Source organism: Xyrauchen texanus, chromosome 14 (genome assembly GCF_025860055.1).
Source record: "Xyrauchen texanus isolate HMW12.3.18 chromosome 14, RBS_HiC_50CHRs, whole genome shotgun sequence".
NCBI classification, from domain to species: domain Eukaryota; kingdom Metazoa; phylum Chordata; class Actinopteri; order Cypriniformes; family Catostomidae; genus Xyrauchen; species Xyrauchen texanus.
In genome coordinates this window covers 34,527,434-34,671,612 of record NC_068289.1, presented here as the reverse complement: position 1 = coordinate 34,671,612, position 144,179 = coordinate 34,527,434, and the positions used below count along the sequence as shown (strand labels likewise).

Below are 144,179 nucleotides of genomic sequence, written 5' to 3'. Positions count from 1 at the left end.
CCTGTCCTTAGCACCCCGTACTTTCACGAAGTGCATGGATGCGGCGCCGCACACCTCGCGGAGTCGGGGTTTGCGAATTTTGAACTATTTGGACGACTGGCTGATTATGGCTCAGTCACATATGGAGCTTCTGTCTCACAGAGCAGTTCTCCTCAGCCATCTGAACAGTTTGGGTCTTGCAGTCAATTGGACCAAGAGCTCACTACAGCCCAGTCAGACCATTTCCTTCCTGGGAATAGAACTAGACTCCGTGGCAATGACGGCTCGCTTATCTACACAGCGCGCACGCCGTGTTCAGCGACTAGCCGCATCTTTTCAGATGAACAGCCTCAGGCCTCTGAAGAAATTCCAGAGAGTGATAGGTTACATGGCCTCAGCCGCAGCAGTACTTCAGCTGGGTTTACTGCACATGCGCCCGCTTCAGCATTGGCTAAACACCCGCGCGTCTCGCCGGGCTTGGGCCACAGGCCGCCAGCCCATCAAGGTGACTCAGACCTGCATATCAGCTCTGCAGCCCTGGACAGTGGCCGAATGGTATCAGTGGGGAGTGACAATGGGAGCTGTATCTCCCCGAAAAGTCATCTCGACAGACGCGTCCAACACGGGTTGGGGCGCGGTCTGCTAGGGCTCTCCGGTTTTCGGCCTATGGTCAGTTCAGGAAAACCTGAACGACGGCCCAGACAGCCTGTCCAGAGACAATATTCCCCCAGGGGAATGGTCCCTGCACGCTCAAACAGTCCAGACGTTATGGCACCTATTCGGCAGAGCAGAGATAGACCTCTTTGCATCCAAAGAGAACTCTCACTGCCCAATATTTTTCTCGAAAAGCGAGGACGCGCTGGCCCAGGACTGGCCCAGACGCCCGCTTACGCCTTCCCTCCCGTCTCGCTATTGCCACAGGTAATGCAGAGGATCAGGGAACGCGTCACTCGGTGCTCCTCATAGCCCGCTGGGAGAATCAGACATGGTTCCCGGAGCTTACGCAGCTGTCACTGACAGCGCCGTGGCCCATCCCAGTGAGAGCAGATCTCCTCTCTCAAGCTCGCTGCACAATCTGGCATCCCCACCCAGAGCTGGGCGCTGCATGCGTGGGTGATCAACGACTACCCGTCGCTCTGCCAGAAGGAGTAATAAACACCATCATACACGCTAGAGCCCCTTCCACGAGAAGACTCTATGCGTCAAAATGGTCTGTGTTCTCAAAATGGTGCACCGACAGAGACCTGGACCCGCTGGACATGTGGGGTGTCGTCGCTGCTCAGTATTTCTACAAGAGCTGCTGGATAAGGGCAGATCCCCATCCACGCTCAAAGTGTATGTGGCGGCCGTTGCGGCGTTCGCTGAACCCCTGCACGGCCAGTCATGGGGTAAAAACGAGCTGGTCATCTGCTTCCTCAGGGGAGCTAGAAGGATGAACCCCGCGCCCCCATCGGTTCCTATCTGGGATCTTTCTATAGTTCTCGAAACTATGAAAGCCCCCTTTCGAACCACTTCAATCCGTGGATTTGAAATACCTTTCACTCAAAACCGCTTTTCTGACTGCCCTGTCATCAGTCAAACGTGTGGGAGACCTTCACACGCTGTCTGTCAGCGCTGCGTGTCTTGAGTTTGGACCAAGTGACTCCAAGGTCATTTTAAAGCCTAGACACGGCTATGTTCCCAAGGTGATCGGTACTCCTTTCAGAGCACAGGTCATTTCCCTATCGGCGCTGCCAGCACCGGATAGCGAACGCGACGCCAATCTCCTTTGCCCGGTCAGAGCACTGAGATTGTATACTGCGCGCTCCACCGCTTTCAGACGCTCTGAGCAGCTTTTCGTTTCGTTCGGAGGGCGCACCAAAGGTCTCGCCGCCTCGAAACAGACACTATCTAGATGGATAGTGGACGTTATTGCTGCTGCATACGCGTCAAAAGACCTGCCATGCCCGTTGGGCATTAGGGCTCACTCCACTAGAGGCATGGCATCCTCGTGGGCATGGTCCAGCGGGATTTCCATTCACGACATATGTGTGGCAGCGGGATGGACTTCCCCTCCACCTTTGTCAGATTTTACAATATGGAAGTGCCCGCTCTGCAGGCAAAACTACTAGCGGTTTAATACGCTACAGCTCCCCTGGTGAGCTGCACTGATGGGACACATTCCACACAGACCGGCACCGCGCTCTGTCGTTCCCTTCCCACTATGTGCTTATGTATTACACAATCAATGACCCGCATTCTTGCCGGCCAAATATTATTTCCCCACTCATAAGGGCTCCCCGGGTCCCCCTTAATTCCCTGGGGCTCATACAGTGGATGCTTGGCGTTGACAATGGGTTCCCGTAGCGTAAGCTAGCTTACGCAATACTGAGAGAACCTCTCGTAAGAGAACGTATCGGTTACCTAACGTAACCTCGGTTCTCTCTAGATGAGGGAACGAGTATTGCGTAGCCGGCCGTGCTTCGCGCCACGAGCGACTTTTCGCTTCAGTCAATGAAAACCAGGGTTCCAGCCTCACGAACTACGCTTATATGCACTCTAGTCACGCCCATTTTGGTGGGCTTTGATGCAGTGAGCGCGGACGCCTCTCATTGGATGCGAGTTCAGCCCAAGCTCGTCTATAGGCTGCAGCAGTTGCCACAGAGCAACCTATGAGCTCGCTAGCTAGCCCGCTCAAGGTCTGCAGCTGCCGCACTGCGTTGACAATGGATACAAAAATTAAGGATAATTTTTTGGCTTCAATATCTCAGAAAAGATGAATCTTTCCCGTAGCGTAAGCTAGCTTACGCAATACTCGTTCCCTCATCTAGAGAGAAGCGAGGTTACGTTAGGTAACCGATACGTTTTACAGAGTGGTTATTTGAGTTACCGTAGCCTTTCTGTCAGCTCGAACCAGTCTGGCTATTCTCCGTTGACCTCTCTCATGTTTCCATCTGCAGAACTGCCCCTCACTGGATGCTTTTTGTTTTTGGCACAATTCTGAGTAAACTCGAAAGACATTTGTGATTAGCAGTTACAGAAATACTCAAACCAGCCCGTCTGGCACCAACAATCATGCCACAGTCGAGATCACAGTTTTTCCCTATTCTGATGGTTAATGTGAACATTAACTTAAGCTCCTGACTTGTATCTGCATTATTTTATGCAATACACTGCTGCCAGATTATTGGTTGATTAGATAATCACATTAATAAGTAGGTGTAGTGGTGTTCCTAATAAAGTGCTCATTGAGAGTATATGATAAGTGATTTCCAGGATGATACAACAGTTTGTTCCGGTGCGCTAATCTGACTGGACAAGCATGTTCCAACAGTGCTGATAGTAAGTATATTTAGCAGTAACAGTACTGGGATTTTTCACTGTTTGGATCACTCTGACTGTCTTTGTTCTCAGTGTTCCAGATAAAATGTAGGTCTGTGCGTTTCTTGGTGACACGCACTAGTTGATCCTGCTTTGCCTCTGTTTTACTTAGTGGAGCAAACATAACTGAATTCACTTGATATTAAAGGAATGTTCTGGGTTCATACAAGTTAAGCTCAGTTGACAGCATTTGTGGAATAACGTTGATTACCACAAAAATTATTTTGATTTGTCATACTTTTATTTAAAAAACAGAACAAAGCAATAATTGTGGTTTAAGTAAGACACTTACAATGGAAGTAAATGCGGCCAGGCCATAAACGTTAAAATACACACTGTTACAAAAGTATAGCAACAATATGTAAACGGTTAACATGTTAACCTCATTTATGTGTCATAAAATCACTTACCTTATTTTTGTAAAGTTTGTAAAGTATCCAATATTCCAACTTTGTTGTCATGATGACGCAATGTTGGTAAACTCTGTAGTCTGATAAACAACATAACAAAAGTAAATCCCTGATTTTATCACACTAAAACCATGTTAATGTACAATGTTTGCATCTTTAGGCTATACTTTTGAAAAAATGTGTATTTTAAAGTTTATGTCCTCATTGTAAGTGCCTAACCATATACTGTATATTTTTTTAAATAAACAAGGGACAGGATTGAAATATTTTGTTTAATTTGATAAGGTGTATAGCTATAAATAAGACTAGTTGTAGTTTCAGCTCCGTTTAACACACTGAACTATAATTAAATCCATTCCTGCAGAATTTAACATCCATGAAAATTTCATGTGGGTCTACTCATGGGTTAGTTCATGCTGTGTGTGAAGATTTCCATGTGATGATACTGCAGTTTTATGATGAGTTAAAACTAGGATCAAAGTTAAATCTGTTAGTTTCTTCAATGCCTAATTATTTTGGCATCTTTCATCTAAACCTCATCCAAACAGTAATGGAAACTTACACCATTAACCTACAGTCAAGACCTCTCATTCTGGTTTGACTGTCATTCCAGAGAGAGGCCTTTAATTGACTTTTTTGTCAACATTAGAGGAGTTCTGGTTTTTAAAAGTGTCAAGATCAAAAGGCCCTTCTTACAATACATGCTTTTCCTTATTGCTAAAGATACCATAAGCTTTTAATGTTGCAAAGCAATTATTGTAATTAAGAACAAGCTTTACAATGCTTGGATCTCTGCAAAGGCTTTGAGGAATAAACCGCAAGAGATTGACAATAACGGGGGCAGCATATAAATATGCTGTTCTTTTTGCAGAAGAGCATATATAAAGCTAGTCTCAAGGGTCTCTCGTCCGTTCAAAGTGTTGGGCTGAACAAATAAAAGGAAGTGTCACTCAAGCATGTGTTTACAGTGAGACAGTCAGCAAAAGAGAAGAAAAAGAGAGGGTTGGGGGAAAGGGTAGAACATTTCTATTAAGTTTTCAGTGTCAGAGATTCCATGGCAGACAGTGTGATATCAGCCCCCTCACTACTTATTACGTTAAAGGAATAGTTCACCCAAAATTTTCTGATTTTGTCATCATTTACTTTTTTCTTTTTCTGTGGAATACAAATGGAGATATTAGGCAGAATATTAGCCTCAGTCACCATTCACTTTCATTATATGGAGAATCTTTTTTTTATTAAAGTCTCGTTTGTGTTCGATGGAGGAAACAAAGTCATTTTGAAAGACTACATTTGAAAATTCTTGTGAAAACATCCATAATGGGGAAATAAGAGAAAATGATTGGCACAAAGCAGCATAGTGAATTACAACATTCCAGTCCACAGGTGACAATTCTTTGTCATTGTCAAGAAAGAAAAGATGCCTTTGTTTTTTGTCTAAAAAATTTTCTGTCTCATTTTTCTCTGCATTTTGATCTACAATTCAGTTAGCTCATATGCCATCTGACATGATCAAAAAGGATAGACAACATTGCTTTGTTGGAAATATCTGTTTGTGGTGGGACCATCTGTTTTAGTAAATTATGGAAGATGGGGGAAGTTTTTTTGAAGAAATCATTATTTTTGCAATTCTGTTTGGTGCTGCTAGTGGTGCATGGATTGCCTACAACAATGTTATGTACATATAAAGAGAGCAAAAATATAGCATAGAGCTGAATAACCGTACATCCATTCTGGTTTGTTTTTGACGCATTGCAGACCAATAATGGACTAGATTGTATATAGGAATAGAACATTGAATGTCATTTATTTCAGAAATGCTACCGTTTCAGGTCAGAGCTGCTCTTCAGTCTGCTTTGGCGGGCTCTGCTCCCCTCTACACTTGTGTGGGCCATTCTGAAAGACTGGCTGAGCTGACCCTGGCCTGCAGTCATTGTTCACAGAGCTTGGTATTCCCCTCGCAGCATGCTCCAGACTCTGAAGGATGGCCTTTTAGGACGGTGTTCAATTCAAGTTCCCCTTTTTTTTACCAAACTCCTTTTCTCTCAAGTCACACTTTCTACACAAACACAATCTCACATTTAAAGGGATAGTTCAGCCATCAAAATTAAAATTCTGTCACCATTTACTCACCCTTGTGTCACTGCAAACTTGTTTAACTTAAGTTCTTCACAGTGGAATAACAAAAGAGAAGTTTAGCAGAATGTCCAAGCTGCTCTGTTCCATAAAATGGAAATGGATTGGGACCAGAGGCTGTCAAGTTCCTTAAAAAGGACAAAAAAACAAAACACAGCACAATGTAAAAGCTTCATAAAAGTAGTTCATACTACTTGTGCGAAATATTCCAAACTTCAGAAGCTATACGATAGCTTTTTGTGAGGAACAGACTGACATTTAATTAATTGAAAATCTTGCTTGACAGCCATGGTCACTATTCGCTTTCACTGTATGGAAAAGAGCAGTTTAAACATTATGCTATTAATAACTTCTTTAAGTCATACAGGTTTCAAAACAATGAGGGCGAGTAAATAATGACAGATTTTTTATTTGATCTCTTTAAGTTTTTGTAAATCAACCAAACTGCTCTCTCTGTGATCCTATCTTGCCCTACCTTTTGTACTCGTTTGACTGAATAGCTCTTTGCATGCCAAGATAGACACAGATGGGACGCACTCTTGGTTTTTTTAAGCTGAGAAAAGCAAAATCTATCCATTATGGCCAAGCCTAATGTTTTCTTAATTAGTGAAGTGTAAAGGATTATAACGAAGGCTCCTGGTAATACTAAAGCACTGCTCTTTGACAGTTATTGATTGTCAGTTGCAGTTTGACCTAAAGATGACGTGAAGTTTGTTACTCTTTTTCTTTTTAGGGGAGAGTTTATAGTGCTATTACAACAGCTACAAGAAGGTTACAAGCAGTTTGTATAGATTAGTATCCTCCAACGTCTGATAAACAGCCTAACATTCTCTTGGCTTTTTAACTATTATCGTGCCGACCCATCACAGCTTCATGGCGGGGAAACGCTTGACTGATGATAACACATACATGCATTTACAGAGAAGTTTACTGATACTTTTCCATGTATGTACATTGACAAACTATATTCACAGCCATATATCCTTGATTAGGAAGTGTTCTTGCACAATCAGATGCAATCCTTTCTGGCTACATTTACAGAAAAGAAGGAAACATATCTTTTTTATATTGTTAGAGTTTCACACATTGTATAGGTGCTGCTATGGTGATGGTATATGCAGTTAGATGTTATCAGCATCCCGTTTTGGCAGTTTTCAGTAATGAGTCACGTATAGGCCCCTACTCATACCTTTGGCATAATATCACTGCAAATCTTGCAAAGACTATTAATGATGTCAATAGCTGGGCTTCCATCCATGTTGACAGATCTAAGAAGTAATTAGTCAATTATTTTAATCAGCTTTGGCTCTGGCATTTCAAAATGACCAGAGCAACATTGCTGGTTAGTCCAGTTATTAGAAAATCATTGAGTCACATGACTTCAAAGTTGTTCAGAGCTGTTGTTTTTTAGATTACCATTTAGGAGTTTGCTAGGCAAATGTGTTTCCATCGTGGTTTATGCACACTTACTTGTAGAGCTGGCATTGAGCATGTCTCATTTTTAAATGCAAAGTGTATTTTCTGCCCATGAAAAGTGATGTCTGAGTTGTGTTTTGGTGTTGGGAGACATTAACAGCAGTGAGCAGGGAGCAGGGATCGGATGGAGACACATTGATAGAGGAAGTGCTCTATCCACCATCAGTTGTGGAGGGTCTGGTCTGTGTTTGTTTATTTGTCTGAGATGTCTAGAACTTGACTCTGGTTAGTGTCAACACATTTAGCCACTGACACTGATTCAACTTGCAAGTGAAGGCAGCAATTTATTGGAGACAAACTACACAATATTTTAGTACAAGTTTTAAAAAGAGCATATGTCTCTCTGTCTGTCTGTCTGTCTGTCTGTCTGTCTATCTGTCACTCTGTCTGTCTGTCTTTCTGTCAGCCAGTCAGCCAACCAACCAACCAATCATCACCCACCAACCTTTACCAACCAACCAACATTACCCAACACTGCTTTTGGAAAAAACAACTGTGTTAAAGGAATGTTCCAGGTTTAATACAGTTTAAGCTCAATCAAAATCATTTGTGGCATAATGTTGATTACCACAAAAATGTATTTCAACTCATTCCTCATCTTCTTTAAAAAAAAAAGCAAAAATCGAGGTTACAGTGAGGCAATTACAATGGAAGTGAATGGGGCCAATTTTTTAACGTTAAAATACTCACTGTTTTAAAACTATAGCCACAAGACATAAAGGATATGGGTGTAAACATGATTTTAGTGTGATAAAACCTTTTCTGTGTAAAGTTGTAGCAAATTGTACAACTTCGTTTCCATGACGATGTAATGTCAACAAATACTAAAACCCTAAAATGACTGTAAAAACAACAATTTAAAAACTTTGCAGCTGAAATAATGCACAGGTTTTAACAGAAGAATGAATGTAAGTGCTTTTATCAAATTATAAGCTTCACATTTCTGTATTTAAACCACAGAACTGGATGTCATATCAGTGAAGCTACTGCACCGCATTATTGCTTTGCCCAAACATTCCAATATCACTTTTGACTTAATAGGAAATCCTCTCATTTCAGCAAGTAAACATAAGTCATTCAATCACCGATTTTATATATGAAATCTGCATGTACCTCCCTACAATGCAAACGTCCTACAAATGTAATTATCTATTTATATAATTCAGGCATTTTTCAGCAAACCATATATATTTATATCAAACAGTCAACCTCTAACAAACTTCATCAGTTAATTGATCAGCTGAATGTAAAGAAGTGAACTGAAACTGAGGTAAGATACAAACAGACATTTTCAGACTTATTTATTGTGAACATCGAAGTGTTTGTTCAAAGTTACTTGTTTTATGTTATCAAAAAATGCCTTTTCTCAGTCACTAGAATTAGAGTGTGCACTCTTTCTCCCTCGATCACACACACAGTAAAAATGAGGGAGACATGCAAAGTAAAGCTGCAAGTAAAATACGCTACATTTATATGGCAAACGATCATGTATTTATGACAGGTATCCATATATGATTACAGAGAATACTTCAATATGAAAACAAGCAAATCCCGGACATTTAAAGTCCCTTTCGGGGGTAAGGGTGTATTGTCACCCTAAACAAGCACATATTACAGCTTTTCCTACTTACATTACAACTTGTGGACTGTATTGCCGCTTCCTTTGGTGATAGTTGTGCTGCTCTGATAGACTGATCAATGGGGCAGGTGAATGCTCTTACATCGCGATCGGCATATATCTCATCCCTCATAATGAATATTATCTATAACAAGTGAATTAAACATTAAACATGATTTTCACTAGAGGAAAAAATGCAACTGTCATATCCACAGGTCCGAGATGTGAAACAGGGGTGTTTTTGCCTGTCAGTCATTGATGCTCTGTGGGCATACTAAAATGGTCGCTCGAATAATTAAGCTGGCTTCAGCGTTGCATCAGTGATCCAGTTCTAGATATATATCAGTGGTTCCAAAAATTTGCCATGTTCACTTTCATTGTAAGTGCTTAACTGTAACCTTGTTTTTTGTTTTTTGAGTCTAAATAATTTTTGCGGTAATCAACATTATGCCACTAATGCTGTCAATTTATTTTAACTTGTGTTGAACCCAGAACATTCCTTTAACACTTTATAATAATCCAATAATAATGAATAAGGTATCATGAGCTAACGATGAACAATACATTTTTTAAAAGCATTTATTAATCTTTGTTAATGTTAGTTAATAAAGATACAATTGTTAATTGTTATTTCATGTTAACTAGTATTGTTAACTGTTGTTTACACAGTTGTACAAAATGTGTTTAGGTATACATGACTTTGTGGCAGTATGTAATATTAACACAGTTAAATGGAAATAAACAGGATCTACAACTGTTGGTTTAATCACATTCCTCTCATTTGTGCCATTGTGTAGAGTCAATAAATGGCATCACTTCACAGCCAACATTAGCCAACTTTGCTCTACTAAATGGACTTACTGGAATTTCAGAGGAATGTGACCTCCGATAAATCAAACAAACATATTTAAAGCAGATAGGCAAATCTGTGTAAGTGGGTAAATGTATTTGATGTTCCCACCACTAGCTTGTATAAGCCCCTTAATGAAATGCACCGTGCCGTGGGCCAAGGCGGCTGTCTTCTTGACTGATGGAATCACTCTGCCCTGCACCATACCTGGATTGAACATGCAACAGCAGGCACAGGATCCTGTCTGAGCTGTTTACGGACCAGGGCAGGATGGGTGCACCGTTCCGGCATCAACCCCGGTCAGGAATGCCGAGCTAATCTTCAGGTACTGGAAAACATCCAGCCTTCACTTTCTGCCCTCAGCATACACGTAAACAGAAGTTTGTGTAGGCGGTAGGTGTTTGCTGCCCTTATCTTTTGAAGAACTCTTGCCACTGTGTGTATCAAGATGATTGGACGTGCACTTCTGTTTTGACAGATCCATGACCTAAATATAGTCAATTAAATTACTAAGAAACTTAAATCAAAATCATGTAGTCTGTGAGTTTTGTTTGCTTTATTCCATAAAGTTCAACAAAGTGCTAATTTGGTAACCTGAGTCTTAAGCCTTTTTCACATCACAAGCATGAGCAGTGCATATTTTTTTGGCTGCCATGTTAACAGCACAACTTTTGGAAAATGTGCTTTTTCCTGGTCACAAAATGCATCAAGACTGAAAAAATATATTTATTTTTATTGAGTATTGACTGTCACAGGTTAACCTGTTGACTATATAAACTTGGACTTACAAACATACACCCATATCACTTGTACTTTACATTGCTGGCAAAATTAACATCTGTGTACACCAGGGAGGTGTTATTGAATTTTGTTCAGTCTGAAGTTTGTTACTGTGGAGTTGTCAACTCTTAATAGTTTGTTTTCTTAAGTTTGGCACTATATTTCTAAAAGAACAAAGTGCCAGAACATACAACAATTCCACACATTTTCGACAAACCTGGTAGCAGTTAAACTTCCCGGTTCACACTTTGTACAACCAAACCCATAATCTGCGTCAAACTGCAACAAAGCAACAGCCACATCACTTCCTGTGGCAGCTACCATTTTGGTGTGATGTCACAGGGGAGAATTTATGAACCGTGGTTTTTGACCATTTATTTTGTTGTTAAACTTTCTTCTGTTAATGGTTTGGCAAGTTTATTTATATAGCACATTTCATACACAATGGTAATTCAAAGTGCTTTACATAGAAGAGATTAAAATAAGAATAAAAAAATAAGAATAATTGAAACAGTTTAGAATAAAATAAAATACAGTACAAACAGTCGGACACACAGTGGCACAGTGCTCATTCAGTAAATGCACAGCTAAACAGATGTGTTTTGAGTCTGGATTTGAAAGTGACTAATGTAGGAGCACATCTGATCTCTTCTGGAAGCTGGTTCCAGCTGTGGCTGGCATAAAAGCTAAAAGCAGATTCTCCTTGCTTAGAGTGAACCCTTGGTATTTCTAGCTGATGTGATCCTAATGATCTGAGTGATCTGTTGGGTTTATATTCAGTGAGCATATCTGCAATATATTGAGGTCCTAGCCCATTGAGTGATTTATATACCAGTAATACTACTTTAAAATCAATCCAAAATGTAACTGGGAGCCAGTGTAAAGACCTGAGGACTGGTGTGATATGTTCATATTTTCTGGTTCTGCTCAGAATCCTGGCAGCAGCGTTCTGTATGAGCTGCAACTGTCTTATGGTCTTTTTGGGAAGGCCAGTGAGGAGTCCATTACAATAATCCACCCTGCTGGTGATGAAAGAATGCACAAGTTTCTCTAGGTCTTGACTGGAAACAAAGCATCTAATTCTTGCAATATTTTTCAGATGATAGTATGCTGATTTAGATATTGCTTTGACATGACTACTGAAACTAAGGTCTGACTGTAGAGACACACCAAGATTCCTAACTTGATTTTTAGTTGTTTGACCCCTAGCGTCAAGGTATGCATTCACATTGAGAACGTCATCTTTGTTTCCCAACACAATGACTTCAGTTTTGTCTTTGTTTAACTGAAGAAAGTTTTGGCACATCCAACTGTTTAATTCATCGATGCATTGGCACATGGGTCTGTAATTGTTAGGTGATAGGGCTAAGTAGATCTGTGTGTCGTCTGCATAGCTGTGGTAAGCAATTTGGTTCTTTCTCATTATTTGGCTCATTGGGAGCATATACAGGTTGAACAGGAGTGGCGCAAGAATTGAGCCTTGAGGGACTCCGCATGTCATGGATGTCCACTCAGACTTATGGTCTCCTATACTCACATAATAACCTCTCCCTTCTAAGTATGACCTGAACCATTTTAGGACCATCCCAGAAAGCCCCACCCAGTTTTCCAGCCTGTCAAGAAGTATGTTGTGATCAACAGTGTCAAATGCAGCACTGAGGTCGAGTAGTACCAGTACTGATAATTTGCCTGTATCAGTATTTAAGCGAATATCGTTTATTATCTTTATGAGTGCTGTCTCTGTGCTGTGATGCGATCGGAAACCAGATTGAAAATTGTCAAAGTATCCATTTGAGTTCAAGAATTTGTTCAGCTGATTGAAGACAACTTTTTCAATGATCTTGCCTATGAAAGGAAGATTTGAGATCGGTCTATAGTTGCTTAATATGGTCTTATCCAGATTGCTCTTTTTCAAGAGGGGCTTGACAACTGCAGTTTTCAGGGAGTTTGGAAAACTCCCAGAGAGAAGTGAAGAGTTTATCACTTCTAGGAGATCTGCTTCTAAACAGTTGAACACACTTTTGAAAAAAATAGTTGTGGTATTACCTGTTTGGGAAGTTTAAGTTTTGTTGTGTTGAGTGTTTAAATTATTTCATTTGATTGTTGCAAACTTGTTAGTTTGTTTCTGTTAAATTGGTATGCCCTGTAGTTGGGGCAGCTCTGATTGTGGATTGAGCAGTGTTGCCAACTTGGGCCATTCGGTTTAGCCAAATTAGCAAATTGTTTCTTTTTTTTTTCTTTTTGTACAGTTTTTATTTATTTTTGTTTCCTCCTGCATCCATTTTTGCCCCTTCCAATTAAACACCATTTTTGGATTATGCATCAACTTTTTGTACAGCACGTCATTTCCTTTTATCACTCCAACTGTTTGGCCTCCTTACATTGATGGTGCAACATAATTTGTGTTTTCAGTTAAAAACAAAAAGTGGTGCGGGAGAATCAACTCTTCCAAGTGTGGGATAAAAGGCACCTAGGGGGGTTATTGTAATATCATATATATAAGCTCCTGAAGTTTGCAGACGACACCACTGTCATCGGCCTCATCCGAGATGATGATGAGTCTGCATATAGAAAGGAGGTTGAACGGCTGGCTGTCTGGTGCAGTCAAAACAACCTGGTGCTGAACACGCTCAAAATGGTGGAGATGATTGTGGAATTCACTCTGGACCCCACTCACCCAGCCCACTACCTTTTTGAACTGTTACATTCTGGCCGTCGCTTCAGAGCTCTGAACAACAGAACCGTCAGGTACAGGAACAGTTTTTCCCTCAGGCTATCCATCTCATGAAGAGTTAAGTTGCCCCATTGAGCAATAATTATGTGCAATACACAGTTAAGTCTATTTCTATTATCCAACATATCCACTTCTGCCATTACATACATTGCACTGTACATAATATACTGTATTTCTGTTATTTATATAACAGATTTGTAATAGTTTGCACTACATGTGTTATCACTCCAACTGTTTGGCCTCCTTACATTGATGGTGCAACATAATTTGTGTTTTCAGTTAAAAACAAAAAGTGGTGCGGGAGACTCCACTCCGCCAAGTGTGGGATAAAAGGCACCTAGGGGGGTTATAGTAATATCATATAGATAAGCTCCTGAAGTTTGCAGACGACACCACTGTCATCGGCCTCATCCGAGATGATGATGAGTCTGCATATAGAAAGGAGGTTGAACGGCTGGCTGTCTGGTGCAGTCAAAACAACCTGGAGCTGAACACGCTCAAAAGTGGAGATGATTGTGGTCTTTAGGAGGAACACCCCAACATTGTCCCCCCTCACCTTTCTACACAGCACTGTGGCAGTAGTGGAGTCATTCAGGTTCCTGGGCACTACCATCTCACAGGACCTGAAGTGGGAGACACACATTGACACCATTGTGAAAAAGGCCCAGCAGAGGTTGTACTTCCTTTGCCAGCTGAGGAAGTTCAACCTGCCACAGGTGCTGCTGATATACTTCTACTCAGCAGTCATTGAGTCTGTCCTCTGCACTTCAATAACTGTCTGGTTTGGTGCAGCTACAAAATCAGACATCAGAAGACTACAGAGGACAGCTCGGACTGCAGAGAAGATTATTGGTTGCCCCCTGCCCCCCTTCAAGAACTATACACTTCCAGAGCTAGGAAAAAGGCTTGTAAAATCACTCTAGACCCCACTCACTCAGCCCACTAACTTTTTGAACTGTTCTGGCCGTCGCTTCAGAGCTCTGAGCACCAGAACCATCAGGTACAGGAAAGTTTTTTCCCTCAGGCTATCCATCTCATGAACAGTTAAGTTGCCCCATTGAGCAATAATTATGTGCAATACACAGTTAAGTCTATTTTTTATTATCCAACATATCCACTTCTGCCATTACATACATTGCACTGTACATTATATACTGTATTTCTGTTATTTATATAACAGATTTGTAATAGATTTGCACTACATGTGTGTATGTGGGTATGTATGAAGGTGTGTGTCTGAGTGTATGTACGTATATAATTATATATTTTTATTTATTTATTTATTCTATGTCTTGATGCTGTTTTTGTATTGTTTTTGTATTGTTGTACACTGGAAGCTCCTGTCACCAAGACACATTCCTTGTATGTGTAAGCATACTTGGCAATAAAGCTGATTCTGATTCTGATATAGCGGTAATAGTTAGAGCAAAATTGGTCAACTAAAACAAATCATTTTGAGACAGCAAAATTTTTATTTTTTTTTATTATTTTTTTTAAGTATAAATTATATACAGATTATTCTTAGAATAACTACTTCAGAAAAGGGTGCACAATTTCCTTTTAATTTCAAACGTCTAGGTTACTGTTGTAACCCCTCTTCCCTGATGGAGGGAATGAGATGTTGTGATGTAGTGACACTAGGGATCTCTCTTGAGAGCCTCTGTTGCCTCTGAACTTTGAGAAAAGGCCAATGAGAATTGGCGAACAGAATTTGCATACGGGTATAAAAGGAGGGCTTCTTGCATATGTTTAGTCAGGTTTTGCACTGAGGAGCTGAGAATAAGGTTCTGCCGCAGCATTTGGTACAGTGTTGTGGCAAGAGGAACACAACATCTCATTCCCTCCATCAGGGAATGGGGGTTATGACAGTAACCTAGACATTCCCCTTCTTTCACTCACTCGATGTTTTGTCGATGTAGTGACACTATCCAATAACACTACAACACTGAACCGTGTTATGTGAACTGCTGATGCAAGTGCAAGCAAGCTGTTGTGTGCCAAAGGTAGACCGCATTAGGCTGCATACAACCTTCCCCAACACTCCATAAGACATCATATACATTTTAAGTTCCCGGCATCCCTGAGGGGGGAACAATTGACGTGACAATCTTGGGAGCAGGCCACGCCAGCCGCGGCCTTTTCTCTCTCTATGTTTTCTTCCATAGAGTGCTAGATGTGGCTGGGGCCATCTAACGCTATAACACATATCGGAGAAGGTGTTCTTTTCCAATTCTATTCTTTCAGGGGGAAAAGACCACGCAGAGACCACATCCTGCCAAGGCTGGTCAATATGTGGCAAATTCGTCACATGGGCCTACAAGCCACACATGGAAGTGGCGTGGTGGTAGGTCCTGCCTAGAGAGGGAGGAGCTCTACAAACACAGCGACCTTTGGCAGAGGGGACAGTTCAAGGGAGACGTGGGTCCGCCGAGAGGGGGACCGTACCGCAGAAAATACGACACAGGGGGTTACCGTGTTAACTTGCACCTGTTGAGCACCTATTACAGTACAGAGTAATTTGTACCTGTTGTGGGTTTGGTGGGAAATTCCGAGCCAGAGGGCTACGGAGGAAGGACATCCAGGGAGCACAAGTTTTGTGGGCTCGTCTGGGAGTAACAGCGCACGTGTTTGCCTCAGAGGAGGGGAAAGGTGCTATGCGCAAGCGGTATATGGAGGTGCCATTGGCCATTGCACACGAGTATGCCACAGTCCTCGTAGAGTGTGCTCAAACCCGCAAGGGGGCGGGCACGGCCTGGGCAATGCAATGGCGTCGACAACACAGTGGGCAAGCCTCTGTTTGGAGACAGCGTTCCCTTTCCGTTGTCCGCCAAAGCAAACAAAGAGCTGCTTGGAACGTCTAAAGTTCTGTATGTGGTCCAAATAGGTGCGCAAAGCATGCACCGGACACAGCAACGAGCAAGCTTGCAGGTTCAATATCTGGTCCCTGAAAGGGGGTCGTAGGAACCTTGGGCACATAGCCCGGTCGGGTCTTAGGATGACATGAGCATCTGCCGGACCAAACTCCAGGCAAGTGTCACTGATGCTTGCAGGTCCCCAACCCTCTTGATGGAAGCGAGCGCAATCAGGAGGGCCGTCTTCAGGGAGAGGGTTCGAAGGGGGCTCTCCGAAGACCTGCAATGACCACGGAGAGATCCCATGAGGGGAACAGGCTTGGCCTGGGAGGATTCAACATCCAGGTGCCTCTAAGAAACCTGATGATCAGGACTTACCGTCCACTGCGTCGTGTTTAGCCGAAATAGCAAGGTGGAGGGGGACAGCCGCCCCTCCAACCTCTCTTGCAGGAATGAGAGCACTGACCCGACTGCGCACCTCTGCGGGTCTTCTGATTGGGAAGAGCACCAGTTTGTGAACAAACGCCACTTTAGGGCATAGAGCTGCCTGGTAGAGGGAGTTCTGGCTTGGTTGATCGTTTCTACGACCGCTGGTGGTAGGTCACTTAGATCTTTTGCATCCCGTCCAAGGGCCAGACGTGGAGGTTCTAGAGGTCTGGTGCGCATGCCGGAGGGTGCCCCATCCCTGAGAAAGAAGGTCCTTCGTCAGGGGAATCGGCAAGGGAGGTGCTGTCACAAGGAACGTGACAGCACCAAGTGGGCCAGTAAGGAGCCACTAAAATGACTTATTCCCCATCCTCCCTGACCTTGCACAGCACCTATGCAAGTAGGCTCACTTAGGGAAATGCGTATTTGCACAGCCCCCGGGGCCAGCTGTGTGCCAGAGTGTCTGTCCCGAGGGGAGCCTCTGCTAGGGAGTACCAAAGTGGGAGTTTTCCTGGGAAGCAAACAGATCTACCTGTGCTTTGCCGTATTTGTCCCAGATCAGCTGGCCACCTGGAGGTGGAGACTCCACTCTCCACTGAGCGTGGCTAGCGCGTCCGCTGCCGTGTTGAGGCTGTCTGGGATATGAGTGGCATGCAGCAACCTCAGTCATCAGTCATCTCAGCCATCTATTCCTCTGTTGACTCCAGAGGAATAGATGGCAGGCAAGATGTGACAGTTGACGAGTGTGCACACCGCCATGGCGATTTATGTACGCTAACATTGCGGTGCGGATCAAGATGTGCTTGCCCTGAATCAGCGGGAGAAACCTCAGCAGGGCAAGAAATACAGCAAGCAACTCTAGGCAGTTGATGTGCCACTGTAGCCATGGTCCTGTCCAGGCTGCGTGCCCATTGCACACGGCACGCCAACCCAGTTTGGAGGCATCTGTGGTGACCACGACTTGTCTGGACACCTGCTGTATGGGAACCCTTCTTCCCCATAGGCTGGAGGGACAGGCTCTATCACGTCCTTGTGTAAAAGGGTTGCGTTTTCCGTCCGCAGGGTGTTGGCGTTCTCGCCGTGCACTGAAGTGAAGCGGATGCCGCTGAACTGTTTGCACCGCAACTGTTTGTCCACCTGGGGGACCTCTGTGTACCTGTAGACCGTCCCGCCGTCGAGAGTAGTGAGTGCAGACGAGTGAGGCGGTCTGTTCCGGGCAGAAAAAGGTGCCCTCCATGACTTCATCAGCTCGTCATGCACTTCCAGGTAGAAAGGGACCAGGGTGGGGGGGTGTGGCTGCAAGCGGCACCCTGACCCGAGAAACCAATTTTATAGCCATGATGGCTGAGGGGAGGGTTCCAGTCCAGCCCCACGCTCATGTCGGCCCGGGCAAGCATATCGGACATCTGCACATCAGCCTCAGATTGGGCGGGCAGACCCGAAGGTGGCAGCCCAGTTGAGTCCTCTGTGTCAGACACCACAACGCTCTCCGATGCAGTGGCGATGTCATCATCCACCTCGAGGGGTCTGAAGGAGACATCAGACTGGCCGCGAGCCGGACTAACATAGGACCCGGACGGGAGCAAACGAGCGTGTCAGGGGGTGGGTGGTTCGTGGGGATTTATCCGGCGAAACCACACCCTCTGAACTCCCCAAATTGGCTCCATCGCCAGCCGCGTCAGCCTCAATTCTGGGAAGAAGACTTGATGCGGGGGCGGCTAGAGTGGTGTTTCCTTTCAGAAAGGAAAGCAGCGACTGCAACATTGTCATGGTCAAATTCTCGCAGTGAGAATAAGAGCCATCCACAAATGCTGCCTCGGTGTGATCGCGGCCCAGACACATGAGGCAGCGTCTATGACCCTCAGAAGTGGAGAGATATCTGCCACATCCAGGAACTGCACAAAGGTGGAAGGACATCTTCAAAAAGACGCGTCTTTAAAAAGACGTTCAACGTCAATGTGTTCTCTTTTAGAGAAAATACTCCTTTTGAGGTTGTTTGCTCTTTTAGAAGCGCTTTCGAAGCACCCAGGGGCGTAGACTGCACTGGTGTGCAGAGAACAAGATCCAACAGCAAAATCTCTGTAGAGGTGAGTGGAACAGTAGTAGAAACGCCAGCTTGCTGAACACACAACCACTCGGCTCCGAAGAAAAAATCTGACTAAACAGATGCACGATTCCCTCCTTTTATACCCATATGGGATATAAAAAAATGGGAACATAATTTGCATGGGAGGGACATGCAAATTATGTTCGCCAATTCTCATTGGCCTTTTATCAAAGTTCAGAGGCAACCGAGGCTCTCAAGAGAGACCCCTAGTGTCACTACATCGACACAACGTTGAGTGAGTGACAGAAGGGGAACACATTTGACATTTCATAACATCTCAAATATTTTATAAACAAACTAATCTATATTGTGATTGGATTAGTCAATGTGAGTCCACTTTGAAAAATGTTCAGAACAAATCTATCCACTCCACTTAAAAAACAAACAAACCAAAAACAATGCGTTTTATATGCAACAGTGGGGCTTTTTACACCCAATACCATCCTTTCACTCACGCTACACTGTAAATATGATGAGTGGGTTTTTAGAGAAAAGTCTAAAATAAGCACTTTATAGTTCAGACAAATAACATGTCCGAAAAGTTTTTTCCCAACCTACAGATGTTAGGTTAAAATGTACATGAAAGTACAAGGGAACGCGTGCATTTGAGGTGCTGTGACAAGTCAGCAACACCTTAATCACCTTTAAACTTTTTTCTAGAAGTGCAAATAAACTATTGTCTTAATAAATATGATATTGTGGAAACAACAACAAGTACTGTATATAATAATATGTTAAATATGTATATATAGCTATACAAGATCATAAATTGTTTAAAATAGATGAAGAAAGTGTAACACAGCAGGACACTGATGACAATGCTTAAAATGTCATGTCAATTACCCACATAACTATTTGTAAATGTAAATTTAAAAAAACAATCAATAAAAACAAAGTTGGCCAAAATATGTAAATACTGTATACAAATATAAACAAATATAAATATATGTACAAATAAATAAAATAAACATATCCCTTAAAGTGAAATTCTTTGCAGATACTTTGCAGAATAATTGGTCATATTTTCCCCTTATGTTAGTTTGTTGCATCTTTATATCTGTAGTGTTTTAATTCCTTCCCACGCAGATTATTCTCGAGAAAAAGTAAAAATTCCAATGCTTTGACAAGTGCTGTTTCTGCTATCCTTTAAACAAAGTAAGCAAAGACAAACAAAGACTTATTTTCTGCATTTTTATCAGGTGTAAGCATTATTCTGCAAGCCACATTTCAGCTCCCAGTAATTCTTTGCGGTATGAATAAATTATGCAAATGACAATGTACTACTCATAGCTTTACTGTTTGCTGATTTTATTTATGCTGCTGTTATTACATTTTTTGTAAATTGCAGTTCCTTATCTGTCACTCACTCAACGTTGTGTGCGACACTAGAGGTCACTCTTGGGAGCCCCAAACACCTGTGTAGGGAGCACAGGTTGTTTAGATCAGTTTTACTATCAGATATAACTAATAATTCATGTTTATTAATTATTAATTCTTAATTAAATTAAATAATATAATTAAATTAATTAAATTCTATCATCGGGGCACCACTCTTTGACAAGAGAAAAATGATAGTAAGTGACTGATCAATTCTCATAAATTTCTAGCCTTAAGATTGAGTATCTTGATTAATAATCAAAATAATAAAAAAGGGAAGAAACTAGTCAAATTATTGTCATACGAATCCAACAGTAATCTGGTTACAGTTGGCCTCTAACAACAACAATTTAACAATACTGAAGTAATACTGGAGTTCTTGACGTGGCAGAGGCTGGCTTCAACACAAATATTCAAACAAACAAACAACTAGGAGTACTTCTTATTATAATATAACAAGATTTATTATAATAAAACAGCACTGAACACCGCCAATATTATATGAATATAACGAAAAAACATAACATGGAAATCCTAACTAAATTGTAGAGCTATATGCTAGTATGTGTGTGTGTGTGTGTGGGAGTGTCTAGATTCGGTAACAAAGACACAAAATGGCAGACTAAACTCCACGTGTGAAACCAGTTTCAAAATGGAGGATCGGTTTCAACATTGAGAACTAGGTTCAAAATGGCAAACTGAATTCAAAATAGATACTAGTTTCAAAATGGAGGATTAGATCGTAAAGGGCAGAGCCAACGATTATTTGAATGTGTAGGAAAGAAAGATGGCTGGATCAGATCCAGAGCAACGTAGGTAATACCACATGTGGGTGGTAATGGGCAGACACACAAAGGAACTGAACAACACAGGTGGGAAAACACCAGCCTGATTTGGACATAAACGTAGTGTTGCTCACTCCGTGAATTTCTGTGGGTGTTAGAGAGAGCGAACAAACAGGGGTTCATGCAATTTAACAGATGATACACGCTAATAACAGCGCGATTGAATCGTTAGTTCAGATCACTCAATAAAATAAAATTTCACCCAAAAATAACGATCTCACAAATCAAAACTGCAATCAGCGATCGTAGATAAACATACAAATTTAAACAAAACATCAAACATTCAGCAATCAAATATCTCCAAGAAAAGTCACAGTTTCTAAACTAAATTTGCCCAGATATCAAGCCTTACTTGGGAAATCCTGTGTGATTTCAGCAGGGTTGTCCGTTTGAATTCCTGTTGCATTGAGCGGTCAGGAGAAAAAGATCTGGATTCGGTCCTTTGTCTTACGCTCGTCAGCGAAAAGACACGTCTCTGCATTTTTTCTCGGGTCCGGTAATGGAGAAAAATGCAGGAGGTAGTCAATGTTGATAGAAAACCATCGAGAAGGGAAGCTGGTCGCCTTTTCCGTTTTCTAAATACATTCACTGTTGTCTCGCAGTGAAAATTAAATGAACTGGTTAATCTTACTCTACCGTTAATCTTACTCTACCGTGGCCAAATGGTGAGGTTAGAAAAACGTGGTCTCTCTTTGTCCAGAAGGAGGGAAATTCCTTTGTGTGTAGATAGTCTCTTTAGACCGCAGGCTGGAGCAGCTGTAGGCAGAGAGACCGAAATTAAATCTGTCTGCTGGTTTTGTGGAGATGATGACGTCATCGGTCATAGGCCGCTTTTGACCAATGACGTTTGAGATTGGGTATATGGGTGGGACTTCCCATCCAGCTGTGAAGCATTCTGGGAAACCGAGTTCAATGTCTCACCTTTAATCATAGAACAAAGGGCCATGCTGTCTCCGCTGCCATTTTGAGTGGGACAAGGCCCTACACCTCTGATCTTTGAGAAGAGGCCAATGGGAATTGGCGAGTGGAATTTGCATGCCACTCCCCCGGACATATGGGTATAAAAGGAGCTGGCTCTCAACCACTCATCAGATTTTTTCTTCAGAGCTGAGCGGTTAATTCACTGAGAGCTGAATTCCACTACTTTTGCGAGATTCTACATTCTCCGGGTTGAGCCTCCTGGAGGGGAAGATGTGCGCTTTTCCCCCCAGCCAAGTTCACGAGACTGTGGACCATGGAATTCCTACCTCCTTAGCCCTGTGGATGGCGAATTCAGCAGAGAAATTAGATGCCGGCCCAGTACGTGTGCTAGTAGGCCCTGTACTGGGGTAGATGCTCCACATGCGCTGGTTGCCCATGAGTAACCCTGTGTGATGTATCTTCTGCGGTATGGTGTTCCCTCTGTCTCCGGTCACAGTGTTTGTAGAACTCTGTCCCCTCTGGGTAGGACCTACCAGAGCCATACATAGAGAGAGTTGCGACAACTCCATTGACTCCAATGGAAAGTTTTTTTTTACAGCAATGGCGGCTCGTGGAGCATCTCAATAGTTCCCAGAAGCAGCAGCAAACACCGTAGAGATGCATCAGAACAAACCGTTTGCGAAGCACTTTTAAAAGGTGAGACGTTTAAAGAATAATATTATCTTATTCTGTATATTATCAGTACATCTAAATAAAAATAACTTGTAAATTAAAACCTTATAGTTGAGTATTACTCATTAAATTATGAGATAAGGGATGTTATCGGATAACTAACAGATTAGGCAAGGATTGGAGCTGGATAAAGTTAGTAACGAACACCCTATTAATTGTAAAATCTTTGCAAATACCTCACACATTTTTTTGTTGTTGTAATTTTTATTTATATTTAGATTGCTCCTGCTGACTTGAGCCAACCATTTTTTTCTCCTCTCCATGTCAGTGGGGAAGCCATACATTCAGCACACCTTTCTCTGAGCGATTGGAGCATCCCCATGCAGCACAGCAAACCATGGTGAAGACTATGCAACAACAACATGAAAGAAAGGACACATACAAAATGCTTGGCATGCTATTTAATTTATTAGAAATGTATTCATGAATTGCTGTAAATAGTTATTGCATTTATTTGAATAAAAATACAAAAAAAGTAATATCAGTAATATATTATTACAATTTAAAATAACTGTTTTCTATTTTAATGTATTTTAAAATGTAATTTACTCCTGTGATGCCAAGCTGAATTTTCAGCCTCATTACTTTTGAACGGCAGTTTATATACGAGTATGCTTAAGTTGTTTTAAAGCTGAATATATTGTGTATACTGAATAAGTATTGTAAGAATTATACATTAGATATATAATATTTATAATACATAAATAATTATATTACTATATATAGAATTGTAAGAATTGTAAACAATAAGCTTCATTTCACTAAATTTTACATTTACGTAACTGCTGCTAATAGTTAATAGTTCATTGACCCATTGTGCGGTGCGAGCTGGAAATCAACTGTCACCAGCCTGTCTCTGTACTATCTGAAAAGTCATAAATATGACATTAGTTACCATGAGATTAGTGAAAACAATGAACATGAGTTAACATAAAAAGGCAACAGAAACCCTAGCCTGAAATAAGTTGAGGCAAATAACGGTAAGTGAACACTAATCCTCAAATATTAGCTGATTTGATCTTTAAAAAACAACATCGCTGTAACAACATACTCATGCTACATACATATGTCGGTGTGTTACATAAATATATAAAATAAATGCATTTATTGACTACTAATTACCAGAAATCGCAGTTCTGTCACTCTACTCTAACAGTTTGGAATGACCGCAAAAGCACTTCCTGGAACTATCTGAAGTCTACGTGAATCACGTGACGATCAAGCATTTAGAACTTCCGTTGTCGCAACTCTCCTTTATATGGCTCTGGGACCTACCATGGGACTTCCTCCACATGCGATACTGCCAGTCGGTAAGTCCATGTGATGTATTTCCACACAGTTACCTCCCCTTTGGGTGGGGTTTGGTCTCTGTGGTGTCTCTCCCCTTGGGGAAATAATAGCATTTAAAGAGTATAAAGTATTAGCTAGTATTAGCATTATCTTTTTAAAAGTTATGGTGGTGTTAATCATTTTAGGGACTGTTATTAATTGTCTGTGTTTTAGACAGATGATTGGGGATCAGCTCAATTCACTCAGCTCAAGAAGGGAATTCCCCAACACTATGCCTATATTATTTCATACATTATTTCTTGATTGTTATTTTTAAAACATTATTAGTTTACTGTAACTGTAACGTCTTTTAATATAATTTTTTTCTCCTCACATTTTTGTAGAGTAAATACATTTTCAATAAAAAATCATAAATGTTTTGCCATAATATTCTTTTTCTTGTCATCTTTGTTAATGTATATGAAATAAAATACTCTTATATATTTTCATTATTATTTTCGTTAATGAGTTAACAGAATATGATAGTTTTAAAATTACATGAATTAATTGTCATATTTTTTCATGCAGACGCTGTTTTGACAGCACTTCACAGGGTGGGCTGGAATGCCGAAAGGGGGTGCTGCCCCACTCTCAGAACCCCTATTTCCCATGGCTATGATACTACTTATAATAATAAATAACAATTAATGTAAAGTACCCCTGTCATCTCACCATCTGTTTGTCTGCTGTCTGATTTCTTGTTTTGCTCTGTTTAGTACGTTTCATCCAGTTGAATATACCTCACCCTGTAGATAACCTGTTTACTGGACTCTGTAATTTATGCTTTGGAATATATTATTCACCTTCTGCATTCAGATCATTGCCACTATCAGCCCAGGTGCTCCAATATCCTTCCTAGACATTCTTATCTGCAGCCTGTGCTGGTTTTATGAACTTTTGCCACTTTCCACCTGCCTGCTGTGTTCATTTAATAAAGACTGTTAATCTTTCTCTGCGATTGAGACCTTATTCTTTCTCTGTTCCTGACAGAACAGTCTGGCCAATTATTCCATTCTGGCTTCCAGAATGGAAGGAGTACTCAACAAGGTGTACTCCTCAGTTGTCAACAGGAGGAAATTGCGGCATCAGGCAAATGGATGAATTAACTTCGCTGGTACAACAACTTCGGCTCTCCACCAACACTGGTCCCACTACCACCAATGCCAAGGCTGCAGCAGCTCCACCCCAGTAGTTTCCACCATCTCCAGACATTCCGAGTCCCATCGGAATCATCCTCCACCCTACTCAGGTGAGCCTAATACCTGCCACTCCTTTCTGTCACAGTGCACTCTGGTATTTGCTCTTCAACCATCAGCCTTTCCTTCTGAGATTTCAAAGGTGGACTGTGTCATAACACTCCTAACTGAGTGGGCTCATGAGTGGGGAACTGCTGTGTGGAAATAAAAATGGCTGCAGTGCATCGTTCCAGTCTTTCTCTGCTGAACTCTGCAATGTCTTCGATCGATACGGGGACTAAGGCGGCGAGGATCCTGTCAGACATTCGTCAGGGAGAGTGATCGGTTTCAGATCTCTCACCCTCAAATTCAGCACCCTCGCCGCCACCTGCGGCTGGAATAAGAAGGCTCAGTGGGACCGGTTTCTGCATGGGCTCTCCGACCGGTTTCAGGATGAGATCTACACTCTGGATCTTCCAGGTGGGTTTGATGACTTGGTAGATCTAGCCATTCGAGTGGAAAATCGTCTCACTCTATGATGGCTTCGTCATAGAACTTACACTCATTAAGAGTGATCTCCCACTGTTACCTCACCTTCATCTTCCATGTTGGAGAAGGAGATAATGCAGATCGGGAGAGTCTGCATGTTGCCCAAGGAACGACGTCATCGCCTAGTCAACAGCTTGTGCCTCTACTGTGGACGACCGAGGCACATGGTCACTTCATGTCCAGTAAAAGGCGCTGCTCACCATTAAAGGAGGGGTTAAAGGTTAGCGTTACTCAGCTGGATAAATCCCTTGAGGATCAGACCTACCGGCCAGGCTGCAGTTTGGCAACAAAATCCATTCAATCTCTGCTCTGGTTGACACTTGTGCTGAAGGTTATTTCATGGACATTAATACCGTCAATCAGTTGTCCATCCCTATTACGTGATTGAAGGAACCAATAACTGCCAGAATTCTCTGTGATACCCCCTCACACTACTGTCTCACTCACCCTGATTATTTCTGGTAATCATGTTGAAGAGATTAAATTCTTTAACATCCACTCACCCTCAGCTCCTGTGGTTTTAGGAAACCTGTGGCAGATTAAACATAATCCACATTTAGACTAGTTAAAGAGTTCTGTATTTTCTTGGATATGTTTCTGTTTGTCTCAGTGTCTTATTTCTTCCCACTCCCCTGTTTTGTCATGTGCTGTGTTGCAGGAGGAACCAATGGATCTTTCCAATGTTCCTGAAATCTACCATGGTCTGAGGGAGGTTTTCAGCAAGTCCAGGGCTGCATCTCTGCCTCCATACTGCTCGTTTAATTGTGAGATTTATCTTCTTCCAGGCACTTCTCCACCTCTGGGTTGTTTGTATTCACTCCCTTACCCTGAGAGGGAGGCCATGGATAAGTGTATCAATGATTCTCTTGCAGTTGGTATCATCCATCCCTCTTCCTCTCCTGCTGGGGCCTGCTCTTCTTCGTGGAGAAAAAGGATGGTTCTCCCTGCATTGATCCCTGCATTGATTATTGGGGGCTGAATGACATTGTTATCCTCTGCAGTTGATGTCCTCAGGGGGGCATGTGTCTTTACAAAGTTGGACCTCCACAATGCTTGCCACCTAGTCTTGATTAGAGATGAGGACAAATGAAAGACAGCCTTTAACACCCCTACTGGGCACACTGAGTACTTGGTCAAGCCTTTCAGCCTTTCAAACGCATTGGCTGTCCTCTAGGCATTCGGTAATGACATGCTTAAAGACATGGTCAATCAGTTTGTTTTGTTCTCATTTTCTCCCAGAATAGTCATGACCATGTCCAGCATGTCAGTAGAGTGCTACAGTGACTGCTTGAGAATCGTTTATTTGTCAAGGTGGAGAAGTGTGAGTTTCATGCACAATCGGTTCCATTCCTGGGGTACATCCTCTCAGGCTATGGTATCTGGATGGACCCCACCAAGGTAAAAGCGGTTGCAGATAACCCAATCGCAGATTCCTGTAAAGTGGTCCAGCACTTCCTGGGATTTGCCAGTTTTATTGCGGATCATCTGGAACTTTAGTCTAATCGCTTCTCCTCTGACAAGTTTAACATCCACTAAGACACGATTCAGTTGGTCCATGCAGGCTCAATCTGCATTTGAAAAACTCAAAAGCTGCTTTGTTTCAGCTCCCAATCTCATAAATCCTGACCTGTCTCATCAGATTGTGGTGGAGATTGACACGTCAGAGGTAGGGGTAGGGGCTGTTTTATCCCAGAGATATTCGTCGGATGAGAGGATTTTTTTTCTCACCGCTTTTCCCCAGTGGAATGAAATTACGATATTGGGAACAGGGAATACATCTGCACCGCTAAGGGACCAAATTCTAGACAGCCTCATTGGGCACTTTTTTTGGAGGGATTTGATTTTATCATTTCATATTATCTAAGAACCTTAAACCCGATGCCATATCTCGCTCCTTTGACATCAAGAGCAACTCAACTTCTCCAGATACGTCATTCCATCCATCAGGGTGGTGGCAGCGCTATCATAGGAGATTAGGTCCAGAGTTCGCTCAGACTTATGTGACATCACCACTCCCACTAAGTGCGCAGAGAATCTGTTGTTCATTCCTGCAGCTCTCACCAGGTTACCCACTATATTTAAGCAGGGGGTTACCTGTCCAGTACCTGGATGGGAGACCTCCTGGGGAAAACGAAGGTTGCTGTTAGATGAGTTTTTAGGGAGGCAAGCAGGGGGTGCTCACCCTGTGGTCTGTGTGGATCCTAATGCCCCAGTATAGTGACTGGGACACTATAAAAAGAAATGGACCGTCTTTCGAATGAGTTGTTAAACTAAGGCTCCTGACTCTCTGTGGTCATTAAAAATCCCAGGGAACTTCTTGTAAATATTAGGGGTATTACCCCAGTGTCCTGGCCAAAATTCATAACTGCACATAACTGGTAATCTGGTAATCAGAAGGTCGCTGGTTCAATCCCCACAGTCACCACCATTGTGTCCTTGAGCAAGTCACTTAACTCCAGGTTGCTCCGGGGGGATTGTCCCTGTAATAAGTGCACTGTATGTCGCTTTGGATAAAAGCGTCTGCCAAATGCATAAATGTAAATGTGTGTGGTCAGAAAGTGTGGTTGTCCAATCGGGTCATTCCGCTCCAACTCCCCTCATGTAAACTGGGACCCAAATTCATTGGGACTTTTATTATCACCAAGGTGCTTAGTCCGGTGGTGGTCCGATTCAAAATGCCCCCAATTGAAAATAATTCACCCAGTTTTTCAAGTCTCCAAAATCAAGCCTGTCTTTCGTTCACACCGTTTTCCTGATACCCCTGTTCCTCCAACTCCTAGACTGATGAATGGTTCTTCTGCCAGTTCTGTCAGGTGCCTTGTTGATGTTAGGGGTAGGAGTTATCAGTACCTGGTAGACTGGGAGAGTTACAGTCCTTAGGAGAGATGCTGTGTTTAGGACATCCTGGATTGTGCCCTCATTGATGAATTCCATCAATGTCATGGTAGCTCTTCTGGGAATGCCGGAACGCATCCTTTGGGTGGTAATATCATAGTTATCTGGTTATTCCTGCATATCTGTGTGTTTTTTCCCTCGTGTGTTTCCCTCTGTAGCGTGGCCAGTGAAATTAGCAAATATCAGCCCGGATGCTCCAATAGTCTTCCTGGACATTCCCATCTGCAGCCTGTGCTGGTCTTTTGCTGGTCTTTTGAGTCCTCATCATTACTTTGTTCCTGATAGAATCTAAAATGCATTTGATTGCTATTTACACTTAGTATTTATACTTCCCCCTTAGGAACAAACCTAGTTTCTCCACTAAATTATGTTAGGAGCAGATTTTATTGTGTTGGCTGCCACTAACACTAACTAAGACTACATTAGGTTACACCTGCATCATGTTAATAATATTTCATGACTTCTCACTGGCCCACCTGATAACCCTTTTATAAGTTATGGTCTTTAAAAAAGAAATTATTCGATGTAGTTTGACAGAAATCACTGTGACGCTGTTAAAGAAACCGCTTCCAGTGTGAAAGCCGTAGCGTTTCTGCAGCTGGAGTCACACTGCAGTTGTGCTATAGCATCGCATATGTGCTGCTCCTACTGGTGATGTGAAACAAGCTTTAGTGGTTCTCCCTTTAAAATGTCATTAGTCATAAGTTTGATTTATACCCACTGTAAACCCCACATTCCTTTCATGAGCTATGGCTTGAGCACCTTAATTTGTTCTGCATATTATTGTTTGTTTACTGTGGGTAAATCACAGGCATTTTTGATGCATGAACAGATGCATGAAAATCACATATATCACTACAGTGATGTAAACATCCGTATAAGCAGCCATGAAGGCACACATTCAACATGGAAGCCACAGACACTGTGGTCAGTATGTGGTCACAGCTCTTCACAGACACTTTCTGTTGCAACCAGACAGCTGAAAATCTGTTGAGACGAGTCCTCCACCCTTCTCTGTGAGACTGCCTACCTCAGTCAGAGAGGCTTGCGATCAAGGTCTGTATGATTAGTTCCATGAAACACTGACACTAGTTTCTTGACACTGGCATGTACAGTATTTACACAAGTGACTCATAACTAAGTGATATGTATAGAAGTAGTGAAATGCCAGGCTGAATTATATATATATATATATATTTTTTTAAGTCTCTCTGGATAAGAACGTCTGCCAAATGCTTTAAATATAGATGTTGTTCATCACTTACAAATGCAATGAGTGTATGAAGTTATTACAGTTGCAATTTATACAATTAGACATGTCTCTACCATTCCAGAGGTTATACTACCTTCAATCCACATATCCCAGTTACACCCTAAACATATTTCATCAGATACCTAGCATTGTCTAGCTTTTCTTACACTTGTTCCACACATTACACTAGCTTGAACATTCTGTTTGGAGGCATTTCTTTTCCTGCGAGCGTCTATGTGTCATAAACAATAATATAGCAAAGGCCTACTGCTCTCGGAGCCTGAACACAGACCTGAGAGGCGTCCGCATATCTTTCCCATTTACTCTCAGAATACAAGAAAAAAACAGCTGCCAGGATCCCAATCTAATCTTGGCTCTGGCCTGATACTCGGCCGCCTGACTGCTGGCCCTAACATCTGCTGATGCGCATTTGGTCAACATCAGGAAGTGTCTGAGATAACTGAGATATTATTCAGTGCTGAGAGGAATTATGTAAGATCTGTTGCCATTACTTCAGTCCGGCTTACTTGAGCAATTCACGCCCCATGCCACCTTTTTTGTGCAAATGGCTCATGTCACCATTGTGGAATTGAAAAACAAATTATAATATCATCATTAAACTGACATGTGCTTTGTAAATGCCAGATAGGATTGAGCTTTGGCAGTTGCTGGGCTTTGGTTGCTGTAGAGTGGTAAGAAAACATTCTGAATCATAGCTTTATTATGTTTCTTCTAATTAAAGGTAATTTGTTCTTGTTGCACAAACACATTGAGTTAGCTCAAGCAACATAAAAGCATGGGTTGAATTCCCAGGAAACGCACAACCTGATAAAACATATACCTTGAATGGTGTACCTTAAAGTCCTTTTGGAAAAAGCATCTGCCAAATGCATACATTATTAATTAATTAAGTCTGAACACAGACACTTTATGTATGTATGCTTGTGACATGTGTATGTCTTCTGTGGAACACTAATGGAGCTTTTAGGCAGAAAGTTAGCCTTAGTCACCATTCACTTTTAAACAAAAACAAAAAAACGTTGAATGAACATTGCAATGAAAGTGAATACTGACTGAGACATACTTCCTAATATTTTCTTTTGTGTTCTATGGATGAAAGAAAGTAATATGTGTTTGGAACAACATGAGAGTGAGTTAGTGATAATCATGCTTGAGTGAACTATCACTTTATGACATGATTCACAGGATACCTCAGCAGATTTGAATGGATTCTGATTTTGTAAAGCCTTCCCGTTTTATCTAAACTGCTTTGTGTTCTCCTGTGATGTGCTATTATACCATCTTCACAGCATTCCTGTTTCTGTTCCCCATTTAAATGGTTACCTGTGGTGTAGTTTTGGCACAGCCATCTGGAATGTTCAGTATGCACCTGAAATGTCATCAATCAAAGTATTTAGAGGACATTAAATTACACAATGGGATCCATAATAAAACAGAGGCTTTTGTTGCGTTTGCTTGCCTGGCAGTAGAATACAGGCAAGGTTTCAGTCTCACATAGTGCAGCCTTTGAGAGTGGATAAGCATAAGATGGTATCTAGAGCCAAGGCGATGGGAGAACCACACACTGTGTGTAGTTCTCATTACTTCTTTGACTCAGCGCTCTGTGAAAATCATTTGAATCGGGTGATAACCATAGCCTTTGACATCTGTTGTACCCCCGAGGGAAAGCCCAAAGTCTGACAGTTATCTAGTCATGCTGTAGCCCAGGTCGACGGCCTTTGATGCTGTACCTTTGTTGGGTTACTCGTTGTCGTCCAGTAAACACTGTGTACTCCTTTTGCAGTTTTATCAACGTGTGCAATCAGATAATGTCGAAACTCCAACCTTAGTCATCTCCAACTCACAGCAGCTGTTCCTCATGCTTCCTACAGTATGTGTTAACAGTCATGGTATTCTAAACTTTAGTATTGTTTTTTTTACCAAAGAAATACTGAACGTGTTGTTGCATCGGTCTGCACCGTTTTCTTTTTTTTTTTTTCATTGTAAACATACACTAGAAGGATACCAATGACCATTGTGCAGCATCTAGTCAGGTTTTATTTTAGCATCTTTTATTTAATTACTTTTATGTGTAATTTATCCCAAACTGTTTGCTATCTTAATTTGATATAAAGAAAAACAAGGCTGTTCATAAGCTTGTACCGATGTTTGTCTTCACGTCGATCGTTCAGCCAACGCCTTTCCAAAACATTTCTTGTTGACAAAAACATGGATTGTGAAAATTAGACATGACCTAAGACTTTATGACTGTCCCTCATGGCCTTGTTTTCATTTGCATCAAATAAAACATGGCATCTACACTGACTAAAGTCTATTGAGGGCAAAAGATTGAAGGATTTTCATTCAGTTCAGGTCAGTCAACTCTTCATTTATAATTCACAGTTCAGCCTTTATTAACGAGGCTCAGCCGAAGGACTAAAGCACTCCCATGAGGAAATAATCCAGCTAAGAAAGAAACACTGTGCACAACTGTAGTTAATATGTTGATGTTGTGGGTAAGCCTCATTTGAGTGATATAATCATCATATTCCTATTATGTTCTACCATTTAGAACCTTCTCTTTTTATATATCTCAAACTGACTTGGTCAACATCCATTAGAGTTGAAGAGCATGTCAAGCATCTGTGTATCTTTCCATCTGATCAGGTTGCCTATCTCTTTGTGTCATTGTTTAGGGCTTCCTTTTAACCAAGAGGTGTGTCACCCAAGAGCAACATTCTGCTACTCTTTCCACTGCCCTTGACATCAGTTTTTCCTCACAAAGGTCTTTCTTCCATCTATGATAGGGATGGCAGCATCTTGAGACACCGACACTCAGCATCTCTGTTTTGGTTAAATCATAAAGAAAACAAAGGCTGAACAATGAAAAACAATGAAGCACCTTCTACCTACCAAAATAATGAGCCCCCATTCATTCGTGATGAGTCATGCAGGCATGATGGCTTGCTTTAAAGTGGAGATAAATGTACAACAACACCTGAAATACCCCCAATGGAATTCCCCTACTCACAAACGCACAGTGTACTTTCACATCCGCAGCTCTGCTGCTTCCAACTCTGCCCTTATTTCCCCCATATTTTCCTTGTGTTGTAAGATCAGAGAGTCACAGGGCTTTGTCTGTGAACTTGAAGAACAGAGGGCCATTGCAGTTTCAATTCTACGTGTCATTGTCACTATCACCGTCAGTGGTTTCAACCCTTGCATGCACCACGTCACATGAATGTGAGCAGAAACTCTGCCTAGCTGGACAAAAGGCCAGCTGTTTGCTCTTGTATCTACTTTTAACTGCAACATATGGTACTAGTACTCACCAGCATAAGTCTTCTTTATTTCCTTCCCTCTTTCCCATTCTCCAAATGTTAAAATAATCTCATCCTTCAGAATACTGCCAGTTTAGCTGATTGCCAGACCAAGGCCAACATCAACATTGTGATATTGAATGGACCTAGGATGCCAGACAGCGAAGGGTAAGGGGTGACAAGTTTGAGGGGTCTGTTCAGCAAGTCTGTTCAGGCCAAATCTGTTGCACTTTTCAGGCCATGCAGTGTGCTATCAATTGATTAACAGAGGTGACTCTCTCCTACGTTCCCTGCAGAGGTGACCCTTGTTGATCCCTGATACCCAAGCCGGTACTAGGTAGAACCACAACACAATTGAATGCTTTGTGGTCTTGAATGTACTCTAGTACTCAAGGAGTCAGGGGTCAATGTGGAGAGGGGGAGCAGAGGGGGCTGGTAGAGTGAAGAGTAGAGTGACAAACCTTTCGGTTGTTTTTACGATGGAGTAAAAGTTGCTTGCAAGTCCGTCCATTGAACATTTTTGTTATAGCTCATGGGTAAATAAGCAAACATAATCAAACCACAATGACATACATTAGGCAATGTCAGCTTTAAATGTGTTTTTAGAACAGAGGTATTTTTCATGAAAGTCAGTTCAGTGTATATTGTAATTTTTATATATTTTTTAATCTGGGTAGGTTGTCACATGTGTTTTAACCTTGTGTGACCCTGCACACACATGCATTGGTGTTTTATTTTGGCTTTGCTATATGCATCACTTAACTTAATTTCATTTAAACCGACTGATCTCAGTTCAGGGCTGTCAGTATAGAGTTAAACTTTCAAGTCATGTGACAAAATAGCATGGTGCTGATCACAGCGGCCATTTGTCCATTGGAGAAACATCAACAAAACTTAATCTGGTAAGAAACCAAATTAAGTTATTACATTGAAATCCTACTTGAGTCAAAAGGTTAGAGTCTCTAGTTTCACCCGATATATATATTTTTTTAATTTGAGCCGTTTACTGCGAAATGCCATGCTGCTAAACACAATGTACACATGTGTATAAGTTGGTACATTGGTACAAGGTTTTCACATGCAATCCTATATTTACTATATTTTTCCTATATTTACTATATTGAGAAAAAATCGCTTTCAGAGGCTTCATATTGAGATAGGTATTTATATAAAATACGGTGTATTTTGCACTGCTCTGAAACAAGTGCAGACAGACAGTACACTGGGTGTTAAGTCATTCACTGAATACGGGACAAGGAAGCAAGGGAGAATCCTATAGCTTTCCTATCAAAAGTTCAGTTTAGGCTGCAGATGATCACTCAACATGGTTGGCAGACATGGGTCAATGGTAATCAGTACTTAGATTCACAATTTATAATGTATTATTATATTTTAACATGGTTGACAGTGATTGGACAATGCACATTGCTTGTGTCAAAATTAATTATGCTAATTTATGACTGGTTCAGCACTGGCTATCAAGTCAAGTCATGTCATTTTTATTTGTATAGCGCCTTCCACAACACACTTACTTATTAAAAAGGTATTACTTATTACAAATAAGTTAATAAATAATAATTCTATGTATAACCCCAGTAAGCATGCCGAAGGCGACTGTGGCAAGGAACACAAAACTCCATAAGATGTTGCTTAATGGGAGAAAAATAATCTTGGGATAAACCAGACTCACTGTGGGGGTCAGTTCCCCTCTGGCTAACATCATGAATATAATGCCAATATTACTTATGTATAGTGCAAGTCATGGTTTAAAATTATTAAACTAAGTAAGTGTTAAGCGACAGTGTTTAAATAAAGATTTTGTATGAACTGTAAGATTAATGACTAATGTCTTTGAAGTCCATCCTGGATTAACTGCAGACGTTCACATAGATGCAATTCTCTTGTTAATTGGCTGATGAAGGCTTTTGTTGGCAATTGATAGTCTATGTATTCCATTTCAAGAGTATAGTCCATCAATAGACCAAGGTGATCAGTGAGGTGCATCGCAGTTCAACCTGGCCAGTAATTTCAGTGAAGTTTGGTGGGGTCCATCCTAAATCCAAGGTTCAGACAATGGCATATGAAGTATCCCATGTCTTATGGTTGGAGTTGGCATCAGTTCATCCTCTGAAGTCCATTGTAATAGACTGAAGTGATGTTTGGCTGGCACAGCTGCATTTAGTCATCATCACAAAGCGACACGTAGCAGTGGAGTCCAACACAAAGCAGGAATGGGGCTGGATCCTGGTGACCTCAGGATAGGAGTCCCGAGGTTGAGACAGGGAAACAAATAAAAGTATATATGCATAGATGCAATTCAATTTATTGTAGAGTTATAGATCATGATCAATGTTTCTGGTTTCTGGTTCCGGCAGACCTAACTAAAGCAGCCTAATTGTGGGTTGGAGGATAAATTAGGTGTAAGCCTGGTTAAATAGATAAGTCTTTAGTCTAGAATTAAACTGAGGGAGTGTGTCTGCATCTCAAACAGTGTTAGGGAGACTATTCCATAGTTTAGGAGCCAAATATGAAAAGGATCTACCTCCTTTTGTGGATTTTAATATTCTAGGGACTATTAACAGGCCAGAATTTTGCGATTGTAATGAACGTGTTGGAATATAGCGTGGTAGAAGATCACTTAAGTACTGCGGAGCTAGACCATTCAAAGCTTTGTGTGTAGTTAACAAAATTTTTTAATTAATACGAAATTTAACAGGTATCCAATGTAACGATGATGAAATGGTCATATGGCTAATATGATCATATTTCTTGGTTCTTGTCAGCACTCCTGCTGCTGCATTTTGAACCAATTGAAGTTTATTTATTGATCTTGCTGGACATCCTCCCAGTTATGCATTACAATAATCTAGTCTTGAGGTCATGAACGAATTAGATTTTCGGCATCAGCAACAGAGAGCATGTGTCGTAATCTATCAATATTTCAGCATATAAGAATGCTGTTCTACAAACATTTGTCATTTGATTTTCAAAAGACAGATGGGTATCAAATATATCACCTAAGTTCTTCACTGTTGAAGATGATGTAACAGTACATCCATCGAAAGTCAAATTATATTTTAGTGGCTTATTTTTAGAGGTTATTCGTCCAATAATTAGAACCTCTGTTTTGTCGGAATTGAGTAGAAGGAAATTTCTGGCCATCCAATGTTTTATTTCATTGATACACTCTGCAAATTTGGAGAATTGTGAAATCTCATCACGTTTTGATGAAAAAAACAAACATTCTATAGCTCGTTATTATTTAAAATTTCACAAATTAGTCCTGCTGTCCGAATATGTAGACATAGGTTTTTAGGAAAACTATTTGCTAAATAAAAAAACTTTTTTGGGATAGTTTTCCAACCCTGTATGGCTTTCTTTTTTTCTATGAAATACAAAAGGAGATGTTTGGCAGAATATTAGTTACTGTTTACTTTCGTAGCATCTTTTGCCATGCATTGAAGGTAAATGGTGTCTGAGGCTTTAAGTTCCTAACATTCTTCCAAATCTCTATTTATGTTCCACAGAAGAAGAAAAACATAGAGTTTAAAATAACCCTTTATCATATAACATTTTTTCCTCTGGCTTTCTCCTAGATGAAATCTATGCATCTTTGTTTTATAATTTTTCCTCTGGCTTTCTCCTAGATGAAATCTATGCATCTTTGTTTTATAATAATAATGGCTATATTATTACAACCTATGCCAAGAATGTTATATGTCTATATGTCATCTTACATTCAGTTAGTTACCAGAAATCTTTTGACACCTGTTAACCTCAGATGGTGTGTACAGATTGTATTGTATGTGTTTTGTCATGTGAATGGTTTGAGGTGTTTTTCTATGTGTGTGTTTGTGTGGCTTCACAAGTTTGCCTGCAGCGTAGCTATGGTGTCATTAACATTCCAGCAGTCATGGCGGCACCGTTAACACTCTGCTACATGACGAGACAGCTCAGCCCGTAGCTCTCTACATACTGCAATTTCTCTGTAAATGTGTCTCCTGTTTCCCCCCAATCATAAACACTCTCAATCACCCATATATACAAATATATATATATATATATATATATATATATATATATATATATATATATATATATATATATACCAAGATACACTGATCAGCCATTAAAACCACATGCCAAATATTGTGTATGTCCCGCTCGTGCTGCCAAAACAGCGCCAATCAGCATCTCAGAATAGTATTCAACAAAAAACGTCTAGTGAGTGGCATTTCTGCAGATGGAAATGCCTTGTTGATGAGAGAGGTCAACGGAGAATGGCCAGACTGGTTTGAATTGACAAAGTCTACGATAACTCCGATAACCGATCAGTACAATTGTGGTGAGAAGAATAGTTTGGTGTTTTTTTGGCAGCACGAGGGGGACTTACATAATAGCGTAAAACTATGCAGGTAGTTTTAATGTTGTGGCTGATCGGTGTATATATGGTAACTAAGACAATAAAATCAAAATATTGTTTCCTGTCATGTGGGGTGTCAGTATTGACATTTTTTTAGATGACTTCTAAAGACATACTTTTTCACACCACTTTATCTCCCTCGCTTGACAGATGCAAGACAGGTACACTTCAGGTAATTATCTGACTGAGGTCGTGTGGTATGTTTGGAAAGCACATGTTGTTTTGCAGTGTTGCACTAGACCGTTGGTAGGTGTGCAGGCTCTCTGTTTGCTTAGGTATTTTAGTGCAGATTGTTTGCATCTAAGCCTTTAGGGCTCAGAAAAAGCAGTACATGTTGGTAAGTCTTCCATGGGACCCACTCTGATGTAATGTCTCTGTGGCTACATGTTGTGGAGTGAGAGCCCTCTTACATCTGAACTAAGAATTTACTAAGAATGACAAATATAGAAACCATAGAACTCAATCATTACACTTTTGTGAAAGGTATTGCCCAGTGTATATTATTATATTCTAATAATATCCCAAATTTGTTGATCAATATAGTGAATCAGTCCAAGGTTAAGGCATTTTCTGTTCTGGTTCTAATATTAAGTTAATATCAGCTGCTTAACATTTCAAAGTACAATGATGCAAATGAAGAATTTATTTCAAAAGTTACAAAATATTTAAGAAAGAATATTTTAATTTTTTACATAATCTGTACAGAGATTACATCTGTGTAACTAAATTACTTTGTAACAACAGCTAAGAAATAACTCTTATTAAATAGAAGACAGGAAATTAAAGACAAGGAAGAGAATTTGTTGCTGTACATGGTAGAAAATGTGAGACAGATCTACACATGGAATCCAAAATATTGTACCTTGATTATTAGGCCTCTTGAGAAAGATCAAACATTATTTTACACATATTGGAATGGCATTGCCACCATATTATAATATCTAAAATATTGGCCTCTTTGGTACAATTATTAGGTACAATACATTTTCATGAAATTCAGTTTATTACTACAAAAATAACATTTTCGATGGCAGTTTTTTGTCTTTTAACTAATCCCGCAACTTTTTCAGTGCAAACATCTTAACAATCATCCGCTTTGGAAATCAAGCGAAAGATCACATTTCAAGTATTTATAGAGACTTAAAGACAAGCAGAAAAAAAGTATTCAGTTTGTTTGACATGATTCAGGATTACTATACATTGCATAGTTCATGCGGCACTTTATATTAAAAGGACTTTGAGCAAGGGTAGGTCCACTTCTATGTACCCTTTTGAAGGCTTTGCAATATGCAAGTGCTTTACATTGTGCATTTTGAGAGTTTCTGCAAGTGCTGTACTCACTGTAAACCAGCTGGACAGAATGGCAGCCACTCCACAGAATGCAAACTGCTGCAGGCATTGTCAGCCAATTAAGTAACCAGATGAAGGAAGCTGTGAAGTTTGGAATTCAAAATCAGTTTTGAAAGTGGTCTGAGTTGCAGGACAATTTTGTCCAGAGGTTCTTGCAGTTTGAGTAAAAGCCTCACGACTGATATTTAAAAATGCCGTAGACAACTGGAGTCATTGCTCTGGGAATGACTGGGATGATGACATGCACTGATTTTGAAACCTCCACCTCAGTCAAAATGATTTGCCATATAGTCTTAAAGAAGCTGTTGAAGTGCTGGTGTCTGAAGTAGAAGGAACATTGAGATGTCAGTGCTTGTACAACAGCTTAAACCGTTTCTAAGTACTTATGTCAATGGGTTACACCAGTTTGTCTCTGGTAATGATGGAAAGTCACTCTCCATTTTTTTTTTAAGTCTAGAAATGGCAAACTAGAGATCAACAATTTGGAGTTACCTTTCCCTTGTCATCCCAAATTATTTATGCTCATTAAAACGTACTGACTGGTAATACATCTGATGAACTACTGCTTGATGCACACACGCATCTGTGATTGTATTTTGTGAGTGCACAAATAATAACACAATCTATATGCATGTGGTACAAAAAGATCATAAATATGACTGTCACTGTTCTTGTTACATGTCCTAACATGAAAACTCCAGTCCAGCAGACGTCTCAGGCACAGCCACACTCCTCCACTATCATGTTAGGCACGTCACGTTTGATGATGTTGTACTCATCATCAAAGTAGAGCATGGACATGGTGCTGAGTTTGGTGGGTATGCAACAGGAGTTGACAGATCCAGGACTCATGCCTCTCATGCGGTACTGGTTCACCACTGCGGTGTGAAATGATGAGGCAGAGCCTGGAACACCTGCCATATAAGCTGGGCAGCTGCCCTCACAGTAGTTCCCATAGTACCCCGCTGGCGCGATGATCCAGTCGTTCCAGCCAATGTGTCGGAAGTCAATGTAAAACTGCTGTCTGCAGCACAAACCACCATTGGTGCCATCACACTCCAGGCCTCGCTTCCGAATACGGTGCTTACCATCTGCCTGCTGGGCACGGACCACCAGGAAGGGTCGGTGTGAGGGGTCACTCGGGTCCACCAGGATGGGCAGAACGTTGGCCGCCTCGCAGCCCTCACAGTGGATGTCCAGGTCCTGTCGGCGACCTCCTTTACCCAACATTTCCCTTACTGCCTCAGACAACGGAAAGGTGTGCCAGCCGCTGCGCTTCAACTCCACTCGTTTTTCTAGCATGGGCCAGTGGACATTCTGCCCACCAGGCTCATAGTAGTGCATTCTCACCGTAACTTTTCGCCGTAGTCCTTTCTCCTGAGCACCTGGCAACAGCTTGAAGTAGAGCCACAGATTTGCCTGCAACACGTAGAGGTTCTGATTCCCCTCATTCGAGATCAGGAAATAGAGGCTGGACTTAGATGGAGTCACATCATCTGTAGGAGACAGAAAAAGAAAACGCTAATGCACAAATAAAGGTTCTGTGAAGTGACTCATAGTCATCTGCAAACTTGTGCAAGAATGCAAAATATTCCAACTTCTAACAAAACGATTATGCATCCAGATTGTTTATGCCTGTATATAATGGATTACATGTTGTTCTTTTTTTCTGATTTAAACATGACAGCTGAATACCCCTCGTTAGCAATGTTCACTAACATTAAAAGCTCCTAACTTGTCCAGATAGACTGGGTGCCACATTAGCGTTCTGGGCCTAAGTCCAGTTGGCCTCGTGGTTTGGGCTTAAGATGTTTGGGGGGTCGAACGTGGTCCTTGCCCCAGGGGGTTCATTGAGTTCACAGGGAGTACTGTGAAAACTCAGAGCTCCTGGTGCCTCAGAGACTGACAACACAATACACTGTGAGAGGTATTAGGAGACTGCTGTGGCACAGCCTAGCATTGAACGTGTGACCTTCAAATGAAAGGCAGGATGAGGTAACATAAAGGCTATTTACATGACACTAGCCACTTTCTAATTACAACTTTGTATTGATTTGTGAAGTCCAAGATGCAAAGCTTTATTTTTATCTTTTTTCTCATTTCATTTTAAAGGTTTCTTTGACCACCCAGAAATTCAAGAAATTCACGATGCCAAAAGTTGCAAATGAATCATATTCTCTGTAATCCTGACTTGAATACCAGAGCTGTTTAACATGGGACAATTCCATTACAAGACTTTCACCTACTGTTGCACTTGTGTATATGGTCGTGTAACAATAAATTGATTTGATTCTGGAATGGTAAAATGACAATGTTTGCCAACAGATTAGGTTGGTCCAATGTCAACAGCTTGCCACATAAGATAGCTTCTTTATTTGACAGTCAGACCACAAGCCCATAGACGTCCCTGCTGGAAAGACCAGTTTAGACCAGCATTAATTTATTTTATGCTGGTTGGTGCTGGTGGATCAACTAGACCATTCACCAGCAAAGCCTAGCTAATGAAGTTGGTAGACCAGCATGTCTTTTTTGTTGAAGCTGGTTGGCCCAACATTCTATGCTAGTTGGTCAGTATATAAAATACAACATATGCTGGTGACAAGCAAAGCTGGTCTTTTCAGCAGGGCTGTCAAAACTCGTTTTGTAAAGAACGAAGCCCTTTGCTATCCCACAGTGTACACTCACAGCCAAAGTTTATCAGTGACAGGGAATCAAGCCCTGGATATGTGTCAGGTGTGAACAAGTATGTACTCTGATGATAGAGAACACATTTGCTGAACTGAACCATTTTTAGCTTGTTAACTGCCTTTAAATGCCCTCTGGACACAAAAATTCTTGCATGGCATTGTGCACAAATATTCCAGAGCATGTCTCAACAGCTCCTGCTCAAAGTTAATTTATTCACATAGGGCAAGGCACTGTCCACTTTGCACTCTGAGTTGTGACCACATAATCCACTACCTAGGCCAAAACTGGTTATGTACACTTTATTTTTAGATGGACCACAAACAGACACTACATTGCCTTTCTAGCTTTATTGGAAACCAAAAGATTAATTAATAAATACTCTCACACCTCATCCAAAGTTCTCTCCCAAATAAAAGTGTTGAAAAGAGATGGTGAGAATATATCTAAACTATATAATAGATAGTAGACTCTATAATAGACAGATATATAATGTAGCCAATTCCTAGGCATTTAAATCACTGGCAGTTAAACATGATTTTACTTGTAATACAGTACATGCTACTTTCTGGAAATTCACAATATAGTTAGCAATGTACCACACGTATAACTCAATTAACCTCAGACACCAAGAATCCAGAAGACTATTGAACACAGCATGGGCAAATGGACAAAATAGGTATCAGGTTTGTTTTGCTGGTTAACTATAGGTTGCTCTCATGATTTAAATGCTTAATGTGAACTACTTGTCGAAGATCAATAAGCTCACGACCATAGCATGCTGCCTGATTAGATTTTGACTGCCTGCCAATCAGTTAACACTATAGACTCTAGTTTCTTTCCGCGGATCAAATGTCAAAAAACAAAGAATTTCTAAAGAGATTAATTTGGCTCTTTTACCTCATGGACACTGTGCCACCCTGAATAATGTCAAATAATGAAGTCTTAATACCCTGAACTGAACTGGTCCTGAAGAGTTCAGCGGGTCCGAATGGCTATGCTGACAAATGAGAAGTTAGCATCTACCGCTCCGCTCCTGTGGCTACGGGACACTAAATACTTCTGAAATGGGCCATAGGACAGTATCAATAGAAACCTGAAATTGGCAGCCGTCCTCTCCTGTACCTTGGCAGCCCTCTCCTTAATGCTCTCATAAAGCACGGAGCAAGATCAGAGCCACCTTCTGGCTTATGATCGATCGTACAGCATAACAGATTGAGAAGGGATGACCATGCAACATGTGACGCAACACAATTACCTCTAGCTGCAGTGATTTGCACATTGCATCTGACTATACTTAATCATTTCCACCTATTTGCTCAGCAGTAGAGCATGTACCTATAAGCAGAACACATCTGGAGTTGTCTTAACGCCATGCCATGGCTGGCAGCCTCCATTTAAGGGGTTAGCACCAGCTGGCCTTGAGGAAAATGGGGGTTTGGAGAGCAGGAATAGAAGCCAGTTCCATGATGCATTGCTCCTCAGTGGTTCAAAGGTGTCATGAATAATAGGGGACACTGCTTAGAGGCCTGATAAAGCTTTGATATTTTAAATACATTTTCAGAGTAGGATATAGAATACCATCCCCCACCCCAGCCTCTGTCACCCACAACGACTCAAATGTCTCATGCATTATTCTGAGTGATTTCTTTTGTTTTCTATTGTGGTTTTTGTTCCCCATGTTGACATTGGGTTTAGCAAGTATGCACAGTATCTCTAAATAATTGCCACCCTTTTGTTACGCTGTCATGAGTCTGTTCAGATCATTCTTATAGGAGCAAGAAGTTCGAATAATGTCCAAGCTAACTGTGCTGCATATTGTGCGCGACTGAATGATAAAGACGGCAGTTTTACAAGCTTTACGTGTGCATAGGCTTCTACTCAAATAGAGGGAAATAATAATAATAATAATAATAATAATAATAATAATAATAATAATGAAACAATGAATAATAATGAAATAATGAAACATTTGTATAGCTGCATATCAGCTATCCATTTATCCAACAGTTGCCATATAACAAAAACAGTTGTATTTCTAAGCTCATGCAAATGACAGCTGGTCATTAGTAGTTTAACGTCGGTTAGTCGACGTTACCAACAACATAGACAAAAATAAATTGTAGACAAAAATGTTAGTTGTCACACGTTTGATCTCATTTATTGTTACATGAGATCACATTAAACTCTATTGATGATGTGCGAGAGCAGCATTGCAGATCGTGCTTGACTGAGGAGAGGAAGAATTACACAGCTCACAGTCCAGAGGCACTCTAAACTTACCAAAAAGCATCAGGTGATGTAGATCACAAAGTATGAGGGAATTATAATTCAAAAATACAAAATAAGTAAATACAGAAGCACTCTCATCATGAAAATAAGTGGAGCTGGAGCTGGAGCTGCCGCTCCACTGAAGCAAAACTTGCATTCCGAGCATCTTTAAAGGAAACACCCCAGTGTTACATCTTATATGAAGCTATATATAATGCGTTATAGCTTTATTAACGTTAAAATAATACGGAAGCTGATCATGTAATTAACTACAAACTCGAAACGGTAATTTCTCAGCACCTCTTATATGAGTTGCGCAAATGTCCCAATCGAAGGAGTGATTGAAACTGCACCCGGCTGAGGCACACTCTGTCGCGGGGATGCTTGCCCCCCCACGCGCACTTGCTGCAGCTAGATCATAACGTGATAGTTTGCGACTTATTGAAACATAATATATGTATAACTGAGCATTTATAATCGTGAAGAAAATTGGCAATACGCAGCTTTATTAATAAGATTGAGTTTTTTAGTGAGTTAAATATGGATTGAAGTGAACAGAGAGGGTAATCTTCGCCCCATTATACACTGCTAAAAAATATGTTATTGATTTGTTTTTGTTTTGGCTTGTTTACCAATTTAATATCTAAAAATCCTTTTAAATGCTTTCACCTGAGAAGCCGCATATAAGATAATAAGACTTGCTTTTAGAGAATAGATCTTGAATACAAGTATATTTTGTCTTTACTGCACTCGCAGAAGTATAATCTAGTGAAAAAAATACACTTATATACAAAATACACTTATATTTATGATGCATTCTCTTAAAGCAAGTCTAATTATTTTACATGTTGCTTCTCAAGTAAATGTATCTTGTTTAAGGATTTTTAGACTTTAAAATTTAAAATGGAAAACATGACAAAAACACTTGATAACAACAGGATTTTTTGCAGTAAATTTCTTTACTGAATTCAACTAATAAAACATATTTTGTTCCCTTTAATTCAGTAAATGTCATTTAGAGGTATTTTTAAAAAGATGATTTTGTCCTCTTTATTGTTAATAAGCATGTTTAATACAACATTTTAAGTCAGGTCTCAAGCTGAATAATCGTTTAAGAGCTAATGATTAATTGCTGCAATAGTCGATTAATCGTACTAATAATCGTTAGATGAATCGATTATCAAAATAATCATTAGTTGCAGCCCTAGTTTAATGAGAGCATTTAGAATGCGCAACATATTTTCTTTGGGTATTCTAGGCCAAACAAGATCCATATATTCTCCTACATAAACTGAACTTTAGAAACTAAATATATTATCCTAAATAAACTTAACTTTAGGCCTATATTTGATTGGTGCCATTACAGTAAAGAATGATCCAGGAATTCATCTCTTTGCCCTGGCACTAATGGGTAAATATGTTATTGTATGTTACTTCAAGGAAACATATGTTTCCTTATACAAATGGCATTAAGAAGAACAAAGCTGTATTGTTTAATAAAGAAAAGGGCGTGAAAATGTTCTTGTCCTATTATTAACGAATTACATGTAATAATTTGATTACTGAGCTAGTGATGCTCTCTGGATGTTCTAGGATTTTAATTACCCCAACACCCACCTAGTAAAGGTCATAATCTGAAACCTAGTCATTATTTTCTGTCAGCATATTTTTTATATGTCAAGACAGGGTCATGTTATTCAAATTGCTTCAATTATCCTACTCATAAACATAAGATCAATGATCCACACCTTATTAAACGTAAAGTCATTAAACTATTAAATCCAGTTCTTTTACAAACCTGACTCGGCGAAACTTATTATTTCCGACGTTTCTTCTTGCACGTCGTTGTAGGCAGCATGTCCATCTAAATTAGGAATTTCAACTCTCCCGTCCTCCCTCACTTTGCCAGCGTGAAGTTTGCGCAGTGCCGTAACCATGGCAGCTTTGGGAATGGGATGAGTGATATTTGGTCTTTCTCTCATTTGCAGCCGGTTTAATATGTGCCTTTTGACCGCCTCCAGAAAGTCTGTGTCCATTCGTGCCGACTCATCCGGATGCCCGAGTCCACATGAGACGCACTGAGACGTTTGAGAAACTGTCTCAGCTCCCACAGCACACTGAACTGCGAGTATGCAAGCCATTAAACAGATTACAGTGCAGAAGTAAATACTCATTTTAATAAATAGCGTGTGCATACCACAACCAACAATTTTTGGGCAATATGACCTATAAACAGGACAAAAGTATTCCAACAACCTCCTCTGACAGATGTCCATTCATCGTTATGCTTTCAGTCATTTTGTGAGACGTTCACAGAAAGTGTGCTGTAAACACATGGAGTAGTAATGAGGATTAGTCTTGAAAATTCGTCTAAATTGACGGCGGTTATAAAACGCTAAAGCATCTCCTCTTTCCCGAGATATCTGACTAATTACAGTTGACGTATAGTCTGTGTGAAGAATCCAAACAAATCAAATTGAACCAGTTACCAATACTTAGTAATCTTTCACTTAAAAAGAAAAGAAATGCCAGGTATTCCTTTAAAGTTCAGCGTAGTCAAATAGGTATTTCTTGTTTGATGACAAAATCTAAGGTATCCATACTTAAATTTCACAATTTATCTTCCCATCGAGTAGCAGGTAAAACGACGTCTGCCCTTGCTCCTCTCTTCACGTATTTCTGCAGTCTCAGTAAGGATGTCGACCTATGGACTTTCTGAACCACCTAGCGCTGAAACTTTTTTTTTTTTACTTCAAACCACGTGGGACGTTCAACCAATTAGACGCGAGATTATGTGCTAAAACAGTTTACGCTCACATTCCCGCACCATCACAAGCTTTAAATATATATATATATATATATATATATATATATATATATATATATATATATATATATATATATATATATATATATATATATATATATATATATTATTTAACAGAATTTAAATACAAACATTTATGGCATAATTCAATAATCATCCATATGGTTTCCGTGTTGATACAGCGTATTTAAAAACAAAGCACACTCAATAATATAAATAAATATAAAATAATAATACAATTTAAAAAAAAGAGTGAAGAGTGAGGATCTTAATCTAGTAACATAAACAAGTTCAAGGCAGAAAAAAGTTTCAGGGCATTTATGTCTGTCATCCATTGAAGAGATTTTGCAAATAGCTTTAGATCATTCTTCCATCCGTTGAAATGGGGTTTAATCTTTTAAGTATTTACATCGGTGGATAAAGTGTTTACCTAAAACAATCAGGTTATTTATAAAAAAAATTCTAGGTTCTTATCATTCAAAAACACTCCAACTGTAATGGAGATCACATTCAAAGGATGTAGCGTAAATTTATTTCACAAATCTCCGTAGTACAACAAATTACCAAAATGATCCATCAAATGTGTTCATTTTTCCATCCAAGTCCCTAAAAACAAGTGGTGCTCAGCTCGCTGCAGAGCAAGCTCCTCCTCACTAGACGTCCAGCAAGGAGGTGCTACACGTAAGCTCCTCCTCTCTTGACCTAGTCTAGCTTCACCTCTATGGATCTTGTGAAGCACCACTCATTTCGCCACCTAAAGGCTGTTAACGTTAATGCAAGACCTTCGTCAGATCGAAATGAACCTAATGAGGATTTATTTATTTTTTTATTGTTGATGCGCAAAGATTAGGTCAAAGTAACCATAAGACTTGCATGGAACTGGAGATGTTGGCATAGCTGATATTGCCTGACCTTTCTTTAACATTTTTCATGATTTCTCTGCATTGTTTCTGTGACAACGGCATGGCTAGACTATCTGTGCACCCCTGCTTTTATTTCTTCCCCATCATATTAAGTCTATCAGTGAATTTATCTCAATTCGATTAATGTAATAAATGATGCTCCTAATATGCTATTTGCTTTTAAACATGGGAACTGAGTTGCCCTTACAGGTGTGATACAAAAATAAAATGATCACCTATTTGCTTGTCTTATCTCGATTATTCCTTTTATACGTACACTTAGGATCTCCACCTCAAAAAGAAAAATGTATGCATGTACAACAGTGTCATTTACATGGAATATAATTTTGGATGGACTCAGTCCACATCTTAATCAAATGGTAATAAGTAACCTGTCCAGCAGTCTCAAACCAGCCACGTGTCACAGTAAAGAAACTAGTAGCAAGGCAACCATTCCAGGAACATTTATTAGTAGACTGGAAGTGTTACTTAATTTACAATTTATTAGTCACATACTTCACTGCCATCAAGTGTTGCTGTATTTATTTTATTTCTATTAACCTTTATTAGCAAAATGTAAAGCTAACATAAAAATCAATTTCGATATAAGATACAAAACTGAATTATAGTATATTAAGTTTCAAGAACACTTTAATTGGTTGAAAATACAAGACATTTTACAAACCCTAAAACTACAAGACAATACAAAACAAAGTTTACAAAACAATATTTACCCAGATCTACCCCATCAGTTAGCTTGTTGAAGGTGAGGGTTGTGCAGGCAAGACATACAAATATTTCTTTTGTCATATTTTTCCTGCATGAAATATTTTTCCTGCATGTCATATTTTTCCTCTTTTCTCTCAAAGGTGAAAAGGAAGGGAGCCTGGATTTTGTCCTCATTAATTTCACCTTCATAGAAAATAAGCATCACCAACAAGGCATCATCCTCATTCATCCTTATGACCTGTGGTAAGTGAACTTTACCAGCAAAGTGGGATCGGTTCTCCTCCACCTAGTTACAGGCGAGCAGAATCCGTTTCATCACTTCGTGCAAAAAGATATGACATTTCAATAAAAATGTCATTAGTCAAGTGCTGCTCAAACACTTATGAAACAGGAAAGGTTATTACATAAACAAACAATAGTCAAACAATACATAAATATACATGGATACTCGTACATGGGGTGACCTCGATGATGTCTGGCACAGATGGGGTGACCTCCATGATGTTTAGATCCGGTTGGATCATTTGCTTGGTGACCGACTGTTGGCTTTGAAGAAAAAGTGACAAAACAGTAATATTTAAATACTGAAACATTTTCCAGTGTGCATTATTTTTTATTTATTACAAATAACCTGCATACTGGGAATGCACACATAAAGTATTGTTATAAGTAATATACCTTGCCAGAGGAAATACCAGTAGTAACTGATGGCACCACAACCTCCTGATTACAGGCATGTCAGACTGATAAAAGATGGCAATTGAAAATCTTAAGCATAAAATGTTAATTGTGTTTTCAACCCTTTTTGCTGAACAAATAACCAGAAATTGGTAAAAACTCACTGCTGAAAAATCAAAGGGCTTCCCAAGGGTCACATACAGGGCATACTGAAATACAAAATCAAAACTCTGATGTTATATTAACAAATGCAGTATTTAGCACACACAGAGACAATGGTATAGCAATGGCAATTATAAGACCACTTACCAGCAACATGAATATCCCACAGTCAGTCCCCCAAGCTAAAGTGGTGCACCCTGTTAATTAAGAGTGGAATAAGACCATAATGTACATACAGTACTCTGAATGTATTATATGATGACATTCCACTGCTGATAATAATGGTTTACATGCAAAGTTAAAAGCTGTACCTCACAGTCTCTCAGTAAGGACATAGTCCAAAGGCAGGTGAAATTTGATCAGCTAAGTTTCTATGATAAAACAATAACACAACACATTTAATTATTATACAACAATATATCTTCTGGAGCAGTCACATGTAAGAAGAAAACAAAGTTGATCATATTGTATTATACCATGGTCAGTCTAAATACTGGATTCTGATTGGCTGGAAGGCGGTGTGCATTGAAACAGTTTACTGCACAGTTAGTTCCAGTCAGTTTGCATAGATAGACACTCAGCAATTGTTTTATGGAGACATGTCTGTCTTGCTTTGGCACATGGCAGTGCCAGGAATTCTTTTTATAATTATATGCTGCTATTCTGCTGCCTAGTCTGCTGTGTTGTGATATCTTTGGCTCATATATTGAAAATTACTTTTTAGAAGGAGGCCCTCCAACAGTCACCTCAACAGAAAGTGGAATACCTGCATCAGCAGCTGCTTTTTGGCGGTTTAAGCAACTTTGCTTCCTTGCATCCCCAAATATCATCGCAGTATCCATTTCTGACAGAACCTCCTCTTCCAAAATGATGAATGCCAGTGTCCATTAGAGGGCAGAAGAGCAAAGACTTTAGATGCATGCACTCATAAGGAAGAATTTCACTCCTGACTGCAAATTCAGCATTTGTCTTGCATTCATCCAGTTCACAGATTAGGTTTTGGCTTGCACCCCATATTTTTTTCTGAACATGTATAGGAGAGCAAGGCTTAAAGAATGATTTATCAACAGCAAAGATACCATTTTTGGCGTCAATGCATTGGGATGACAGGTGCCGTTTAGCTGAAAGTTCCAGTTACCCTTTGCCTGTGTTTTCTGTTAATGTGAACCAGCAAGTTCCTTTTATTTATTTGAATGCAACAGTGTGTGCAAGTCACCTTGACTTGCTGCCGGATGCATAATCCTACTACTGACAATGGTGCTGCTGGTGCTAGTGATTGTGCTGATGCTGGAGATGGTGCTGCTGCTGGAAGTGGTGCTGCTGCTGGTGCTGTGGGTAGAAGCTGTCTAGATGCTGTATTTTTCCTCTGATTAATGTTGACGTGCAGTAGCAGCAGTGAAAATGTGCTGCCTGTCTTGTTTACAATGTTTACTGTTTGCATCACCACCTGCTACGGCAATAGCACCGCCCACAACCGCCAAAGCCCTGCAAAGGGTGGCCCGAACTGCCAGACACATCATCGGAGGTGAGCTTCCATCCCTCCAGGACATCTATAACAGGCGGTGTGTGAAAAAAAGCTCGGAGGATCATCAGAGACTCCCGCCACCCGAGTCATGGGCTGCTCTCACTGCTACCATCAGGCAGGCGGTATCACAGCATCAGGACCAGCACCAGCCGACTACAAGACAGCTTCTTCCCCCAAGCAATCAGACTTTTGAACTCTTGATCTCTCACGATCAGCACTGCACTTTATTAATCTTATATCTCACACTGGACTGTCATAATTATATTCTCCACAATACAACTATAGTATATATATATATATACTGTATATATATATATATATATATATATATATATATATATATATATATATATATATATATATATATATATATATATATATATATAAATATATTATTTATTTATTTTTATATATATACTTTTTATTTCTATTGTATGTGCATTCTATATTGTGTGTATCGTTTACTGTACATTGTATATTATTATTGTGTTGTGTAATTATGTGTACATTTGATATGTAAATTGAGTTGTGTGAATATGTTTTTTATTGTAATTGGTATATGTCTCGTCAGCTGTCATGACTGCTATGTTGCTCGGAACTGCACACAAGACTTTCACTGGTTGCACTTGTGTACATGGTAGTGTGACAAAGTGATTTGATTTGATGTTTTATACAGTGTAGTGCCCCTGTAGAGGTTTTTACATCCCCTGGTCTAAAGAGAATTTCTATAGTTTTACTCGTTTATGAATTTAACAACGATGTCATTTATGAATTACATAAAAAAATGTAATTACCATATATGTAATTTGCCAATTTTTAGATTGTCTTATACAATAGGACAAAAAAAGAGAAGGGGAAAAAAGAGCAATACACAAGAATAAAATAAATGTTCATCAGATAATTAACCTATAACTGTGGAGCAAGGGAATATTAATCATTTGTTGAGCAATCTACATATTGGCAAATCACATATAGTGATTGAATTAAACTGAGATTATGAACCCCTTTGGAAGTTTGTTTTTCATATTTTAGACGTACTTCATTATGTCTTCATCTACGCTACATTTTCTGATAAAATATGGCACGGTTAACAGAAAACACAAATAGTTTGAATATATTTGAATTATTTACTTAATACATGAAGTATCCTTGTGTGCAGAAGTATGTGAACCTTTGGGATTCAGACTTCCCAATGGTTTCACAATGCATGGAAATGTTAAATGGAATTATTTGTTCTTACTTTCAAACTCTAGGGAGAAATGAGAGCCCAAAACATGCAAAAAACTAAAGGGTTCATAACTTTCAAACATGATTTACACACACAAACAATAATTGAACTGTATTAGAAACTTACAATAATTCACACACATACCTTCGTAATGAACTGCAACTCGAACATGACCTACTACATGAATCTGTACCTCAGTCAAATGGTTAAACACCCATTTACATTAGGCACAGTGGTATATTCTGCAGCACACTGTGCATATCTCAATAGAGAGAAGGGGATCATGTCCTTTCTTCTGTATTGTCTGATGCTTCTGTGCAGGTTAAACAGACACACACCATTTACATATATCAGCAAAAAGAAAATAACTAATTATACAGATATATAAATCTATATCTATTATCATAATACACACACTGCCCACACTTGCCAAAAGTTGCCAAAGGCAATGAGTGGTGTCCACATGTTAATGCCAATAATATGAAATTAATCAGTTATAATAGACAGTGTTAACATTAGCTGATACAAAACTTAAAATGCTTCGCTGAACCACAAATAATATGTATTTATGGTCTCGGTTTTGTGACGCTAACATTAACATATGCACGATTAAACATTCAGTGGCTAACATAAAAAAGCTAACATTAATATTCACGTCGAGATATGTCTAAGGAAACATTTTACACACGTCTCAAAGTGCAGTTTATTTTTAAAGTTCAGTATTTACATACTGCCATTGCGTCGTTTTGCCTGTGACCATAGATATTATATAGAGACTAGATGCCCTATTGGCCGCTGCGCACTGAGAAATACGGCCGCCATCTTAAACCGGTCGTATTCCTAGTTCCCTATCGAGAGGTCTCTCCTATTGTGTAAGTAGCTTACGCTATGGGAAAACTCAGTTTCTTGAGAAATATTGAAGTCTTTATGTAAAACGCATTGCAGCTGCACAGCATACAGTAATGAGCGAGGCAGCTCGGTCATTGGCTGTGCTGCGGCAACTACTCGAACCAATGACGGGGCGACTCTGAACGTGCGACCAATGGGCTAGCGCCTGCGTCACAGCGCTCAGAGCCCGCCGAAATTAGCATAGCCAGGCTATATAATGGGCACCCCGTCATACGAGTTCCTTTAGATTTAATCTCCTTCAGCGAAGACCTCCTCTTCGCTGGATCCTCTGGATTGTTGGAGTCTTTTCGCCCGCCATTGACAAGCCTACAGCAGGACTGCTAAGAGGACACCGGCGCCTTCAGCCGCCTTCGAAGCCTTCTGCTACGCCATCTGGCGCGCATCACTATATCCTTTTTACTAAGCTACTTTGCAAGTGTTCGCCTTTGCGACACTTTTTGTATTTAGTAAAAGAGTAAATTCGAGGCGTTGTTCCAAATGCCTTCGACCTGCGCCTCGTGCAGAGGCCTTCTTCCTGACAGGGACCGTCACATTATCTGCACTCGCTGCGTGGGACCTGACCACGCAGAAGCTGCTTTCACTCGAGGCGGATGCCCCGAATGTGACTCCCTGGGCCTCAACGAGCAGCGCTGCGCCGCCTTCGCCGCGAACGAGCCTGCTACCACCGTGCTGCCGTCCCCTCTGTTCGAGCCGCGCAAGAAAAAGCGCCGCTCACGGAGGCCGCCAGAGCACGCGGACTAAAGTGACATCACGCCGGGCCAGTCCCCGCATGCTTCACCACCACCCGAGAACTCCCCGCCGCCAGTCCAATTCACGCAGACGGACCAGCACCCCTCCAACAGAGCGGTGGGTCTCATCTCGTTCGGCGCGCCAGGGGACGATGGTGAAAAGGATGACAGCCTTTCCAATTGGCGCTGCATCCGATGACTGGCCGGGCTCGGCCTTCGACCCCGCGCCGTCGACATTAGTGGACACGAGCACGGGCGCCAGCACGGTAAGAGAGTTCGCTGAACGCTTCACTGCAGCGAGAAAAACGTGTAAAACATTACCCAGTCCCCTTACAGGCGGCTGGAAATGTCTGTACAGCAGTCAATGGGCCAGTCACAGAACTCGCTCACCTGCAATCAAACGCCGTTTTAACGGCAACACACAGAAATCACAAGAGTCATTTTCTGCCTGTGTCACTAAGGGGTCACGTGTCCACACTAAAGTGCGCACTCCCACATATCGAATACCGAATACTTTCCCAGCTCGAGCTGGACGCCCCATAAATGTAGATCGTGTGCCTATTGTCATGTATGCACCACTACACACAAGCACTGTTCCCACAGTTATAAACACTTCCCCAGTAAAAGCGGGAAATACTATAAATGTAGCGGCGCGTGCCTGCTGTCCTGCACGCACCCCTACACACAAACACTGTATGCATGGCCAAAAACCCCGCCGCTAGCGGGGAGGCTTTATGAAAGTGGCGCGCGTGCCTACCACAGTAGATGCACTCCCACCCATAAGCGCTGCCCATACAGTTCCAAACAGATCTCTGGCTCACGCCGCGAGCATCACAGATGCGACGCGCGAGCCAAGAAACTCCCCGCTAAGAGCGGGAAAGTGGCGCGTGTGCCTATTACAATGTATGCACCCCCACCTGTAAACACTGTCTATACAGTTTCAAACATTTCTCCAGCTCACGATGCAAGCATTACGGAGATAGCGTGCGTGCCTGTAAGCTCACACGCACCCCTGCACTCGGCACTCAACACGGCTGCTCAGCGCACACCTGTGCCTCTGGGAGCTGTAAACTCAGTGTTAGCACAAGGCAATTTGCCGGTGGGGCCCATACGTCACTGCGACACGCCCCCAGCCAACATTCAGCCCATATCTGTGCGAGCAAAAGCCTGGGAAAAAATCCCCGACATGCCAAAATGGGTTTTGAACATAATAAAACACGGTTACTCACTTCAATTCGCTCGCAGACCACCCCGCTTTTCAGCAGTGGTCGAGACGAAAGTGAGAAAAGATGTGTCACATGTTCTACGCACCGAGGTGCTCGAACTGATAGAGAAGGGCGCTATAGAAACTGCTCCTCCCTCTATGAGTGAGGCAGGTTTTTACAGCCGCTATTTTCTCATCCCGAAAAAGGACGGTGGCCTCCGCCCCATCCTAGATCTCAGACATCTGAACAAAGCTTTTATGATTCGCTCGTTCAGAATGTTAACAACCAAACATATCCTCGCGCAAGTTCGCCCCGGGGGTTGGTTTCTATCAGTGGATTTGAAAGACGCTTACTTTCACATTCCGATAGCGTCTCATCACAGGCCTTTTCTGAGAATTCGCTTTCGAGGGACAGTCATAACAGTACACAGTACTACCATTCGGCCTATCATTGGCCCCCCGTACATTCACGAAATGTATGGACGCGGCACTTTCCCCCCTGAGACAGCGGGTGTGTGAATACTGAATTACCTCGACGATTGGCTAATCATAGCACAATCAGAGGGTCAGTTAACGACGCACAGATCTTGGATTATCAGCCATCTAGAATGCCTGGGTCTGAGAATCAATTTTGCAAAGAGCGTGCTATCCCCCAGCCAGAATATCTCTTCTGGGAATAGTGCTAGACTCAGTGCAGATGACAGCGCGCCTCTCATCAGAGCGCATGCTCTCTATTTGACGCCTTGCAACATCATTCAGAAAGGGCCCCCGTCAAACGATTTCAAAGAATGCTCGGTCTCATGGCCTCGGCATCAGCTGTACTCCAGCTAGGATTGTTGCACATGCGTCCTCTCCAGCGCTGGCTCAAGAGCCGTGTCCCTACTCACGCGTGGCGCTCGGGCCACTTTTTGATCAGAGCGAATCACGGCTGTATAAAAGCCCTGACGCCCTGGAAAGCCATCAACTGGTATCAAACCGGCGTGAGTCTGGGCGTGAACACGCGGAGAAAAATGATCACGACAGATGCCTCCAAAATAGGATGGGGGGCCCTTTACGAGGGCAGGCCTGTCTCCGGCTTTTGGTCAAACCCGGAAAAGTGCCTACATATAAACTGTCTTGAAATGAAGGCGGTCGCCTTGGCTCTCAGAGCCCTGCTTCCGTACCTGAAAACGAACACGCCCTGGTCCGAACGGACAACATGACGGTAGTTTCGTATATAAATCGCCAGGGTGGACTTAGGTTGAGCTCCCTGCACTCTATGGAGGGCCCTCCATGCATGGCCCCTCAACGGGTTCCCGAGAACCTCCCCAGTGGGGTTTTGAGAACCATCACTGAGGCGCGAGCACCCTCTACGAGGCTCTTATATGCCCAAAAGTGGAAAGTGTTCAGTGACTGGTGTGATACCAAGAGCTTGAACCCCAAATCGTGTGAGATACCAAGTGTACTCGCCTTTTTGCAAGAGCTGCTGCAGGCAGGCCGCACACCCTCCACGCTCAAAGTCTATGTGGCTGCCATAGCGGCGTCGCACAATTCCGATAAAGGACATTCATTAGGGAAAAACGATCTAATCATTCGTTTCCTAAGAGGCGCTAGGAGGATGAACCCTCCTCGCCCCCCCTCGGTGCCGATCTGGGACCTGGCCACGGTCCTGGACGCACTCACCTTAAACAGCAAAACTGCGCTCTTGCTGGCGCTCGCTTCAGTCAAGAGAGTGGGCGACCTGCACGCGCTGTCATCAAGCGCTGCTTGCCTGGAATTTGGACCTAACGACTGCAGAGTTGTCCTTAGGCCAAAGCACGGGTATATTCCTAAAGTGCTCTCCACACCCTTCAGAGCACAGGTGATATCTCTGGCAGCGCTATCGTGCCCAGCAGACGAAAGCGACGCTAATTTACTCTGCCCCGTCGGGGCGCTCAGAGTATATTTGGAACGTTCTGCCCTGTTCAGACAGACGGAACAATTATTCGTATGCTTTGGCGGCCGCACTAAAGGTCTCGCAGTCTCAAAGCAAAGAATATCGCGCTGGATAGTGGATGCTATAGCGCTAGCTTATTAAGCCAAGGGCCTTCAATGCCCCTTAGTCGTCAGAGCTCACTCTACGAGGAGCATGGACTCCTCGTGGGCTTGGTCGAGTGGGATACCCATTTAAGATATTTGTGCGGCGGCGGGCTGGCCTCGCCTTCGACATTTATCAGGTTTTATAACTTACAGGTCCCCTCATTGCATTCCAACATTCTATCAGCCTGACTGTAAAATGGACTGGAGTACGCCAATCTTGGCAGGCTCTGAGCGCGCGGGCGTGAAGCGCGCTCATTGGTCGCGCGTTCAGAGTCGCCCCGTCATTGGTTCGAGCAAGTTGCCGCAGCACAGCCAATGACCGAGCTGCCTCGCTCATTGCTGTCTGCTGTGCAGCTGCAATGCGTTTTACATAAAGATTTCAATATTTCTCGAGAAACAGAGTTTTCCCATAGCGTAAGCTACTTACGCAATACTCGTTCCCTCCTCTCAGGGAACCGAGGTTACGTTAGTAACCGAGTCGTTCTCTTCAGGTTACACACGGAGACAATGTTTAAAAAAAAAAAGAAGTATTTTTCCTAATTCCAGAATTATAATAGCTGTTGTTTTTTATTTTAAAATAATGAATAGCCTATGCTTTGCAAGGCTCGAGACCCTTTTTGCGAAAAAGACTACACATTGATTGCCACTGGTAAGATGGCACTGCCAACCTTATTTTTTCATCAATGTTATGGCGCCATCTATCGCTTCAAAAAATACTTAGACTTTATTTTTCTTTCTTTCTTTCTTTCTTTCTTACAGTGAGAAATGTGTTTTAGTGAGTGAGAATGTGTTTAAAGTTTTGCAAATAGAGTGGATGAGATTTGAAAATGGTGTCTAACTACCTGATCTTGTTTAAGGTTCGGCAAAAAGAGTGATTGATTTGATAAATGGGTTTAGGCCACTCAGCATTTGGTTCAGAGAATGGGGTTTAGTGTTTTAGCAATTCAGAAAAACATTTATGTGCATAGTTATGTATCAACAGGTCATATCTGTTTTGGGTGTGACTGGTAAAGTTTGTCGCCCTCACGTGGTACTGAAAGTTAAACGTGCAGGTCAATATATATATAATTTTGTAATCAAAAGACCCAGCCTATTCTTAACTCTTTAGATTTTAGGTTTATTATTTGGATGTGAAAATATATTTTTAACCAATTACAATTATTTGGCACACATTGAGCACTTTATTTACTAAATGTAAATAAATATATATATATATAATAAATATAAAGTTGTCTTTTACTTTTACTAACACACGCACGCACGCACGTACACACACACACACACACACACACATATATGTTGGGGGTTTTCCATGTTTTATGGGGACTTTCCATAGACCTAATGGTTTTTATACTGTACAAACTTTATATTCTATCCTCTAACCCTACCCCTACACCTAACCCTCACAGAAAACTTTCTGCATTACATTGTCAAAAAACATAATGTAGTATGATTTATAAGCAGTTTTCCTCATGGGGGCCGACAAATTATCTCCACAACGTCATACATTTCGGGTTTTACTATCCGTATGGGGACATTTGTTCCCCACAAAGAGATATATACAAATAAATATATATATTTTTCAAAACTCTTAGTACAAAACACCAAAGTGATCATACTTGTAAAAAAGCTAGTTGTTTTTTCAAAACCTCATAACATGCTTTCATCAGGGTTGTAAATATTTCCTTTCATATAATCACTATTTGAGAACACAAGATTATTGTGACATGTAATTAGAAGATTTGGTTTAATCAACCAAACAATTTAGTATCTTTATCATTCTGATCATTCTGTAGCAAACTTAAATGTGCTGAATATATATATATATATATATATATATATATATATATATATATATATATATATATATATATATATATATATATATATATATATATATATTTTTTTTTTTAACAGTACTATAAAGTCACATTAGGAAATAGTCTTACTTTGCCTAACCAAATTGATATTACTGTAAATTCATAATCCCTGTAAAATCAACCCAGTGTGTAATCAAAAGATGTGATCAATTAAGAGACAGTGTGAAACTGAAATAATAGTTTTAGACCGTGAAGTAAATTACAGTTTTTCACAATTGCGAAGATACATTTCTTGAAACTTTCACCCATTTTCTCAACTTTAAACAAAACCAAAGCTTCAAACTACATTCATAATGCTCTGTGGCCAATGACGTTTCTCCCCCTTCTTCTGGTCTTTGCTAGGTTGAGCCCAGCCTCATCTACAGTCAGGTCCATAAATATTGGGACATCGACAGAATTCTAATCTTTTTGGCTCTATACACCACCACAATGGATTTGAAATGTAACGTACAAGATGTGCTTTAACTGCAGACTTTCAGCTTTAATTTGAGGGTATTTACATCCAAATCAGGTGAACGGTGTAGGAATTACAACAGTTTGTATATGTGCCTCCCACTTTTTAAGGGACCAAAAGTAATGGGACAGATTAACAATCATAAATCAAACTTTCACTTTTTAATACTTGGTTACAAATCCTTTGCAGTCAATTACAGCCTGAAGTCTGGAACACATAAACATCACCAGACGCTGGGTTTCATCCCTGGTGATGCTCTGCCAGGCCTCTACTGCAACTGTCTTCAGTTCCTGCTTGTTCTTGGGGCATTTTCCCTTCAGTTTTGTCTTCAGCAAGTGAAATGCATGCTCAATCGGATTCAGGTCAGGTGATTGACTTGGCCATTGCATAACATTCCACTTCTTTCCCTTAAAAAACTCTTTGGTTGCTTTCGCAGTATGCTTCAGGTCATTGTCCATCTGTACTGTGAAGCGCCGTCCAATGAGTTCTGAAGCATTTGGCTGAATATGAGCAGATAATATTGCTTGAAACATTTCAGAATTCATCCTGCTGCTTTTGTCAGCAGTCACATCATCAATAAATACAAGAGAACCAGTTCCATTGGCAGCCATACATGCCCACGCCATGACACTACCACCACCATGCTTCACTGATGAGGTGGTATGCTTTGGATCATGAGCAGTTCCTTTCCTTCTCTTCCAACCACTCTGGTACAAGTTGATCTTTGACTCATCTGTCCATAGGATGTTGTTCCAGAACTGTGAAGGCTTTTTTAGATGTTGTTTGGCAAACTCTAATCTGGCCTTCCTGTTTTTGAGGCTCACCAATGGTTTACATCTTGTGGTGAACCATCTGTATTCACTCTGGTGAAGTCTTCTCTTGATTGTTGACTTTGACACACATACACCTACCTCCTGGAGAGTGTTCTTGATCTGGCCAACTGTTGTGAAGGGTGTTTTGTTCACCAGGGAAAGAATTCTTCGGTCATCCACCACAGTTGTTTTCCGTGGACTTCCGGGTCTTTTGGTGTTGCTGAGCTCACCGGTGCGTTCATTCTTTTTAAGAATGTTCCAAACAGTTGATTTGGCCACACCTAATTTTTTTGCTATCTCTCTGATGGGTTTGTTTTGATTTTTCAGCCTAATGATGACTTGCTTCACTGATAGTGACAGCTCTTTGGATCTCATATTGAGAGTTAACAGCAACAGATTCCAAATGCAAATAGCACACTTGAAATGAACTCTGGACCTTTTATCTGCTCCTTGTAAATGGGATAATGAGGGAATAACACACACCTGGCCATGGAACAGCTGAGCAGCCAATTGTCCCATTACTTTTGGTCCCTTAAAAAGTGGGAGGCACATTTACAAACTGTTGTAATTCCTACACCGTTCACCTGATTTGGATGTAAATACCCTCAAATTAAAGCTGAAAGTCTGCAGTTAAAGCACATCTTGTTCGTTTCATTTCAAATCCATTGTGGTGGTGTATAGAGCCAAAAAGATTAGAATTGTGTCGATGTCCCAATATTTATGGACCTGACTGTATAAAGATGAACTCATGTGGGATTGCATGAGCATCCACTTCCAGTACTCACTGAAAACCAAGAACAAAAATTAGTCAATATGGTGTTATCAAGTACACTGGGAAATAATGTTGCGTGTAGTGTACTGCAGCAAATATTGTACCATCCACATATGCTCGTCTGACCTCTTTGTTTCTTTGAAAGTTTCTCTCAAACGGCACCTTATAAAGTTGTTTCATTCTGATCTGGTTTCGCTTGAGAATGCGAGCCAATGTGGACAGACTGACTCGTTGAATGTTGTTGAATATGGTGCTGTCTTGGATGATGTGGCTTTGAATTTCTCGTAATCTGATTTAATTTTTTTCCAAAAACCAAGTTTACAATGGTAGCTTCCTGTACCCCGGTGAACATCTGGCCCCTTCCTCCACCATGGTTGCGTCTCTCAGTCCTTTAGAAAAACAAAAAAATAGGGCTTGGACAATGCAGCCTAAAGATAGTTCCCCCAGAGTAGAGTAAATTGTACAGGAAACTTGTACAGTTAGTGTATGACATCAGCCATTCAAGAAGTAAACAGGTGTCACCCAACTGATACACTATGACATGGGGTGTACTACATAGTGTGAAATACATTTTGGTTACATACCTGCACTCCAGTCTAAATGTCCCGATGACACAGGCGACAGTAAAACGGCTCAAGTTGGGCTGCACTCTCTGTCCAGCCTCTCGCATTGTCAGCCCATGGTTGACGACATGTTCAGCTAAGTTTGCTCTGATTTAATTTGAAAGTTGTTGTCTTCTCTGGCCATGAACTCCTCTACCCCTACCTCTCACTCTTCCTCTCATTCTCACTCTCCCTCTTCCTCTTCCTCTCCCTCTCATTCTCACCCTCCCTCTTCCTCTTCCTCTCTGTAAAACAAATGGTGCTCACCTGTGGTCTTTTCATAGTGCTTACTTCCTGATTGAAGTGCTAACAATTAACCATTGAGGTGTTTGGACAAGTGGCACATGTATTGGCCAATTAGCTCATGTTGTGTCATTTTGAATGGCAGTGTTTTGAAATGGCAAACATGTGACTTTGTCAGATTGTTGTGTCTTATGCAGAGAACCGTGTGCAGTGCATGTAAAAAGTGCCATTTTGAATTGCAAAATGTGTGTAAAGCAGAAAATGTGTTTAGACTTTTGGAGACTTGAAAAGAGGTTTTACTCTGTGTTTCAGTTTAAATAATTGTGCTGTGTATGTCATTTTAGTGTGTTAGCAATTGGAAAAAACTGTAACACTTGTAGCCAATGCATTTACCAAGTGTGTCAAACTGAATGCATGTTCTCTGTTATACACTCAGCTGGTAATTGAATAACACACTTCTAGCAAAACTGTAAACATTGGTCTCTACATTGCAACACTATTTTTCCAATTGCCTTTCCACACTGACACATGTGAAAACACATTTAGATAATGAGTTCACTAACAAATTAGAGCTTTAGCACTATAAATAGGACACAGTCTTATGGCCAGACCTACAAAGAAGGCGAGACATATTTTTTTTTTCTAGCACAATGCTTTTGTTTTCTTCTACTAAACTTTTGTTTGAGAAGTGTTAGAACATTGAGAAAACAAATACAGTAAATAACTTTTCCCCTTATTTGTGTTTATAGTGTGTTATGTTCGGATTACTCATCCATACTTAACACACTTGGATGCCTGTGTGTATACTACACATATGACAAAACTTTATTGCAAACTGCAATGACATGCACACAGAAAAAGCAAAAGCCACAAGCGTTTTTCATTTATACTAATATTATATTATTTTTTTCAAAGATCGTGCCTAATCTTTCAGAATCTTTTTTAATTCTGCCTCAGCATCAAGCCTTCATGCATTTTGTACAATTGATTGTATCATATCATTAGAAACAATGAGTCATTGTATGTAAACGATAACAATTGTTTTGTAGTTGTGTTTAACTTTGTAAAATGTCACAGCAGTTTTCTGGTAAATGTGAGTGTAACATTTAAATTAACATGTTAACAAACCGATGATGAGGGAAGGAAACCAGAGGGTGTAAATACACAGGATAATGTTGGAACAGAGAACAGCTGTGGAAGATGGAGGGTAGGTGAGTGTAATCAACAAAGGTGCCTACTGGGACATGAAGTCCATGAATATTGGGAAAACAAGGGCAGTTCGTGACAGAACCCTCCAACTCCCAAAGGGGCAACTCATGGTGCCAAAAGATGGATTGGAAGGCAGGCAGGGACAAGCAGATGAGGAAGAATCCGGAGGATGATTAAGAGGCCAATGAGGAGTTGGCGGACAATCAGGAGGCCAGGGAGGCAACCACAGGGCAGGGAATGGGTCAGGAGGCCACGGAGTCAGGAGGCCTTGAAGGCGGCCACAGGGCCGGGACAGGGTCAGGAGGCCACAGGGTCAGGAGGAGGCCACAAAATAGGGACAGGGTCAGGGGGCAGAACCACAGTTGGTATGGCAGAGCCACAGGAGGAGCAGGGAATTGAATTCCAGGAGGGGGATCCTGAGGATGGATCGGGCGAAGCCGCAGGGGAAACAGGTAATTGAGACAGGAGGAGTCACCGTGGAAGACTCCAAGAGCGTAGCCACCGCGGTCCTTGATCAGGAGCGCTGGGCACTATTTGAAATTACAATTTTAAACATGTAATTTCAGTTCATGGTTGAAACACCCTTTTAATTTTGCAGGCTAAACACATTACAGTTTTTCCTGAATTTTTAAAACACTCTACAAAAAAAAAACCATTCCCTGAACCAGATGCTGAGTGGCCTAAAACCATTTGTCAAATCAATCATTCTTTTGGCAAAACCTTAAACAAGATCAGGTTGTTAGACACCATTTTCAAATCTCATCTACTCTTTTTGCAAAACTCAACACATTCTCACTCACTAAAACACATTTTGCATAAATGGGAATGGCCTCCGTGGTCGTGAGCGATGGCAGCGACCGGGGAGTAGGAGCTTTTCCCTTCTGCTTCCAGACGGCCATAATCACAGCTGTGGGAGACTCAGAAGTTTGAGCTTTGGGAGACTCAGAAGGTGGAGCAGTGAAAGGCTCAAAGAGCGGAGCCGTGGGAGGCTCAAAGGAAGTCTTCAGGATCACTGAGGCTGGGGAGAAAGTGGTCTCTGCTGAAGGGAGCTTGGAGACCACTGGAGCAATAGGGACCATCTCCCTCACCGGTTCATTCAATCCTAACCAGAACATGGTCCGGAGGATTCTCGCTTCCCAGCGCACTTGAAAGGCCAAGCTCCAGAACCTCACGTAGTAGTCCTCCTCTGAAGAAGGCCCTTGGGTGAGTTGCTCCAGTTGTTCTGCTGGATCTATGTTTTGAGGTTGGTTCTTCTGTATCGTTGATGGGAGAGATGAGTTGGGAGAGTGTGGATTTTATCCACAGTGTGGACGTATTATCACCCAGAGATATACAGTATAATGTCAAGTAAGAAAAATAGCAATTATTTGGCAAATTTTCTTTGTGTGATTTTCAGCTATTTCTTAAGCTGAGAGTCCCAGAATGTATCATAATCTATATAATTACAAATTTTTAAAAGTTTTATTTACAATGATACCAATCATTTGACCCTCCTGTTTTTTTTTTCCTTTTTTCTGAGTTATAAGCCTTTCGTTTTGGGTATGCCACTAAAACAGGAACTCTTTAAAAACACCTTCAGAGCTTACAGGGTTAAATTACTGACAGTTATAGTAATCCCAACACAAATGGTTTAAATTTCTACAGTAAGTGTATTTCACTTCATTTTAATAAAGAAGCTAAACTGAACAAGCAGTTACAAATCAATTTAATAGAAGTTTACTAAACTCCAGAATCATTTTGTCACTCAAAATTATTTGATTACCCATATCACGAGTACAGCATGAACTCAATATCTTGTGTTGCAAATGTTGCATCAAATAAAGTTAAATATAGAATATATATATATATATATATATATATATATATATATATATATATATATATATATATTATTTTATTTTTATTTAATATATTTTCTGAAAACGTAAATTTGGTGGGAATATATTTATTTTTATGGGAGTTTAACACTTAAAAAAAAAATAATTCTCTGTAAATATAAACAGATATTTTTTTTACTCTGGAAGAAATATTTTTTTTACGGACCTAGTTTTACAAACTTATCAGGTTTAAGTTACATGTGTAAAGCATGATGTTTACCATGTGTGCCTGTTTTTTTTTTGTAACACATTTGATTAATTAAGTAACATTTTTAAGTAACAAAATATAATGGTGTGAATAAATGTATTTTATCAGAATTTAACACTTATTGAAAAATGGGGAATGTATGTTAAATTATTCTGTATTTTCTAAGTAAAAATATATTTCTTTTTTACAATGTACACTGTAATGTAATTTACTGTACCATATACTATACTTGTACAGTCCAAACGAATCAACAGTTTACATTTTCAGATTGTGGTAATTACATTGACTGTAGTTTTAGTCATTTAGCAGGCACTTTTGCAGTAACTAAATTGACTTACAAATGAGAGTCACAAATTGTCAGTCCTGTAATTTGCTTTACAGTAGTTTTGTTTTGTTTACTGAATCACATAGTAGACACTGAAGGGCTAGATGACATTGGGCTCACCAGTTCCTGCCCTCTTGTTCCTTCCACCTCTGTGACTGGCCTCCAGCATACAAATTCATTTTATGGTTCCTCTTCCTTGCAGTGTGTCCTGCACTGCAAATGCTCATACACACTCTGAATGCATATGGTACATGTATTCCAGTTCTGAACATGTGGTTTTCTGTAGATGTTTATATTTTACACACACATAATATTGTCAAACCAGTTGAAAGTCTATAGATATACCAAATTATTACTTGATTAAGGATCAGTTAAGACCATTAAGATCAGTTGGATCAGATGATAGACTATATATTTATATATATATATATATAGTCTAGAATATAATTAGTAATTACAGACACTTTACAGTTTGCACAAAGCTGAATTCAACTTTAACCCTTTAAGACCTAAGGGCATTTTTACAATTCATTTTCCGTCTGGTTTTATTTACTAAAAAAGCTTGTAAAACATCAACCCTGTTGTGCACAGACAATTGACACACCTCTTTTTTTTCAAGACAAATTGGACTTTCAGCATATTTGTGTTGCATTGATGTCACCTGAATGTAAAATAAGTTATGGGACCATAAAGACAAATGAAAAAATAAAACGGAAATTGAATCACTCAAATATTTATTGAAATCACACACAAATAAATAAAAGCTAAGCAAATTTCCTCTGGAAAACAGTTTGTTCATGTCTTTGGAGTCCTGGAGCACAGGAATAAACATTGTAACTTCTACAGAACCAAAACTATTTACATTTTTCCAAAAAAAGTCCAGGCGTTTTTGCCTCATTCACTGGTGCCAAGCCTCAAAACAGTTCCTATCAGCAATCACACAGAGGGCCACATCACAGGCTTTGCATTTCCAGGGGTGGCCTGTTTGACCTGCCTTGTCTGCTTGCAGTTCACACATTGCCTTCTACCATAGGAGGCCTTCTTGCTGGTTTCAGTTTGGTCTGATGTTGGCACAGGTACATGGTCACTTTGTTGCTGGGTGGGGGAACAGCAACTGTAACACCACAGAGTTGGGCTGTCAGCTCCTCCAGAAAAGCCTTGTGGGTCATGGGCTGTTGCTGCTTCTCTGCACAAACTTCCTTGTGAAGTAAGTAACTGTTGGTCACAGCAATGTCCAAAAATGGAAAAACAATGTCCTGTACCATCTCATAGTTTTATGGTGAACTGAGTAGTATTGGATGAGTTGATCAGAAAGATCAACACCTCCCATATTCTTGTTGTATTCAGTGACAGGGGTTGGGCATGGAATGGATTTGGTGTTCCAGCCTCCATCCTGAGTTCTTACCCTTCTCTGAACTGTGTTGCCAGAGAAGGCCGGGTGAATTGTGGAGCAGACAGAGACTTCCCGAGTGTCCATCCACTTTACAAAAACCAGAGGGCCGTCACGGATCCACCTGATGGTGCCCCTAGGATCCTTTTTGGTCATGACTATTACAATGAACTATTACCTCAAAACTATTACCTCTCCTCAAAACTATTACCTCAAAACTATTACCTCTCCTCAAAACTATTTTGCCGCGCATCTCTCTCTCTCTCCTCAAAACTACTTTGAGGAGAGAGAGAGAGAGAGAGAGAGAGAGAGGACCGCGCGTCTCTCTCTCTCTCCTCAAAACTATTATGCCGCGCATCTCTCTCTCTCTCTTCTCAAAACTACTTTGAGGAGAGAGAGAGAGAGGACCGCGCGTCTCTCTCTCTCTCGCTCTCCTCAAAACTACTTTGCCGTGCGTCTCTCTCTCTCCTCAAAACTACTTTGCCGTGCGTTTCTCTCTCCACAATATCAGAGCTTGGTTCATGCGTAATGACGCACACCAACGTGGAAGACGGATCAGCCTGTCATTGGTCAACAACCTCACGCAAAGCATCATGTGATATCCAAAATGGCAGCTATCATCGAGCTAGCGGCAAAAATGATGGAGAATTGATAAATTATGGACATCAAGTGGATAAATCTTGGATGTAAGTGTTTGGATTTATTGCTGAAAAACTCAGAAAAGAGGCACAAGTTCCGGGCTGGATAGAAAACCTTCTGTAAAGGCTACAAAGACACCAAAGACACCCCCGTGATGGCTAGCTCGTTAGCTTTCTGCTGGAAAAAACGGTAAGAAAATCGATAAAACTTTCATCAAATTATATAAATATTTATCGGAGGTGCCGTGTGATGTCGTGGACGATGCCGTCGGGCTCTGAGGGTTAAGGACACCATTCTGTCACAGGATGTGGGTATTGTTGTGAAGGTCCTTTCATTTCTCACAGAGAATGTATGATGCTCTGAAAATAAAAACTCCATTCTTTCATATTCATGCCAATGTCATATGCCACACTGAAATAGCATGCTGTCCTAGTAGAGGTTTACCTCCCACTACTAAAAGCAAGTCAGGCATATGGAGAAACATGGTGTCCTCAGTTTCCTCTGCCAGGCCACCACTATTCCGCTTCTCACTAACAGCCTCCTGGTTCTCAAAGGTGAGACAGCTCCCCATAGGCTTTGATTCTTTCAGTGCAATAGTAAAATCTGGTAAAAACTTCCTGTTGTCTGCTCGGAGAGTCTGGAGCTCAATGCAGTTCTCTTGCAATGTGGAGTGGGATGGTAAGCACTTGTTCTTAAAGGGCCTTAGCTTGTTACTGATGTTGTGAGAGTTGGGTATTACCCTGCAGTGGATGTTTGGGGCTGTGGGCTGAAAACTGAGGCCTAAACCAATGCTGCAGTGATAGATCCGGCACGGAGAAGTAGATCCAGGCAGCAATGGCAGCTTCATCCAGGTATTTGTTTTCAGGTTGAAACTCCATAAGCTGTTCTGAGGAGAACTCTGGGTTTCTCCTCCACCATAGATGAGCATGCTATCTTTATATAACACAGCAGAGTGGCCAACCAGCTTGGATGGACCTGAACTGCACAGTACAGAATATAGAAATGTATTAGAAAATGCAATAATTATATATTTTTTTAAATCAAATTGAGGAGACGAAAGAGGAAAGTATAACATGGAAACAGAACGATTTGCTTGGAGTAGATCTATCTGTTGCTTAGATAGATAGACATAGACACACACACACACACACACACACATATATATATATATATATATATATATATATATATTACAACTTTCCTTATTTATTCAGATCACTGTTTTACTTAGGAATGCTTAAAATATGTACAAAGAGGTACAAACGCTTTTTTTCAATGTTCTAACAATAAATCATTTCTAGTAAACACTGAATCCGTTGAACACATGACAGGCCAAACTTTTAAAGAGCTCCACAGTGAAAGATACATGCAAGATAAAAAAAAAATTAAAAGATACCAAAAAAATATATATACATGACTTAATATGATAACATGATGACTGATATGAAAAAAAGTTTGTTTTTTACTTCTAAAACATTTTTTGCATTTCTGTTTATGTAGTTTAAAACTCAGCCTTTTACTAAACCTTACAGTAATTGCACAAAGCCATTTTTCAATTTCAATCTTTATCAATCAATCGTGCAGCATTAATGGATATCATACCCTAAACTCAGAAGTCAAAGTCTACTGGTTTTAAGACGTTTTGGATGGTTTCCCTCATCATGTAGCCTATAGGTAAGTGCTGCTTCAAAATTATTGCATCCATTCATGCCGTATTTTTCCACATTAACGTGAGAACGAGACCGAACAAAAAATTTATATTTCATGTTCTTAGGTGTGCCAACACTTCAAAGTGTGAATATTTTTATTTCTGGGTTATGCATTTGAATTCACAGAGCTTGTACAAAGTGTGAGACTAATTGATTCAAAATTAACTATTGGTCTTTCATATCTGCATTTTTATGCTTGTTTGCAGATGGTTTTAATTTGGTCAATAATTGGCAGATAAATATCAAATGGATGGGTCGATGGATACTAAAAAAGATACTCACTGGAACTTGATGCAGCTCCAGTTTTGACTGGTAGTACACCATCTCCACAGATCCCTCTTTTCTCTCAGGCCCTGAAGGCCACCATAGAGGTAAATACAGTCCTGGTGCGTCACAGCTGAGTGACAATGTCTGGGACCAGGACCATCTTGAACACCGCTTAGTAGCGACCACACTCTGGACTCTAACATGTAGAAAATATACTTATTTGAGAAAGTGATTTGGCTGTTTGTAAATGATGTCTTCATAACAGACATGTGCTTTGTGCTATTCCACTTAAACAAGGTGCTATAAGAACAGATAAAGTTTTACATTTATGTTTTCAGTAGATGCTGTCCTACCAAAGATCATAAATATCATGTGATGGCACTCACCGAAATCAAATTTCCAGAATTCCTTTGTCGATCCTCTTATATCAATATATCCACCATAAACATACATAGATGACCCAAAGGTGACTGCACTGTGCCCCTTTCTGTTTGCTGGTGTCACTTCCTACAAAACAGTCTACTGTTATAAAAGCCTTAAGCTGCATTCACAGTGCAAGCGACACGCAGCGACAAAATGACCTCGTCTCATTCATTTTCAATGAGAGCTGGCAACTTCTGGCAACACGAGTGATGGCGACCGTTGGCGACCATTGACGAAGTTGAGAAATGTTTAACTTAACTTTAGCCCTATACTATGCAAATGAAGAGTGACTTTAGGACTTTAGAAGTTAGAGCTCACGTGATCCTAATATTTTAATAATAATATTAATTGTAAAGAAACAGTGCTGTTTAGACTCTTCATACACACAACTAGGGACATGCAGTGACAAAGCAGCTGGCAGTGTGAACACAGCTTTAGAAGTGTTTCACCTGTAGGAGTGTTGGTTTCTGTAAATATTTACCTGTACATTTTCACTCCCTGTTTTCCAGTTAATCCAGAGCTCTTTAACTGCAAAGTATATTGAATTAAAGAGGTGTACAGCAAAATGGCATATTACAGCAATATTGTCCTAACATGGAAGACACTGTAGTTTTTTAAACATAATACACTGCGCACACATCTCTCTACTACAGTATATATGCAGAATCGAAGATTACCTGTATCAAACACCCAAAGAGGTATTTTTGAGTTAGTATATGCTGAATCTTGCATTCCTCCAAAGACATAGAGAAATTCCTGAGAAAACATATAATCGTAAGATATTATAAACCATTTATAAATCATAAATTGATCAGTAAAATAGTCAGTGAGAACAATGTTTTTGTAGTGCTGCTGACTGAAAACTAGACACATGCTGAGTGTCATGACAACAGCAAATCAGCTCTGATGCAGCATTTCATTTATGCAGAACCAATGCCTAAAATCTAAGCTTATCGAAACGTTAACACAATTTTTTTCTGCTTTGCAAGCATCAGTATTTCCTTAAGGAAATGTAGATCTAGTTACCTGATATGCTACCATGGTGTGCTCCTCCAGTTCATCAGGTGCCTCTTCACTATTACAGGAAATTTCTACCCATTCATTACATACTAAAAAAAAGAAAAAAGAAAAAACGATAGAAGGGTGAATAAGCCATAGACCACCTCATCAATCAATACTACAGGCAATACTGATTGATTCAGCAATACACCACCATAATCAAGCATCAGAAACTCGGAGCAGCCTCAGATAAATAACAATGACTTACCCACATTATATTTCCAGAAATCGCTCAGTGAGCATTTTTCTCTGCCTCCTAGTAAGTACACATGTCCATTGTGGGCACAAGAAGCATGCTTGAAACGATCACACGGTGCAGGGCAGTGCTGAGACACTGGGATCCACAAACAAGCACTGCTCCCCTGGCTCATGCTTGGGCTCTGAGGGTCTCATGGGTTAACCTTGTGAAGAAAGCATGAAAAACACAGGGACCACTAATGAAGTCAACACCTCTTGGATCACACTGAAACAGTACAACATGAATAGGACAAAGAATGGAATTTGTATTATGTAGTTTGGTAAAACATTAGATAAATATTAAGCAAATAAGTGACCAGAAAACACTAGTAAGCAACATGGCTTTGGGCAGCGCATATATTAACAAGATAAAAAATATCTTAAGGGTACAATGTCAACATGCAACAGTACAGTTATAAAAGGAACACATTATAGAAATGTTAACATATGAAACACTACTATAAGAAGAAGAGACACCATGAGAATTTCTTAAGCAAATTGAAACATTACAATAATGAAAAAAAAAAATCAAATTCAAATCAAGTTTTAGTTTTCAAACTTTTAAAGTGCAAATTCCAAAGTATAAATAATGTTCGTCCTCAAATGTAACTATGTGTTTGATAAAATAATTGGCATAATAACTGTAAAACTATGTCTGAATACTTCAGACACACTTCTTTTTTTTGTTGCAGAAACACAAAGTATTATATGTTTTAAGTAGATCTGAAACTAGGGCTGAAAACCGCAATGAATGAAAACCGTAAACTAACTTCATGTTTTGCACAACGTAAACGAAAATGGGAACAAAGGCCCTTTCAATTGTTCCGCAGTGAAAACTGTATTTTAAAACATGCAACATACAGTTATAGAAGGAATACAGTTTTAGAACATTATTGACATTTGTATGTATGAAACACTATTGCAGGAAGAAACAACGAGCGCTCCTTATGCAAAGTGAAACATTATATATAAATCTTCAATTCAAATCAAGCTTTAGTTTTCAAACTTTTAAAAGAGTAAACTTCTAATTGTAAATTATGTTATTCCTCAAATTTGATTATCATGTGTTTGGTAATAGCATAACCTCAAAAAACTGTAACTTTTTAGCATAAACACAGAGTATTTATCACCCCTGGGGTCACGGGTTCGAATCCAGGGTGTGCTGAGTTACTCCAGCTGGGTCTCCTAAGCAACCAAATTAGCCCCGTTGCTAGGGAGGGTAGAGTCACCTCCTCGTTGTAGCGATTATTGGTTATCACTCTCAATGGATCGCTAAGAGTATACATAGGAAAACAATTTAAAAACAGCGCGGGTAATCACGCGTTCGGTGTGAACGGCCCCTTATACGTTCTGCGGGGCTTCACATAAAAGGCATAGTTCTTAGCCTTGTATATAACAAAGTTTTGAACATATAACCACCAAACCCTTTGCTAATTCACGCTTATTTTTATGTTTAGTTTACTAAATCCTAGAATAATTATTTACATGTATGCCCAGTGAGGATCTTTGCCTGTTATTCATCTACTAAGTATCTTTCGCATTTGTAATGGGCATATATGTGTAACTAAGAAATAATGTTACCTAATCCCATTACGGTGGTAATGGATTGCTTACGAAAATAAGAAGCTTATATGCGACTGTTATTTGAAAAAGTCATGAACGCGTCACATGACCGCTGGAAAAACTACTGAAGCAACAAGATTTGGCAACAAGATGTGGTTAGAGGTTCTCGAATGAAGCACAAGCGTTTGTGTCAGTTCATTGGCCCTTTTAGCGGTCTTTAACATAAACGTTTAAACTACGCTATTAGTGAGTGGCATTAAAATCCCTTACCGCTCAAATCTGCGAATTTCTTACCTCCTTTTATCTTCATTAAAATTGTAACCGATGATTTCGAAGTATCGACCATTTGAGAGGGAGGGGCGAAGAATTATTATGAGCACAAAACACTCCCACCCTTTTTCTTTTTTTTTTTTTTTAAACTCGCGGAAGCAGAACTATTGCACACGAAATTATTATTATTATTATTATTATTATCAATATCAGAGTTGAAATTTGAGGATATGCAGAATTACCGAAAAAACAAGAAGTTTTCCCTTTTTTTTTGCTAGTATTTTATAAGTAGGTACATTGTAATATCAATGTAAATATCAATGGCATATTACTATTGTAATCATTTACAGTCTATACAATAGCATTACATAGGCTACCATGTTATCATACCGCTCATTACTTTTTGTTGTAAGATGTATGTATAGCCTTTGTTTTTTAGAGCACTGGTATAAAAGTTATAAAAGAATACTGTTATTGTACATTAACCATTCTCTATGAGTCTCTAATGAAGCTGAAGTAAACATAAAAAAAACACCTTTACAACTATAAAATATGGGACGTAATGTTATTTAATTCCTCAGTTCACATGATCTTAAAAAGCCCCACAGGGTGTGTTTTGATCAGGTTGAGGGTAAGGTAATTTTAACACAGAGCATAAAATACTTAATGATGCACAAACATTGTTTTAGAAAATATGTAGTAAAATACACTGATGAGCCAAAACATCATGACCACCTGCCTAATATGATGTTTGTGCTCTGCGTGTCGCCAAAACAACCGAGGCATGGATTCTGAAGACCCCTGAAGGTGTCCTGTGGTCTCTGGCACCAAGACATTAGCAGCAGATCCTTCAAGTCCTGTAAATTGCGAGGTGGAGCCACAGTGGATTGGACTTGTCGGTCACACACATCCCACAGATGCTCAATTGGATTATGATCTGGGGAATTAGGAGGCCAAGGCAACACCTTGAACTCTTCATCATGTTCCTCAAACCATTCCCAAGCACTGTGTGGAAAGCAAAAAAATTATCCTGCTGAAAGAGGCCACTGCCATCATGGAATACCATTGCCATGAAGGGGTGCACCTGGTCTGCAATGATGTTTAGGTAGGTAGCACGTGTCAAATTGACATCCACATAGCCAGACCCAGGGTTCAGTGGCGTGTCCAGGATTTTATATTTGGGGTGGCAAAGGGGGGGCAAGAGCTGAATGAGGGGTGGCAACTAGGCTTCCCATGATATATGTAAAAAAATAAAAATAAAAGTGTTATACTGGTTATGAGGGACATGTGCTTATTTTAATGAATTTCTGATGTTCAGAGAGGGCTAACAGTAAATTCTGAACTATCAGCCATTTCAACTGAAAGATGAAGGCTGTAATACTAACGTTGGATAAGACATCTTTAAAGTACAATCGTTTTCAATCTGTTTTTAACATTGTGTGTAGGAGTATGTTTTTGAGTGTGTGTGTGAGAGAGAGAGAGAGTGAGAGAGTGTGTATGAGTGTATGTGTGATAATGTGTGTGCATGAAAATGTGTGTGTAAGCATATTAATGGGGTAATCATGGAAAAAATGCCCTTGCTTTAGTGGAGATTACTGGTAGAAACAAACACTTGTAATTAAAATAAACTGATTCCTTAATTTGTACTCAAAGTGCATTTATTTATTCCTATTGATCAAAAAGATAAGGAATCCAGAATATTTTGATTACCAAACAATAAAACTTGCATTAAATTATGCATATTCTGCAAGATGCAGTATACTACTGTAACTGATTACAACAGTTACTGATAACTGATTTACAACAGCCACTAGGCGGACCAAAGTTCTTTACAGAACAACCAGATAGCCTAAATAATGCGAAAATAATACCTGCATAACATCACATAAAACACAAATAAAAGCAGCAAAGCTAAGAGCAACCAGAGTAGCAAAACAGTATCAGACTGAAATATGAAATAGTCAAACATGTAAGGCAGCAGCCATTAACTCATTATCTGTACAAAGAAATCTGAATATGACACAGAGTAGTAGAAATTTTTGGTGGTGTAAATATAATTTTTTCTAAAGCAATATCCTCATCAGTGTTCTATCAGCTTTTACTTCTGAAAATGTGCATATTTTTTATATTTATCCAATGGCAGTAATTATTTTTATGAAGGCCAATTTTAAAACCTTATTTAATGTATGCATTATCTTTCATGTCAAATGTTTACATTTGATCAATAAATCACGTGTTAATAGTAACACACTATAGCAATATACCAATCAAATTAAATAATGTATACTGCGAAATTACAAATGCAATAAATAATGTTATAAGATTAATGTTTTAATTTAACCTTTGGGCAAGAAGAGTGGAATATGTGCAAGAACAACAAGTTGCATGTAATTCATCCGGAAATTTCAAACAGACTTTTTATCAATTTTAAAACAAGATTTGATCAAGTGGTCTACACCAGATGTCGTATAGGTCACGCAAATCTGACCCATGCCTTTTTGCTTAAAGGTGAAGACCCAACCCTATGTATGTTTTGTAATATTCCCTTATCTGTCAAACATATTTTACTAGATTGTCCTGGTCTTAACACAAGTAGAATGCTCTTTTATGAAGTTACCTCGTTAAAGGACTTATTTAATGAGATTGTGCCTGAAAAGGTTTTGGATTTCTTATCATATATTAATCTTAAAAAAAATATTGTATAATATGACTTGCTATTTATATTTGTTTTGTTTTTATTGTATTTATATGATATTTGTTTTTTCTAATTGAATTCTTGCCATGAAAATAGCTTTGATCGCTGACATGGCATTAAATAAAACATACTACTACTAATTTAACCTTTGAATATACAAATAAGACATTTTGGAAAAAAATGTATGATACTTTTGAACATCAAACTAAACTGCCAGTAGGTGGCAGCAAGTCACTTAGTCTAATAACTGAGTCATTGATTCACCCGATTCATTCAAAACGATGAATCATTTAGTAAAACACCGTTGAGTGCTGTTTTTCTTTGTTTAGAACTATTTTCGATGGTAAAATAGAACAAAAACAGTTAATAATGTGTCTAAAATGCAAATAACTTAATATGAACTACTTGTTTATTTAACTTAAATCAATGTAACATTTGCAATCGTAATAATATTCGGCAAAACATAGTCATGTTATTAATAATAAACTCAACATTTTGAATGTATGTTTCTTCTGTGAGTTTTGTTATGCTCATTTGGTTTGATTTCTCCACTAAAGTCTCTCACAAAGAGACAGGCTGCGCTGGCCTCAGCTTTACCAGAAATACACTGTTATCCATTTGTAATCGCTGTCTAACGTTAAATGTAATAAAATCAGAACCGTTCTTGCTTTTCTCCTAGTTATTTTTCTCACTGAAGTTTTAATCAGGCTACTTGTCCGGTCAGGCAAGTAAATGTCTTTTACTTACTTGCCCTTTCAAAAAAATCCACTTGTGTCGCCGCGGACAATGTCGTCGTAGGCCTAATGAGCTAACGATAGCAACTTTGCATTGATTGAAAATATACATAAGTCATTATAACAACTACCACTCAGGTAACTTTTGTAGATTAACGAGCAAGATAGACACATGATTGACTTTACCTGTTTCTGTGCATTAAAAAGAGAACAGTCTAAACGGCTTCAGCCTGGTGGTCGCGGGCCTGCCACATGTTGTAGTTTTGGTGAAATGATTAAAGAATGGGGAGGGGTGAACTTAAGATATGCCAGTGACATCACTATATGACGAACACTGTCCTAATAAATATTATTTAGTTTGCACAGACATTTTATTGCTTTGCCATTTTAATATTTGCTTAGGCTATATTTGCTTTTGATACATTTACATTTTAATAGTAATTAGTAATTAATCCCAAACCAAGTAAGATCATCTTGGAGATATGTTAAATGTTGAATATATGTTTTAATTATGTTTATGTAAAATTAAATAAAAAGCTTTTAATATGTTAATTTAAAAACATTTATATAGTTAACACATATAATTTCTCCACATGCTTTTTTTGTCAAGTTTTGTCTCCTGAAATCACTGTGATTTGAATGACAATTTCAATACCATTACACCTGTCAGAATATGCGATTTAAATGAAAAATTTGCTTTCGTATTCGTGGAGATTCTCACAACTATAGGCTACTCGGAGTCCACTCTGGACAAGATGAGCGCATTCTTCCTCCGAGACGAGTCCGCGCGCACTCCAGTTAGGCTACTGCAGCAGCGCTCGCTGCGCTCCGTCACCCGTGGATTTACCGATCTGCCGTTTACACTAGCCTGCTGCAGGGGCAGAAATGCACTTTATCTACATAATAAAGACATCAGACTTAAAACTAAAACTATTGTGAATTATAGATCATATTTGATAAGTACTTTTCGTGACCCAATCGATTGAAGTAGCCTAAGATGGAGGAAGTTAAGCCGATGCCCCTCCGTATCCGAGCTGTCATCTGGGGTGGCAAATGGGGTGGCAAAGCTATTTTTAGGGTGGCAGCTGCCACCCCGTGCCACCCTTGTGGCCACGCCCCTGCCAGGGTTTCCCAGCATAACATTGCCCAGAGCATCACACTCCCTCCACTTGCTTTTTGTCTTCCTATAATGCATACTGGTGCCATTACTTCCCCAGGTTAACCGTGCACACACATTCATCCACGTGATGTAAAAGAAAAGGAGACTCATCGGACAAGGCGACCTTCTTCCACTGCTCCAAAGTACAGTTCTTGCACGCGTCCCCATTGTTGTGACACATTTCTCCCATAACCATCATTAAAAATTTCTGACTTGTGCCACAGACCTTCTGTCATTTTGGACCATACGGGATATCCTTTGTTGCCTTCACGTATCGATGAGCATTGGGCGCCTCACACCCTGTCGCCAGTTTGTGGTTTGTCCCTCCTCGGACCACTGTCGGCACGTTTCACAGATGCTTTGACCCAGCTGTCTGGCCATAACAATTTACCTGTGAGCAATCATAATGTTTTGTCTCATATGTGTATATGTGAAGTAGTTACCATCTGACTTTTATTTCTTTAACATTAATTAAAGTGGATGACAGCAACACAACTAGAAATATTAAAAATACAAATGCCAAAAATTTAAAATAAAACAAGCAATCAATATCACTTTTCATGCAGTTTAAAAGTATTTATATATATATATATATATATATATATATATATATATATATATATATATATATATATATATATATATATATAGAGCGGTCAAAAGTTAACATTAGTTTAATTTAATGTTATTTTTATGAACCATGTATAGTCAATATTATGATTTGAATTGCTAAGAAAGATCTTCATATATACGAAGAGCTTTCTTAGCCATTAAAATCATAACATTGACTAAACATGGATCATAAAAATAACATTAAATTAAACTAATGTTAACTTTTGACAGCTACCAACTCTTGAACGGAACGTTGTTCATGACATCATATCCTGTTAAATTTTTCCCACACGACGCACGCACAGTGGGGGGAGTCTAGCTTCATGATATCATATCCTTTAATTTGCGTTTACTGAAGGTGGGGTTTATGGCAGACACGACAGTGCCAGTGAAACAAGTAGGTGAATGATTCGGAACAGGCGATAAATGCGTTTAAGATAGCATAAAGAGACTGTGAAGGACTAAGTCACCGAGTGGTAATATACATTTTATTTACATTGTTCTGATTCATTTGTTGTTGTTTACTGTTGATATTAGGAAATTATCCATTCTAACCGGAGCTTTTGTCACTGGTCGACGGTTATTACATTACCCACTCAGAATATCTCGCTAAGTGGAAAATGTCACTTGAGTAACGCTTAAAACATTATTATTACAAATGTAGAGAAGATGCCACTCAGTCAGTTCGAATTACGAAAGACGGGCGTTGTTTCGGATATTGAGCTCGTTTGATTGACCGAAAGCCTCAACGTACTGTAGATGTGCTACAGTGTAACTGTGTTTGAGAGTGAATCAAATATATTTTTGATCGGTTTTTGTGAATTGTTGTCATCCTCTAGCAAGTTCAGAGCTTCACTTCCTATGTTCACCTGATTAACTGGTCGTTATAGTTAAAATAGAGGACATGACGGTATCAGTTAAGTGTCAAGATTCTGCTTATGGGTTTGCACACCCATACACTATTTTTGTTTACACAATACAATCCAGCTTTTTAATGCTTTGGCTTACACCCCATTTCATTTTTTCTCCCATTTCTTCCCATTAAATCGGTTGAAATGATGGACAATTGGTTGAATGTTAAACTTTGCTGTTTAATTGTTGTGGAATTATGGAGTATGGTGTCATTTAATCCAGCACAAAACAGGCCAGTATGTAGTCTATCTTGAGTATAATCTGTTATGTCAGCTACTTAGCTTGGTACTTGGTTCCATTTTATATTCAAACTGAATGGTCACTTTTGTCATAAATATAATTTTTTGCTAAGAATTCACAGACTTGTTGGGTGTAACCTCACTCCCAGCAGTGGCCGTGTCCCCTTATCAATTTTCATTAAGGATGGGCGAAGTCCTGGCCCAGTTACAAAAAAGTTGCTTTCTCTATTACAAAAATTTTTTAAATATATGTAATATACAGTATAGACCTATTCCTGACTATCTCTATAACTTCCTGTTCATGATTTCGAACCTTTAAATACCTTGATATTAGCTTGAGTTTAGCTTGGAAACTACAATGTGTCAGTTTATGTGTTTTATAAACAAATGATAAGCTCATCTGGTGCAATGGCACACTTTGATATAACAATATCTGGCCTGTGCAACAGGTTTCTATGTGCATTATAGGTGGCTTGTACTTTTTTGTTTATTCTAAAAACAAGCAAACCTGCTTGCGGTTAACACCGTAATTACCTTTCCACAGCTCTGTCTGCCATTTAATTTGTTAGCTGTCCATAGTTCCTGACAAAATGTGTCCTTTAGTGACTTTGTAGTTCTGATGCTTCCTCAATTTATCTAGCTCATGCAGTCCCTATTTACTCAAGTTAGTAGCATTTTAGGGTTGATTAGATTTTCAGACTTGCTGTAGAATAAGTATACATGCTCAACATTAATTTTGTCACCTGGTCTGACAGCTTTTCAGTGCTCAGGCAGTGAAGTCCTCTGTCTCTACTCAACAATTTATAATAGGATTATATTTCAAACTTAATAGGATTAAATATAATTCTGGAAGATTGAGTGCAAAATTTCCAGATATCTCATAGTTACAAAAGTGCTAATTTTCAGGCTTGAGTTGACTGATAAGTGACGTCAGTATCTAAAAGATGATTGGCTCTTTTACCTGTTAGGCGGGACTTCCTTTTCTACATGGCTTTTGTAGACTTCTGATCATCTCATGCGAGGGTACAATATTTGTCAAAAGTACTCTCCTCAAAGATTTTAAGAACTTTTTTCCCCTAAAAAATCATTAGTAATTGCAGTCTGGGCTGAACAGGGTACTTTCTGAAGAAATAAGCACATCAACATAGCTGAATTTATGAGTGTTACCAGGTTCCTCTTGATTTGTTTCTCTTTTGCCAGGCCTTGTGACCTACTGACTCTGACTGCATGAAGAGCAATTTCTCCTTTTTATTACAGGCTGTCTTATACCAGCATTTAACATATTATATACTTCCTCAGTCAGAGAAAATAGGTACTGATTTGCTACAAGCCTCAACATGATATCTTTACAGTCCTGGTCTCAAGTTAATAAGTGATGTTAATGCAAATTTTCTCATTCTCAGGTTAACTTTAAGCTGATCTTTAATTGCCAGTGCAGTCCTTTTTCTTCAGTTACTGACAATAAATAGTATTATTCTGGCATAATTCTCTGAAGATCCAACACAATCTCATGAAAAGTCCTACATAATGTACGAGTTGGCTATTCATATTGTCTCACACGATGTTGTTCGCATAAACTCGTATGACTTCATGTGCAAATTCCTGGATGTTTAATGCAGAAGTCAGCGCGAGTTCTGCTCACAAGGCATAAGGACAAACTTTTATTAATATTACGCCCTAACCCAAACCCCCTATCTAAACTTAACGCATCAATAAAGTGTGTAAACATGATAGGAAGCTGTTGTGTGTGACAGAAGCAAGTAATAGTTGCTTCTGTCATAGATGGAAACGATAGATGGAAATGATGTCCAGTGATGTCATTGGCTGTAGTGATAGTTGTAGGAATTCAGATGAGTGTAATCGCATGATATCATACAAATTAGCCAAATTTAGAAAAGTCATATGAATCAGTACGATTTCACCGTGAGAGTGTGTTGGATGATCTTAATGTCTAATAGTCAGCATTAAATCTTGGCTTTAATTGATTATTGTTACATATTCTATATTGCAAACTAAGGGTCATGAACTAGACATACAAGTGTGCAATTTGGAGCCAACAGTTAGTTTAGTTATTTGTCTCATGGTTTTGACTTTGCGCTCCCAAACGCTTCAAGGTGGAATTCTTCTACTTGTCCTGCGCACCCCTTAAGTGTTATGGAGACTGTGTCTACTTTCTGGGTATGTGATAAGAGTTTGAGATAAACCGAGAGTGGTCTGCTGTGCATATCTTATCGGATGTGTGATGTGTTAGGATATTTTATCATTGTGGATTGAATTCAGGCACACAGAGTTCTCTACTAGTGACTAAACTATATTTGCTAGTGACTTTGTAATTAGCGATCGAATGATAATGCATTTTGCCAATAACACCAAGTCAAAAAGCTGATTTCCAATTAAATTGTGTTCATATGCAATGAAGTATAGTTATGGAAAAAAACAATAATAACATTATAATTTTTTTCCCCACAGTTTTCTGAGATTTCTGTAATTACTATAGTCTCCCTCATTCAAAATACCCCCCATTATAATCAACATTAGGCAATTTATTTTAATGAAAGTTTTTAAGTCCACTTATGAACTATACTTCGATACATTTTTCCCTGTAAATGAAATGGAGAGACATTTGAGACACTTTTTCACTTGCACTGGAGAATGTTTTTGATAAGCAATGCTATTGAAATTAAGTCTGCCTTTTCCACAGTACAAGGAGCTGGAAGGTGGTAATTATTTGAAATGGAGAAAATTAATATAATGTTAATTTCTACCTGCTTTTTTAAAAGTAAAATATCCTAGCTAGTGTTAGACCGATATATTTGGCAAGGCCAATTAATCTGCCAGTTAAGGCTGAAACGATTAGTCTACGTTATCGACAACGTTGACAATAAAAAATGTATGACGAGCATTTTCATTGTCGAATAGTCGTTTGATCTCATTTAACGTAAAATGAGATCACATTAAACTGTGACAATGCCGCGCGAGAACATCACTGCGTCGCGCCTGTCTGAGGAGAGGAAGAATTACACCGCTCGCAGTCCAGATGTACTCTAAACTTTCACAGCTTCAGCTTATGTAGATTGCAAAGTACAAGGGAATTATAAAAAAATACAAAATAAGTAAATACAGAAGCACTCTCATTGTGGAATAAGTGGAATCGGAGCTCTTTAAGGAAACACCCTGGTGTCACATCTTAAATACAGTTTTAATGCATTATAGCTTTATTAAAGTTCAAATAATATGGAAGCAGGTCAACTCCAACTCTGGGATTTATCTGTGTGGTCAGCACTTCTGAGTTGCGTGAATGTCCCGATCAAAGGGGGAGAAATTGAAACTGCATCCGGCTGATACACACTCTGTCACAGGGACGCTCGTCCCTCTAGCCCGCACTTGCTAAAGCTAGATTATAACGCGATGACTCATGACTTATTGAATCATAAAATATGTCACTGTGCATTTCTTATCGTGAAGAGAATTGGCAATACGCAGCTTTATTAATAAGAGAGAGTTTGCTTTTTTGCAAGTTAAGGATGGATTGAAGTGAACAGAGAGGTAGTCTTTGCCCCATTATGTACTGAAACAAAATATGTTTATGATTTGTTTTTGTTTTGGCTTGTTTTCCAATAAAAATATCTAAAACTAATTTAAAAAAACATGCATTTCTCTTTAGCAGCTGTACTGCTGAAGACATTTTTTTTATCTGAGAATGTTGAATATAATATTAAAATATCAAAAAATCCTTTAAAAAAAGATGCATTCACCTGAGGAGCAGCATATAAGATATTTAGATGTTCTTTTAGAGATTAGATCTTGAATATACATATATTACAAGTATAACTAAGCGAAAAAAATACACTTATTTTAAGATACAGCCTCTTAAAGCAAGTCTAAATATTTTATATGTTGCTTCTCAAGTAAATTTATCATGTTTTAAGGATTTTTATACTATAAATGGAAAACAAGACAAACACTTGACAACAATAGGTTTTTTACAGTGAATTTCTTAACTGAATTAAAATAAAAAAGTGTTTTCCCCCTTTATTTCAGTAAATGTCATTTAGAAGTATGATTTTTGTCCTCTTTGTTGTTAGTAAGAATGTTTAATACAACATTTTAAGTCCGGACACAAGCTGAATAATCAGTTAAGCGCTAATGATGAATTGTTGCAATAATCGCAGAATAGTAAAAAAAATGTGTTCTAATAATCATTATATTAATCGATTATCAAAATAATCATTAGTTGCAGCCCTACTGCCAGTATTGGGCTATTTTGTGGTTTATTGCATCGGCCGATGACCGTATTCCCTTGACCAATTAACAGAAGCATTATCAGAAGTGTTATCATTCCCTTGTGTCAGTCCCAAAATCTACCAATGGATGGTCAACACATTTAAAAAAAAAAAACTTTTTTTTATTAAGTTTATGCAAATTCAATAAAACATTGCATTAAAAAGAAGCATTTGTTTCACTTTAGAAATCTTGTGCATTTGCTGTTGTTAAATTCTACTGTTTATCGGCATTTATATAGGTCCTTGTGCATTCCTGTTCTCTAGATATTTGTATCCGCATCGGCCTTGGAAAAACCTATATTGGTTGACCAATAATATAGGTACTTTTTTATGATGGCTCAGTGGGAATTATTCATTATAAAAAAATAAACTTGTCATGCTATATTTCTACATCCTATATCATCTAAGTTCATAATATAAACATCCTGTAGGCTTGTGTAAAGAGATTGTCTATCGAAAGAGTGCATCTCTCCATGCCAACAAATGGCTATAGGGTCCCAGTTCACCACCATACCCTTTAAATATCTCAATGAAGCCTCTATGTCCCAGCTTTGGATGGTTAGTATTCAGCAGAGATGGTCACCTTGAGTGTGAAGGAGAAAAAGGCTCCTCGGAGGACAGATCTTTCCAATTTCAGATAATGTGCCTAGTTTTTCAGTAGTTTATTCAATATTGCCTGCCATATTGTTTATCTTGGTTGAGCCATTTGTTTTTCAAATTTATACCTAACATTTTTCTTATTGTAATAAACTTTGAAATGTGGTTTTGAGTAGAATTAATGTAAAACTCTGCATAATTTTGGAGCCACCGTGGTTCCCTTGAGTAACAAAAAAATACTTTTTAAAATGCCTTTAATAGTATTCATGCTCTAAAAAAATTTCATTTTTAATGTTTCAGTGAATTTGATTGGAAATTATGATTTGCACTGTCCATTTAATAAAATAGGCCTATGATGCATTATGATTAGAATTATTAGAAGTCCCTATTAATACATCTTAGAGCAATGGCTCATATCTGTAAACAGTGATGTCAGAGTTTGAATGCAAATGGTGTCTGAAGCTAACATTTAGCCTTTTGTGTTCCACAGAAGAAATATGTCATATGGGTTTGGAAGGACTTGAGGGTGAGAAAAGGATGAACTATCTCTTTAAATATAGCCTGTTCTACATCAAACACATACAGTATTTGTGATTATTAAATAAAGCCTAATGTTTGTTTACACCTTCCTCACCAGTGCTTTCCTGCAGACTGTGCATATAACCTGTCTGTACTAGCACACATTTTTCATATGCATTTGTTTCCTTGTTGAAATCCTTTCCCTAGTGAACATTCCTTTTGCAGAATTTTAGGGTTAGGATTGACTGTGTAAAAGAGAGCTTATCTTTGCTTTCCCTTCCCTGCTTGCATTAATCTCAAGAGAATGAGAAGGGAAAGTATGCAGGGTAGTGAGCATATGATGTGGCAGGGGAGAAGGGATGTTTGGAGCTCTAACAGGCCTTGGCCAAGTTATCCCCCTGTTTTCCACATCAGTCGGGGCAGGAAGTTCCAAACAAGCCAGCTTAGTGAAAAAGTCATCTGGTTTCCTGCAGGTCAGATATTTGCTTTAGCACAGCCTGTGTCAGAGGGCCTGTATGGAATGTTTTTAATTTTTTTTATGGAGAATCTTGCCAGACAAAAGTTATTCTTTTAACCCAAACAGCCATTTTTGCCAAGTACATTTAAAAAGTAATGTAATGTAAAAACTGAAAAACAATAAAAATAATAATAGTAGTAATAATAATAGTCATTTTCTACATACTCCACAGTTGTTATTATTATTATTATTATTATTATTATTGACCAAAATAAGGAATTTACCAACTTTGTCATTGTTGCTGTTGCAACTGAACTTTAAAGGGGTCATGACATCAAATGTAAATTTTTCTTTTGACATCTAAGAGGTCATTCTAATATAAACCCATAATGTAAGTTTGAGAACTCAAAACTCCCTCCTTAGAAGAAAGAGCATTTATTTAAACCAATCTGCTAAATTTAGAATTTGTGGATCACAAGGACCAATTCAGCACAAGGCTGCCCCTATGTCGAGACATCAATACCCACTTTTACAATGTCACACCCTTGTGTGCAAAATGAGACTCCCATTCTGTGTCTTGCTATTTCGAGTATAAATGGTTCCAGGATAAGTTTTTTTTTTTTTCTTCTCCTCAGCACTATTTTTTTAATTTGTAAAATGTAAACATAATTTTGTATCATCACAATATTCATAGTGAGCAAGTTTACATGCATGGTCTTACACCAATTATGCTTAATAAGCTGACAATGTGCAAGGCCATGTAAACGCCTTTAGTGTGCACGTTTATTCACTAGATTGACATCTTTGATCGTTTTGATGAGTTTACTGTGATGTGCGGCACATTTTTGTGCGGTATAAGGCAAGTGCATATTTTGAAAATGCATCTGTTCTACTCTTTTCAACTACTCTTCCGCTGGTTGAGGGAACTGCATGCTGTCCTGTATTTAAACAGACATGGAGATGCAAGATGTCATGGCTATGAAGATCAGCATCTCTGCTTTGACCTGTTAAATCATTTGTGTGTTACTTTTGAACATTTCATCAAGGACCTGTTTTCTGCTCGTATTAGCTTGGATTGCTTGCGAATCAGTCACAATACGATTCATTCTTTGTAAAGAAGGAAAGGGCAGTTAAAACCCTTGGACCCAATCGAAAAACTGTCAGTAAACCATTTAATTCATGAATATTTCGAATATCATGACATTTTGATAGTTTAAGGTGCTGCTGTGTTTGAGTGAACAGTTAAATATATTTGGATGTAATGTGTTGGATGTGCATCATGTGTAAAACCTGAAATTTAGTTTTATAATGTTGTGGAGATTGTTTATTCTATTCCAATGGAGTTTCAAATAATGTTGTATTCGTGGGGTTGCACAATGTAAGCCAGTCAAAACAGTGGGCCTTAGGCCAAAACAGAGTGTTTTTGACAGAGGGTCAGAAAATAATAATATATGACTAAATTATAACTGTTTTGGTGCAAAAAAAACTTTACTAAAAGTTTAAGTAGACTTAGACGTTATAAATATATATATATACGGGCAGCCCTATTTAAATATGATTTTTTTTTTTTTTATATATAATATATATATATATTATATATTTTTTTTCATATTTAAATAGGGTTGCCTGTTGCATAATAAAAGACATATTTCCCAACACAATTTAGGTAAAGTGTGAGCGGCAGGATAAATTAAAGGTGGTCGCACACTAGACGCGTAATGGCGCATTCTAAAATTCAAAACAATTATCTATTTTCTACAAAGGTACGCCATGGAGTGCAAGTCGCATAGTTTTCCATTAAGTTCAACCCAAATTATTATCACATTTACATTTATGCATTTGGCAGACACTTTTATCCAAAGCGACTTACAGAGCCCTTATTACAGGGACAATCCCCCCGGAGCAACCTGGAGTTAAGTGCCTTGCACTCACAATGGTGGTGGCTGTGGGGATCGAACCAGCGACCATCTGATTACCAGTTATGTGCTTTAGACCACTACACCACCACCACTCCATTATCAAATGACAGATTATATTCTAGCCATCACTGGATGATCTTTTGTGAACATGTATCTTTCATAAGGCCTACACAATGTATTTTCAGTTACAAGTATGTCATTTTGTGATTTGACAGTTTGCATGAAAGACTTATTCAAGGCTAGATATAGCCTAGACTTTACTAGACTTGCCACGGTTTCATAATTTTCACACTGGTGTTCACGTTCAAACCGACTAACACCAATATTACAGCTGGTTGGATGCTAGGTGGTACTATAGGGTAATTTTCTTTAAGCAGTATCCTACACAATAATGAAAGGCAGCTTGATTTCAAAGTTTGAACTTTATTTATTTATTTATTTTAACTAGAAATGTTTATGAAACTGAAAAAAAATTGTGCAGATGGCTTTTCAACAGTTGTGCAGGGCGACATCTCTTTAGCAAAGAACCAACTTCATCTGTGCATTCTCTATCACGGGCTACTGGTCGGGTATTTTGTTGTCCGTGCAAATACATCACTTATTGTGGGTTGTTGCGGGTTTTATGTGGGTGTTTTATTACTTCTAATCCCTGGACCTAGTTTAGCTGTTTTCAAGGGGGTTCTGTAAGTCTTCAGTCAGTAATGTTGCTGGTGTTTACATAGAATGGCCCTCATTATCTAGTCCCGCAGCTCATCAAAAGTCTCTGTTAGCAGTAGGGATACTGCGCTCATGTGCTTGTTTGTGTGGAGCCAGTATTGTGTTGAAGCCATCTGCTCTTACGAGCTCCTTGGCTCACATTCACGCACTCTGTTTGTTGCAGATTACCACGAGCAGAGCGCTAATTCACTTCATAGAGACTACATATTTATTTAATTAAATAGCAGCCATAAGCAGTTTAATAATCGCTTTGAGTCACTTAACGACCGGCTTTTCTGGAGGTGGAAACTTCAGTAGGGTGTGTCTGCTGCATTTCTTACTCTGCTGTTACACGTAACTGACATATTAGAAAATGTGTACCGTGCTGTTTAATTATGCAGGAAATATTAAACATGGTACGCAGAGTGGCAGACTATTTTATTAAATGAATTTCCTCACCTGAATTCCAATCTACATCTTGATGTAACCCTTCCTCATTATCACACAATGTTTTCATGAGCTGAATGGGAGACAAAGCAAAACGTTAAAATATGATGACACTGCAGTATACCTAACAGACTCGTGCAGTGTGTGCAAGCCATTCACACATCACAAGCTGGCAGCGATTCATGTTCGTTTTATCACACAAATAAATGCGGTTCTGTAAGGCTGCGTGGATGACAACCTACTTTCTGTGTTTCATTTGTGTCTTAATGCTTTCAGAAGAACACGTAATGTAATAAGGAAAATACCACTATGAATCCTTGAGATTTCCAACCCAGCAACCGGTACACCCTCCTTTTAACCAGTCGCACTCAAAATTAGATAAAAAGAGAAAACATAAAAATCTGAGTTTAATCAAAATATAAATTAAACCTGGAAATAAAGTTTTAGGATTGTGTAGGTGTGATTCACCAAAAATGGCTAAATAGTAATCTGCTTGTGATGTGCAAATGGCTTGCATGCAGCGTGAATCTCGTCACACACTAATAGTGTTTAGTCTCCGATTCAGCTGATGAAAACACTGCATGATCATGATGAAGGATTACATCAAGATGTAGACTGAATACAGGTGCGAAAAACCTGCTACATTTGCGCTGTTGATTGCGTGCTAGTAATTACCCCTCTGTGTGATTTTGAAAATGTAGTAGGACATAATATAAGATATTTAAGATTCATAAAATTTCATGATCAGTAATCAAATAACCAAATTTGTGACATTAACTGTAACTCATTTAGTACCTAAGTATTTAAGATGCTCTGTGACAGCCATTAACTAGGGGAAAAAAAAAATGGCGCACTGTCAAAAAGGTTGCCGACCCCTGGTTTATATTATTAAATTATTTAAACTTAATACTTAAATCTTCTGAAACTGTAAAAATCTGCTTTTCACTTTATAATGTATTATTACTCACTGTAGAAATTACTGAAAGACACATGATAACATGAATTTCATCAATAGTGGCCCTTCTAGGAGCAATGACCAATAAACATGTTGAGACATTTAACATCAGTGTAACACGTGAAATTAAAATAATCCAATACACATTAACTAAACTACATAAAATATAACACAGAACACCCCAAGGTAGAAAAGTGATATTAAAAATAAGAAACCAAACTATTCCCCTAAAATATAATGAAATGTGATGGGTGAGGCAGGGAATTATTTTTTAGCGTAATTTTAACAATAATTTACCGTAAAAAGTACATGTACTCTTGTTAAACATGATATACACTCACCTAAAGGATTATTAGGAACACCTGTTCAATTTCTCATTAATGCAATTGGTTGATTAGATAATCACATGGCAGTTGCTTCAATGCATTTAGGGGTGTGGTCCTGGTCAAGACAATCTCCTGAACTCCAAACTGAATGTCAGAATGGGAAAGAAAGGTGATTTAAGCAATTTTGAGCGTGGCATGGTTGTTGGTGCCAGACGGGCCGGAGTATTTCACAATCTGCTCAGTTACTGGGATTTTCACGCACAACCATTTCTAGGGTTTACAAAGAATGGTGTGAAAAGGGAAAAACATGCAGTATGCGGCAGTCCTGTGGGCGAAAATTCCTTGTTGATGCTAGAGGTCAGAGGAGAATGGGCCGACTGATTCAAGCTGATAGAAGAGCAACTTTGCCTGAAATAACCACTCGTTATAACCGAGGTATGCAGCAAAGCATTTGTGAAGCCACAACACGCACAACCTTGAGGCGGATGGGCTACAACAGCAGAAGACCCCACCGGGTACCACTCATCTCCACTACAAATTGGAAAAAGAGGCTACAATTTGCAAGACCTCACCAAAATTGGACAGTTGAAGACTGGAAAAATGTTGCCTGGTCTGATGAGTCTTGATTTCTGTTGAGACATTCAGATGGTAGAGTCAGAATTTGGCGTAAACAGAATGAGAACATGGATCCATCATGCCTTGTTACCACTGTGCAGGCTGGTGGTGGTGGTGTAATGGTGTGGGGGATGTTTTCTTGGCACACTTTAGGCCCCTTAGTGCCAATTGGGCATCGTTTAAATGCCATGGCCTACCTGAGCATTGTTTCTGACCATGTCCATCCCTTTATGGCCACCATGTACCCATCCTCTGATGGCTACTTCCAACAGGATAGTGCACCATGTCACAAAGCTCGAATCATTTCAAATTGGTTTCTTGAACATGACAATGAGTTCACTGTACTAAAATGGCCCCCACAGTCACCAGATCTCAACCCAATAGAGCATCTTTGGGATGTGGTGGAACGGGAGCTTCGTGCCCTGGATGTGCATCCCACAAATCTCCATCAACTGCAAGATGCTATCCTATCAATATGGGCCAACATTTCTAAAGAATGCTTTCAGCACCTTGTTGAATCAATGCCATGTAGAATTAAGGCAGTTCTGAAGGCGAAAGGGGGTCAAACACAGTATTAGTATGGTGTTCCTAATAATTCTTTAGGTGAGTGTACATTTTACTGTTAATTATACTGTAAGATCATAAATTATACTTTTTAGATTTAAAAGTTTCTACATAATTTTACTGTAAAATTACATTCATTGTCTTTTTAAGTACATTACTGTATTGTAGAACAGTTAAAGGAAGGGCAAGGAGGCGGCGAGAACCGGCTTGTCAACATAAATAATAATTTAATAAGAAACTTAAAACACAACATAAACAAACACACATGCGGACATGCCCGTAATTCTCTCTCTCTCGAACAATCGTCACCGGCCGCCTTTATCCCTCGCAGCCTCATCAGGCCGATTGGGGACCGGGCGCTCGATATTCCGACCCGGCCCCGCCCCCCTCCGCTCCACACTCCTCCCGGCGTTATCTCAGGCCGGGGTGCCACCGGCATGACGTGCACCCCCCCCATCCCTGGGGCGGGGTGTATCTCGCGTCCCGCGTGGTCATCCCCGCCTTCCTCACCCTGGGAGGAGACAGGAGGGGAAAAACAACAACAAAATAGGCGAGGGAAAAGGCCAACACGGTGCGAAAGGGAGAGAGAGAGAGAAAACGCTCACTCACCGGTTCTCTGATGTACCGTCGCGTGGTCCTCGAACACTCCTTCACACTCAGGCGGACGACAGCCGCTCCACCCCCGGGTGAACCGGAGTGAAACCGTCGTCCCCCAGCGGGCAGAACGCGCCTCCGCTTTTCTGGCGGCAAATGGGGACACTCCTCCGCCCCTGGCAGCGGCTCTACCGCTCCGGGCGGTCGGAGAGTTTCTTCCCTCGACCCCTCCGCGTCTCTGGGGACGGCAGGGCACTCCTCTGCCCCCGGCAGCGGCTCCCTCGCTCCAGGCGGTCGGGGTATCCAGTCCCCACTTGCCCCGCGGACGACGGCCGTACCCCGCATCCGGGCGGTGGGGTTACTCCGTCACCGGGCAGATGGCAGCAATGGTATCCAGATGCAGACCTGCAGCACCCCCAGTTTCAGAACCCCAGTTTCAGAACCCCAGCGCCAGAACCTGAAGTGAGGGGCGGAGCTTACGTTCTAAACCGAGTAGCGCCACCTAACGTTTTGGAGAGTACTTTGCTTTTATTACAAACGAAACATCATACTTTATACGTATGTTATAATGATTATTTAAGGTACAGTACAATAAGCATTTTAAAACATTGATCTTGTGTAATATAATTGTATATAGTTATCCGTTTCATTGTATTATGAGAGTTACTTCCTGATCATGATGGTGAAAAAAAATGCTTGAAACTTATGGGCATTTTATATAAAATATACTTTATTTCAGAAGAACATGTGCAGCATGCATTTTTCTTTATGTAAAATAAAACATGTCAAAAACTAAAAAAGAGAGAAAATTCTGCATAATTTTGAAAGAAACAATAAAAATATATACAGCAAATGACCAATTCACCCCTAGGCCCATTTTATCATGACAATCCTGTATAAATTAAACTTAAAATGTATCAAATGAGGAATTCACTCTCAGGCCCATTTTGTCCTTACATTCTTGCTAAAATAACTCCATGTCATCCCTGAACACAAAATGAAATAGAAAGGGCTCTCTGGAAGCTTCTGACTGTTCCAGGAGATTGTTGCGGGCCTTTTCCTTGTGGTCTTCATTCATTCGAAATGTCTCTACAAGAGATGAAAGCACCACACAATAATCTCAATGTAAAAAAAAAACCTCAACTATAAGGTAACATTAACTCACAAACGATGCATATAACAGAGGAACGTGGAACAAACACTTTAACACCTTCACAAGATGTCTTCAAAACGTCACCGCAAGGCTCATTTACAACACGCAAAAATTTATCGAACATCCGTAGAATTTTTTTTTTAATACAGTAAAGTATGACAACATATTCAAGCTTCATTAAGATGATAAAGTTATGCACAAATTAAATATTTAGCAGATAAACGCTGAACTTAATATATGCGATAATTTTTCACAACATGATGTCAAAAACGTTACACAACTCACCATGCTCTCTGCCATGCTTGTCTCATTGTCAATAACTCCGCCCCTCACTTCAGGTTCTGGCGCTGGGGTTCTGAAACTGGTGGTGGTGCGGGTCTGCAGCTGGATATGTCTCGATGGCAGCGTCGCTCCCCTGGGTGGACGGCAGTGTCGAGGACTCTGCGACGGCCATCCCTCCTCCTTCCCGGCTTTCGGCACCAATGTAGAACAGTTAAAGGAAGGGCAAGGAGGAGGCGAGAACCGGCTTGTCAAAATAAATAATAATTTAATAAGAAACTTAAAACACAACATAAACAAACACACATGCGGACATGCCCGTAATTCTCTCTCTCTTGAACAATCGTCACCTGCCGCCTTTATCCCTCGCGCACCTCATCAGGCCGATTGGGTCCGGGCGCGCAATATTCCGATCCGGCCCCGCCCCCCTCCGCTCCACATGTATATTTTAAGGTAACTTCCCATTAGCCAATTAAATTTTTTTTTTTACTGTAGCATTTTTTTGTCTTTTACCATTAAAATTGCAGATGTTTTTTGACCGTGTGGACAATCCCTCCACGTTACGTAATTTATGTTCCGAAACACAATTCTCAAATCAAAAGTTGCTCCTTTCTCTTTTGCATAAACACCAACAGCTTAAAGAGCCTGAGAAAACCATGCATCAGTCCAATTGCAACAGTCAGCATTATCTGAAGTTGAGAAACGCATACAATTCTTTTCTGCCATCGTCTTTTGACCAACATCCAGTTCAGACACTCGGAGAACTTACAAACAGCAATTATTTAAAAGGCTCAAGTGCTGGAAAGTGCAGTTCCCTATCGAGAGGTCTCTCCTATTGCGTAAGTAGCTTACGCTTTGGGAAAACTCCGTTTCTCAAGAAATATTGAAGTGTTTATGTAAAACGCATTGCAGCTGCACAGCAGACAGTAATGAGCGAGGCAGCTCGGTCATTGGCTGTGCTGCGGCAACTGCTCGAACCAATGACGGGGCGACTCTGAACGCCTCGCGTTCGCGCGCTCATAGCCCGCCGAAATTAGCATAGCCAGGCTATATAATGGGCACCCCGTCATGCGAGTTCCTTTAGATTTAATCTCCTTCAGCGAAGACCTTGTCTTCGCTGGATCCTCCGGATTGTTGGAGTCTTTCGCCGTCGAAAAGCCTACAGCAGGACTGCTAAGAGGACGCCGGCGCCTTCAGCCGCCTTCGAAGCCTTCTGCTACGCCATCCGGCGCGCATCGCATATCCTTTACTGCAAGCGCTCGCCCCCACGACGCTTTTTAAAGTAAAAGAGCAATTTTTCAAGGCGTTGTTTCAAATGTCTTCAGCCTGCGCCTCGTGCAGAGGCCCTCTTCCTGACGGAGATCGGCACGTCATTTGCACGCGCTGCCTGGGACCGGACCACGCAGAAGCTGCACTCATTCAGGGCGGATGCCCCGAATGCGACTCCCTGGGCCTCGCCGAGCTGCGCGCTCGCTTTGCCGCTTTCGCCGCAAACGAGCCTGCTTCCACCGTGCTGCCACCTCTGTTCGAGCCGCGCAAGAAAAAGCGCCGCTCACAGAGGCTGCCGGAACACGTAGACTTCGGTGACGTCATGCCGGCCCAGCCCCCACGTGCGTCACCGCTACCAGAGATCTCCTCGCCGCCAGTCCATTTCACGAGAGCGGACCTGCACCCCTCCAACGAGCGGTGGGTCTCGTCTCGTTTGGCACGCCAGGGGACGACGATGAAAAGGATGACAGCCTTTCTATTAACGCTGCATCCGACGACTGGCCGGGCTCGTTCGACCCCGCGCCATCGACATCAGCGGACACGAGCGCGGGCACCAGCATGGACTCTGAGATCGTCCATATCCTGTCCAAGGCCGTGGAAGACCTCGGGCTCGACTGGTCTTCTCCAGAAGAACCCGCCCGCAGCCGGCTGGACGAGTGGTTCCTGCAGGGGCGCCGGCAGGCCCCCCAACAGAGACCCTCTCCTTTCTTCCCCGAAGTCCACAACGAACTCACGAAGTCGTGGAAAGCCCTGCACTCTGCTCACCTAAAGCCTTCTTTTTCTTCCTCGCTCTCTTCAGTGGACGGCGCGAGAGAAAGAGGCTACAAGGCAACTCCGCCCCTCGAGGAGGCCGTGGCCAACCATCTGTGCCCACCCTCCACTGCTGGATGGAAGGCCAAAGCTTCTCATCCCTCGAAGCCCTGCAGATCCACGTCAGCTCTCGCCGGTCGCGCATACGCCGCCGCCGGCCAAGCTGCATCAGCGCTTCACTCAATGGCGGTTTTACAAGTCTATCAGGCCAAACTTCTCCGCACCATGGATGAGTCTGGACCTGAACCTGAGGCCTTCAAGGACCTGCGCAGCGCCACGGACGTAGCCCTGCGAGCCACAAAGGCCACCGCCCAATCCATCGGCTGGGCTATGGCTAACTTGACCGTCCTTGAGCGCCATCTGTGGTTGACGCTAACGGAGATGAAGGACACGGATAAGGTGCCATTCCTTGATGCGCCTATCACTCCGAGCGGCCTGTTCGGACCGGCGGTGAAAGAATTCGCTGAGCGCTTCACTGAGGCCCGGAAGGATTCGCAGGCTATGCATCACTTCCTGCCCAAGCGCTCCAGCTCATCTCAGAAACCGCCTCAGCAGCAGCAGCGAGCCAAGGCGGCGCCTCCCGTCTCCCAGCCAAGGAGCAGACCTGAAAAGGACGCTCGACGCCGCTCGCGTTCCGCTGGCCGAAGAAAGCCGCATGAGCAACGAGGTCCTCGGCCCAAGATCACACTGAACCCGGAGCCTCGTAAGTCTTCCTAGCAATAGGAAGAAAAAGAGAGAGTACGTGTCTCGCAAAAGCCGGACCACTCTCTCTCAAACACGTAAAACATTACCCAGTCCCCTTACAGGCGGCTGGAAATGTCTATACAGCAGTCAATGGGCCAGTCAAAGAACTCGCTCACCTGCAATCAAACGCCGTTTTTACGGCGACACACAGAAATCACGAAAAGTATAATTTTCTGCCTGTGTCACTAAGGGTTCACATGTCCACACTAAAGTGCGCATTCCCACATATCAGTACTGTCCAAACAGTGCCAAATACCTCCCCAGTTCAGGCTGGACGTCCCAGAAATGTAGATCATGTGCCTATTGTCATGTATGCACCACTACACACAAGCACTGTTCCCACAGTTATAAACACTTCCCCAGTAAAAACGGGAAATGCTATAAATGTAGCGCGCGTGCTTGCTGTACTGCACGCACCCCTACACACAAACACTGTATGCATAGCCAAGAAATCCCCGCCGCGAGCGGAAAATTTTATGGAAGTGGTGCGCGTGCCTACTACAGTATATGCACCCCCACCCATAAGCGCTGCCCATACAGTTCCAAACAGCTCTCTATCTCATGCCACAAGCATCACAGATGCAATGCGTGAGCCAAGAAACTCCCCGCTAAATGCGGGAAGCTTTATGAATTTGGCGCGCGTGCCTATTACGATGTATGCACCCCCACCACAAAACTCTGTTCATACAGTTTCAAGCATCTCTCCGACTCATGCTGCGAGCATCTCGGAGATAGCGCGCGTGCCTGTACTCTCACATGCACCCCTGCACTCGGCACTCAACACGGCAGGCCCCCCGACAGAGCGCACCTGCGCCTCTGAGAGCTATAGACTCTGTGTTAGCACAAGGCAATTTGCCGGTGGGGCCCATACGTCACTGCGTCACGCCCCCAGCCAGCATTCAGCCCATATCTGTGCGAGCAGAAGCCTGGAAAAAAATCCCTGACATGCCGAAATGGGTTTTGAACATAATAAAACACGGTTACTCACTTCAATTCGCTCACAGAACGCCCCGCTTTTCAGGGGTGGTCGAGACGAAAGTGAGGAAAGATGTGTCACATGTTCTACGCACCGAGGTGCTCAAACTGATAGAGAAGGGCGCTATAGAAACTGTTCCTCCCTCTTTGAGCGAGGCGGGTTTTTATAGCCGCTATTTTCTCGTCCCGAAAAAGGACGGTGGCCTCCGCCCCATCCTAGATCTCAGACATCTGAACAAAGCTTTAATGATTCGCTCGTTCAGAATGTTAATGACCAAACATATCCTCGCGCAAGTTCGCCCTGAGGATTGGTTTCTATCAGTGGATTTGAAAGACGCTTACTTTCACATTCCGATAGCGCCTCATCACAGGCCTTTTCTGAGATTCGCCTTCGAGGGAAAGTCATACCAGTACACAGTACTACCATTCGGCCTATCATTGGCCCCCCGTACATTCACAAAATGTATGGATGTGGCACTTTCCCCCCTGAGACAGCGGGGAGTGCGAATACTGAATTACCTCGACGATTGGCTAATCATAGCACAATCAGAGGATCAGTTAACGACGCACAGATCTTGGATTATCAGCCATCTAGAATGCCTGGGTCTGAGAATCAATTTTGCAAAGAGCGTGCTATCCCCCAGCCAGAATATCTCTTTTCTGGGAATAGTGCTAGACTCAGTGCAGATGACAGCGCGCCTCTCATCAGAGCGCGAGCGCTCTATTCGACGCCTTGCAACATCATTCAGAACGGGCGCGCACGCCCCCGTCAAACGATTTCAAAGAATGCTCGGTCTCATGGTCTCGGCATCAGCTGTACTCCAGCTAGGATTGTTGCACATGCGTCCTCTCCAGCGCTGGCTCAAGAGCCCTGTCCCCACTCACGCGTGGCGCTCGGGCCACTTTTTGATCAGAGCAAATCACGGCTGTATAAAAGCCCTGACGCCCTGGAAAGCCATCAACTGGTATCAAACTGGCATGAGTTTGGGCGTGAATATGCAGAGAAAAATGATCACGACAGATGCCTCCAAAATAGGATGGGGGGGCCCTTTACGAGGGCAGGCCTGTCTCCGGCTTTTGGTCAAACCCAGAAAAGCGCCTACACATAAACTGTATGGAAATGAAAGCGGTCGCTTTGGCTCTCAGAGCCCTGCTTCCGTACCTGAAAAACGAACACGTCCTGGTCCGAACGGACAACATGACGGTAGTTTCGTATATAAATCGCCAGGGTGGACTCAGGTCGAGCTCCCTGCACTCTATGGCCAGGGAGCTCATCCTATGGTCGCAGCACCACCTGCGCTCGCTAAGAGCAGCGCATGTGCCAGGCGCCCTGAACCGGGGCGGACATGATATCCAGAGACAAAGTTCTCCCAGGGGAATGGTCTCTCCACCCCCTGACGGCCCAGTGGTTATGGCAAACCTTTGGCGAGGCAGGGGTCGACCTCTTCGCCTCCAGGGAAAATGCGCACTGCCCCCTTTTCTTTTCAAAAAGCACGGACGCGCTTGCCCAGGTCTGGCCGAGCCGTCCCTTGTATGCTTTTCCCCCGATCGCGATGCTACCTCAGGTCATCAGTCGGATCAGGGAAGTGAAATGTGCAGTGCTCCTGGTAGCCCCACTCTGGAAAAACCAGACGTGGTTTCCAGAACTGATACAGATGATGCAATCTGCCCCATGGCCGATTACGTTGAGGCTAGACCTCCTCAGGCAGGCCAACGTGATGATTTTTCATCCCCGCCCCGATCTGTGGGCCCTCCGTGCATGGCCCTTCAACGGGTTCCCGAGAACCTCCCCAGTGGAGTTTTGAGAACCATCACTGAGGCGCGAGCGCCCTCTACGAGGCGCTTATATGCCCAAAAGTGGAAAGTGTTCAGCGACTGGTGTGATACCAAGCTTGAACCCCAAATCGTGCGAGATACCAAGTGTACTCGCCTTTTTGCAGGAGCTGCTGGAGGCGGGCCGCACACCCTCCATGCTCAGTCTGTGTGGCTGCCATAGCGGCGTCACACAATCCTGATAAAGGACATTCATTAGGGAAAAACGATCTAATCATTCGTTTCCTAAGAGGCGCTAGGAGGATGAACCCCCCTCCCCCCCCCGGTGCCGATCTGGGACCTGGCCACGGTCCTGGATGCACTCAAGGGTGCCCCGTTCGAACCTCTCCGAACCGTGCACCTTAAACAGCTCTCGCTCAAAACCGTGCTCTTGCTGGCACTCGCTTCAGTCAAGAGAGTGGGCGACCTGCACGCGCTGTCATCAAGCGCTGCTTGCCTGGAATTTGGACCTAACGACTGCAGAGTTGTCCTTAGGCCAAAGCACGGGTATATTCCTAAAGTGCTCTCTACACCCTTCAGAGTACAGGTGATATCTCTGGCAGCGCTATCGTCCCCAGCAGACGAAAGTGACGCTAATTTACTCTGCCCCGTCAGGGCGCTCAGAGTATATTTGGAACGTTCTGCCCTGTTCAGACAGACGGAACAATTATTCGTATGCTTTGGCGGCCGCACTAAAGGTCTTGCAGTTTCAAAGCGAAGAATATCGCGCTGGATAGTGGATGCTATAGCGCTGGCTTATGAAGCCAAGGGCCTTCAATGCCCCTTAGGCGTCAGAGCTCACTCTACGAGGAGCATAGCCTCCTCGTGGGTGTGGTCGAGTGGGATACCCATTGAAGATATTTGTGCGGCGGCAGGCTGGGCCTCGCCTTCGACATTTATCAGGTTTTATAACCTACAGGTCCGCTCATTACATTCCAACATTCTATCAGCCTGACTATAGAATGGAATAGAGTATGTATATGCTGGGCATTGTCTCCTCCCTTATAAGGTCCGTCTCTGACCGACTTAGAGGATTTTTTATGCGTACCAGTACATAGAAAACTCAGTACATAAGATATGTGCTTGTGTTTGTACAATGAGCTCGCCTTGGGGCAAAGGCTCTGTGTTATCCCATTATATAGCTCGCCGTTGGCCGGCTCGTGGAATAATCACTTTGCTTTAAGGCTCAGGCATCTGCCTCTGGCTTTATAGAGCGAAGTCAGCACGCACGGCGTTTTGCAGGGTGTTCCCATAGCGTAAACTACTTACGCAATAGGAGAGACCTCTCGATAGGGAACGACTCGGTTACTAACGTAACCTCGGTTCCCTGAGAGGAGGGAACGAGTATTGCATAAGCTGCTGTGCTTGTGCTGTGCTTGTGACTAGGGGTCGCTCTTGCGGAGCACGGCCATCTCTGATTTTGAGAAAAGGCCAATGAGAATTGGCGTGTGGACTTTGCATGCCACTCCCCCGGACATACGGGTATAAAAGGAGTGACGCTGCAAATACACATCAGATATCTTTTTCGGAGCCGAGAGAGCAGTCATAGAGCTGAACTCCTCTGCTGTTCCAGTCATCTCTGCAAGCTGTTGGCTTTACGGCGCTTTCCAGCGGTCCTCCCCCTCGCATACTACGTTGTGCTGAGCATACACCCCTGGGCTTCAGCAGCTGATAAGAGTTACGGAGTGAATAACTTCGTTTATATATACATTTATACTCGTATATATATATATATATATATATATATATATATATATATATATATATATATATTAAAAAACATTAAAAGAGTGGCACAAACGGTGAAGCGTCTTTTTCAAGATGTCTTTCCGTTTCTGTGTGTTTCCTGGTTGCGGTCGTTCTTTCTCCCCGTCTGATGGCCACGATCGTTGCCTCTTGTGACTGGGTGCTACCCACGCAGAGTCAGCGTTCGTGGATGGTTCATGCTCTCACTGCGAGAGCATGCCCATGGCTACGCTGCGGTTGCGCCTTGCACCCGTAAGAGCGCGGGGCACCCCAGCCGCTCCCCGACTCCGTCCTTCTACCTACGGGTATGAGGCGGTGTCGGCTAGCGCTGGGGGCGATATGGGGACCTCAGTGGGAGCCTCTCTGCCGGGTACAACCCCACGGACCTCCCACTCCCCGCCACGCTCGTATGCTCCAACCGAGCGCTGGGGCGTGGTTGCCGGCTCGCTTCATAGCGGACCCGCGATCACGTTCGGAGCGCCTGACGACGATGAGATTTCGATCGCGGCATCGGAGAGCGGGTTTGTCATGTCTGACGCTGAAGACTCGGCTGAGCTCCCACACTCGGAGACTTCGCCCGGCAGTTTACAACGGTAAGGAGGCAGACGGAGGCTATACAGCATATCCTGCCCAGGCGGAGCTACAGGCCCCGCACCCCGTCTGCTCATTGCCCAGCACGTCCCCCTGCGGTACCAACACCAGCTCCGCCACAGCCCGCCCCTCGGGGCCGGCCCCGGCGTGGAGCTACCCGCAGGACGGCGACGCCCCCCGCCTCACCGCCAAGAACCCTAAGAAGGCTTCAAAGCGCCCCTGAGATGGGCAGCCCTGGGACTCAGGGAACTGCACTCGGAGCTGGTAAGCAGACCACTCGGGTAACTCCTGAGTACCCGTACTGAGGTAAGTGCTCCACATGTGCTGGTTGCCCCCTTCGGCAACCCCGTGTGACGTATATCCCGCAAAATGGTTTCCCTACCGGCAAACCACGTCTTCCTTGGACAGAGTGTCCTCAGCCCCGGGTCGCCGTGTTTGTAGTAACCCCTCCCCACCTTTGGGTAGGGTCTACCACGGCACCGTTCCACACGATGTGCTTCCACTGCTGGCTGGTAAGACCGTGTGTGTATTCCACCTAACCCCCCCCCCCTCGGGGCCGGGTGTGGTCTCCGCGGTGTCCTCCTCTTTGGAGGGACACCCCCCAGCTTGGACCATTTATAATTGGCCCCCAGCCGAACGATTGCGTTCCTTTTACAGGGGAGAAAAATAGAGAGAAGGCCCCGGCTGGGCCAGCCAGTCCTTAAATTTCTGAGCAGTTAGCTGTTCCCCCTAGGTGCAGGGGACCGCTTCATGCCTGCCAGTGTGTTGGGGGTAGTTATGGGACGGCTTGCTGCGCTGGCTACGAGGCACACAGAGGTTTGCCCGTCTCGCACCGCTTGTCTGCGTAACTCGGTTCAGCTCTGTGGCGTTTTCCATGGGACCCCTAGTGTCAACTCAGCGACACAACGTCGACTGAGTGACAGACGGGGAACGTCTCGGTTACTGACGTAACCTCCGCTCCCTGATGGAGGGAATGAGACGTTGTGTTCCCGCTAGCCACAATACTGAACCATCCGCTGAAAGCGCCGGGTCTTTGGCTCGGCTCCTCAATGCGATACCTGATGTGTATTTGCAGCGTCACTCCTTTTATACCCGTATGTCCGGGGGAGTGGTATGCAAATTCCACACGCCAATTCTCATTGGCCTTTTCTCAAAATCAGAGATGGCCGTGCTCCGCAAGAGCGACCCCTAGTGTCAACTCAGCAACACAACGTCTCGTTCCCTCCATCAGGGAACGGAGGTTACGTCAGTAACCGAGACGTTTTCATGAGGTCTCTGAATTACTGAATTATCTGTTGAAATGAGATACCTGCATATTTACAAATGGTATATAATAGAAGTTTTATTGATATTTGCCTTTTATCTTTAGAAAAGAAAGTAAAATTGACAGGGAACTGCTGAGGAGAGGCTGATGGAATACATGCTTTAGAGGTAAATAAATGATGGCTGCTGGATCTGGTGAAGTTGTGTGAGGTTGGTTTATTACATCTGTTTAAACGAGATATGCGCATATTTGCTGATGGTATATGATATTAGTTTTATTGATATTTACCTTTTTTATCAGAGAGGGAGGATAAAACAGGCAAGCACTTTAACGTTATGAGCTCAAACACGTCTGCCGCAGCTCTGATATGCAATCTGAATATTGACAGATTTATCGTCCTCTGCGACATATCAGTCGACCACTATAGTTCATATGACAGCATGTAGTTTAAAATACAAATTTAGTTGTGACCTAGTTTTGTTGTAATAAATGAATAATCTGAAAATTAATTCTAAATGGACTATCTGGCAAATAAATATATTTAATAAATAATAAAACAATACAATTCTTTACATGCTTACAGTATTTTTGATTTGTCTCTCATATCTGTAAAATCCACTTGTAAAAAAAATGTTGTCATCTATCATCCACCTTGGCTGGTGGGCTACAAAGTAAATTTCGGACCCTGAGTGTAACTCGTAACAATTTTTTTAATTGGTAAGAAGCATCATGATGGTAAAAGTCCTGTAACAGTTAGATTATAAGGCATATCCTCTGAATCATTCATCACATGAAGTGCGCTTAACGCTGGCCCTGTTCCAGTGAATGTCACCTGCTCCGCTATGCTCTGCCCTCTCCTTTGTCCTTGCTCAAGCTCCTGACGTGTGCCGTGATTGTCCCCAGTGGTCCTGCAATCAGTGAGAGTGAGACTGAAAAGGTCAGCATGCCACTCCACTCAAGCAGAGGGCATCACCCTCTCTCATGCATGAAATCAGTGACCCTCTGTAAAACTGGCACCCATTATACAGCTGCGTTGGAAAGCAGGATTAATTGATGCAAAATCAACATAGATCTCTTTATTGGTCTCTCCACGCTGTTTTCCATTAGCTGTGCAGAGACGCATTGGGTAACACAGCTGAAGAACATCACTCCTAGTTGCACAGCAGCTCCACAGGCTTTCATCAAAGCAGCTTGGTGACATGAGTGTAGCAGAATGTGGACTACATTCAGGGAATTAATAAATTAAACCAGCCCGAGGAGGAGCAGGCAGGTCGTCATCAATATTTCAGATGCCGGTCTCTATCCGGCCATACTTATGAATTTGTAGGTCATATCTGCCATCGTTTTAGCTTGCTCCTCCCCTGTTAAACCCCATTAAATTGGCAGTTTCTGTAATGGAGATTACATGGATATTTGGATATATTCCACTGGATTGCACTGCCTTGCTATTGGTTTTTTGGCACCTTTGTTTGAGCATCCCGACCAGCCAAACACAACAACATTAGCTCACCCAATGATGTGAATTTGGGATGGGACTATCTGTTTGGCTAAAAATTACAGAGAGGGTGGGAGAGTTATGGAAACTGTTTTTTTGTTTTGGTTTTTTTATTCAGCTTTAAGACACTGACCATGATTTTTGTTTGTTTGTTTAATTTTTTCCTTTCTTTTTATTACATCTGCAGATGGCTTTTTGAATCATAACAAAGATGTAGAAATAAGCTGTTTGAAATCCTGAGGTAATGAAGTATAATCCTGAATCAGCTGTGGTTGAATCATAATATTTTTTAAAAAATCTCTGTACTGGGAATGTATAAATTCAACCATTTATTAGTGGTTGGTTGCTAAGGAAGCATCAGTATTACTATTGCTCATTAGGATTTTGAACAAACCTCTAAACCTACAGTAAGTATTCAACATCGGCATGTAACCATTCCTTTTACGTAACCGTTGGTGCTATGGACATGAGTGATACTTCAAATCATTTGACTTGGTTAGGATAGGTGTGCCTTTTCTAGGATATCTGCCTTAAGATTTTCCCTGGCGATTTAAACAGTCAAAATAACACAGACTTGCGTTGAAAGAGTAGTCCATCCTTTAGCAAAGCACAGGTGCCATTCTTTACCACAATAGTAACCCCCCAAACAGACTCTCTTTTTAATTACCAATATAACATTAACAAATATCTTCAAAATAACACTTGGCTTCAATACTTGTTCTCGCTTTTCAGTTCTATGCAAAGCATGCTGGGAAATGGAAATCCCCTGCCCAGATTTGTCAATGCTACATTATCACCAAAAAAACTTAAGTATTCATGTAGTCCCAACTCAAAGACAAATGGATTAAGTAAACTTCAGTTTTACAAATGTGAATTGATAGAACACAATAAAATCAAGCTGTGACAAAATGTTCTAAAATTGTGTTGCTTTAGTTCATTTTAATGAAGGAAACTGAACATGCAGCAAAAATACTTTTTTCAGTGCAGACCTTGTCCCCATTTCTATAAAATACTTGGAGAACAAATTTTCGTGCATCATAATTTACATTTTTCATAATCCCATGACTATAACCATGCTGTGCTTCTTTATATTGCTGTGCTTCTTTATATTAACGTCTGTCAGCTTATGTAGTTAATTTCACTAGATCACATTTTCACTAAACCTTTTTATTGTTTCTCTGTCCCCTCTCGTTCTGTCTTTCTTTATTCACTGTTTTTGTTCGTCTGCTTGCATTGTTTATTTTATTAAGCTGATCTGTCCTTTTTTTTTTTACTTTTAGACCCAGAAAAAATATTGAATGACTTTAAACTTCTGTTCGTCATAGACAAAGTGCGCGCACGCACACAATTTCATAATTGACCCAGGTTCTTTCTTTGGTGATGGGTTTAAGTTATTTTGTTAAGAACTTGATCTTTTCCATAGCGTTGTTGATATTTTCTTGGAATTGCCCTTTTGTAACTGTACCATGGAACAGTGATGACATTAGATGGGAATTCCAATAATACTGAATGATTGCCGTGTTTAAATTACATGGGATTTACATTGAACTACAATGGTCTAGTATTAAGGGAATATATGGTAATTGTTTGTTTTTCCCCCCGTTATTGTGCATTTATATGGATGTGAAAGTGGTGTATGTGCTGAAACCTTTGTCTAAGACTAATTTCTCTGTGGAGACTAGTAAAGGATGAATTGAAATGGAGAAAAAAGGTTTCATGAAAAATGTCCTACTCCCTGAAAGATATCACTGAATAATTGGCATGAGATATCTCACAAGTCTCTGTGGCTGCTCTAGACTTTGTAAACGGCAAACAAAATGTGTCTGCGGTCTCTGACGCTTTCTGCATGTCAATAATTCTCATTGTGTTGTCTTTGCAGATAATTATTGAGGCTTAATGCCATATTCTGATTTATAATTTGTCAGTTTTTGAGGGCGCTGTTTCGCAACTGTTCTGTTTGACAACCGTGGGAACGTGCTTTGTGTCACATTCAAAGGTGTATCTGTGCAGTGTTTTGAAAAGAGGGGGTGTGGCTACAACGGCTTAGTCTCGTGGAAGTTAGAATGGATGGAATCGCTTGCAACACCTTTAAGTAAGGAACACTTTATATGGATACTATTGTAGGTGAAAGCATAAAGTTGAAGGATTTGTCAGGAGCAAATTTCACACTTGGCAAAAAAAATCACTTACAGGGGTTACTTTCCATCAAAAAGGTCCAAATGTTAAAGGCATAGTTCACCCAAAAATGAAAATTCTGTAAGTATTACTCACCCTCATGTTGATCTAAACCTGTATGACTATCTATCTTCAGTGGTAAACAAAAGGAAATGTTAGGCAGAATGTTAGCCTCATTTACAATTCACTTTTATTGTATGGAAATATGGTGCAGTGAAAGTGAATGCTGACTGAGGTTGTCAGCCTTTTGTGTTTCCATAATTAAATATATTATAATTTGAATGTTTAGTTAACCATGGTCCATATGAAAGTTCAAATGCACATCTGTGTTTGGTTAAACTGAACCATAAATTCACAGTATCTCTCTCTGTCTCTGTCTGTCTGTCTGTAGGTGGTGCCAGCTTGTGTGTGGGCATCTTGTGGAGAACGCGAGGAAGGCATTCAGATATGGCAGCCAATAAGAGTAAGGGTCAGAGCTCTCTGGCTCTGCACAAGGTCATTATGGTGGGCAGTGGAGGTGTAGGAAAGTCCGCCCTCACACTTCAGTTTATGTATGATGAGGTAAGACTACAGACCATACACTTTACCAAATCTATACAAATACGAACTGTAAAAAATCCTTTGCAAGGACACAATAGAAAAAGGGATGTTCTTCAGTACATGAGTGAATGCTCTGTATAGAACAAATTGAGATTGGTTTTGTACACAAATATAAATGGCTACAAACTTGTGACTACTCGTCTGTATAAGATTATTTCTGAACAAAGAAAGTTTACTGCTTTTGTTAATGGTCTAGCGGTTAGTGCACTTGGACACTGAGCCATGACGAGTGCATCATTTCCTGTTCTTCTTCTTATCATTTCCTGTCTTCTATCTAGTATCCTGTCAATAAAAGTGTTAAAAATAAAATAAAAATCATAAAAAAAAACTTTTCAAGCTAATCGTGTTCATGGTAGTACTGTTTATTGTGCCAGTTTATTCACTGGTGACATTAAATCTGTTCTCTGGTCCTCAGTTTGTTGAAGATTATGAGCCCACAAAGGCTGACAGCTACAGGAAAAAAGTGGTGTTGGATGGAGAAGAGGTGCAGATTGACATTTTGGACACAGCCGGACAGGAAGACTATGCAGCGATCCGAGACAATTATTTCCGTAGCGGAGAGGGTTTCCTGTTGGTGTTCTCAATAACAGAGCAGGAGTCTTTCACGGCCACTGCAGAGTTCAGGTCAGCAATATTATGCTTTCCTGGCTTCTTCCATTGTGACCTGATATAGTCAGAAAATTGGATCGGCCAACATTATATGTAGAACTGTCATGGTTTGTCTGTTAACAGGGAGCAGATCCTGCGGGTTAAAGTAGAGGAAGATAAGATTCCACTGCTGGTGGTTGGAAATAAGTCAGACCTTGAGGATCGGAGGCAGGTTTCAGTGGACGAGGCCAGGGGAAAATCAGAGGAGTGGGGCGTGCAGTATGTAGAAACTTCTGCCAAGACACGTGCCAATGTGGACAAGGTAGAGTGTGTGTGTGTCTTTCTTATAGTTTTGTTTAGTTGTAGTTTTATACCTGTTTTCCTTTCCTCTTCTCAGTATTAATTACCTTTTTATCTTTTAAAAATGATAGTTTCAGTATTACTTTTCTTGGCATATAATCAAGTAGGTCCAGTCAATAGTGCAGAATGATAAATGCAGAGGACATAGTATTAGGGCTGGTTGATTATGTAAGAAATCTTTACACCATTTATTTTTTTAAATAAATATTTCTAACATTTATATATCTGATTACATCTTTCTATCACCTAACCCTACACAGTATATTATAAATGGACCTAATGGTTAACTAAATGTAGCGGCATCAAATTTGGAATGATCTCAAAGGGATTGTTCACCCAAAAAAAAAAAAATTCTCTCATCATTTGCTTACCCACATGCCATGCAATCTTCTGCTGAACTGAGTTCAGAAAAAATATCTCTGCTCTGTATTTCCATATAATCCAAGTGAATGGTGGCCAGAACTTTGAAGGTCCAAAAAGCACATAAAGACAGCCTGAAAGTAATCAATATGACTCCAGTGGTTCAATCCATGTCTTTTAAAATGATATGATGGGTGTGGGTACGAAACAGATCAATATTTAAATACCTTCAACATAAATATTGCCATAAGTGTCACTTCCACATTCTTCCTCTTTAGGTTCTGGAGATTCACATTCTCCGTTCATATCGCCACCTAGTGGCCAGGGAGTACAATTTATAGTACAAAAAAAAGCACTTAATTATTGATCTTTCTCACGCACACCTATTAGATCGCTTTTGAAGTTCTAGATTTTACCACTGGATTATGGATTACTTTTATGGCGCCTTTTATACACTTTTTGGACCTTCAAAGTTCTGGCCACCATTCGCGTTCATGTATGGGACCTACAGAGATATTCTTCTAAAAAAAAAATCTTTGTTTGTGTTCTGCAGAGGAAAGAAAGTCATGTACATATGGGATTGAATGAGAGCAAGTAATTGATTAGAGAATTTAAATTTTTGGGTGAACTAAGTGTAATGCTGTTTCTGATGGAAGTATGGCAGCAAAACAGTGCCACAATGAGCTCATGTAAAAAACTAAAATGTTCTCTTTTTAGCCTAATTATCTGTAAATGTTTGTTCATATTGTATGTCACATTTATAGCTAGTTTATTTTCTCTTGCAAACTGGCATTTTATTGTATTTTTCATAATGATGAATAATGAACCCTTGGTTTTTCTAAATCCATTTTTTATCTAATAAGGGATGTTTGAGCTAAACGGATGCCAGAAAATCAAGATGAATAAAGTGTTTCTCTTTAGTTGTTCTTAGTTGTTGTTAATATTGCAGGTAACATTTTAGATTTTGTTCTTTTGCAAACTTGCATTTTATTTGTTAATGGAAATATTTTTCCCTTGCTAGTTTTGTTTTGTATCATATTTGTATATCCTTGCTCATACTGAGGAATAACGAACTCTTTGTTTTTCCAAAGGTGTTTTTTGATCTAATGAGGGAAGTTCGGGCTAAAAAGATGTCAGAAAATAAGGACAAAAATGGGAAGGGAAAGAACAAGAAAAATAAGAAGAGCTTCAAAGAGCGATGCTGTTTACTTTAAACTACTCATGGACTTTTACACACCATATCAGCTTGCAGATATGTGGGAAACTCCAAGCATTTTTTCCCCTTTAAATTAAAACTTGATTAGTAGGGTATTGTACTGGCCAAGGTAAGCCTTTATCACGATTGCAATCTTTCATTCCCTAGCTCATTCAAATAAGACTAAAGATAAAAAGTTATTTGTTCTTTTTTTTAATGGACAATGACCACTAGTTTAAGAAGACTGTGGCACTTTATAATGGAGGTGGCCATCATGTGCCCAGCACTAACTTTATTGCTCCATAACTGTGTAAATCATCTTTAGTCAACAAAGTTACCTTTTTTTTATTGCACACACATTCTTGTTCATTTTAATCTTAGACTTTTATTTCAGTGTTAGGAATTAACACCTGTTGACACCATTATGGCATAGAGAGCAAGTAATCTTTCTTAGATTATAATGTTCCATATTTTAGTACTGTGGTGTTCATCTTTGAAATTGTGTTGAAAAGCACACGTGAATGAGGACTGAGTGCTGTAGCACAGACTAATAGGGCCACCTGGTGGTTCAAATGTACAGTCTTCATGCCTGCAAGTTACTAAATGCTGTGAAACTGATTTGCCTTCATGCTTTTCTTGTATTTAAAAAAACAAAACAAATCTTAGAACTTTTGTAGTTACATTTCCACCATTGACTTATAAGAAGAATGTGTAATGTGTGAAAATGTGCCAACAAAGAAAACAATTCTCTCAGCATTCTCAGACTGAAAGTTATTTTGTTTAGTGCTCTTTAACTGTTGAGGTGCAAAAGTTTCACCATTACTTTCCAACTGCTCTTTTATATAAACATCACCTGACCTAGACTGTAAATTGTAATGTTGTTTTTCCACTGGCTTTTAGATGATAAACTTTGACGTTTGTTGCCAAATAAATATTATCCCTCCTTTGTATCACTTGGACTTCACTGGTAGGACTCAAAGAATTACACAGATTAAACAAAAAAATGCCTTAATTTTCCATGTTGTAAAGGGCCGTGCAATTAAAAATCAGAATACCAGAATAATCAGAATAACATTTAAATTGCTTTGTGGTATTGTGTGATTTATAAACTGCAGGCAGTGATTCAAAGAGATGGCTCATCCAATAAATGAACATTCTGTCATTTGCTCACCCTTACTTTGTCCCAAACCATGACATTCAATCTTCTGTGAATCACAAAGATGCTAGAATAATAGCCTCAGTCACCATTCTTAAATTTTTTATATTCTTTCATATAATCAAAGTGGTTGGTGACTGAGGCGATCAAACATCTCCTTTTGTGTTCCTAAGAAAAAGAGAAAAAAAAAAAAAGTAATATGTTTTTGGAACAACATTAGGGCAAGAAAATCATGACAGAATAGATTTTTTAAGGGTGAACTTTCCCTTTAAATAAATAACTGAACTGCCAAGCATTGCCCCATGTTCATTAAGTGAATTATGCACCATTGCTCATGCTATTGTTTAAATTCTAGTAATTGTAGTAGTAGCACAAGTACACTAGTTGATTATTCAAATGTAATGTGATCCAACAGATTACTTTCTCGATAGTGGACAAAAGACTTTGTCCACTTTCAATTACAGTTACAATGTGAATGCAACAAGAATTGGGTCCATTTTTCATGCAGTTAACTTTTGGGTCAACTGAAAGTGAGAGTTTGTCTCTTGAATTTTCTTTTGAAAATGTTATGAATTGCATGTTTGTAGTTTTCGCACTCCCTGTTGAACATGAGAGCTGCTTTAAATGTGATTTTATGCCTTTTTCATTTTAGTCTTTATCTAAGTAGCAGTAATGGGATATTAGTTTGATATTTTTTTTACATTTATAAACATAGTATATATCACAATATTTGCAATCATTTTTTTAACCAAATCATGCAGTCCTTTTACAATAAAGACAGTGGGAAGATTGATTAAACAGGTGTTACTCGTAACAGTTTTATCAGGTTTAAATACATCAGGTTAATAGTAATAATATCGAAATACTCACTGCAGTCCTGCCATTGTAATTTTTGTTTAAACCTGCTTTGTCAGTAGTACAGTATTACTCATGCACACAGAAAAATAACTTGAAAATGACAAAATAAAATTTAGTTTTTATGCATTTGATACTTATAATTACAGAGAAATTAACAGTTTAGTACTTGTTTACTGGCTTCTGCTAAATTTGAATTTGGAATAGAATTCAGCTTAGTGAATCATGATTATAAAGTAAGGTAATTATCATGTTGGTACTGTATGTTTTCAGCTTTTGAGCCTGAACATGCTGCTCTACTGGAAAGGCAGAACATGAAGAAAGACACCTCTGTCAAACAATAATGGTGCTGATAAAACCTGCATTGTACCACTGGATGGCAGTCATGACATTTCCACACAAGCAAATTCATATGTGCTTCTTGCTGCAAAATGCAACAGTTTCTTAGTACATTTATTTGTTTTTCACATGAACTGTTTTCTAGTGTGCATGTCAGTCATTGCATGTACATGTTATTTAACACTGGCCAATAAGTGTTTAATGGTGACTACAATTTGATATGTTCTAGCCTAAGAAAAATAATTGTGCCATTATCAATAAGGCAGCAATTTGAGTTATTTTACATAGAAAACATGTTTTGGAATTCTGCTACCTGTGTGAAATTTTAATGTTGGATGTTCATTCAGTTACTTGGCATAATGCTCAGACTCGAAGAAACTTTAAAATGACATCTCACATTTGTGTACAGAAATAATATTAAGTACAATAATGGTGCATAAAAAGTGTCACTACTAGTGTGTCACTGTTGCTTTCAATAACTTTGAATGAGAGACCATATTAAACACTTGCCTATACTGCGGCCACACAGCTCTTTTCTCCGAGAAATGGCAAATGGAATACATAAGAACAGGAAAGTGAACAGGAAATACTGAAAGAGTTGGTATTAATATTACACATCATTAAATAATCACTCATCAGTAATATAATAAATGATCAACATTCAACCATTACGCAAACTATGAAATTGAGCATTCCCAATAGAAGAGCATAGTCTATTCGGTCGAAAATATTCAACTCAAAATTAAGATACTTTCTAACCTTAAACAGATAAACACAACTCATAGCAGGTGAGCAGACATGCCTTTTATCTTTCCCCCTTTTAGGTTTTTGATAGATTTTTGTGTTGCCTTGTTTATCTGTAAAGTGGGTCTTATTTAAAAACAAAACAAAAGAGCAATTCAAAGATAGCCTACTGTGTTTTCTGAAAAGTCAAGTCATTTTTATTTGTATAGCACCTTTTACAACACACGTTTCTTTTTAAAGCAGCTTTACAGAAGAACAGGCATTAACAGAAAATAAAACTTTATTGTCCATAATGTCTATGAGTCATCATTGTGTAGTAGAAAAAATAATAATTGTATTTATAACCCCAGTGAGCAAGCCGAAGGCGACTGTGGCAAGGAACACAAAACCAACAAGATGTTGGTTAATGGGAGAAAAATAACCTTGGGAGAAACCAGACTCACTTGTAATATAATGCCAATATTACACATGCATAGTAAAAGTTATAGTTTAAAATTATTAAACTAAGTAAGTGTTAAGCGACAGTGTTTAAATAAAGATTTTGTATGAACTGTAAGATTAATGACTAATGTCTTTGAAGTCCATCCTTTATTAACTGCAGACGCTCACATAGATGCAATTGTCCTTGTTAGTTGGCTGATAAAGGTTTTGTTGGCAATTAAATGGTAGTCTATGTATTCCATTTCAAGAGTTTAGTCCATCAATAGACCGAGGTGATGCAAGCAGTGATCAGTTTTGGTTTGCAGTTCAACCTGGCCAGTAATTTTAGTGATGTCTATACTAAGTCCAAGGTTCAGACAATGGCATATGAAGTATCCCATGTCTTATGGTTGGAGTTGGCATCAGTTCATCCTCTAAAGTCCATCATAATAGACTGAAGTGTTTGGCTGGCACCGGCTGCTATTAGTCATCATCACACAGTGATATGTAGCAGTGGAGTCCAACACGAAGTAGGAATGGAGCTGGATCCAATAAAATAATATTAGCATAGATGCAGTTCAATTTATTTCAGAGTTGTAGATCCTGATCACTGTTTCTGGTTCTGGTAGACCTAACTAAAGCAGCCTAATTGTGAGTTGAAGGATAAATGGTGTAAGCCTGGCTAAATATGATTATTTAGTCTAGAATTAAAATGAGTGAGTGTGTCTGCATCTCGAACAGTGTTAGGGAGACTATTCCATAGTTTAGGAGCCAAATATGTAAAGGATCTACCTCGATTTTGCTATTCTAGGAACTATTAACAGGCCAGAATTGTGTGATCGTAATGAACGTGATGCAATATAGAATAGTAGAAGGTCACTTAAGTACTGTGGAGTTTGAACATTCAGAATTTGTACATATTTAAAGTTTTTAAAATTAATAAGAAATTTAACAGGTAGCCAATGTAATGATGACAAAATGGTGCTAATATGATCATATTTCTTGGTTCTTTTTGAACCAATTGAAGTTTATTTATTGATCTTGCTGGACATCCTCCCAGTAATCCATTACAATAATCTAATCTTTAGGTCATGAACAGATTAATTAGTTTTTCGGCATCAACAACAGAGAGCATGTATTTCTTAGGTGGAAGAATGCTGTTCTACAAACATTGGTAATTAGATTTTCAAAGGACAGATTGGTATAAAATATAACACCTAAATTCTTCGCTGTTTAAGATGATGTAACAGTACATCCACCGCGAGTCAAATAATAATTTAGCGGCTTATTTTTAGAGGTTTTTGGTCCAAAAATTAGAACCTCTGTTTTGTCGGAATTCAGTAGAAGGAAAATTCTGGCCATCCAATCTTTTATTTCATTGATACATTCTGCTAATTTGGAGAGTTGTGATCTCATCAGGTTTTGAAGAAATATAAAATTGGGTATCGTTGGCATAACAGTTGAAATGTATTCCACGATTCCTGATAATATCTCACAGGGGAAGCATATACAAGGAGAAAAGCAGAGGCCCTAAAACTGATCCCTGTTGCACTCCATACTTTACTTTTGTTTGGTTTGACAGTTCCTCATTTACATAGACAAAGTGGTAGTGGTCTGCTAAATAGGACAATTTAGGGAGATTTGAAATCGGTCTATAATTAGCCAGTTCTCCAGGATCAAGTTGTGGGTTCTTAATAAGCGGTTTGATATCTGCCATTTTAAAGTTTCTTGGGATATGTCCTAAGGATAGTGAGGAGTTAATAATATTAAGAAGAGGTTCTGAGATTACAAGGAATACCTATTTTAAGGGCTTGGTTGGTATTGGATCAGACAAACATTTTGTTTTGGCTTTTGATGTTTCGATAAGTTTTGTTAGCTCTTCATGACCTATGACAGCGAAGGATTGAAGTTGCATGTGAGGAAATTTATGAGATACATTATGAGAAAAGCAGTCATTTTATATTAATGTATACTTAAAATAGTAAAGCAAGCAAATTCACAATCATGAAACATAGAGAGGACTGAAAGTTGCATAACAGCAATATAAGGATAAGCCCTTGTCTGTTGCAAAAATAAAAGAAGAAAAAACCCTTGATGCAATTCACTAAATAAGCATTGAAAGCAATGAGTTCAAGATTTTGATTGATTGTATGCAAATAATAAGCAAACAAATCATATGTTTCAGAAAGAAAATCAAATGAGCAATCATATTACATAGATTTGTTTTTAAAAAATATTGTCTGATTAAGATCTCCTAGAGCAAATAGGTTACCTTAAAATTGATGTTCACATATGTGGACAGCGGGACTAAGTTGTGAAATTTTACATAACACTAAGTTATAGAAAGACAGATTTTTTTTCATCAAATAATTTATTATGTTCCAAGGAGTGTTGGTTATTCATGTTTTTGAGATGTTACAGACCATTACAGGTAATTTAATCCTAGCTCCATAAAGCCTCTGAAAGCAAAAATGTTCAGCTTTTGGATGAACTCATTGATTCTCAATGTGAAAATGCACAGTGAATATAGGAATGACTGATTCAGTGGGTAATTAGTATTGCTAATGACTAGAACTGTATTGTACAGTGATAACAAAATAACATATAACAAACTTTATATTATAATGAAGTGAAATAACCCACAGATTTGTTATTGTGGAACTAAATTTTTTTTTTTTTTTACTTTTCTGGGAATAATGTCCCACAATACGCATATTTGTACATCATGTTTATCATCGCGTTAATAAAAAATGAAAGGATTTTTTATAGCAACATACCAAACGAAACTAGAGACACTTCTCTTTACACCCAAACAGGTTTCAATTAAAAAACTTAGAGGCTACTTACCATAGGCACTATTGTTGGCACTGCACCCATAGAAACACCTTGTGGATATCAACAGCATACTGTTGTGTCATGTGAGTCAGTGCATCAGAAGTTTAACCCTTAAATGACAGTCAAAACTGTTGTAAACAGTATTCAGTAGGTTTAAAGGTGCAATATGTCATATATTTAGTGTACTTAAGCATAGAATTATCATACTATGTTATCAGAGATTTAGGAAACATGCTAAGTTGAAATACTGGCTTCTCCAAAAACAATGCTACAGCCAGTATATTCTACTTTGAAATGTCCGTGCCCGGCTGGAATTTCTGTTTTGGCCTGTGTGATCCTGCCCACTGCCCATTTCTGAATAGTATTTTGACACCCCGGATTGTCACATTTGAAACAAGTTATCTGGAAAACACAGCACACTGCAGCCTTGGAAGCCAGCAATACATCTAGCTAACATTGACAGAGATATAAAAAATCCACATGAGCTGGTTTATAATTTGCAAACAATAAAAACATTGCAAATGTATACATTAGCTGGTCAACTTACAGCGTATGGCTTGTCGCTTGCCATTGTCAGTTTGCTTGTTCCTGTTGCGTGTACCTGGCAACCCATGTGAGCTTCGAGTCTGGGGAGGAGGGGGCGGGGGAGACGATTCTCAAATATTTTGAATTTGGACTGCAATACCTATTTTAAACACTTGACCTCAATGTTACATATTGCTCCTTTAAATTAATTTAAATTATGTGTTGCATAAAGTGAAGCCAAAACACAACATACATACACACATTTGTACGCAGGGTTGAATGAGTAAAATTGCTAAATTGATGTTCATAAGACTTGTCTGAGGTTATAATTTTTTTAGCTTCCTTAACCAACATGAGATTGCTTCAATATTTGTGAGAGCTTTATATTACTGTGCATTTCTGTATTAAAATAACCATAACCACAAAAGCAAGTGCTGAAAACCATATAAACAGATATTAGACTGATTTTAAGACAATCTTGGGTACATTTTTAGCTGTGGTTATAGTTCAGAGGCAGCAAACGCTTTGTTTCTCAGGTCTGCCTCTCATTTCAACCTCAGTATGTCTCTCAAAACATCTCCCTTAGGGCATCTTTTATAGTTCTTTGTGCTTTAATGCACCCATATCACTATAATGACTCCAAAAGCTGGTGAACTTTTAAAAATAAGATTATAAAACTACATTTTCTTCCTCCTCTTTGTCTGCCTTCAGTATTAGAGTATTCAATAAAAGCATCCTGCTTTTTTCTGTTGCTTCTGTCTTAATAAGTGCATTTCTATGATTGATCACGCTGCCTTTGAGTAATGATTTCTGACTAAGCCTGAACTGCAGGAAAGCAAAGAGGTCAGCCTCTTTTTCACATCTCTGCGGGTAGACACTAATAAGGCACATGACATTTTCCCTGATACTATCACACCATCACTGAAAGAATCTCTTAATATTCACTCGGCTGAGTGTTTGTGTTATAGACACATTTTAAAACACATATTTTTACGTTGCTGCAGCCATATGTTTATGTAACAGATAGCAATACTCTATAGGCCTAATATTTCTAAACTGAATATTCTATCTCTAGATTCTTTGCTGAACTATATAAATATATATATATAGTTCAAATTGGCTGCAAATTGTTCTGCCTAAGAAAATACCTGAAAAATGTCTTGCTGCGAAGTTGGGAAAGTTGTAATTTGCCTAGCTTATGTTATGTCAATTTAGTTGCTGTTTTACATTGAAAACATGGCTTGGAATTTTCTTTACCTTTGTAAAATGGGTAAAAAAAAAAAAACCTTAATAGCAAATTCAGAAACTGTAGCATGTCTTTTCTTGAGCAAAACTCAATCTTATTTGAATTGAAGCACTGCCCCCAGTGGCCAAAGCGGGAAGTGTTTTTGAACGTTAGGACACCTGTGAGTTGCATTTTGCAGATGAATTGCCCACAGATTGGCTCCAAAAGCGAGTTATAGCATGATGTCTTTAGCTGTAAAGGATGCCATTCAGTGAAGAATAAAGCAATATATAATAGGGGTGGCTGTGGCTCAGGTGGTAGAGTGGGTCGGCTGCTAATCGCAGGGTTGGCGGTTCGATTCTGAATACATTTTAAATACATTTTAGATACAAATCAAAGTTGTGCAAGTTAATGCACTGTAAACTAACATAAACCGACAAAGAGCACATTTTTATTAACAAATTAAACAAAGATAAGTAAATGCAGAAAAAAATATGTTGTTTATTGCTAGTTAATGATACCTAATGCTTTAACTATTGTTAACAAATGGAACCTTAACGTAAAGTGTTACCAAATATTTATATACTGTAAGTAGTTTGAGAGTGTAGGAAGACTGACTCAATTGCACCATTCACAGTGCATTATGGAAGTTGGCGGTCGCTGCTGGGCTCTTTTGGCACTATCTGCCATGATTCTCTTTTTGGTGGATCATTCTCTGCTGAATGAAGAGTAGTCAAGTTGTTTATTATAAATTCTGCTTTTTAATATGATTTTTTAAGAAATAAGTTGAAATAGCATGGACATGCCATCAATTTACAACAGGGGTGCCCACACTTTTTTGCATGATGATCTACTTTTAAATGGCCAACTCAATAAGATCTACCAACTAAAAAAAAAAAATCACAGTTTCATGTGTTTTAAATGCTTGTTGGGACTACTGCATGTATCCCTACATGGAATTAATCTTGTAATTAATAAAAAAAAAATATATGTAATAATGTTCAATGTTGATATCGTTCAGTTTTAACACTAAACCCAAAACACCTACAGCACAATAGATTACAATAGCCAGGGCATTTACCTTATTCTGATGATTTGCACTGAATAGAATCAGACAGTTTTGCATAGAGACAGAGCGTATTTAGGCCACGCCCACACCGGGGGACAATCGAACCATCTCCATTGACTGCATTGCAAGAGGCTGCCTCCTTGTCATTTATGATTTATAACAAAAAACAAAACAATGTCTAAAAGCTGCTATGTGACAAGGTGTACAGCAAACAAGCTAAATAACCCAGAAATACATTTTTATATTTATTTATAACCCGGTGGGCGTGGTCTTCAAATTATGACGTGTTGCGCTCTGTCTCTATAATCCGGGCAGTAGCTGCTGGTAGCTAGTCTCAAACACTGCTAGTTTCGCAATTTTGTGCTCTGTTCTCAGAAGCCCTTGGAAGGCCTGAACCTAGTTGCCATGGCAACTGAATAAACAAAAATCTCGCCTGGTCAAAATTTACTCGTCAAGTGCAAGTCAGACAGAAACTAAAAGAAGGAAAGACATTATATATATATATTTTAATTAAAATTTAACGAAAGCACATTTAAATTTTGTGCGATCTACCAGCATTGCCTTTGCGATCGACTGGTAGATCGCGATCAACGTATTGGACACCCCTGATTTAAAACCTCAGATCTCACAGTCGGTCTGTCTTTAAAGGTTTTATAAGTTATCGTTATAATCAATTCCCCTATGGAAAAAAGGAATTGGATATTCACTTCTGGAACCAGACTGTTGCACTCTAAGTTTTGATAATGCTCTGTTGACTAAAAAGACAGATGAGGTTTTATGCTGATGATTGAATCTCTGTCCATGGTGCTGAAGCCCTCTTTGTAGTCAACCAGTTCTGCAGATTTATTCTACAGTGCTCTACATGTGCAGAACCACAGTCTGAGCCTCATTAACTGATAGTGGCCAAGATGAAATATCAGAAGGGAAAAAGTGAATCAGTGTGGATATTCGATGTGAAGGCCTGTATGGTCTTGCTTGGACACAATGTAAGTTGTTACTGCCACTGACCACTTCTTCTCTCTGTAGGATGAAATTGACTAAAATAGGCCAGTAAAGCTGATAAAATTTTTACACATGGAACTACAATGAAACACACCAGAGTTTCTGCTAGAGGAGACTTCTGGTATTAGGTCAGATGCAGAGCTAGTCTAAAGGGATATAGCACACAAAAATGAAAATGCAGCCTCATTCACCATTCACTTTCATTTAATCTTTTTTCCATACACATATCGACTAATATCTCCTTTTGTGTTCCACAGAAGAAAGAAACCCATACAGGATTTGGAACAACATGACTATATGATGACAGAGTTTTAACTTTTGGCATGTTTTTCTTTACTAACCAAATAAAAGTTTTTTGTTTTTTTTTTGGCTTGTTTCGTCTTTGTAAACAGCCTAATTTGAGGCCCTTGCAATATACTAGCTTTTAAATAAATGAGTCAAAGCATTGGCAGATAATTTTTTACCCTTAAATTGTGGACTGGGCAAACACTAAATGGCTTTGCTAAAATGATGATGCATCAGCAAATATGCTCAGTACAATTTAGTGTCTCTAGATAATTCTGTCTGAACATTATCTTGAGATTAAAATGGTAAGAATATTGTCCTTCACTTTAAATGGACTATTTCATCTATTCATTTAATTGTTGTTCTTAAGACACTGATCATGCCTCCAACTGCTCCCTCGCAATAGGCAAGAGGAAATCTAATCATAGGAGCTCCTTACTTCCTTTTATTAGGCCTGGAGGGGACCCTATCCTTTGCATATTCATAATGCTGTTCTGCATTGTTTTGCGAAATTAGGAGATGAGCTACAGCATATAATACTGGGAGTACAGCCCTGTTCAACAACCCCATTAAAAGTGTTCAGAGAAACTACTAATTACCCACTGAATCAGGTCAAGCACAAGTCTTCCGAGCTGAAACCCTCTTACGATAAGATCTAATTACTGAATGAACTATTAACACAAAGATAAGTTAGCATTTTGATGGAAAAACTAATAATTTAAATGTGATGCCTTGATGAGGCATCTATCAAGGGTCAGTGTTGGCTCTTTAGTCGGTCATAATGGAGCTTCGTTCATTTCAATATTTCCACACAAACACTTTTAAAGGTGCCTAACAGCAACTTTCAAAAAATCCTTGAGACTAATGATGCCCTTTACTTGGTTGGGTTTGCCTTTAATCAACCGCGATGCATTTGACCGTGGTGTTAAAGTTTTAAGTCATTAGCATTTGTAATTACTGGTGTAAGAGACAGAAGACTAAATTAATCGGAAGACATCTTTAAAGGAATAATTTACCCCAAAATGTATTTTTTTTTTAACTATTTACTCACCCTCATGTCAATCCAAATCCACATGGCTTACTTTCGTCTTTGGAATTCTTTAAGAGATTAAAGTAGTCCATGAGATTTGTACATAATTCTCTAAGTCTTCTGAAGACATATGATCACTTTGTATTATGAGCAGATAAAAATGTAAGCCATTATTCACTCAAATCAAATCAAATCATTGATCAGCCTAAATCAAATATGGTGACATGTCATTAACATCAAACATCATTAGAAGCAAAGTGATTATATGTCATAAGACTTGGAATATAAAGCACAAGTCGCATGGGCTACTTTTATAAAAATGTAGGTGCTTTTTTTATCCTTAAAACCAAGTCCCGATCAACAGCTCCTGCTGGAAATCAAATCAGAAATCATGACTTTTTTAAAACATCTCCTTTTGTAATACATATGGAATAGGAACGACATGAGGGTGAGTAAATAATGACAGAATTTGTTATTTTTGAGTGACCTATTACTTTAAATGGAGGTAATGCAATAGTTTTGAGAAGGTGCTTATTCCAATACCTTATCTTTTCATGTTTTCATGAATAACAACAAAAATGGAGGCATGTTTTCAAGTGTTTACTCTTTTTTTTTTGTCACTGTCTAATTTTCCATCCACCTTGCAATTTTGAGATATGGCCCTCTTATCCGCATGCTGAAGAGTGGCTTTGATGCAGCAAGATTGCAGGTAATGACATCTCTTCATCTGAATCCTGTAGACTGAGCTGCCCAATCATAAGGTTTAAAGGAGAGACAGACAGCACATTATAGGGTGTCAGAGCATGCGTTAATACATGCTCTGGCAAACTCCTATCAGAGCAAACAGCCAGGCATCCCAGACAGATGCCCTGTTCCCAGAGGAGGTCATTATGAAATGGCTTACTGCATAGTGTAATGTTTCATGTACAACAGTCTGCAAAAGGTATTTTCAGGGTGGGTGACAAAAAACTAGATTGATGTAGATTGAACACAAAAATAATTGATTACAATGATGTTAAATATCCTGGGGGTTGTCGGATGATATATCTAGACAGGTTTGAAAAGTGATAAATCTGGGAGACAGAGTAGCCCAGACCTATAGGCATTCTAATTTGATTACAACCAATTGTGAAATTTGACAAACCACAGTGCATTGAGGTACTTGAAAATACCTGCAGCATAATCAGTATCTTTCCCAGTCTAAACACTTTGTATTCTAGAAGATACTCATTCACTATTGTTAACTTAATATTAGATGCAAGATTATTTGTTGTAAAACAACAACAAACTGAATCAGAATGGACTGCTTCATATACTGTACCAATACAAAGTGATATTAAGTGGAAATACCACAAAACACAAAATAATATTCAACACATTCAGAAAAAAGTTATGTTTAAGGTATAAGGGCTGTCACTGGGGTGGTACTCTTAAGGAGACCTTTTCTGTACCTCTAGTTAAAATGTATATATGTTTTGCTTTGGGTGCAGAATGGTACTGAAAGGACTATTGCGTAGATTTTAAAGGTACATGTATATTTTTTGTTCCTCTGCTGGAAAGAAGAAGAAAAACAAAGCTTTTCCCAATGGAGGATAAAAAGGTGGTTCACCAAAATGTATAAATAGGAAACGTCAACCGAAAGTGATTCACAAATGGTTTTAAATAATTTTTGTGAGCTATTGGAATTAGCTGGTTTTCTGCATGAATTGGTCATCCAATGTGATCTCATCTTCATCAAAGTCCCAAGTATAGACAAACACAATGTGCTTTAGCTAAAAACACACAATTATAATATTTCATGTCTTTATTGAACACATCCCAATTAACATTCACAGTGCTGTGGAAAAAGTAAGTGAACCCTTGGATTTAAAACTAGCCGGTCCTCCTTTAGCAGCAATAACCTTAAGCAAGCGTTTTTCGGTAGCTGCGGATTAAACCTACACTGTCTGAAGTGAACGACTGTCTTGAGGTCATTCCACAGCATCTCTATTGGGTTAAGGTCTGGGCACTTACTGGGCCACTCCAAAAGTTGGATTTTATTTTTGAATCCATTCTGTAGTGCATTTACTATTTAGGGTCATTGCCCTTCTGCATCACCCAACTTCTACTGAGCTACCCTGACATAATCCTGTAGGATATCTTTTTATTTTCCCCTCCCATTTTCTCCCCAATTTGGAATGCCCAATTCCCAATAGTTCCTTAGTTGCCTCCGTGTCTGAGACTGTTAATCCACGCATTTTATCACGTGACTTCTGGAGTGCGTTTCCACGGAGACGTAGCGTATGTGGAGGCTTCACGTTGTTCTCCGCTGCATCCATGCACAACTCACCATGCATCCCACTGAGTGCAAGAACAACACATTATAGCGACCATGTGGAGGTTGCCCCATGTGACTCTACCCTCCCTAGCAACTGGGCCAATTTGGTTGCTTAGGAGACCTGGCTGGAGTTACTCAGCACGCCCTGGATTCAAACTCATGACTCCAGGGGTGGTAGTCAGCATCAGCACTCGCTGACCTACCCAGGCCCAATCCTGTAGGATATCTTGATTAACTTGGGAATTCATTTTCCCTCCATGATGGCAAGAGGTTCAGGCCCAGAAGCAGAAAAGCATCCCCAAAGCACGATCCTCCCTCGACCGTACTTGACCGCTGGGATGATGTTTTCATGTTAGTATGAGTTAGTATGCCCTTTTTACATCATACATAGTGCTGCGTGTTCTTCCCAAACAATTCGACCTAAGTTTTTATCAGTCCACAAAACATTTTCAAGTGTCAGGGTTTTTTTTAAACTCTGCATTTGGGTCCTTATCTCTCTGCGACCTGTAACGGTCTAAAGATTATTAATTTTCAGTCTCATTAATTGTAAGCTTTTTGATTAATATGAATTCTTTAATGGCAAATAATCAAATTAAATATTGTCTTTTTAAGCAGCCTTTAAATCTGCCATTAAATTTACTTTTTGTAGTAAGTATTACAGTATATACAGCCACAAAATCCTCCAAACAAAGTTCCATTCCCTACCATCTCAATTTGCATTTTGGAGTTTGTTTTTACTCTCTCATTGCATTTGATGAATGATGTAGAGTTAAGTTTGCCAGAAATGTATATTGCTTTTTAAATAAAAACCTTACTTTTTAATTATTGTCTACTTATCAAGAGAGAAAAGAATCAAGCTGACTTCAACTGTGGGCTCGACTCATTGTGTTGATGTATAAAAATAGCTATGCCTAGGTGGTGGATTATTCAGTGCATGACAGGCTGAGCACTTTGTAGTGGTCTTAATTGCATCTTGCAGTTATACAATTGTTGTCAGATCTGCCTATGACAATAGTGTATTCCATTGTGAGTGGTAATCACCTGACTGATAGAACAGCTCTGTGTGCGTCTGTCTTTACCTTGTTATAACATAATGATAAAGAATTAGGCAGGCTTTCATGTAGACTTTGGTGTCTCCAGCATTTAAATCTGGCTCTCGTCTTATGTGTACTTGCTTGATCTCAGAGGTTTATTTAAATTGCAACGCATGTGTTGACGTACCTTCAGACCATATAGTCTGATTCAGCTTTGGTTTTGTAGATGTCAGTGTTTGGATGATTTTGATAACTGGGATTTTAGGGGAAAACAAACAGCCGGTGGTGACGGCTGTAATTAGAATCGAAGTGCACTAGAATTGATTTTTGTTATGAGAATAAGTCTGGCACCTCAGTGTGTACCTAAATCAATGGTCTTTATCTGTCATAGAATCCTACAGACTGAGGTATTGACTTATGATTTTATTATTGGTATTTCTCAGTATTGCATTAATGCGATTGAAAATAAACAGAAAAACAAATCTTTTAAAAAGGTCACATTGACAGACTGCACCTATATTACTGTATATGTTTACTTGGAAAATTCATTAATACAGGGTCAATACTGGAGCCCAGTAAAAGGCACTGAAAAATATATTAGTACATACTTGAAATGTTTAAGGATAAAAAAATGTCTTCTCAGAATGAGAAAATATTTGAGAAGAGAGTAGATATGAAGTCAAGACCTGACCAGTCCTCTGGGCATCAATCCAGAAAGTTTCAGTGATGGTCACTGCTTGCCAACCATGCACAAAGCCCCTTTTCATTTAAAACGATTGTGGGTTATTTGTTGGACGTGACAAATGGCCTAGACTAAAACTGGGTCCCACGACACTTAATGGGGGGGCTACAGTGGCACCAAGGAATGAATAGAGGTGCCTTTGACTGCTGACCCAACAGCACAGGGTAATAGAGGTAGCAAAGTTCACGCCAATGAGAGATAGCCTGGACTGTCTCTGTCACACAAAATAAAATAAAAAAAACAAAACAAAAAAAAAACATACTGCACTATATTTTTAGTCTCCAGTCTGCTCTGTGTAGAGACCCATTGCACAGACAACTTCATCACATCCAATTGAAAATAGAAGCACATTTGATGAGAAATTAAGAAAATTAGTAATTGATTTAGTATTAAAATCAAGATTACACACATAAACATGTAATTGTATGTCCAAGGGGAGTTGGCTTCATTATCGTCAGCAAAATGCTACATCAATCAGTTTTAATAAATAAATTGTGGCTGTACTGAAAGAAGCCTCACAAGCTCTTTAACGTTGCACACGTACACATGCTGCATTGTACGCACGCATGTATGCACAAATATGCACTCTCATGAACAAGCACAGGAGAGCAACAGTCAGTGAAGTTTTTTACTAAATACATTAGATTTCAGTTTTTTCTCACCTAACCTAATCTTATGACTTATGAACAAGGCATGAGTCGCATACAATAATTTATTAGACATCTGAAGAGGCGGTCACCATAAACTTATATTGTATGACTGTCACTAAGCACAATATTTTTTCTCATAGTCATATGGGGTTATAACAACACAGGGGGAGTAAACAATGACTGAATTTTCATTTGGGTGAATTATCCCTTTACATGTTTTGAGCAGTATTTAAATGAACCTTCAATCCCCTTTCTCCCCTATTTTTAATTGTTTTTTCTATGACAACTAAGAAAAATTGTCTTTTCAATCTGATGTGCACCTATGCACAAACTGAACAAATCACACAGCAGTGTTCACAATTTATTTTTGTTAAAAGACAATACAGGAAAACATTTTGATGTTTAAGGTAATTGTCTGGCTGCATCCCCCAAAGCTTCAGCTTCAGCTGGTGCACAGTCACCCTGACTTTATCCCTTGATCATGTCAAGCGGTCCAGGCCCCAAAGCAGCGAAGCAGACCCAAATCATGATGGTCCCTCCACCGTATATCACCAATGAGATGTTTTCATGTTAGCATGAAGTGCCCTTTTTATGCCATATTTGGTGCTGCAAACAATTTGACATTTCATAAGTCCACAAAACATTTTCCCAGTAGCATTGTGGAGTGCCAAGGTAGTCTTTGGTAAACTTCAGGAGCAGAGCAATGTTTTTGTTGGAAAGCAGCCGCTTCCTTGCAGGTGTCCTGCCATGGAAACCATGCCTGTTTAATATTTTTCATATAGTAGAAAATCATGAACAGAGATATTTACAAGTTCCAATCATTCCTTCAAGTCTTAAGATGTCACTCTTGGATTATTTTTTTTAATCTCATTGAGCATTCTGCTGTGCGCCCTTTGAGTCATCTTGGCTGGACAGCTACTTCTAGGGAGAGTATCCACAGTACTAAATTGTCTCCATTTGTAGAGAATTTGTCTAACTGTGGACAAATGAATATCTAAGCTCTTCGAGACAACTTTGTAACACTTTCCAACTTTATGCAAACCAATAATTCTTGATAGTAGGTCTTCTGAGATCTTTTTTTCTGAGGCATGGTCCACGTCAGCAGATGCTTCTTGTGAATAGCAACCTAATGTTTGAGTGCTTTTTATAAGTAAAAGTAGCTCTAACCCACAAATACAATCTGGTTTCATTAATTGGATGCTAGGTTTGCTAGCTCCTGACTCTATTAGTTTTTGTTGACTTCATTAGCTGAAGGGTTCACATACATTTTCCAGCCCACACTGTGCATGTTTGAATGATGCATTTAGTATGTACAAAAACAATACAATAATTTGTGTGTTATTAGTTAAAGAGATTGTGTTTGTTCATTATTGTATCTTCGATGAATTTTTTTTTAACACATTTTTCCAGATTTTTTGGACAAATTTATACATTAATTCAGATCATTCCAAAGGGTTCACATACTTTTTGTTTCCACTGTCTTAAAGTGATAATTTTGTTGGTTAAAAAAATAAATAATATAAAAAATATATTAGAGGCTTTAAGAGATAGTTTTCATTTCATTTATTATTTTTGATCTGTCTGGTTCCTGAATTATTTAAATAATTTTATATTATTTATTATTTAACTAAACAATTTGTTTACATTTCTATTGGGTGTCACCACATAACAAAATCAGCCCCCTATGTCGACAGGTAACAAGCAGTGGCAGTGGACATCATGGCTATGTCCACACAGGCAGAAAACAATCAAATATTTTGGCCAATCTGACTGAAATCCATTTTGGTTTTTTAGTCTGAAAAATCAGATTTTTACAAGTTTGATCCAAAACACATTTTTACATGGTTTGGAATCCAATTAAAATCAGATTTTTCTTAACGTGTCAGTCTGAATGTTCAGATCGGATTTCATATATTTTTTCTTCCATATTTCGTTGTGCGCAACGTGTTGTTGCTTTGAAGACATACGGCTCTATTTTAGTGATTGAGCAAAGCACGGCGCAACGTGCTACGATTGTACGCAATGTCTTATACAATTTCCGTGATTGCACTAATTCTAAGTGCAATTTTTGTGCCAGCGCAAAGCGCAAGTGGGCTTGGGTGAGAGTGTTGCGATACTGTGGGTGTAGGCGCGCATTTCAATACCACCTCTCAACTCAGTGCAAAGTCCAAATTCAGTTCCTGCATTTGCAGCTTCGAGATTTCACCATAAAGTTAATGTCCATATTCTGAAAGTACAGAACATCAAGTTATGTCCCTTCAATCGCCGTTGAAGCCGTTTATTGAAACATAAAATTATGAGATTTGAGGTCATGGTTTATTTTTTCAATTATTATTATTATTATTATTATTATTATTATTGTTATGTTTATATGTATTATTATCCTCATATATTTACAATTGTGTTTATGATTTAATTTTAACAAGTAATTTTCCACCTGTTATCATAGAGTGATTTTTATTTCACTGCAAAAGTTGGTGGAACAAGTTGGAGAGAGTAAAATGTTTGGATTTAAATAGATTTTTTTTGACCACTTTTTAATATTTTATTTTCATTTGAAGTGTAATTTGAATTTAGAAATATTTTTGGTTTTTCATGTTTCAATAAATTTATTTATTTTTATTTATAAGGATTACATTTTTCAAATCAAAATTGACCGGTAGAGGTGAAGTGTGTGCCGATACAATCACTGTTTATGCTGGCCATGATTTGTGTTAGTAGATGAAATTGATTAATAATAATTACTTCATTTAAAGGCGCATACATCCAAATTCTGACGAGAATCACATTTTCCATGTGTATAAAAGGAGCATGTCGCTGTCATAGAAATATGCCTGACATTCATAAAGCACGCAGTCAATGCACAGAAGAATGTAATTTTCAATTCTTCTAATTCATTGCATACAGTCCATTTACATTACCAACTTCTTTTTAATGTTTTGTCTTTGTTTAAATCGTTGGTGCTTGAGGGAATGGACTATATAATGACACAGATGTTGAATAACCAGAGAAGAACCTCAGAATTCAATGGTATTTGGTCATGCCTTTTGCATGTTGCGCTGGCAATTTCGCCAAACCCACCTGCGCCTAGAATTAGCGTATGCTTATACAAAAATACATGCCCACTGACTTAGCACTTATGACTTAAGGCATTGCGTTGCGCTTAATGCTTGCGCTCTTAAAATATGTACCCATATACCCATGTACTGCATTTCAAATGACATGAAGGATGCCTTCACAGGACATTTTGAAGGGAAAACAATAGGCTAATGATGTCCATGCTGTAGGATCGTTACAAGACAATTTTCAGTAAAAATTACATGAGTTGAGTGAGTTCAGAATGACCGTTTTATCAAACCTTTCAGCCCTCCGACAGTGGAAGATGAAGTATGAGAATCTCTTCTGAGTGGAACACACCCATATGTCACATATACAGTATGTTACAGGGCAGCAAAGCAGTGCAAACCTATTTTTAAATAATACAGACATTGGCTTTACTGGTGCAGTAACACACACACTGGCTGCGAGCCACCACGGGTTGAATGTCTCAATATGGTGCGCTTGAGCATTTTGAGTGCTTTTATACAGGATGTGGGTCCTCTTCAAAAGTCTCACTGTCCCACAATTTTATGCATCAATATGGGACAGAAAGCCTTCATTACATGACCTTTTGCTACCCACTAAAATAATAGACACATTTGGAATAAAATACGGGACGTCTGTCTTTTATATATATATATATATATATATATATATATATATATATATATATATATATATATATATAAATCCATTGATAAACACACATGGTGAACATTCGCATGTTTGCATCATTATAATGAAAATTAATGACTAGTGTAGTCTGAACAGCAAAAAATGTGATCTGTCCTCATATAACCTGCAAAAAATCTTATTTTCCTGCAGTGTGGACTAAATAAATTGATATGTTTCTTTCCAACTTATAACTGCTCTACAGTATGTAAGATTGTTTGGTTAAAAATGAACAAATTGCCATTATTGATTGAGTACTGTAATGATGACTCAGGTTGGTTGGGATCCATCAGCGATTTATTAAGGTAAGCAATGTCAGTACAGGCGAAGGTAATTGGCAGGCAAACAGGAATGTACAGGTAGGCAGAATCGTGGTCAGACAGGCAAGGAATCAGGGCAGGCAGTAATTATCAACGGTAGAGGGACAGGCGTAAACTCAGTAAAGGCAGGCGGCAGACAGACTTAGACGGTATAATCAGATAAGGGTCAAAACACAGAGAATCAGGAATAAACAAGGATAAACGCTCAGAAATGCAGCCGGAGCAAAACAAGACTTCGCAATGAATGAACATGCAAACACTGTTTAAGTAGTGTGAAGTTAATGACAGTCAGCTGGAGCGTAATCACGCCGGGTATGTGGGTTTATGGGAATTGTAGTCTAATAGTCAGTACTCGGGTGAAACCGATCTCAGGTGGCCGGTTGGGGAGGCGCCTTCACTGGCGTTCATAACAGGCCCCCCCCCCGTGAGCGGCTCCTGACGCGAGGATGCGACCGACGTCGGGGTCTACCTCGAGGCCGAGGGGCCGGTTTAGCAGGGTTGAGCCTGTGGAATTCTGAGATGAGGTTGGGATCGAGAATGTCGTTGGCTCGGACCCAGGATCTCTCCTCCGGACCGTACCCCTCCCAGTCCACCAGGTACTGGATTTGACCTCGGTGACGTCTGGAGTCCAGCAACCCTCGTACCAAGAAAGCCTTCTCACCATCCACAGTTATGGGTGGGGGGGCAGGGTACGTCTCCTCCTCCTCAGACCCCGGACCACCGGCCGGTTTCAGCAACGAGACATGGAAAGTAGGAGAAATACGGTAATTAGCCGGTAGTTGGAGACGAAATGATACAGGGTTAATTTTTTTAATGATTTTGAAGGGACCCACATACCTGGGGCTGAGTTTCTTGCAGGGTAAGTGGAGGCGGAGGTCTCGAGTGGAGAGCCAGACCCACTGTCCAGGACCATAGTCAGGGCAAGGACGACGGTGTCTGTTGGCTTGTCCCCTTGATCTGTCTAAGGCTCGTTGGAGGTGGACGTGAGCCTGGTCCCAAACCGCTTCGCTGCGTTGGAGCCAGCTGTTCACCGCGGGGACCTCTGAAGGGGGGTTGATACCCTAACACACACTGTTAGGGGGTTGATACCCTAACACACACTGAAATGGGGTTAACTTGGTGGAGGGTTTGAGGATGGAGTTCTGGGCATATTCGGCCCAAGGAAGGAAGCGAACCCAGTCAGTTTGGTTATTTTGGCAGTACATGCGAAGGAACTTGGTGATTTCTTGGTTGAGTCGCTCTGTTTGACCATTAGATTGCGGGTGGTAACCAGAAGTGAGGCTGATGTTAACATTAAGTAGACGGAAGAAAGCGGTCCACACCTTGGAGGTGAACTGAGAGCCCCGGTCCGAGACGATATCTTTGGGGAGCCCATAATAGCGGAAGACGTAGTGGAAGAGGTGTTCTGCTGTCTCGAAAGCTGTTGGGAGTTTGGCTAGGGGAATTAGGCGGCACGCCTTGGAGAACCGGTCTATTACGGTTAGGATGGTGGTGTGCCCTTGCGAAACTGGTGGGTCAGTCACGAAATCCACGGCAATGTGGGACCAGGGTCGTTGAGGTATGGGAAGAGGTTGAAGTAAGCCTGCTGGGGGTTGTTTAGGGGTCTTTGCCCTGTTACAGGTATGGCAATTGTTCACGAACGTGGATGTGTCGTTCTGCAGAGTTTCCCACCAGAATCGATTCCTGAGCAAGCGTATAGTAGCAGTGATACCGGGGTGTCCGGAGTTCGTGGAGGCGTGTACCCAACGAATTACCCTCTCCCTCAGGCTGAGCGGGACATACACTCGGTCGGGTGGACATCCTGGCGGGGGTGGATTGGTTGCATTGGCCTGAGAAATTTCTGACATAATGTCCCACTGGACCGGGGCTACAATCAGGGTGGATGAGATGATAGGTTCGGAGACTGGATGCTGAGGCGAGGGGTCGTGCTGGCGGGAGAGCGAGTCGGCCTTGACATTTTTTGAGCTGGGAAGATATGAAATGGAGAAGTCGAACCGAGTGAAGAATAAGGCCCATCTAGCCTGTCTGGGATTGAGCCTTTTGGCGGAGCGTAGATATTCCAGGTTGCGAGAACAAGGAAAGGATGTCTAGCTCCCTCAAGCCAGTGACGCCATTCCTCCAGAGCTGCTTTCATGACCAGAAGTTCACGGTTGCCCACATCATAATTCTGTTCGGCAGGAGAGAGTTTACGTGAATAGAAAGCACACGGGAACATCTTTGGAGGACTACCCTGACGTTGGGAGAGAATGGCGCCAATGCCGGTATTGGATGCATCAACTTCCACCACGAAGGGAATGTCAGGGTCTGGGTGATGGAGAATGGGGGCTGAGGTGAAACGCTCCTTTAGCTGGCTGAAAGCTCGGAGTGCATCGATGGACCACTGGAGTTTAGTGTGCCCCCCTTTAACCATGGCAGTGAGTGGTGCGGCGACGGAGCTGAAGTTTCTGATGAACCTACGATAGAAGTTGGCGAACCCAAGAAAGTGTTGTAGTTCCTTCACCGTCGTAGGTTGTGGCCACATTAGGACAGCGTGCACCTTACTGTCGTCCATAGCCACCCCCTCTGGGCTGATGATGTACCCGAGGAAGGCAACCGACATCAGATGGAACTCGCATTTCTCGGCCTTGGCATACAATTGGTGTTTGGTGAGTCATTTCAGAACTGTTCTGACCTGTATGATGTGTTCTTCGAGAGAATTCGAGTAGATTAAGATGTCGTCAATGTACACTATCAAACACCGGTTCAGCATGTCTCTAAAGACGTCATTAATAAAAGACTGGAACACGGAAGGGCTATTGGACAATCCGAACGGCATCACAAGGTACTCATAGTGCCCACTAGTGGTGAAGAAGGCCGTCTTCCATTCGTCCCCCTCCCGAATGTGGATTAAGTTGTATGCGCAGCGCAGGTCAAGTTTGGTGTATATCTTAGCTGCTCTCAGTTGCTCAAGGGCTGCGGGAACTAAGGGTAGTGGGTATCGGAACTTGACTGTGACGTCGTTCAAGCCGCGATAATCAATACAGGGATGGAGGGTCCCATCTTTCTTTCCCACGAAAAAGTATCCGGCAGCTGCAGGTGAGGTGGACGGGCGGATGAAACCCTTAGCTAGCTCCTCCTTTATATATGAGTTCATGGCGTGAGATTCAGGTTCTGACAGTGGAAAGACTCTGCCTCGGGGTGGCGAGGAGCCAGCTAACAGCTCGATGGCACAGTCGCTGTCGCGATGGGGCGGCATCTGAGATGCCTTGGTTTTACTAAAAGCCTCACTTAAGTCGGCGTATTCTGAGGGAATTAATGAGGTTTCGTCAGGCTCTTTCAGGATCTTAGTGACACCTACGGAGGTAGGAATAATGGTTTTCAGACATTTGTGCAAGCAATCGGTGCCCCATCGCATGATCTGATTATTCTGCCAGGAAATTAATGGATTGTGCTCCTGTAGCCATGGAAGGCCGAGGATGACCGGGTTGTGAGGTGAGTGAATGACAAAAAATTGGGTAGTCTCTGAGTGCAACACCCCAACCTGTAAGGTAATGTTGCTGGTGGTATAATGACCCCAAGGGACGTCCATCTAACGCCGCCACTGCCAAAGGGGGATTACAGGGAATGAGAGGAATTTTGTACCGTTTCACTAAGGCACCATCAATGAAATTGCCTGCTGCTCCTGAGTCTATCATGGCATTGATATTAAAATCATTTTTTTGATGAATGAGCCTTATGGGCACTTCGAAACTGGTAGTGGAAAATGTAGAGGAAATTAGCAGACTCACCCCATATCGCTGTGCTTGTGCAGGTCGTGTGGGGCAGTTGGCTCTCAGGTGTCCTGCTTGACCGCAGTATAGGCAGAGGTGATTGGCAATGCGGCGATCCCGCTCCTCCTGAGAGAGGTGTGTGCGGCCGATTTGCATGGCCTCTGGCTCCTCGCTGTGTTGAGGCACCGAATACGTGGGTTTAGACCATGAAGCTGGGCGTCTGGAACGAATGAGATTATCAATGCGGATGGCCAACGTGATGAATTGGTCCAACGAAATGCCCTCGTCGCGACAAGCCAGCTCAGATTGTACCTCAATGTTCAGACCCTGGCGGAAGAGGAGTTTAAGTGTATCTTCCACCCAGACGGTTTGCGTGGCGAGAGTGCGGAATGAAAGTGCGAAATCTGCCGCTGTCCGATTTCCTTGGCGGAGTGAGAGCAATTGTTTACCGGCGCTCTTACCGCATTCAGGATGGTCAAACACCTCGGATAAGCGTTGAATGAAGGCATCGAAAGTAACGCGGTGCAAACCCTGATTGGTCCAAACAGCGGTGGCCCATTCCAGAGCTCTTCCCGTGAGCAGCGAGCACACCAAGAGGATTTTACTCTCGTCGGAGGGGTAGTGAGTGGGTTGTTGGCTCAGGAAGATCGAACACTGCATCACAAAGCCTTTGCATTTGGAGGGAGTTCCGTCGAACTTCTCGGGGAAGGCTAGACGAGGGCTGGCGGCTGCACTGTATTGAGACAGCGCAGTGGTCATTTGGCTGGGTTGAGGTGCCGCGGGTACGGACTCAAGTGCGGGTTGGTGCAAACCTCGTAGGGACCTCATGGCCTCCTCGATAAGCGAGGTGAGATGGCTGAGCTGGTGTTGATGCGCAGCCAGCTGGTTTGCTTGAGCGGAGAGTTCCTCCGAAACTCGAGAGAAGATCGCTGGATCTGTAAATGGCGAAGTCTTCCGTAATGATGACTCAGGTTGGTTGGGATCCATCAGCGATTTATTAAGGTAAGCAATGTCAGTACAGGCGAAGGTAATTGGCAGGCAAACAGGAATGTACAGGTAGGCAGAATCGTGGTCAGACAGGCAAGGAATCAGGGCAGGCAGTAATTATCAACGGTAGAGGGACAGGCGTAAACTCAGTAAAGGCAAGCGGCAGACAGACTTAGACGGTATAATCAGATAAGGGTCAAAACACAGAGAATCAGGAATAAACAAGGATAAACGCTCAGAAATGCAGCCGGAGCAAAACAAGACTTCGCAATGAATGAACATGCAAACACTGTTTAAGTAGTGTGAAGTTAATGACAGTCAGCTGGAGCGTAATCACGCCGGGTATGTGGGTTTATGGGAATTGTAGTCTAATAGTCAGTACTCGGGTGAAACCGATCTCAGGTGGCCGGTTGGGGAGGCGCCTTCACCGGCGTTCGTAACAAGTACATAAACAATCAGTGTTCAAACAATGTCCTTATCTTACTCCGATTCACTACTGTAAGCCTATAAAAATGATTTGTATTTTGAGCTGTCGGGGTCGATTTGGTGTGAAATCCCTGGCTTATGAAGTTCATCCCAGCATCATTACATCATGTCCGTACACACAGGAAAGTTCTGGCTGGAGAAACTAACTACACTGTTCAACTCAGTTCAGTAACACTCACACAGTTCAGGACAGCATTGTTGCAGTCTAGATGGATGTTTATCTACTATCCATTTGGCAAAGTTGTTTACCTGCTATAATGCTTGGACATATTGTCTGGTAATGTTGTTGAAGCTTACTATATATTACTGGTCATGCTTTTATGAATCGAACATTACTTGTATGTTAACTGATTGCGATGTATCTACATATGTTGTCCGGGTGAAGTTACTGTGACATGTTAATATGTATAACTTCTGAAATTGACTTCTTGTAATTGTTATATTGCATATTTAAGCATATTATTTTGACGTTTAATAAAGTATATTTTATCTCCTTCATAATTGAATCCTTGTTTTATATTTTTAGTTTATGGCGTTATTGTTTGCATTGCATAGACATGCTATTGCAGTAACTGAGGCTGGACAATATAGTATAGAAATAAAAAGTCTTCTATTGAACTCGTGTCAGCCATATCACGAGTTTATCCTCTTAAATTGATAATTGTAGTACAATTCAAACATTAATACTAGATAACATATTTAAATAATCATTTTAAGACATACCCCTGTTCTCTGTTTAAAAGGGCTTTGAGTTCAGTGTCAGTAAAGCAATTCAAGTTTCATTCATTCAAATATGTAACATGAGTTATGTTAATCTTCATCAATGCAAGAAATATTTCCATTTCAAGTATTTAAACGTATAACAGAATATCAACATGAAAATAGCATGTTATGACTCTGGCTCCAGTCATGATCACACACAGTTGATGTCCAGGTGAGCTCAAATTGTGAGATTCATCAGCCAGAAGAGCAGCGTCAGAACACGACTGATGTAAAATATTCTTCCGCAAATTGCATGCAATTTTAAGTTTCAATCACAGATGTGGCTTGAGAGCACAAAGTTACATAATGCAGCTTTAAAGACAAAGGGTCCATGATAATACGGTAAATGGTAAAATGTTCTATACATTATCATTAGTTAATGCATTAGGATTCACAATCTAACAATGATCAATACATTTTACAGCATTTATTAATTTTGATTAACTTAATGTATATTGTTCTTAGTTAGATGATAATGTATTATATACACATTTTTAATTATAATACATACAAACTAATGTAATTTCTGTTATTAATTTATACTATGAATGTAAAGTAAACATTCCAACATGCCCCAAGTGAAGGAGTTCATGTACCTCGGGGTCTTGTTCACGAGTGAGGGGACAATGGAGCGGGAGGTTGGCCGGAGAATCGGGGCAGCGGGGGCGGTATTGCACTCGCTCTATCGCACCGTTGTCATGAAAAGAGAGCTGAGCCGAAAGGCAAAGCTCTCGATCTACCGGTCAATTTTTGTTCCTACCCTCACCTATGGTCATGAAGGTTGGGTCATGACCTAAAGAACTAGGTCCCGAGTACAAGCGGCCGAAATGGGCTTCCTCAGAAGGGTGGCGGGCTTCTCCCTTAGAGATAGGGTGAGGAGCTCAGTCATCCGTGAGGAGCTCGGAGTAGAGCCGCTGCTCCTTTGCGTTGAAAGGAGTCAGTTGAGGTGGTTTGGGCATCTGGTAAGGATGCCCCCTGGCCGCCTCCCTAGGGAGGTGTTTCAGGCACGTCCAGCTGGGAGGAGGCCTCGGGGAAGACCCAGGACTAGGTGGAGAGATTACATCTCCACACTGGCCTGGGAACGCCTCGGGGTCCCCCAGTCAGAGTTGGTTAATGTGGCTCGGGATAGGGAAGTTTGGGGCCCCCTGCTGGAGCAGCTGCCCCCGCGACCCGACTTCGGATAAGCGGTTGAAGATGGATGGATGGATGGATGTAAAGTTAACAGCTTATAACATAGATACAAGAACATGCACAAATTTACAATAAAGTTTAATAAATTCTTTAAACTTATTTTGTATTCATGTTAACTACTGTGTTAGCTAATGTTAACGTATACATTCTTGTTGTAAATGTCAAATTAAATCAATTAAAAAGTAGACCACTAGAAGAGCAAATAATGACAAGCAATCTCAAATCCTCATTCTCAGGTTTGAGGGAGTTATCACACAGAAATTATGACCAGTAATAACATGGGCAGACAGATAGAGCCCTACACACATACACATCATTGTGTTTGCTTTCCATTACACTGCTTACTAATAGTGTTTGTTTTGGGGGTGATTGATATTTTGCCATCAGCTTTGACTTAATCGGAAAGGGTAAAGCTCTCAAGTTGATTCTCCATGACCTGTTTGCATGATTCTGTGTAGTGTCAGAAATGAAATTACAGTGCAAAATGTACCCCCTATAACTGACTGTCAGGGACATTTTTACTTAAAGGTTTTTTTTTGTAGCCATTCGGTATAGAACACACAGCATGCCATCCATTTATCTCAAATACTACTATTTCACATACTAATAATAATCAATCAAGACAAACAAAGGAATTCACTACATGGGAATTTTCTTGCCGCAAATTAAAAATATCTGGGCACCCAAATCCTGGTTAATTTGTGATGCAGGCTGTATGGCCTATTCTTGCTTCAATAATGTCATAATAGATGCATCTCTGTTTTAGTGCTATTTAAAAAAAAAAAAATGCATATACTGCTTTTATTTTCTATGGAGACTGCCAGAGCATGCTTAATTTTGCTTCAAACTCTCATCGGGATGTTTTTTATATAAGAGAATAAAACAGCCAAGAAATGTATAATAAACCATCAGTTGTCAGGTGCTCAGTTTCAATATTATTCTCTTTGGTACTAATTACTTTGCTTCTAAATAATGATGTTTGTGATCACAAAAGGCTCACCATGCCTCTGGCTGACACTGACACAATTTAAGCTATAAGCAGAGGCGAAAATCCACCCGTTGTCCTATTTGCTGCATGGCTGGACTCACACAAAGGGTTTGAGAGTTCTTTTAATGCACTGTCCCTTGACTCACACATGACTTGCATTAGCGTAAAGGTCACTCTGTATTGGGATAAAGAAATCCTCTGGGGTGCTAAGAAACAATTATTCTTCAAGAGAGAGAGAGAGGTGCTAATTATCTCAGAGCATAGGGTGAGTGGTTTCTGCTTTAGGTCTAAATTAACAAACTAATTGGTAAACATCACACCATTGGTTCATTGGACATGCTTCTTGCTTTTCCTATGCAAAATTACACAAAGAATTGCTAGATCTTTTTTTGAATTTGTGATTCTACAGCCTTCATTAAGGGATTAGGAGAAATCTTGTGAATTCAGCAATAGTAGGTCTCTAAAGTTCAGCTTCTAAAATTGGTCTGTGATTACTGTAATTCGAACCACTGCCCTCAGGTCTGGTTTGAGATCCAGTTTTCTGTGTGAAAAGTACACAGAGTGGGGCCAAATGCACATTGTTTTTAGTTCTAAATGATGTACAGTAAGTAGTCAACCATAATGACCCTCACTCACGTGGGAAATAACATGGCAGGTAAAACACACAATTCACATGTGAAATTTATTCACAAAATCGCTGACAGGAGGCACAAAGGTACACCTTTTGTACCAAAGTACAATGTGAAGAAAGTGAGTCATTATCATTAACATCGTTAATATTATTATAATTTTTTTATTTTTTATGTGTAGAAGGAGATCTAATAATGCACAATCAATAGCAGTATTAAAGTTTTAGCTTAGTTAACTCTTGAATTAACTTGAATTTACCATTGGCATACCAATAAAATGCTAGAATGTCAGCCTTTTTCAATAAATAGAAACCATTGCTACATAGATACTGGATATTTAATAAATGGATATATATATATATATATATATATATATATATATATATATATATATATATATATATATATATATAAAATGTAAAAATCCAAATAACTTTACAGATCTTTATTGTAAAGGGTTTAAACAATGTTTCCCATGCTTGTTCAATGAACCATAACCAATTAATGAACATGCACCTGTGGAAAAGTTGTTAAGACACTATCAGCTTACTGATGGTAGGCAATTAAGGTCACAGTTATAAAAACTTAGGGGACTAAAGAGACCTTTCTACTGACTCTGAAAAACAACAAAAGAAAGATGCCCAGGGTCCCTCATCTGAGTGAACGTGCTTTAGGCATGCTGCATGGAGGCATGAGGAATGCAGATGTGGCCAGTGTAATAAATTGCAATATCTGTACTGTGAGACGCGCTACAGGGAGATATGAAGGACAGCTGATCATCCTCGCAGTGGTAGATCACGTGTAACAACACCTGCACAGGATCGGTATATTCAATATCACACCCGTGGGACTGGTACAGGATGGCAACAACAACTGGCCGAGTTACGCCAGGAACACACAAGCACTCCATCAGTACTCAGACTATCCACAATAGGCTGAGATCGGCTGGACTGAGGGCTTGTAGGCCTGTTGTAAGGCAGGTCCAGACATCACCGACAACAATGTCACCTATGGGCACAAACCCACCTTTGATGGATCAGACAAAACTGGCAAAAAGTGCTCTTCACTGACGAGTCGTGGTTTTGTCTCACCAAAGGCGATGGTCGGGCTTGCGTTTATCATTGAAGGAATGAGCATTACACCGAGGCCTGTACTCTGGAGCGGGATTGATTTGGAGGTGGAGGGTCCGTCATGGTCTGTGGCAGTGTGTCACAGCATCATCGGACTGAGCTTGTTGTAATTGCAGGCAATTTCAACACTGTGCATTACAGGGAAGACATCCTCCTCCCTCATATGGTACTCTTCCTGCTGGCTCATCCTAACATGACCCTCAAGCATGACAATGCCACCAGCCATACTGCTCGTTCTGTATGTGATTTCCTGCAAGACAGGAATGTCAGTGTTATGCCATGGTCAGCGAAGAGCCCGGATCTCATTCCCATTGAGCACGTCTGGGACCTGTTGGATCAGAGGGTGCGGGCTAGGACCATTCCCCCCAGAAATGTCTGGGAACTTGCAAGTGCCTTGGTGGAAGAGTGGGGTAACATCTCACAGCAAGAACTGACAAATCTGGAGGAAATCTACTGCAGTGCTCAATGCAGCTGGTGGTCACACCAGATACTGACAGTTACTTTTTGACCTCCCCTTTGTTCAGGGACAAATTATTAAATTTCTGTTAGTCACATCTCTGTGAAACTTGTTCAGTTTATGTATTAGTTGTTGAATCTTTTTATGTTCATACAAATATTTACACATTAAGTTTGTTTAAAATAACAGAGCACATTTCTTTTTTGCTGAGTTTATATATGTGACAGGGTGGAGGGTGGGGCCGGGTCATGATTCTACACACCCGGCCCATTATCGGGCTAATCAAGCCTCCGATAGGGATAAAGGCTGACTGCGGACGGTGGTGCGACAGAGAGAGAGAGAGAGAGAGAGAGAGAGAGAGAGCATTTACGGGCAGCTATCTGTCATATGTGTGTGTTTGTGTCTTTTGTTTAAATAAAATATAATTTATATTGTCAAGCTGGTTCTTGCCTCCTCTTTTCCATTAGTCCCATTACTCTATACAATAGTGTATCTTTTCCATGAACAAGCTACTTTTTACAACGAGCAATGATAAAACATTATTGCTTTTGTTTTTATTACCAAGGGTGTAAAGTAACGAATTACAAATACTCACATTACTTTAATTAAGAAGATTTTCCCAGGAATGGTACTTTTTTAAGTAGTATACTTTTACTTTTACTTGAGTACATTTTAAGTGCTGTACCTGTACTTTTAATGGGCTATTTTCCCACCTTGTGTGTTCCCTACTTCCCTGTCTTAATTTAATTTTTATCTATCAACATGATTGGCAAGGGAGAGTCTCATGACTCCGTCAAATCAAATCACATGTAAAAAATTAGAACGGCAGCTGTAGATCTTGATCTGCTGATGAAAGAAATTCATACACATCTGGGATGGCATAAGGGTGACTAAATAATGAGAGAATTTTCATATTTGTGTGAATTATTCCTTTAAAGCCTGATGTGACCCCTGTACCAAACAACTGCTCTACTGCCTCTATTGTGCGAGACATGATGCATGTTGTTATTGTTGCATTCCTTGCATTGTTTTGAACATGTTTTATGTGCAACAATAACTCTCTGAGTAGGCATTAAGGGAAATTTAGACCCAGCACTGATTTTAATATAATTGTTTTTCATACATTATTATATTGACAATAATTTTTTCATCTTTTCATTTCTGTAATCATGTCGCCCTTTTATTTATTTTTTAATCAGATTCATATAATTTTTACAGTATCATAGATAAGTGATGTATTTTAAAAGATGTCAATCACAAACACCTATAAAAAAAACTATATTTTTATTCTTTCTGGCAAACAGCCATAACAGGGAATGTAAATTATGTTCCCCTTCTGTAGCTTTCTCCACGTTGTGTCAGAGAAGCGACACTAGGGGTCTCTCTTGAGCGCGGATATACACTTCTGATCTATGAAAAAAGGCCAATGAGAAGTTGGCAGACGGTATTTGCATATCCCGGGAGGAGAATCTTGTGTTTTTTCATTTCATTTTCATTAGTTTTTTCCCAACAGGGGCTGCGGTACTCAAATTCTCAATAAAAGAGCTATTTCCTTTGTCTCTGGGTCACCTGGCCCGCAAATGCCGTTCTCACAGCACTTTGCTTACTGATCTCAACAGTCCTGGCTTCCTGGACGCGGTGTCCCCGCCTTCAGCCCCACAACTGTTCCCCGGCCGGCCGGTTCAGACGAGCTCAGAGGACGCCAACACCAGACCTCCTCTTCAGTCACGAACCCGCCCCCTGCTGGGTGTGCGGAGCAAGGTAAGTGTTTTGAGTCTATTCTCAGCACCGGAGCCTCGGGCCGCTTCACTGCCTCCCGACGCCGCATTACCTGTTCCGCACCGCTGCGAAGCCCCGCCGGGTACGTCCAAAATACTCGTCCCCTTGGTGGCCCTAGCACGGAGTTTAGAGGCATGGCTTTCACTGCCCAGCCCGTCACGCTGGCTGCACCGGACCATTCGACTCGGTTACGCAATTCAGTTTGCCAGGCCTCCGCCAACCCTTCGTGGGCGTTCATTTTTCCGCAGTACACGGCGAACATGCCCAGTCCCTGCGCAAAGAAATTGCCTCCCTTCTAATCAAGGACGCAATAGAGCCTGTCCCTCCAACCGAAACGAAGAAGGGTTTCTACAGCCCTTACTTCGTTGTACCCAAGAAAGGCGGTGGCTTACGACCGATCTTGGACCTGTGAGTTTTCAAACGGACCCTGTCATTCAAAATGCTCCCATTCAAAATGCTCACCCAGAAACAAATTCTATCTGGCACCTCAGCCGTTTGGGCCTTCAGGTCAACTGGGAAAAGAGCAAGCTCACCCCGGTTCAGAGCATCTCTTTTTTCAGTTTGGAGTTAGACTCAGTCTCAATGACAGCACGTCTCTCGAACGAGCGTGCTCAGTCGGTGCTGAAATGCCTCGCTTCTTTCAAGCCAGGTACCGTGGTCCCTCTAAAACGATTCCAACAGCTCCTGGGGCATATGGCATCCATAGGGCCACGCACAATGTGAAAGTTACCACTGCCTGCCGCCAAACCTTCAAACCCTGGACAGACCTCTGCTTTTTACGGGCAGGGATACCCTTGCAGCAGGTGTCCCGACACATTCTGGTCACAACCGACGCCTCCAAATTGGGTTGGGGCACCGTGTGCAACAGGCACGCAGCCGCAGGCCGTTGGAACCGGGCCCTGCTGCGTTGGCACATCAACTGCCTAGAGCTGCTGGCTGTTTTCTTTGCCCTGAGGAAGTTTCTCCCATTACAACATGTCCTAGTCAAGACAGACAGCACCACAGTGGTAGCCTACATAAATCGCCAAGGCGGAGTACGCTCCCTCCACATGTCACAGCTCGCCCGTCGTCTCCTCCTTTGGAGTCAGCAGCGACTCAAGTCACTGTGCACCACTCACATCCACGGCAACCTCAATGTGATAGCGGACGCGCTGTCAAGACAAAGCTTGCCCGGCGGAGAGTGGAGGCTCCACCCCCAGTCGGTCCAGCTGATCTGGGACCGGTTCGGCAAGGCCCAGGTAGACCTGTTTGCCTCCCAAGAAACCTCCCACTGCCCGCTCTGGTATGCCCGGACAGAGGCTCCCCTCGGGGCAGATGCGCTGGCACACAGCTGGCCCACGGGGCTGCGCAAGTACGCATTTCCCCCAGAGAGCCTTGTTGCACAGGTGCTATGCAAGGTCAGGGAGGACGAAGAGCAAGTAATTCTGGTGGCCCCCTACTGGCCCACCCGGACTTGGTTCTCGGACCTCACGCTCCTCACGACAGCCCCTCCCTGGCGAATTCCCCTGAGGAAGGGCCTTCTTTCTCAGGGACGGGGCACGCTCTGGCACCCGCACCCAGACCTCTGGAACCTCCACGTCTGGCCCCTGGACGGGATGCGGAAGATCTAGCCGGCCTACCACCGACCGTCATAGATACTATCAACCAAGCCAGAGCCCCCTCGACCAGGCATCTTTACGCCCTAAAGTGGCGTCTATTCGCAAACTGGTGTTCTTCCCGGGCTGAAGACCCACAGAAGTGCGCGGTTAGGTCAGTGCTCGTGTTTCTACAGGAGAGGCTGGAGAGGAGGCTGTCCCCCTCCACCCTCAAGGTGTATGTCGCCGCCATTGCGGCTCATCACGACAAGATAGACGGCAAGTCTCTTGGTAAGCACGACTTAATTGTCAGGTTCCTAACAGGTGCCCGGAGGCTAACTCCCTCCCGGCCTAACCTGTTCTCCTCCTGGGATCTCTCGATCGTCCTCACGGGCCTCCAGAGACCCCCTTCGAGCAGCTAGATTCAGCTGGACTCAGGGCCCTCTCTCTCAAGACTGCCCTGCTGATCACGCTCGCCTCCATCAAGAGGGTCGGGGACCTGCAAGCGTTCTCTGTTAGCGACACTTGCCTGGAGTTCGGTCTGGCAGACACATACGTGATCCTAAGACCGTGACCGGGCTATGTGCCCAAGGTTCCTAACACACCCTTCAGAGATCAGGTAGTGAACTTGCAAGCGCTGCCCCGGGAGGAGGCAGACCCAGCCATTTCGTTGCTGTGTCCGGTACGTGCTTTGCGTATCTATCTGGACCGCACTCAGAGCACTAGACGCTCTGAGCAGCTCTCTGTCTGCTTCGGGGGACAGCGGAAAGGGAACGCTGTCTCCAAACAGAGGCTTGCCCACTGGGTTGTCGACGCCATTTCATTGGCTTATCACACCCAGGCCGTGCCCCCCTTGCGGGTTCCGAGCTTCCTCCACCAGGGGTGTTGCGTCCTCGTGGGCACTGGCCAGGGGCACCTCCCTAGTAGACATCTGCAGAGCAGCAGGGTGGGCAACACCTAACACTTTTTCGAGATTTTACAATCTCCAAGTTGAGGTAGTATCGTCCCGTGTTTTCTCAGGTCCGAGCCCGTAGAACTCGGTAACACGCTGACGATCTGGCCGGGTGAATCACTTGTGCCTGGCGCCCTTTCCCTCAGCCGAGGTAAAATAGTGCGCCTCCGTTCCCAGGAGATCCCATCTTCGGGTCCCTGGTTGACTCCTCCCTAGCCTTTTTGGGTCCGCAGTTCAGTGGAGGAACTTGCCGACCCAAGCCACTACTGGTACCCAATCTACCCTGTACTGGAATAGGTGCTCCACAGGTAAGGCCTCCTGTTCGGACTCCCCCAGTGTGTAATTCCGTGGTACTGTCCCCTCACGAGCGGACCCCCGTGTCTCCCTAAGGCAGTTACAGCTGCCTCGGTCGCCGTGCTGTAAGCTTCCCCCCTCTATGAGGCTGCATCTACCACTGCACCAACTTTCCCACATAGGTCCTAAACAGGCCATGTGATGTATTTGCCACTCTTTGCCTCCACTGCAGGGTAGGTGTGGCCTCCGCAGGGTCTTCTCCCCCTGAAAGAAGGGCTAAGACCCCCTTCCCTTAATGCATGTAAGGGCCCCGGCCGTAGCTGCTCTATGCGAGAAACACAGAGAGAAAAAAGGCCCAGCCAGGCTGGCCCGTTCCCAGGTTGTTGGCCATCACCTTGTTCC

General features: G+C 40.7%; 3 protein-coding genes across 6 annotated transcripts; 1 reads left to right on the top strand and 2 right to left on the bottom strand.

Moving 5' to 3' along the window:
- Nucleotides 1-38,180: 38,180 nt before the first annotated feature.
- On the bottom strand, nucleotides 38,181-46,549 carry LOC127654984 (inhibin beta B chain-like). Of its 2 annotated transcripts, XM_052142566.1 has the most exons (3): nucleotides 46,109-46,549; nucleotides 45,651-45,974; nucleotides 38,181-40,392 (listed from the first exon to the last, which is right to left on the bottom strand). In XM_052142566.1, the coding sequence occupies exons 2-3, from the start codon at nucleotides 45,886-45,888 to the stop codon at nucleotides 39,611-39,613; spliced, it is 1,020 nt and encodes a 339-aa protein (XP_051998526.1). In that variant the 5' UTR covers nucleotides 45,889-45,974; nucleotides 46,109-46,549; the 3' UTR covers nucleotides 38,181-39,610. The 2 variants fall into 2 exon arrangements, with proteins under 2 accessions (XP_051998526.1, XP_051998525.1); XM_052142565.1 differs by having other exon boundaries at nucleotides 45,651-46,549.
- Nucleotides 46,550-66,444: 19,895 nt separating this feature from the next.
- Nucleotides 66,445-72,831, bottom strand: si:dkey-3d4.3 (leucine-zipper-like transcriptional regulator 1 homolog). The gene is made up of 8 exons (XM_052142564.1): nucleotides 72,766-72,831; nucleotides 70,880-71,072; nucleotides 70,639-70,721; nucleotides 70,290-70,368; nucleotides 70,094-70,140; nucleotides 69,576-69,696; nucleotides 69,205-69,385; nucleotides 66,445-68,193 (listed from the first exon to the last, which is right to left on the bottom strand). The coding sequence occupies exons 2-8, from the start codon at nucleotides 71,040-71,042 to the stop codon at nucleotides 67,602-67,604; spliced, it is 1,266 nt and encodes a 421-aa protein (XP_051998524.1). The 5' UTR covers nucleotides 71,043-71,072; nucleotides 72,766-72,831; the 3' UTR covers nucleotides 66,445-67,601.
- Nucleotides 72,832-78,289: 5,458 nt separating this feature from the next.
- LOC127654988 (ras-related protein Ral-B-like) lies at nucleotides 78,290-110,395 on the top strand. 3 transcript variants are annotated; one of them, XM_052142571.1, is made up of 5 exons: nucleotides 78,290-78,417; nucleotides 105,769-105,938; nucleotides 106,393-106,601; nucleotides 106,710-106,887; nucleotides 108,377-110,390. In XM_052142571.1, exons 2-5 carry the CDS (start codon nucleotides 105,825-105,827, stop codon nucleotides 108,497-108,499), a joined length of 624 nt encoding a protein of 207 aa, XP_051998531.1. In that variant the 5' UTR covers nucleotides 78,290-78,417; nucleotides 105,769-105,824; the 3' UTR covers nucleotides 108,500-110,390. The 3 variants fall into 3 exon arrangements, with proteins under 3 accessions (XP_051998531.1, XP_051998532.1, XP_051998530.1); XM_052142572.1 differs by having other exon boundaries at nucleotides 78,295-78,338; nucleotides 108,377-110,395; XM_052142570.1 differs by lacking the exon at nucleotides 78,290-78,417 and adding an exon at nucleotides 105,441-105,458 and having other exon boundaries at nucleotides 108,377-110,395.
- The last annotated feature ends 33,784 nt before the right edge of the window (nucleotides 110,396-144,179 follow it).

Bases quoted from the DNA above. Each gene is read 5' to 3' on its own strand.
- LOC127654988 (XM_052142572.1), top strand. From the start codon at position 105,825: ATGGCAGCCAATAAGAGTAAGGGTCAGAGCTCTCTGGCTCTGCACAAG. The intron at 106,602-106,709 runs GTCAGCAATATT...GTCTGTTAACAG, and splicing joins ACGGCCACTGCAGAGTTCAG to GGAGCAGATCCTGCGGGTTA. The intron at 106,888-108,376 runs GTAGAGTGTGTG...GTTTTTCCAAAG, and splicing joins CACGTGCCAATGTGGACAAG to GTGTTTTTTGATCTAATGAG.
- si:dkey-3d4.3 (XM_052142564.1), bottom strand. From the start codon at position 71,042: ATGAGCCAGGGGAGCAGTGCTTGTTTGTGGATCCCAGTGTCTCAGCAC. The intron at 70,722-70,879 runs GTAAGTCATTGT...TCTTTTTTTTAG, and splicing joins TTTCTGGAAATATAATGTGG to TATGTAATGAATGGGTAGAA. The intron at 69,386-69,575 runs GTGAGTGCCATC...TCTACATGTTAG, and splicing joins ATTCTGGAAATTTGATTTCG to AGTCCAGAGTGTGGTCGCTA.
- LOC127654984 (XM_052142565.1), bottom strand. From the start codon at position 46,128: ATGGACATCTGTCAGAGGAGGTTGTTGGAATACTTTTGTCCTGTTTAT. The intron at 40,393-45,650 runs GTTTGTAAAAGA...TGTCTCCTACAG, and splicing joins AATAAGTTTCGCCGAGTCAG to ATGATGTGACTCCATCTAAG.